General features: G+C 45.9%; 1 protein-coding gene across 1 annotated transcript; it reads left to right on the forward strand.

The window, feature by feature from the left end:
• The first annotated feature begins 27,400 nt into the window (after positions 1 to 27,400).
• On the forward strand, positions 27,401 to 110,200 carry LOC148539072 (heparan sulfate glucosamine 3-O-sulfotransferase 2-like). Its single transcript, XM_088451898.1, has 2 exons — positions 27,401 to 28,062; positions 106,951 to 110,200. Exons 1-2 carry the CDS (start codon positions 27,542 to 27,544, stop codon positions 107,567 to 107,569), a joined length of 1,140 nt encoding a protein of 379 aa, XP_088308024.1. The 5' UTR covers positions 27,401 to 27,541; the 3' UTR covers positions 107,570 to 110,200.
• Positions 110,201 to 144,179: the final 33,979 nt, after the last annotated feature.

Below are 144,179 nucleotides of genomic sequence, written 5' to 3' on the forward strand. Positions count from 1 at the left end.
GTTGATGCACGTGCAGCTACTGCGCACACAATTCACAAACACAGAAAATAATTTTTTTTTTGGTTTGGACTGGAGTGTGCTTTGGGGGTTACAGCACCCTTTAACGGTCAAGTCAGCCAGCCCTTTACTTATAACACAGGCGCACGCTTGGCACTACTTTGTTGATGCACGTGCGGCTACTGCGCACACAATTCACAAACACAGAAAATCATTTTTTTTTTGGTTTGGATTGGAGTGTACTTTGGGGGTTACAGCACCCTTTAATGGTCAAGCCAGCCGGCCCTTTACTTATGACACAGGCGCACGCTTGGCACTACTTTGTTGATGCACGTGCGGCTACTGCGCACACAATTCACAAACACAGAAAATTTTTTTTTTTTTGGTTTGGACTGATGTGTACTTTGGGGGTTACAGCACCCTTTAACGGTCAAGCCAGCCGGCCCTTTACTTATGACACAGGCGCACACTTGGCACTACTTTGTTGATGCACGTGCGGCTACTGCGCACACAATTCACAAACACAGAAAATAATTTTTTTGGGGGTTTGGACTGGAGTGTACTTTGGGGGTTACAGCACCCTTTAACGGTCAAGCCAGCTGGCCCTTTACTTATGACACAGGCGCACGCTTGGCACTACTTTGTTGATGCACGTGCGGCTACTGCGCACACAATTCACAAACACACAAAAAATATTATTTTTTTAGCACTTGGGGGGAGCACCCCTGATGGACAGAGCACCCCCTGGACAACACTACAGCATCCCTTTAGGACTGGGACACTGCACAGGACTTTGGAGTGGACACAGCCCCTATGGAGAACTGACTGCACAACACAGTCCAGCCAGCCCCTATGGACTTTGAAGTAGTGGACACAGCCCCTGTTAACAACAGCAGCACAGCACAACACAGCCAGCCCCTATGGACTTTGAAGTAGTGGACAACAGCTGCACAGCACAGCACAACACTACTCTACACTACACTACACTACACAGCCCAGCCAGCCCTAACTCCCACCCTCCCTCTTCACTGTCCACAGCCGAGTGAGAAAATGGCGCCGACGCGGGTACCTTATATAGGATCCAAAATCCGCGAGACTCGGAAGGCGGGATGATGACGTTTTGCCTCGATTTCAGATCCGAGTCAGGCGAGAAAAGTCGAGGCTGACTCGGATCTGCCTCGGATCGGGGGGGCACGGTGGGGTTCGGATTTCAGAAATCCGAACCCGCTCACCCCTAATATATATATAGTCAATATTTATTCACTGATTAGTATTAAGTGTTCTTGTTTACGTAAATTTGAATCCTACTTTAAGGCCCCCATACATCAGCTATTGATTGTGGCAATTCTGCAATTTGTAATCGATTGTGAATAAAAATCTGCAATGTATGGGCTTCTCAGATCTAATAGAGCCGGAAGCTCACTACTGACATCACTGGTGTTGTCAGTATGGCCGCTCATAAATGGCAGGCGTTCCTTCAGGAACACCTCCGTTTGTCCAGCCACCCCCCGCCCCACCTACAAAACAGGGTGAGCTGTCGATCAACATCGTCAGCCACCCAGTTTGTAGCGAGCCCCAGAGCGAGTGAATTTCTCACTCGCTTCGGGGCTTGCGCATTGCGTAATGCCCCACCATCGTCCCGCTTGCGAGCGGGTCTGAATCAGGCCCAGTGAGTACACCGAATACGGTACTCTGCTTACATCTTGCACCAACTACTGGTAGCTGAGCATATTACCCTATCAAGCTGCACTCACATAGAAAGGAGAACCAGTTCAGCATAGTGAGACCAGCCTGGACTGCCCCATAAGTCCTAATAAGGCTAACCTCGGGACAGACAAGTATAATTCCCATAATAACCCTCAGATCGCGTTAGTAAAAGAGGTCAGGATACAACTTTTGCAAACAACACAAAGTTTATTTGAGCTAAACTCTCCCCAATTTGCGAATCTGCTGACTTCCTTGTATGTGCACCGACAACAGCATCATTGGCCAACAAGTATAGACTTTATTGGGGAATTAGTATAGTCTGGACTAAGGGCCTGCTTAAGACATGAATGCTAAGCTGCGCACGCTAGGGGCGATTATCGCACATCTGCGCATTTGTATGCTTCAAAGTACGTGAACCAGTCACTGCGGCCGGGAATCATGCACAGACTGGACGCTACTTTGAGTGACAGCGCCGTTTGTGGGTGGTGACAGGGGAAGGTGCTTGTGAACGGGGGAGTGGTTGTGCGAACCCAGGCTTGTCTGGTCGTCAAAACGGAGTTTAATGCGTGTGCATAATTAGCAAAGTAGCGTAATTGCACACGTCACTTGGTTGCATTTGAGCCTGAACTGATCGCACTGCTGGTGGTGGAGTAGGGGCTACCTCAAGGGCTGCGAGCAGCTCCGATGGCTCTCGATGTTACCGATTAATCAGACACTTCCTGGAGATGACGTGTGCTAAGAGAGAAAGGTGGGCGGCTTTATACACCCGCGTACGCTCACTGCTGTCTCTCTCTAAGAGGGCGTCCTTAAGCCACACAGTACGATCATGGAATTTGCATACCCAGCCTCTTTTGGCAACAAATGATTGCGGGTTAGCGAGCAGGTCTGAATCAGGGCCTAAGGGGGTCATTCAGACCCGCTCGTGAGCGGCAGTACGCTCGCAAGTGGGTCGATGTTCTCCCACTGCGCATGCGCACGATGGAGGGAGCTCCGTCGTGCGCATGCGCGAGACCCGGTGAGCGATGGGCTCTCCATCGCTCCGGGTCTCGCACCAAAGGGGGTGTGCTGTCGATGTTGATTGACAGCATGCCCCCTTTGGTGGGCGTGCCGGGGGCGTGTCTGCCAGACGGAGGCGTTCCCGTGGGAACGCCTACCATCTGAAGCCGGCCCCACTGACATCACTAGTGATGTCAGTGGGAGTGATTTTGGCTCTGATAGAGCCAAAATCACTCCAGGGCTTGCGGCAGCGAGACCCTACCGCAGGGTCTCCGTCGCAAGCCCAATGGTCACGATGGTCTTGACCATCGCGACAATCATCATGGACGCTCGTATAAGCTGTGGGTGGTAAGCCACAGCTATGTGAGCGTCCATGAGGACGCTCCTAAAACAGGTAGGAGGGCCCTGATTCAGCTCTGGTCAGAGCGTTCAGCTCTGAATCAGGCCCTAAGTTCTATTGATAGGAGTATAGTGTATTGAGTTCAGACTAATTACTGTTACACCTAGGAATAGATGGTACAAAGCTGAATTAAATGTTGCAAATTGTTTACGTAAAATGTTACAGTATCAGAACAGGTAATATGTCACTGTAATTGTGGGATACTAACTGTCTTTGTGGGATACTAACATTTGAATTCCAATAGCACCAGATCCAGTGTTCCTGTACAATAAACTGTTATGTTGTAAAGTGTTACTGTGTTTTCATAGTAGTAATGGTTGTGTGGAACCATTTATTCATCCTGCAAGCCTAAACCAGTGTTCCTGCAAAATTAATAATTTTATTTGTATGTGGATAACCCTCTTTACCCCTCTGAACCAAGAGGAATCAAGCAAACCATTTCCATCTGGTAAGATCAGAAAACCTCACATTACACTTATAATACACCTGTCAGAGTTTTACAATTATGTCACCTTTTTAGTTATATTTTGCACTTACAATATGAAAGATCTCAATTTTTACACAGTAATCATCCCTTTCCCTAACTATTATAATCCACAGGCAGAGACCTCAGCTGATTGGGTAGCAGACTCGGCCTTTAAAATTCTCCAAACTGTTATGTCCTGAGAGTGTAAAATCAGTACCTAGCATTAAGGTTTTTTGGGGTACCTCCAAGGTAAGTTAGCTCTCAGCTTTTATATGTACTGTTATCATGCAGTACATCAATTGTAATTATATGACCCAGAGTGGGTGCTACTATTATGTAGCAATAATTATTTTGGGGTGAGCATTTGGGAGTGGGGCCCCCGGGGGGGTTCTGACTGGGCTTTTCTCATGGCATCACCACTTAATTCACATAGAATACTTTTATCACTTTTCTATTTGTTTGTATATTATTTATGTCATTTTAATTCTTTCTCATTTCATTAACACTTATTGATTTATACTTACACATCTTTTCTTTATACTTCACTATCACCTTTTTCCCTTTTTCGTGTGATGCCCTGGGGATGGCCCTTGGTTGGAATTTTTTTGGGGTGCCTTGTTTCTCGGACGTGAACCCCTTAATGCTAGGTACGCCAGTATAGAGAAGCCTTGACGATTGGCCTGGCGCTTATTCATATATTTGCAAATGTATGTAACTAATACCTCTGAATCGCTATTATCATGTAGGATTTAAGTATTGTTTTTGCTGCAGTGTGCTGGGGGGCAAATCTCTCTTTTTTTCTGTGTTCAGAGTAAACCCCGCCCTTTACAAGCACCTGTGTTATGCAATTAAGCTGATCTGAGCAACTACCATTTTTTTTGCAAGTTTGGAGAGGCATGAAGGCAGTCAGCATTAGGAGGATGTGCTGATGCTTATAGTGCCATGTGGAGGTTTTTTGGGGTACCTCCAAGGTAAGTTAGCTCTCAGCTTTTATATGTACTGTTATCATGCAGTACATCAATTGTAATTATATGACCCAGAGTGGGTGCTACTATTATGTAGCAATAATTATTTTGGGGTGAGCATTTGGGAGTGGGGCCCCCGGGGGGGTTCTGACTGGGCTTTTCTCATGGCATCACCACTTAATTCACATAGAATACTTTTATCACTTTTCTATTTGTTTGTATATTATTTATGTCATTTTAATTCTTTCTCATTTCATTAACACTTATTGATTTATACTTACACATCTTTTCTTTATACTTCACTATCACCTTTTTCCCTTTTTCGTGTGATGCCCTGGGGATGGCCCTTGGTTGGAATTTTTTTGGGGTGCCTTGCTTCTCGGACGTAAACCCCTTAATGCTAGGTACGCCAGTATAGAGGAGCCTTGACGATTGGCCTGGCGCTTATTCATATATTTGCAAATGTATGTAACTAATACCTCTGAATCGCTATTATCATGTAGGATTTAAGTATTGTTTTTGCTGCAGTGTGCTGGGGGGCAAATCTCTCTTTTTTTCTGTGTTCAGAGTAAACCCCGCCCTTTACAAGCACCTGTGTTATGCAATTAAGCTGATCTGAGCAACTACCATTTTTTTTGCAAGTTTGGAGAGGCATGAAGGCAGTCAGCATTAGGAGGATGTGCTGATGCTTATAGTGCCATGTGGAGGTTTTTTGGGGTACCTCCAAGGTAAGTTAGCTCTCAGCTTTTATATGTACTGTTATCATGCAGTACATCAATTGTAATTATATGACCCAGAGTGGGTGCTACTATTATGTAGCAATAATTATTTTGGGGTGAGCATTTGGGAGTGGGGCCCCCGGGGGGGTTCTGACTGGGCTTTTCTCATGGCATCACCACTTAATTCACATAGAATACTTTTATCACTTTTCTATTTGTTTGTATATTATTTATGTCATTTTAATTCTTTCTCATTTCATTAACACTTATTGATTTATACTTACACATCTTTTCTTTATACTTCACTATCACCTTTTTCCCTTTTTCGTGTGATGCCCTGGGGATGGCCCTTGGTTGGAATTTTTTTGGGGTGCCTTGTTTCTCGGACGTGAACCCCTTAATGCTAGGTACGCCAGTATAGAGAAGCCTTGACGATTGGCCTGGCGCTTATTCATATATTTGCAAATGTATGTAACTAATACCTCTGAATCGCTATTATCATGTAGGATTTAAGTATTGTTTTTGCTGCAGTGTGCTGGGGGGCAAATCTCTCTTTTTTTCTGTGTTCAGAGTAAACCCCGCCCTTTACAAGCACCTGTGTTATGCAATTAAGCTGATCTGAGCAACTACCATTTTTTTTGCAAGTTTGGAGAGGCATGAAGGCAGTCAGCATTAGGAGGATGTGCTGATGCTTATAGTGCCATGTGGAGGTTTTTTGGGGTACCTCCAAGGTAAGTTAGCTCTCAGCTTTTATATGTACTGTTATCATGCAGTACATCAATTGTAATTATATGACCCAGAGTGGGTGCTACTATTATGTAGCAATAATTATTTTGGGGTGAGCATTTGGGAGTGGGGCCCCCGGGGGGGTTCTGACTGGGCTTTTCTCATGGCATCACCACTTAATTCACATAGAATACTTTTATCACTTTTCTATTTGTTTGTATATTATTTATGTCATTTTAATTCTTTCTCATTTCATTAACACTTATTGATTTATACTTACACATCTTTTCTTTATACTTCACTATCACCTTTTTCCCTTTTTCGTGTGATGCCCTGGGGATGGCCCTTGGTTGGAATTTTTTTGGGGTGCCTTGCTTCTCGGACGTAAACCCCTTAATGCTAGGTACGCCAGTATAGAGGAGCCTTGACGATTGGCCTGGCGCTTATTCATATATTTGCAAATGTATGTAACTAATACCTCTGAATCACTATTATCATGTAGGATTTAAGTATTGTTTTTGCTGCAGTGTGCTGGGGGGCATATCTCTCTTTTTTTCATTGTAAAATCAGTCCCTGGTGAAAGTGACAATATATTAAGCAGAGTTCACCTTTCAACTATGACCTTTGAAGGCACGGTTATAATTTTATGCATAACTTTGGGGGTAGAGGGGGGCGGCAGACAGTGTATAGTCACTCATGTGAATATAACAAATATTTACATTTGCTGGCAATTTTAAAAGGGTTTTTATTTTTGCAACCGTTAAGGACAAGCAGCAATACACAACCCGATGTGTCGCTTCCTGTCCTCACGTTATCAATTTATTGCATTAATGATGTTGGGACCAGTAGATACAAGGAACAAAGACAAAGGGGCTTATGTAATAGGGTGCGAGCTTGTCTGCTGCAGGAATTCTTGCAAGTGTTCCCATATTTTTAGAGTGGCAAACATTTTAAAGCCAAAATCAGCTTGGTTTTGCCTTTAAAATGATTGCCGCTTTAAAAAATACAGGAAAACTTGCATGAATTCCCGCAGTGGCACAAGCTCGTACCCTATTACATAAGCCCACGGTATCCTCCATCCCCTGCACCCCTTCTGCTGTTGTCAGTGTTCAGCATCACACGCCATAACAAAACATTGGGCCCTATAGGAGAGCTGGATAAAGGCTTTGGGGGTCAGGGGCACTTAAGTCTGGGGGGCCCGAAAGAGCAACATTTGGGATTGGTTTTCATGCGTGTGCCTTCTGCATGCACATGAAAATGGGGCATGGCCATGTATCACACTGGTAGTGTGTGCAGTTCTCCCTAAGCTTTGTGATCCCCCTCCCCAGGGTGGGACACTGCAGCCCGCAGTGGTGTTAGCGGGACAGTTTATGTAAAGCGGGAATGTCCTGCCAAAATCAGGGGATTGGTGAGGTCACATACATACAGTCACACAAATATACATATTCACGCATACATTTACAGATACATATATACATACAGTCACACACATATACACATACATACAGTCACACACATATTCACATACATTCAGTCACACACATACAGACAGACAGTCATACATACAAGTACAGTCACACACATACAATGCCATAACATGGCGGCAATGTGCTCTGTGCTGGGCCCGCCTCCTAAACCTGTGATGTCAACATTAACCATAGGGGGCAGGGCTGCTGGCTTTAGGAAGTGGAGCATTGCCCAGAGCATACAAAGGACAGACTGTGCAGCTCTGCTGTATCGCTACTGGCTGCAAGGTGCCGTTCCAGGCACCCTGCAAACCACCCCTAGTTACAGCCCTGCACACATATACACAAACAGTCACACACTCACACATAGTCAGGCACATATATACACACACATAAACATGCAGTCACATAAATATAGTAACATACATATAGACATATATAGTCACATACATACACACATGCAGTAACACATATACATGTAGATACAGTCACACACATACAGACAGACAATATAGTCCCCATCTCACCTTTTACCTTACAGGCTTGAGAATACGAATGGCCATTGACCATTGATAGTTAAGAACCATCGATGGTTATCTACTGATGGCCAATGAATTCACCATCAATGGCAGAGATACAATGGTTGTCCGCCATTGATGCCAGGCTGGAAACCGATATTTTTTTTCTTGTTTCCGGTGACATGGAAACTCCTGGTGGCACACTAAGCTCTACCCCCAATGCTGAGAGGCCTGCAGACAACCATGCCCCCAGCAGCAGTGGCCATCGAGGGGTGCAAACAAAACATCAATGGTTCACCAATGGAACCTTCAACGGGCATTGCTACTGGAGAGTCTCCTCATTCCTCTGGATACACTGTCAAAATTTACTCCTACTCTCCTGTCTCTCCCATGCTGCTTGCAGCTGTCACAACTCATGGATGGATAATGGATGCTAACCCATATTCCGGGATTGGCAAGACTCAGTACTGAGGCGCGGAGTCTAATGTGCTGGCGGTATTCACAAGGGACCCCCGCAAAGAGGTTTGGCCTTAGCAGCATCCGACACGCAGGTCATGGCCCTCAGACTTGGTTCCCTAATGCAGGTGTTGGTGTACTCTGGATAAGAGCGGTGTATGATGAAGGCATACAACGTTGTCGACAAGCCGGGTCAGAACTGAATGGACAAGACAGTACCAGTGATCAGACGTAAACAGGTCACATAGAATAGCCAAAGTCAAAACTGAAATACCAAGCACAGTACCAGGGATGAGACGGAAGCAGGTCACGAACAAAGCTAAGGTCAGGAATGAGCAGTACAAATCACGAGGAATGCTGGAGTATGGTTGGGAGCCTATACTCTGGCATAGATGTGCACTTAGTAACTTCCTTATGTTGGATGAGGCTTGAAGTTGGTGCCTCCCGTGATGTCACCTAGTGGTGTGCTTGGCCCTTTAAATTTCTCACAGCTTGGAGCGCGCGCCCCCAGGGAAGCTACGGCCGCCTGCACACTGATGCTGGGGGAGGAAGTTGGATGATAGAGCAGTGGGCGCTGGGGACTCCCTACCCACTGCCCTGCTGCTGACCAGCGCTGCCGGACCTGGTAAGTGCGTGACGGTGTCCGACACGCTGTGACCGCAGTGCACTGACTGTTCAGTGTTGTGTACAGTTCTGCAATGTAGCTGATGTATGATACCTTCTATAGAGGACAGGTGAAAATGTTGCCCATAGCAACCAATCAGATCCTACCTATCATTTTAAATACCTCCTAACATTTGGGAGGGGGGAGTCACGTCTTTGTCGTGCTCCACATTGGGGGGCAATGCCCCCATTACTCATAACACCGGGGGGCGTACCCAGCATTTTCCAAGCTGCTGAGTTGCTCCCAGCCTCTCTCTACACTGCTTAGGGTGTGGCATCCATTCAGTGCTACAGCAGGTGAGAGAGTGACCTCCTAACCTTTCACCCATGCATGACACCACAGCCTGTCACTGGGGCAGCAGGACAGTGCCCAAAAAGCAAGCCCCTGCTGCCAGATGGTTGGGGAGTATGTTTTATAGAATGTACTAGATAAATGATCGCTAGTTGGTTGCTAATAACTCACTATGGGCAACGTCACGCATCCTCTTTAGAAGATTTGATACGTCTCCCCCATAGATGTAGGAGGAGGGGATCCCCTCACATTTGTGCAATGGGCCACATTCATTTCTAGTTAACACCCCCTGGGACCGGTAGGTTTTCTGGTCACATCATAACTTCTGTTTGAGTTTGAACTAGAATCCACCGGTGAAATATTGCAGCTTTTACTCACTTGGCAGAGAAAGAGTTTAACCGCAGTTAAGTATTAATTTCACAGTAATTAGTTCTAGGTTTCCAGTCCCTATAGATCCTACAATTGAAACGTTGTGTGACTGAGAGCCTGGGTTTGTCCTGTTCCTTGCACAATGCTAATTGCCTGAATACAGATTTCTGGGTCACTAATTATCAGCAGCGACAGTCAGCTCAGGGACACAATTACAGAGAGAACCCTAATTAATCAAGGGTAATTAACAAACTTTATAATTCTGGAAGAGATTAATGAAGGTAGCTGTGCAGCAGCAATCAATGCTCGGAGGCTGTGCACACACTCTATTACAAGCTGTACTATCTGTTTTATACAGTAGATTTTGCAACCGTGAGGTCAATGTATCAAGCAGTGATCACCCTATTTTTCGGCATCTTCGTCTACAGGGCTGTGAACAAGAATCTGCTAGTGCAGTGGTATCATATCACACAACAGTGTTCCCCCCTCTCCCCATCTACTGCAGCTACAGATAAGTCACGTGCAGCCGTGACTGCTGTTACCAAGGGGGTCTGGCGCAAAGAAACAAGAGCTGGATGGATGCAAACCATCGATGGTTCCCCATAGATTTGTTTAGTGTCATCAATGATAATCAACGATGGAACCAGCGATGGACAGCCCTCTGGTGACCATCCCTATCCTGATCTGCTGAGGGGTCTTATGAAGAAGCATGATGAGGACGGCCATTCAGGAGAGCTGAGAGCAGGGTTTTAGGAGTTCATCCCACCCACCTTATGGGCAGTGATATAGGCGGACCCTGAGATACTCTGCTTGCTGATGCCGGAAATCTGACAGGGGAGACTGGACCTGCACACTGTCTGGGAGCTGTCCAGTGCTGAACAGATATATGTTTGTGGATTAAGGGCCTGATTCAGAGTCACTCGCTGACAGCGAGCGCTCGCTCTGAATCAGGGCGGGGATTTATTATTATTTTTTTTTTACCAGGCCACTCGCTTTTGCCACAGCTTTTGCGAGTAGCTTGGAGCCCGTCGTGATTATCACGACCATCGGGCTTGCGAGGAGACCCTGTGGTAGGGTCTCTCGCAAGCCCGAGTGGACTCCCTGCTCTAATAGAGCAGGAAGTCCACTACTGACATCACAAGTGATGTCAGTAGGGCCGCCCACAAACGCCAGGCGTTCCTAAGGGAACGCCTGCATTTGTACAGCCACCCCCCCCTCCTTGCATACAAAACGAGGCGAGCTGTCAATCAGCATCGACAGCCGCCCCGTCTTGTAGCAAGACCCGTAGCGACGAAGCTGCCATCACTAGATGGATCTCACGCATGCGCACGCCGGAGGCAGCGCGTGCGCAGAGGGGGACCATCGACCCCCTTGCGAGCGGGTCTGAATCAAGTCAAGGCTATTCTGCTTATATGCATGCAAGGCAGTTGCAAATATCAGCGGTGATATGTAAATGTTTGCATTCACATTGCAATCGCAGGCTGACATAAGGACGCCCACTTCCCCATACTCAAATCTGTATACTTTGCCAACATAGGGAAACAATCGGTAACATCGAGTAACATCGGACAGTTAATGAAGCCCAGACCTTACTCAGGATTTGCTTACTTCAGTGCACACTGTGATGCCTCAGGCAGCCTCTGGTATCGCAGTGGCTAAATTATGCACGCCCCTGCAACGCCGTTGAAATGCACTGGAACACCTGCAATCACCCGACAACCCTCTCATCAGCACCCACAAACAGTATTTCCTGTCAATCACTCCGCCATGGGTATGCGTATCCTCTGCGATCGCTGTACAGATCGCAGTGGCTAGTTCGCACATGCGCACTGCGACTCATACGCATGCCAGTGCGAATTAATCGACCTATTGCGTGCATATAAGCTACTGCATTCCTTGCTGAATCAGGCCCTAAGAGATTGGTGTTAATTCCTCACTCAGACCAGAAAACAGTTAAGAATATTCAGTCAGCACACACTAAATTGCTAAATTGTGCAATAGCAGTTCCATTGAAGTTCAAGGCTCTTTACTGAAAATAGCAGCTTCACTACCTGACAGGAAAGGAGTTCTCATTTAGCTTATGCATGAGGAGATTATAAAAACAAGTCATATATATATATATATATATATATATATATATAACTTATTAAATCCAACCTAGGAGACCACACAATCTGACATATATATATATATATATAAGTCAGAAAGCCACTGCACTCGCCACTCCCAGATTTGGGGTGCAAACCTGGACTGGTCATTCCCAGGACTGGGGTGCAAGTGGCGAGACACTGCCTTGAAAAAACAATAGGTTAGTTGGCAGATGAGCTTTCAACCAGTTAACATATTTTCAGTTTAAACTCTGTGATAGCAGCTACCAGGTTTCCATAAGTATGACAGATAGTGCAGGACCTGCAGAGAAATGGAAATGGGGCCCCGTGATGTGGGCTGCAGGCTTAAATGCATTGATCAACCCGTGAACCAAAACCCCATTATTTATATATTATTGTGAGTGATTTAAAAATGGTGAATGCTGAGCTTTCTGTATATATATATATATACATATATATATATATATATATATACACAGTATATATATATATATATATATATATATATATATATATACAGTATATATATATATATATATATATATATATATATATCAATAGCCTGCCAACATCAGTAATCGCTAAAGAGAATATGTTGCAGTCATCCTGTAAGCTATTTTTGCACCATTGGCTAACGAGATTGTGCCAACATTAACGTGATTCCCCCAAAGCTGTTGCTGGTTAACACTCCCGATTCAAAAAAGGACTATAGCAAAGATTACCCAAAAGACTAAAGCTGGGTACACACGGTACGATTTGGGTAATGATCCAATCTAGTTAACTATTTCCCTTGAACTCCTGAACACTCCCAGACAAACGATATTGTGCCTATACATGGAACGATTGTACAAATTATATAGATGGGTCGTTAACGACTGCAAATCATTAACGATATATCGTTTGGCAGCAAACAACATCACAATGCATCTTCTGTCTCTTCATTGAGGGGAGTGGCCAGGAAAAGTGGCGACAAATTGTTCGTCGTCATGACATCGTTCATCGTGCGTACACACGGAACGATGTGTGCCAAATCGTGAAAGACAGGTCAACATCTTTCTGCATGTTAAAGAGATCAGCGACCATGATCAACGGCAGCGCCCACGCACGCACTTTTTAAAAAGCATGGTGAGAAATGTGGTCAATCCTCGAGAATGCTGGTTCGACCACATTTCTCATATGCGCCAAGCCCCAGAATGCAATGCACTCTGGGGCTTGGTTGCGGTGGGTAACACCAATTTCCTGATGGCGTTACCCATAGAAGCCTATGGGCTTCTTCCGCAGAGTGCTGTAAGAGGGATCCAATCAGATCCCCCCCCGCATCCCCCCGGGTACGTGCATCCTTCTGCACATGCGCAGAAGGATGCCGAAGGGGCTTTTGGGTCATAGACCCTGAAGTCCCTCCATTGCAAAGGGCCGCTCTTACTGAGAGAGCGGTCCTTTGCAGTGATCGTCATGCATGCCGGCGTTACCAATGCCGACATGCATGCTAAGACCGGCGCAAGGCATTGCATCCTGAGTGCAATGCATCATCCCGCCCTAGATGATTTGCACGAATTGTCATTCCGATGCATCAAAATCGTGCAAATCGCGCAGAACATCATCTAGGGTGGGATGCATGACACATCGCCCTAGTGATATGATGCATTCCGCCGGTCATCGCATGCATGCTGGCATTGGTAATGCCGGTATGCATGATAATCCCCAGCAAGAACCGCTCCTTCGGTGACCCAGAATTCCCTCTGGTGTCCTTTTGCGCATGCGCAGAAGGATGCGCGTGCCGCGAGGGGGTGGGAGGGATCCCATTGGATCCCTCTATCAGCACTCTGCGGAGAGACTTCTATGGGTAACTCCATCAGGAACATGGTGTTACCTACCGCAACCACGCCCTGGAGTGCATCGCATATGAGAAATGCGGTCAAACCCGCATTTTCGGTGTTTTACCGCATTTCTCGGCTTGCTGCACCCCGCCACTAGTGTGTGGCCAACTTAAGGGGCACATTTATTAAAGAATATTTGCAGGATATCACCCAAAATACCCATTTTCGGGGGACACTTGCAAATGTTAAGAATCCCCTTGACTTACTAAGAAGGGACCAAAACAGATATCTCCAATATCTGCCGCGGTCCTTCCATTTCCGACCGCAAATCAGTCCTCATAGGTTTATGATGGAGGCTGCTATACTGTCAAATTTACAAAGCTCTGAAGATGGAATTAGCTGCTGTTAGGCTGTAGTAGCCTATAGGTGACTATAACGCAGACTTTTTCCATCGGCTCTTCATTGCGATGGGCTGTTATCGGAGACAATCTCCTGGCGAGAGCACAATGCTAAATTCGTGGAAAAATTTACATTTTCACCTTGCGAATTTAGGCGAAATTGATTTAACACATTCACATTAAAAATGAGGATTGTGACAAATCTTGCCCTTGTTTTTACTTCCAAGTCATAAGGATTAATGTATAAATCTGTTACTGTTACTGTACTGAGGTACATTTTAATTGTTACCTGAACAACTAGAAAAAGTAGACTGTAAACTTATTGATATAGTCCTCTATTAGTTAATAAAGTGCATTTTTTATTTGAAATGTAAGATAATTTTTACCTACATTTTAGCCTTTGATACAGATGTGTCTTCATACCCTGTGGCTTCAGTCGTGGTAAACAGCCCCTCCCAACATGCCAGGTTCGCAGTCGTTATCTGCGACTTTGTACGAGTTTAAAACTAATTCCCTATGGGAAGGAGTCCCGGGTTGCGAAGAGGGATCCATTCGCATCCCTCTGTCACTTCCCGGCTCCTTCCACTCAGGGGCATATCTATATTGGGTGCTGGGCCCACACCGCACACCCTGTACCCATATAGTTTTATACTTAACCGTCCGTAGTCACCAGAGTGCTGCAGAGCAGCAAAAATCACTGGGAAATGGCGCCGGTGACTCTGTGCATGCGCAGTACTGCTGTCCCATGGCATGGCTGCCATTTCCCCAGAGACCAGTGCATGAGCAGTAGATTCTGGCACTAAGCAAGAATCTACTGCACTGCGGGTGACTCCGCGGCACTGAACGAGAGAGGAGGGGGCCCGCATTGAGTCTGCACATGTGCCCCCTCGTCTCTTAAAACGTCCCTGCTTCCACTGGGCACCGGGGCTTTTTGCGCATGTATGAAACCCAGTTCACGCAGACGCTGTAGCACTGCTGACTCAGACTCGGCAGTGCTAATTTTCACCGCTAGCGGTGAAGACATTCGTGGGGACAACTGATCTTTGAACCAGCTGTGCAATGATGAATTACCCTGACGCTCACGGCGAGATAGAATATTAGTTATCGGGGGCCGCTCGGCCCCCGATAATTAGCATAGTGTATAGGGTCACCAGTCTTGTTTTATAACCGTCTTCCCAATTGTAAAGCGTAACAGAACATCCTGGCCTTACATAAAAATATGTTAATAAATAAAAACACACATTAGTTCCAAATACTCAGATATCTAATTCTTGAAATGGGATTTCAGCACCTAAAACTCATCTAAACTTTGTCAGTCACTTTCTAAGCTTAAAAAACTCCTTATCCTACAGTTCCCACTCATTAGCTGAAGCCTACGTCTACTTTATCACCATTTGATGAACGTAGGTCACAGTATATTACACAGGAACATAAACACCAGAATCAATGTTTAATCATAAAAGTTTAAAGTGTATTCCAGAGGGGACAATGACAGCATATTATAGTCTTTATGTGTTAATCAATCGTTTTCTTCAGAACACCTAATAAGGAAAAGTAATGAGAATCCTTCATGAAATACAAACAAAATACCAGATTAAAATCTACAGTCACCCCAGTCCTAATGAGCACTAACAAATAGGAATAACAAAATAGTTTTGTATATAAACTACTTGCCAATAATCATGTGCTGTTAGATCTTTATCCTAATGATCTGGCGGTGTAATAGCCTTTCACAACCGGGTAGAAATAGAAAGGATTCAATTAAAATTACATAAAATAAAGCCCAGAACAGTGAGAGTATTAATACAATTATTAAATATTGGAAATTTGGAGAACTGTTGTCGTTTATACATTACCAGCCTATGAGATACATTCTGTAGTTCCGTAAATTTTTATACAAGTCTCAAACGAGAGCTACTCTATAAAAATGTATTAGTGCATAGATGGCATAAAATCATGTTCAAAGATGGTGTTAAATGAACTGTATACACTATAAAAATAAAAAATACATTTTATCTCCGGTTTAGCACCACAAACCCCAGCTTGCAGGCCACTTTTTCAGTATTATATCTCTTTCTATTCTCCACAGTTCTAACATTCCAAGTTTGCAGCATTTAAAAATTAAAATTAAATGCATGTGTACTATTTAAATATAAAATACAGTATATATTCCCTTTAAATGCTGCTGTGAGATCATGTGTTCATAAGTGTCCATTTTATCATGAAAACCACCCACATCTGGTCAACTATTCTGACTGTTTTTAACCCAAACGCTGCTCCATGCAGGCCTGAAATAATTGCTTTGTCAAATACACTTGGGTTTGATTGAATTCTGGTCAGGTTGGTTGGGGAATCCCCTTGGGGCCTGATTGAGAGTTGTACACTATTGCACTCTCAACTGCGTTTGCAATGTATTTGCGTAAATATGCTAATGCCTGCTAACAGACTCCCTGCCTGAAATTGTGTGCGACGGACTGAGCAAATGTTGCTACACCCACTACCCCTATCTGGGTGGAGTGCAGATCCTCCGGAGGGTTAAGAACACACCACCATCGACGCAACATCAGACGCACATGGACTCCCCGAGTAAGTCCTGAGCTGCACAGGTCTGGGTCAACTGTTTCTCTGAAACTGGCCTCTGAGACTGTGGTTCTGCTATTGAGAATGCAGCCAAGAGTGCAGACACACCCCTGGAACGCCCATAATACGCCCACGGACCGGCCTCCCCTACTCCACCCAGGAACGCGCATGGATTGCAGTTGTCTGTCTCAGGACCTTGCCAGCACAGAGACATTGCGAATGCCATCTCAAACTTAAGTTCATGCATGTGCAGTGGGACTTGGGCATAGCGTACAGCTCTAAATCAAGCCCTTAGTCAGAGATCAGACTTTGGGCGCAATTATCAGCCAACCACACCATGAATGGCCTGTGCTGCAATTTAGTCAGTGAATAGATTGTACAATCGTATCTGTTAGATTAACCCCAACAGTAATATATCTGGTGACAAAACAGGCACTACCAACCCTAATGACTGAATGGTTCACGGTGCAATGAAATTCCCTTAAGACATGGAAAACCATCCATCACAACATTTATGAAAGTGGAGCCCGATACAGTTAGTTTACTCCAATTTTCATAAATGCCTCGCTGCAATGCTGGCAGATCCCCAGCCAAGAAAATGATAACAAGTGCAATTTGTCACCATCTTCCTGTGAATAATACTTCCCCACCATTGCACACTCCATTTACTAAATCAATTCAGCCAGTATAATCTAATTAACGTAGATTTTTTTTTTAAGTACTTAACACAAACTAAGTGTTATGATTCTGCCACAGGTATCAAGCTGTGAGTGTCACTGAGGGGGAGACTGATATACAAAGATGAGATGCTGTCATTGCATGGGGTGGTCTGGTCCCTTAATCCTGTTATTGCCCATAGAGGCCTGGTTTACATCGCAGTGAAAGGATTGACCAGCTTGGGAAGAAAGAGGAACCAAGACGCTGCGTTTATCAGCCTTATACAGATGTACCACATGCTATTCCTCCACAAGATAAAAAAATATATACTTTATTTTAAAACCCCACAATATCATAGGCTGTGTATGGAATCAAAGTCAATGTGAGATGCAAAACTTACAACATGATATCACACCGGAGGGGATAATAAAATCTGCTGTAACGCTATAGAAAATCTGATGACATGTGGAAAAAGGCTTCTTATCTGGGTATGGGGAACAGCATTGTGCAGCATGAAATGCTTGTGTATGTTGTGTTAACCTCCTAGCAGAGCTGCTCTGCAATTGTTTAATCTGATGTGACATATTTCAGGAAGATGTCCTGGTGCCCTGATAGCTGGTCAGATAGGGACAGTCAACATTCTCCTGTCACAGATGGTGCAGCCGGGAGCTCTTGAAGAACTAACCAATAGCAAAATGGGCTGCTGCTACCAGCTTTTCAGCAGTGATAGGACTAGAAATCGAAATTGAAGTAAAAAAATTCTGGGAAAATAAAACATTGGTTCAACACAGAAAAAAATAACTAATATTTAATTAATGTTTCATTGTTATACATTGTTTTGAGAGCATACAGTATAATGCATGTGACATTAATAAGCAGTCAACGACTAACTTGATCAGTTTTGTTTGGTTTTGCTGTGGATTCCTTATAGACAGTATACATGAATGATACTTTACCATACAACAAACTGGGGGCCCGATTCAGGCCCGGACGCTAAGCCGCGGACGCACGCTATGGGCGATTGTTGTCCGTCTGTGCATGCGTATGAAGCAAAATACAGATGCGGGAATCAGTCACTGCGTCTGGGAATCGTGTGCTTATAGTACACAGACTGGACGCTACTTTGAGTGACAGATAGTGCTGTTTGTGGGTGGTAACAGGGGAAGGTGCTTGTGAACGGGGGAGTGGTGCTGTGAACACAGTCGTGTCTGGCCGTCAAAACTGAGCTTAATGGGTGTGCATAATTAGCATGGAAGCGTCATTGTACACTTGGTTGTATTTCAGCCTGCAGTGATCGCAGTGCTTGCGGTGGGGTAGGGTCTACCTAAAGCGCTACGTGCAGCTCCGATGGCTCTCGATGGTTCTGATTAATCATACACTTCCTGGAGATGACGTGTGCTAAGAATGAAAAGTGGGCGTCTTTATACTGGCGTGCGTTCGCTCTACCGTCACTCTCTAAGACATTGAGGGCGTCCTTACACCAGACAGTGCGATGGCGGAATTTGTATACCCGGCCCCTTTTGGCTGAGAGAGCGCAGCTTAGTGTCCGGGTCTGAATCGACCCCTGAATTTCAAAACTTTTGTATTATTTGCTAAGGGATATTTGCATTATAGCTACAGTGTCCATTTAAAGAGGTTTACTGTAGAAGTAGCAACCAATCTGGTTAAAACTAAAAAATGATAGCTACAATCTGATCCAGAGATGTAACAAAACAGTTTGGATTTATTTAGGTTTTACATCCAAAACATTGAGGGCCTCATTCAGAGGCGGTCGTTAGACGCAAGCGGTCGCTCTGAATCAGGGCGGCCGCTTGCATCCTGAACAGTCGCCTCCTTGTCGATCATTAAGCTGTGGGTTAACACCCACAGCTGTAACGACCAACATGGGTGATGGACGCGATGGTCAAGACCATTGCGACCATCGGGGCTTACGACCAGACCCTAGGGTAGGGTCTGGGCACTGGTAAGCCCCAGGGAGCTTCCTGCTCTGTTCGAGCAGGAAGTTCCCCACTGACATCGGCAATTATGTCAGTGGGGCCGCCCCCAAACGGAACGCCTCCGTTTGGCCGGGCACACCCCCGGGCCCGCCCAGCAAGCGGGGCGAGCTGTCACTCAACATCGACAGCTCGCCCCGTCTGCTACGAGACCCCTTACGACGGAGCGCCCGTCGTTAGCCGAGTCTCGCGCATGCACACAACGGAGCCGGCTCTGTCGTGCGCATGCGCTGTGGGGCAACATCGAGTCGGTTGTGAGCGCTCAGCACTCACAACCGACTCTGAATGAGCTCCTGAGTTTCATGTTGTTGGTCATGTGACATTACCCGTTTGCTGAGGCATGAGCATGGCAAGGCTGGTTGCTGCCAGATCCTATTTGGAGAAAGGACCTCTGTGACGTTACAACCACGTGACCCCTGCAGGAGGGCCGGACCGCTCCAGCGTTACCCTCCACGGGGGCATAGAGTGGGAATAAATTTTTGTGGCTAGTGTAGCGAGCCACCGTGCCCGAATCGTGGCAAGCGTAGCGAGCCCGCAAGGGGCTACTTTTGGCCCCCTGTTCTCATCCTTGCCCCTCCTCCTTTGATCACGGGTCACATGGGTGTGACATCACAGGTCCCTTGCAGCACTCTATTCTAGACCTAACCATGGCAGGATGTGTGCAGGTTGACACTAGTAGCATATGTGCTCGGGTAATGCCAAGCATACAACACAGACACTTACACATCATGTTTTCATCTATTGCTTGACTTGCAATATAAGCATTTTCTATTAGGCATGAATAAAACTTACAAAAATCTCTGAAATATTATACTTTCTGAACAACACTCACTTGATCAGAAAGTATAAAATAAAACTACTAAAACATGAAAACAAAAACATAATATGTGCCCAAGTAATGAATAATGCAACTATCGGTATCTGTGGCGCATTCAAGAACAGCCAGTAAACGTGCGGTTCCCTAATTTTAGTAACTGCCATCATCGGGTATTTGAAACCGCTTCTGACCAATCACAGATAGTATGGCTTTCTTAGGCGCCTTATGTGTTGGTGTCCCAGGATGCATCTGTCTGCAATTACACAAACACATCTTAACTGTTCTCAGCCTATGTTTCAGTGTATATCTATTATATATACTATATCAATAGTAACAACCTGTAACTTTCTCGATAAAGCCTCAGAGGTATTATACTGTATATGCCCTGATTCTCTCTCACCTGGATTACTACAAACTCCTGCTACCTATCTATCAACCTTTCCCTCTCACCCCATCTCTTCCTATCCACAAACTTTGTGGGGGCTTTGTCTCTTGGAATATTTAAATTTAGGGATCAATGGTCCTTTAACTGACCACTAACTTATTTAGTAAAGTGGATGAGTCCAGAGTGTTTTATACGCAGCACGGGACTGATTGAGCACCCTGTCTATTTCCTTTTCTAGCCATGCAATGTTGGAAACGCGCACTAATAGAGAGGTCCTGCTGGAGTAATTTGCTTGCAGTCAATTTATGACAATGGCAGAAAGACTACGATCTGTTTTTCTGCTCTTAGGACTAAAATCTATTTTAGGAGCCAAAAGGCTGAACATTTCTGAGGAAATAGTCTGTCCTAGGTATATGACCACTGCTATGCTGAAACACCCTGACAAGACCAAAATAAAGGATTTGACAGCAGATTATAAACTGCTTCCTCCACCTCTGCCCTGGCTCTGTCTGGTGTGCTCATTAGCATTGCAGGCTGGAGAAGGGTTATGCAGAGAGAGCCTGAGAGAAACACGTACCGTGCTCATACCTGTGTTAAAAACAACAGCATTTCACCATGGAGAACACCATAATGTGCCAATTTACATAGTATCCATCTGCAGTGAAAGAGATGTTCAGAAAAGAGGCACCACAATGTGACCCAATATGCACCCCTCCTAACCTGGAAACCTGGCTCTGTGTTACCTGCTTACAGTTGAGGACAAGTGGACCCTATGTCCGGAATACCTGATAATACTTTAAGCCAGAGGTTCCCAAACGTGATCCTCAAGGCACCCTAACAGTACAGGTTTTAGAGATATCCGTGGTTGAGCACAAGTGGTTAAATCAAATTGACTGAGGTACTAATTAAGTCACCTGTGGTCAAGCATGGATATCCTTAAAACCTGGACTGTTAGAATGCCTTAAGGACCAAGTTTGGGAACCTCTGCTTTAAGCGCTCTGGGGCTAATTCAGCATTGCACGTGTGCAGGACCCGTTCTGGGAATGTGCAAAATGTGTCCTGATTGATCGCACGCAGCCTCTGCTATGCCTCTGTCTGATTGACAGGCAGAGGCATTTAAGGGGCAGTGCGTGGACAGGGATGGAGGCGTGTCAGCCATAATTTCTGGGAGTGGCAAGGCCAGGGGCTGCATCCACGAACGCAGTTTCTTGGCCTCGCAAGCTGGTGGCCTGATAATGCTATCCCCCATTGTGAATGGCGCCATCCACAATCACGATGGTGATCCCAGCCTGTAGCCTTGGTCGCTCTGCAATTCCGTCCTAAGCTGAATCTTCCCCTCTATTTATAAAGAGTTTTCTGTAGGTAGAGTTACCTTTAATATGGATTTGTGATGAAAATGTTACAATTTTTGTAGTAATAAAAAAAGAAATACCTTCTGTGGTCTTCCGATGCACTGCAGTATCCTTGTGTCCCGGCGAACTTTGGGAAAACCCTTGGTAGGCCTTTTTGCCAATCTCGGATTTTGTGTCAGTAGAGCGTATGTGCAAAGCAGAAATCGCACATGCGCAGTAACACTTTTGTGCAGGAAAGGGGATGGGGGGGATAAGTAGAGCATAATGCCATCCTGCTTTCATGCTTACCGTAGTATATTAAATTGCCATCCATCAAAAATTTAAAGTGGGTGACCGCCAGTGGTGGCTCCAGGTGTGGGGCTGTGCAGTCAAACAGGGGAGACATACCAACTGCCAGTGAGTCCCGGCTGGCGAGGTTTGGCATTGTTTAGGGTGGCAGTTGGTGTAGTACCCCTATTGAAATTTAGGACTGTGCTGCAGCCCCACCTCTGGAGCCACCACTGGTGACCACTGAGGACATATCAGATTTTCCTGCAGTATGCCTCTACTTATATAGGGAGAAAGCCTTTAATCACAGGTTTTATACCTCTTAACTGGCTAATATTAATCCAAAAACCAACTCAGAAATTGCCACTTTTTTTAATGATTGAATTATGTCAAGAATATAATTTAAAACTTCTCCAATACAATTTAATTTTTTTTAAACACATAACATTAATATCGAGTTTAAAACATTGACAGCTGACACAGGGGCGTTTTAAGAGAGGAGGGGGCCCATGTGCAACCTCCGTTTGGGCCCCCTCCTCTCTATCAAAGCACTGAGCAAGGTAGATTTTGGCTTCATGCCAGAATCTACTGCACATGTGCGGGTCTCTGGTAAAATGGTACCCAAGCCTATTTTTCCAGGGACATCTGTTCTGCGCATGCGCAGGTCACCGGAAAAATGGCCACCGCCATTTTCCCAGTGATTTTTTTGCGGAGAGGTAAGTATTTATTAACTATGGGTGCAGGGTGTCCGGTGTAGGTCCCCCCGTGACAAGGGCCCCACACGCCTTACAACCATTATAAAGACGCCTATGAGCTGACATATATGTCCATCATTGATAGAGCCATTGTGAGATTGCAGCTTTGTATTACCCCATTGGCTGCTCCTCTGAGCAGCCACATGGTATGCACTGGGGGGGGGGGGGCTGAGGGCTGCTTCATTTACATTTCCTCTGCGGCTGCTCCTCCATGCAGCCATCAGGTGGGGGGTGCTGCTGAGCTGCCCAATTAGCAGTGATCAACCGCACGGAAGGGTGCAAGGATGCAGAGGGCCCAGGAGGTCCCTCTGCGAATGGCGGCTGCTGGAATATTGTTTTTCGGCAGCTGCCCAGTGGGCGTCTGACTGGTCGCATTGTTTGCGACCATGACGGGGAACGTACAGCCTAGTGTGAACGATGCGACCACGCCAGGCAAGTGGTAAATAGAGCCATAAGGGCTGGATTCTGAGATGGACGCAGCTGAGTTCATTCTTGCATCTCTTGCTGGAGTCGTGGCTGCGAGTGTATGTAAATGCTAGTATCAGCCCTACCCCTGGTACACAAGCATACATCAGAATGTGCAAGGACTGAGACGGCCACTTTGAGCGTCTCTGCGCGCTGTAATACCACCGGTGTTCCTTTAGGCGCCACCATCAGCACCAGTGACACTTGCACCGTCTAACTGTAACCTCCTATGGATGCAGCTGTGCGTCTGTGAACGCAGCCGTTTGCATTGACACAACTGCGACACTCCCATTACACACTTATGAGATGGACAATTTTTGTGTGCACTTCTAGCCACCTCCCAGGAACGCCCATCACCCCCCCTCCCATTTCTGATACCGTCTGTGTCGCAACAGCATTTTTGTGCGCATGCCCTGTGTATCGCCAGCGCTGTAGATTTTAGAAACTATTGCGCATATCGCTCAACTACGTGAACATTAGCAGATTGCTCTGAAACAAACCCAAAATGAGCAAAAAAAAAGGTCTCTTGAAGGGACTAACCACTGCGATATTACTTTGACATATTCACGACTATTTGCTATCGTCGCTTATTGCAGAGACAGAAAGTCTATTATCGATGCAATTCATTAATACAGTTTTGCAGGGACAGTGGAGCGGTATACAGCTAGCCAATGATACTGGCCGGGAGTGGTAACACAGGACTTGCTTTGTCAGGCCAGTCTGGGGCCATATGAGCAAGCAAGACATGCCCAGCCGGTTCACACATCCGTAAAGGAGATCCTAGGCTTGGGCTTTCAATCCCTGATGTAAAAATAAATAAACAAAATAATAAAATAAATATACAAAAGTATACAGTATATAAAAATAGTTAAAAGAAAAAGAATATTTAAATGCAATTCTCATATTTGAAAAAAAATAACTGGTTTATTAAAATAAACAACGCACATTTGAATTCATTTGAGATGAGTTGCGGCATTACCTGTACAACAGTGATCCTTGTTAGATAGTCTTTCCTACTGGGAAGCCCTCCTGATTTACCCTTTTATAGGTAAGGAAAAGCCCTATCTCTGACAAAAACGTCAGTCTATGCTGGAGATAAGGCTTTTCTCATTTTGATAAATACTGTAGGCCCAATTGTCTTGTATATTCCACCCTGTAGATGTGTCTTTCTGGGGTCCTTCTGTTAATTCTACTCTGTTTTTTTATATGACACAGATCTGCGGCATTCCCAGCAGAGCAGCTATGCATCGTGTCTGATGTCATACGTAGCTGGGCTGCCTACATGTTATACGTTTACTGACAGGACAAATAAAATGTGTGATGTTTTAATTTGTCAGTCACAACAAATTGGGGGGGGGGGTCATTAAAATCTACCATCTTCTGGATACTACTACAAGCTGTCAGTAAAACTATTTGCAAGTTTGGCTGCAAGGCATAGCATTAAAGTGCCCAGTAACAGCTACGGCGGTATCTATAATTCTTTTACAGATAAACAGGCAGCCTTGAGCTAATAGACAGTTGCCCCAAACGATCAACAATTTTGGTGGAAACTTTGCAAAGGGTTAAATGTTTGGATTTGAGTCCTAATGAGGAACTATCCTTCCTAAATAGGGACTGTTGTGAAGGGCTTTAGGTATACACTGTCTGATGTAAGGCTTATTTTAAATGGTGTGCAGATATTACTCCTGATCAGATACACCAAAAAGTGTTGCGGAGGGTTTGAGTGGTTATTCCACACTAGGCTTTTGCAGAAAGTGCAGCCTGGGGCGAGGGCAGGCAAAGAAGAACATGGACCTTTAAAATCTGTTCCAACCTTGTTTCTTTTATGTAACAATGTGGATAGATTTTCTGGGGAAGAGGGTAAAAGCCGGAAACATAGTAAATGCATTGAAAAAGCCGGAAACAATGTAAAGTGTATTCAAAAAGTCGGAATCCATATTAATTGTATTGAAAAAGCTGGAAATCATAGTAAATTGATTGAAAAAGCCGGCTTTTTCAATATGTTTACTATGGTTTCCGGCTTTTTTTAATGCATTTAGGGGTCAATGTACTAAAGTTTGATGAGAGATAAAATTGTGAGAGAAAAAGTATTAACCAATCAGCTCCTAACTGTCATTTTTCAAACAAAGCTTGTACAATGTAAGTTAGAAGCTGATTGGTTAGTGCTTTATCTCTCACAATTTTCTCTCTCTCCAGTCTTTGATAAAATACACCCCTTAATATGATTTCCAGCTTTTTCAATGCATTTAAGAAGCTTTCCGGCTTTTTCCATACACTTTATATGGTATCCAGCTTTTTGAATGCATTTACTATGTTTCCAGCTTTTACCCACACCCATTTTCTGGAATATCACTTTATATACTGTAGAAAAAGACATGGGCCCTAGGTGACAGGAGAAGATGCTGCCTGATGCCAGCATCCCATAAGGTATCTGCAAATGGTAATTTAGCAAATTATTTATAGCTGTTATACTTATTATATGAGCAGCATGGTAGAACTGAGTTATAAAAAATATGTCCCAGTAATTAAATCATATATATAGTCCTGTTGTGCAAGACTTGACAGAACACAAAAAGGAACAATGTTTAACTAATTGATGACTGTTCATAGGCAAACGCAAGGGGGCTTTCCGGTTGCCTGGAAACCCCCCTTCCAAGCCCACACCATGATGACCACAATAGAAATAGCATATAATACTAAAGTTGCATTTTTTTTAAGATCCCCTCAGTGTCCCAAATTAAATAATTAGCACCACCTGTTGATCTTTTAAAATGTCTGAGCCAGTAATAAATACACCTGTGCACCAACTAGGACATCTGGAAAACATGCAGTTAGGGGTGCACTGCTATAGACCATCTATATGCTTAATTAATAATACTGTATAATAATGAACTAGCCAGTACATAAAGAGACCAATCTGTACATATATGTCCAGGGTAGGGCAAGGTGCTTTTGCTGCTCCCCCAGATTCCCGGAACTTGCTGATATAACCTGGAAAGGTGCCCACATCTGAACTAAAAACAATCAGCTCAGGCAGGATGGCCCTACATACGCATATAATGGAATAATGTGATTGTTAGTCCTGTATATGTCAGAATTATTACATACATTATACTTCCTATTATGTATATTATAGCTGGTTAATTGCTGATTATGCCCTCTTCGTGGACTGGCCACACTTGCTTTAAAGTCAAGCATTTGGAAACCCCCCGCTAGAAATCCTGCGTTTGCCAATGACTGTTCAAGATTTACCTGCATCCTGGTTATTGTGGGTAAAAAAACATCGAGGTATAAAGTGCTTATTTAAAGAAACATACGACCCTACATCCAGTTATACATATATGTGGCTGCGGGTGGTAGCATGCGGCTGTAGGGCATGGAACATTGGGGTTAGATGAGGGGGGACATATATTACATGGTGTGTAGAACGTTGGGGTTAGATGAGAGGGGACATATATTGCATTGTTTGTAGAACGTTGGGGTGAGATGAGGGGGGGACAAATAGTACATGGTGTGTAGAATGTTGGGGTTACATGAGGGGGGACATATATTACATGGTGTGTAGAACGTTGGGGTTAGATGAGGGAGGACATATATTAAATGGTGTGTAGAATGTTGGGGTTAGATGAGGGGGGCATATATTACATGCCTACATGGTGTGTAGAACGTTGGGGTTACACGAGGGGGGACATATATTACATGGTGTGTAGAACGTTGGGGTTACATGAGGGGGGACATATATTACATGGTGTGTAGAACGTTGGGGTTACATGAGGGGGGACATATATTACATGGTGTGTAGAACGTTGGCGTTGATGGTATAAGGTTATTAGCACTGTGATTGGATGTGGCAGCTTCCCAGCGGTGTCAGGGATTACTAGCACGAGATGCCAGGCAGTGCAGAGCCCGGAGCCAGGGCTGCCATCTCGGGTGTAGTAATAATGACACCGACGTGTAATGGACGGAATGGCAGAGCAGGGGTTAACCCTTTTTGTTGATGCATCTCTGACCCGTTATAGCATTTGGTGGGTTAAGGTAGACTGTGGAGGGGGGGATCCTCCTGAAAGCCCTCCCTCCGCAGCTGCTCGCAGTCAGACAAGGGGGTGTGCTAGGCTCCAGTACCGGGCTCTGGCTCTGCCTGCAGCTCCGGGACAGTCACACATGCAGGAGCCCGGGGGCCACAATGTGGCCCCTGTGCTATGAGTCATGGCACCCAGACTGAGCCCCCGCCGGGCACGGAGATACCTTTTCCTATGCACCCTCTGCTTATCCTGCACCCTACTCTGCTACAACCTCATCCTCCGCAGCCACTCTACTATGCACAGCCGAGGGTTCCAGCAGCTCAGCTGCCCCCTTCATCCACCAGTGCTGGGGGGCAAGAAACTACTGCAGAAGCTGCTCCTCTGCCCACACTCCGGGGCCACCGTTCCCTTCACCGGTACCGACCTCCCGTATACCGACTGGAGTGTCAGGAATATCACTGAGCCCACCAAAATAACGGGGACCCCTCCAAAGCCCACTGAGCAGAAGGCGCACCCCTCTGTGAACAGCACTGTTGCCCCCAGATATGGGCACAAGAGGTTGCCCCAAGCCATCATTGTGGGGGTCAAAAAGGGAGGCACAAGGGCAGTACTGGAATTTATTAGGGTGCACCCTGAGGTGCGAGCTATGGGCACCGAACCCCACTTCTTTGACAGGAACTATGAGAGGGGTCTGGACTGGTACAGGTAAGTGCCCACTTTATGCCAGTATAACTCCTCTGATATCTATGTACTTTTTCGTTTGCCATTCATTATGCAGTTATGTGTTGGAGGATACATACAAACTCATTTCACAACCTTTACAAAAAAAGGATTTGATTTTAATGGTTGATCCACTAAAAAGAACCACTACCTGTCATCTTTGATTATGATGTTCTTACAAAGTACACTCTAATAGTGGCTCCTTAGCTTTCATTAATCTTAATTGTGAAGTTCTTCAAAGCTTCTCCAACCATTTCACACAGTAAGATAATGGTTAATTGGAGTATTCTGAGAGCTAGACAACTCTCTGGCGTTGATGGGGTTAAATGACTTATAAATAATGTGGTCTGTGCTAGCAGGAGCTGTTCATCTTTATTCCATGTCTTTTTTTTTCCCACTCCTTAAAGATTTTAGGAGTCACCAAAATGTTAATTTGACACATCTTAAAACTCACATCTGAAAGAGGAATCATTTAGCATGATTGAAAGTGGTTACCTAGAAGCCTTGCAAGGACTGCAGAAATAGTGCCAGGCTGCCAGCATTGTGAGGATGACAGATGGGTTCCAATATTGTGTGTCCACTGGAGAAGGTCCTCGCAGTGGCTTCACCCCAAGTTCCATGGTGACCGTTTATCCCAGCTTCATGTCTAGCCTGGGGTCAGGATCACTTTTTAGGGGTATAAATGAAGAGAAAGACAATTTCTGCCAGATAATGAAATGACTGCAGAACCAGAAGTATTGCAGAACAGCATGAGCCTGGGTACACACATTTGTATGTATATAGAAATTACCATATTCTGTACAGTTATTTATCACGGTGTCTCCTCAGCTTTAAAATACACATTAACCATTTGAGTGTCCTGAATTCACCCTTCCTACACAAAAAAAGAAAAGCTATTTGCTATATACGTATATTTAATCCTATAATTGCATTATAGGCTGTAATCTGTACATTGGCATCTTTAATGTATATTACCTGTAAATTAGATTTGTTTTTCTATTTAATTGTTTTCTCTCCTAAGATTTGCAGATTGGGGTATAGGAGGTATAAGAAATATAGCGACACAGTGCGACAGGTCTGAGTTAATACCCGCAGTAAATATTTACAAACACAAATATGTGCTAACTGTACATATGATACATACATGTACAAAAAATAAACCTGTTATGGGACATATAACAATATACCACAAAAGTGATGATATGAAAGGATTTTTGGTGGGAGGCTTTTTTCTTGTGCCCCGCTGGGGATTCCCTTGTTAGTCTAAATGATCTATGTTAGTAGATATTCCTTAATTACAAAGGTTATTTTATTGTTTAGTTGAAATGCAAAGGACTCTTACAGTGTTTAGCTATAACACAAAGTTCACTTGTCTTTCCTCCCAATAGAATGAATATGGTATATATTCTATGGTATATATTATATGTAGGATGCTGACATTAAACTTCACATTTCTTTGATATTCATTTCAACTTGATGTGAGTATCATAATTTACTGTACTACAGATGTATGCAGTAGCCTAATTGAGCCGTGAAATTATTTTTAGCTCCCTGAAAACAAAGGGAATCAAAAATATCTATTAAACACCTAAATAATAATGCAACATTTCATGCTCCAATACCAACTTTCCTACAAAACAATGAGTCCCATGCTGATATTGCGATTATTATTATCGTGTGTTTATATTTGATATGCTGTGCAAAGTATGCTTCGGCTGTAACATATAAAACAGTTAAGCTCGGCTACCCTAATTAAGTATCTAATTCACTGCGAGTACCGGAGCAATTCAACATTGCTCCGGTGCGGAGGCAGCTAATCCGAAGATCAGCTGTCCCCACGAATCCATTCATCACTGTTTTAGCAGCGGTAATATTTAGCACTGCCGCTACTGTGCATGCATTAACTTGGGCAAACTTCCGGTGGAAGGAGCTGAGCAGTGGCGGAGGCATCCGACCAGATCCCTCTTCGCAACCGGGACACCTTCCCATAGGTAGTAGTGGGGGATGTGGGAGCAAACGTTATCTGAAAAAGGCGAAGGTTCCCGCAATCAAACTCTGAAAATGTATAGCTTTTAAAGCTTGATGAATTTAGGTCCCCATACTACTGTATGGGGACAGCAAGCCAGACTGGGACTGGAAGGTAAGCAGGAGATATCTGTGATATCTCCTGCATTACCTTTATATTGAATGGCCCCGATTCTTAATTTGTACAAAAATAGTTGAAAATTTTCACCTAACCCCTCAGTGTCCTAATACCTGTGTCCAGTTGTGGTTATCATGCAGGAGAACTGTATGGGCCTGAGTCACATGCACAGCGGCCACAGGTGCAATTATCTACTATGCGCATGTGTCCCAGTCACTTGCAATATATGCATATATGCGTATGTACAGAGGTATTATGTCCCGTACGCAAGTCTAACCGACCTCCACTGACAGGTGTCAGTGGGTGGCAGTTGGGCGTGTGTTCATAGTCTAATGTGGAGATAGGTGTGCAGTAGGGGTGTATGCAGAGTTACAGTAGGATTCTGAGTTGCCCACACAATTCTTGAGAAGAATGATTAAGGGGTGGTGCGACTACAGTCTACGTGAATCGGAGTATGCAACACAGAATCAGGCCCTATGGCTCTAATAATGCTATGCAGTGCGGTGAGGTCAATGGCTGCGGAGGCACACATGGAGATGGGTCTGAGTGCTGGGAGCCTGTTTCACCCCCTACTCACTGTAACTCTCCCCTCACTACACTAAGCTTCGGTGTCAATTGATTCTCCTACCTACATCACTGTGTTTTCCCTTGCTGCTGCTGACAGAACTCCGATCTCTAAACACTGCAGTGCACTTCCTGGCCACATGACACATCTAAGGTGTCCATCAGTGCTCAAGGCATGCCCCCCATACTCAGAGGCATGCCCCTATTAGCTCTCCTGTGCAGCTTACTGCCCGTGATGTTGCCCTGTCCCCAGCTCTGCAAGCAGTGTCTGACTATACAGAAGCGAGGCTGAGCTGTTGCTGCCTCATCTCTCGTCTCCCTGCAGTCCCAGGGAGAAAACGATTAACAATAAACAGAGAAGATGTTTATAAGTTATAAATATCTTCTTTGTATTATTCTAATTATTTTTTATATCAAATCTCAGGAGTATGACAGGGGAGGCTCTGCCTACCCTGACTGCACATACCTGACATACTCAGAGTACTTCAGGTAGTATTCAGTTTATACTTATTATTACATTAAATGTTTCTATTCCTTTCACAGTGATGTAACTTTCATTAAGGATGTGGAGCCAAACAGAATATGGAATGGGTCTCAGAGAGATAAAACATAATGAGCCAAATGTAATAGGCTGAGAGTTTAGAAAATGTGAGAGTTTAGCAGTAAACTCTGAAGGTGCGTAATCACTAGTAGATAGAGGAACGACAGTACAATGACAACATTGACAACGATATGTCATTCAGTGCAGGCACCCTCCCTCATCCCTGAACATGGCCAATCTGTCGTTATTGCCAGACTGACCGACATGTTCAGGTGATGATGTCGAAAATGACCAGCGGGAGTGCGCATTGCTGAACGTTTTCAACATTTTTATGACCGATTTGAGAACGATTAATGAGCGATTGAGCGATAACGATGTCTTTATCATTCAATTGCTCATTTTAATCGCCTAGTGGATACGCGGCTTCACACTTTTTAAACTTGGCCAATGTAATAGAGGGCCTGATTAAGCAAGGATCACTATTCTGCTAATACGTACGCAACGCAGTTACTAATATCAGCAGTGATAAGCAAATTATTGCATTCGCATTGCGATCGCAGCCTGGCATAAGGACGCCCACTTCCCCTTACTCACATACGTATACTTTGGTAAAATAGCAAAATAATCGGTAACATCGAGTAACATCTGACCCATACGCACAGTTAAGGCAGGTCAGACCTCACTCAGGAATTGCTTACTTTAGCCCACGCTATGATGCCTCAGGCTGCGTATGGTATCGCAGTGGCTAATTTATGTACGCCCCTGAAACAGTGTGCAAATGCAAAGGCACCCTTGCGTTCAGCTGACCCTCCCCCCCGTCACCACCCACAAATGGCACTTCCTGTCAATCACTCTGCCATGGGTCTGTGTAGCCTCTGCGATCGCAGTCACGATTGCAGTGGGCGGTTCGCGCACACGCACTGTGATGCGTGCGCTGGCAGAAAGCAACAATCAGCCGATTGCGTGCGTCTTAAGGTGCATACACACTAGACGATATGCTCCCTGAGCGATATCGTCTAGTGTGTCCCCGGCAGGCTGTGCTCAATGTCGTTCATGACATTGAGCACAGCCGCTGAACGATATCATTAGCGATATCGTTCAGCGCCGGGCTCTCTCACCCATTCCCTGACATGCAGCAACCTGACGAGGTCGTCAGGTTGGCCTGCATGTCAGCCCGATGAACGAGGATGACGAACGACCCGCGGGAACGCGCGTCGTCGTCATCGTTCATCTTTTTTGTGTTAAAAATGGACGATAAAGTGGACGACTGAACGATAACGATATTGTTATCGTTCAGTCGTCCACTTTAATCGCCCAGTGTGTACGCACCATTAGCAACTGCGGTCCTTGCTGAATTAGGCCCAGAGTCTGAGAACATGAAATCTCGCCTGTTTTTTACACTCAAAAAACTCTCACGATTTAAACTCTCATCCAGATGTTTTCCCATTTTGAACATAAAACTAAACCAATGTGAGAGATTACTGCTAAACTCTCACATTTTCTAAACTCTCACCCTATTACATTTGGCCCTATGGGGTATATTTACTAAAGTGAGAGTTTTTAGAAGTGGAGATGTTGCCCATAGCCAGTGGCAAACGCAGTATTTCTAGAGGGGGGTTTCCAAATGCTTTATTTTCGAGTGAGTGTGGCCAGTCCATGAAGAAGACATACTTAGCACTTAACCAGCTTTAATATGCGTCATACAAAGTGTATTGTGTGTATTAATTCCAGCATATACAGGACCAGCGATCACAGTAAGCCATTAGATGCGGCAGTAGGCCATCCTGCCTGAGCTGACTGTTTTTATTTCAGATGTAGGCACCATTCTAGTACATTGTAGCAAGTCCGGGAGCCTTTGGGAGCAGCAGAAGAACCTAGCACTGCCCTGGACAAATATGTACATATTGGGCTCTGAATGTTTTCCAGATATCCTATTTGGTGCACAAGTTATTTGTTACTGGCTTATTATACATGTTAGAAGATCCACAGATGCTGCTAATTATTTCATTTGTGATACTGAGAAGAACATGCAGCTCTAGTAAAATTCTATTCTATTACTATTTCTATAGTAGTCATGGTGTGGACTGGGGAGGGGGGTTTCCAGGCAGATGGAAACCCCCCTTGCATTTGCCTATGCATAGCAACCAATGAGATTCTAGCTATTATCTTCTAGAACAGGTGGGGTACCCCATTTTGACACAAACTTGATTTGTGTCAAAATGGGGTACCCCACAGGGATGGGAAACCTCTTGCCCGGGTTTGGTCTGGCCCTCAGAGCTTTTTTCTGCTAGCCCCACCTGGCTAGCAGGGTGCCTTGAATGGCACCCTGCAGCTAAAATCTATGCAGCAGCGCAGCCTGGAGCGTCCTTAGGACGCTTCAGATGGTCACACCACTGCCCTTACAGCTCCCGGAGCATCCACAGGATGCTCCGAGCATTGCTGTAATCCCCGGCGATTATGGCCCTGCCCCTGTGTGACATCACACGGAGGGGGCGTGGCCTGCATCGGGCATGCAAATAATGGTATATACTGTATATCAAAATGGCCCTCAGCAGAAAAAAGGTTTCCCACCCCTGTTTTAGAAGGTGCTAGTTAAATGTTAAGTAGAATCTGATTGGTTGCTATGGGCAACTTCTCCATTTCTGAAAACACTCACTTTAGTAAATATACCCCTAAGTGTTTCTTTTTCTATCATAGGGTGTCAACGTTACCATTTTGTTCATATTTATCTGGTTGACTATTTTAATGCGGATTGTATCATACCTCTTGACCAGATATATACTACCCATATGTACCTGTATGGATCTCTAATAGTCCCGGCATAAAATTTAACAAAGATGAATAGGAAGGGCAGAATAACTGAATAGGTACAAATTAAAATGTTCAAATTTCCGCCTGGATTATGGAGTTCATTTATCTAATCGTACTACTGGACTTGTTTGTTTACATGACAAATGTGTATTTTCGATTCTACTGTTTCTTTCTTTTGATTTCCAAATGGTTGGGATCGTAGCTCGTTGCTGTTTATCTCTTCATTTTATTATTTTATTGTATTATTGGCAATGGTTAGCAAATTTATTGCACCACTGTTTTTTTTTCTTCCAATATTGTATTTATATTGTTTTATTGTTTAGTACTATATATTTCTGCGTACTGTAACGCCTCAAATAAAAAAATAATACAAAAAATGTTCAAGTTATCCATTGACATTAAACTAGACATCATGGCGGGCCAATGACTCAGGGCAATATATTGGGGTCTATTCATGTAGATCTGTGGTGGTGGTGAATTGTTACTTATTACTATAGATTGAATCAGTTCGGTGAGATCTATAGCTTAGATTAGGAGCAATTCACGTAATCTTACCAGTCTGGAGAACCGGCCCCCTGCGATCCTTTGGTGATGTGCCGCACAGCTGTATATCTTGGTCTCTGGAAGCTGGGCGCCTCTGTGCATGCGCCAGCCAGAGCCATCAGCAGAGAAAGTCACAGGGCATTAGGACTCAGCAGCAGAATGATGTGACCAGGCATATGCCGGGTCATTTCATTAATCTAAATACAGGACAGACCAGCGGAAGTGGGTGCAGCGGGCAGTAAGCAGTCTTAAGTGACCCGGCATATATTAGAGTGTCCTGCTCACCGACATACAGGGAGCAGGGGCACTGCTGATTGGCCAGAGACAGAGAAGGGGGTGGAGACAGCCACTTAGGAGACACATTTCGCCGTCCTGAGATGGAGGTTAAATTTATAGCAGCGAAACGGAAAGCTGATCTTTCTGTGCTTCTATGATTTGCTCTCCCCATACTACTGTAAGGGGAAGCGATGTGTATACTAATCGGGGGCACCGCTGGAGAAATAAGAGATTTCTCCACGATAACCCCTTCTATGAATAGGGGGAAGCAGTGAAATGTCCTGTTATCATTGATAAAGGACTTTTCACTGTTTTATAATCGTCAGAAGAGCAAAAAGAAATACAGGGCTCATAACTAGAAGCTATTGGACGCCATAGCAAATTTAGGAAGGGGCCTCCATCCCTCAGTACCACTCATCCATTTTCAGTACACAGAGAATCCAATAATGTTTTTAAAATATACGGAGTAGCCCAGGCAGTGAACAATTATACTTATATTAAATGTTTCCGCTGTGTTCCTTTTTCTCTGAATAAGTGTAACCTTTCATGACAGGTATCCTCTGACGGGAAGTAGTTGGGAAGCCGATGGATTCTGTCGGTCGGTATTCCGTCCATCGGCTTCCCGACTGCTTGCTTCCCGACTGCTTCCCGACCGTCGGCCTCCCGACTGTCTAATCCCGGCAAGGGCTAAATGACAGGGGTCGAATTCCCGATGCCTGTGATTTTACCTACACTGGGAGCCCGACACCCGGCTTATCTATCAATGGTAAGCCGGGCACCGGGCACAGACAGCCGCGCGGGGGGGGGGGTTAAGTTTAGGGTTCCCGGGGGGGACTTATGGTTAGGCACCCCACCGGAAGTTTAGGGTGGGAGGGTTAGGGTTAGGCACCCTCGGGGGAGGTTAAGGTTAGGCACACCCCCCGGGGGACTTAGGGTTAGGCACCCCACCGGAAGTTTAGGGTGGGAGGGTTAGGGTTAGGCACACCCCCCGGGGGACTTAGGGTTAGGCACTTGGGGGGAGGTTACTGTTAGGCACCCCTAAGGGAGGAAAAAGGAAAGGAGTTTTACTCCGCACAGAATTATTATATACAGGTGTGGTTAGACCAAAATGTAAGGAATAATCCAGGATGTCATATCTCATCCGTAATCACTCAATTGGTGGTGCTCCCCAGAGCCAATAATATTTCGAACAAAAGAAAAAGAGAAGAAGAAGGCTCTTTTTCTGGGGCACTCTTATAATTCAACAATATAAATTAAAATGTAACTTTTATTAATGACCTTAAAATAAGGGCCCTCATTCAGAGCCGTACGCTCTGAGCAGAGCGCACGCTCTGAATGAGGGCCGGGCTCCATTTTCATGGAGCGTCCTCCTGGACGCTCGTATAGCTGTGGGTCACCACCCACAGGCTATACGAGCGTGCTTTGTGATGGCCGCGATGGTCGAGACCATCGCGACCATCGAAATTGCGAGCCGGAGCCTGCGGTTGAGGTTTTCAACCGCAAGCTCCGGAGTGATTTTGGCTCTATCACTACTGTGAGACAGTCAGAATTGGCGGGACGGTGCTGGCTCCTGTTCTTTACCTCTGCCTGTGTGTACAGGGCTGCAGGCTGCTGCTGTGTGTGCAGGGAAGGCCGCAGACGGGCTGGAGTTGGGCCGCGGACAGGCTGGAGGCGGAACCGTCAGCGGTGACTGACGGCTCCGCAAAGGCTTATGGGAGGAGCAGCTGCGGGTGGGAATGTGCAGCAGCTCCCCAGTTGGCAATGTTTTTTTTTAACTAGTAACACTGCCTGATCGTAGCTGAGCTCCAATTGCGGCAGCCAGGCCAGCTGAGCAGAGCAGCAGGGTTGAATGAAGGGCTCTGGGCTGTGCCTCATAATATATGTATTTGGGCCCACACTATTGGCCACATAAAATTTTATTTGGGCCACGTGCGGCCCACGGGCCACATGTTTGACATGCCTGCAGAAGACCATTCTCTGATGGTCAAGTGTGCACTATAGAGTACTCTGCACAAAACAGGATGTGTTGTCCTGTGGGTTGTTAGTGATATAGGGGTCTATGTACTGAGCCTTGGAAAGAGATAAAGTGGACGGAGATAAAGTACCAACCAATCAGTTCCTGTCACTTTACAGGCTGTGTTTGAGAAATGACAGTTAGGAGCTGATTGGTTTATACTTTATCTCCGTACACTTTATCTTTTTCCAAGGCTTAGTACATAGAACCCCCAGGTAGGCAGTTGAACTAAGGCAGTCCCCACTGAGGTCTCTGAGGCGCCATATATCTTATCTCTCTACTTCAGTCTGATAAAACATTTTAGATGCCAGTCGGTGGGCGTGAGATGGGGTGAAAATGTGGAAGGTCTCCAGAAGAAAACAATACAGTTGACATGTCTCCTATCTTCCCATGGATGACCAGAGATGTGATGATATCTTTATCACCATTTGTGTAGTAGAGGTGACCCGCAGCAGTGGGTAGCTGTTATGTTATCTATAGAACAGTCATGTTATATTGCTGGGTCCCACGCTCCTCTGGGCTCTGTAGCACATGCTCTGCCTGCATCCATGGAAGTTCCACACCCAATGTACTGTAACCCTGTCCCCACTGTACTCCCCCCACCTAACGTAATGTATACTTCATTTATACCTGTCAGAGGAGTAACAGACAATAGAAGGGACAGTAAGTAAATTTATACTTTAATATATCTGTCTGCCTGACTAGTGTAAACGGGGGATTGGAGCTGAAGACACGGCTGGGAAATCTGGGGAATGGTGAAACATAGAGATGGGCTGGGGAATAGTGAGGCTGGGAGACAGGGGCTGGAGAATGTTGAGGCACATGGGGGGGCACAGTCTTGTTCAGTGCACATGTGTGTGGGGAAGTGAGCAGGGGGAAGGGCTGGAGCATATATATATAATTTTGTGGGGAGGCGGTCTGGAGCATATTATTACTGGGGGAGTGGGGCTGGTGTTTGTGGAGCAAATTATTGCAAGGGGGGTCTGAAGCATTTTACTAATATTATGTCATGTGGGGATGGGGCCTGGAGCATATTATTGAGACTTTTTTTTCTTGCGGCCCACACACTATTAGACCTTGAATATTCGGCCGGTTGGGATCTTGAGTTTGACATGCCTGGTCTACTGTATATATTGTACAATGGCCATAAGAAAATATTCTATATATTGTGTAATGGACACCAGGGACTTGGCTCACGTGGATTCTGTATTGTACAATAGCAATCAGATAGTGGGTTATTTTCTCTACACTGGTAACAGCTCTGTATTCTCTTGTCTTTTAGTTTTTTCAGTAATAAACATTAAATGTTTAGGATTAATATAATCAGCCCTTTTCACACAAAAAAAGCTGCCACTACGAGATGCATCTTATATGTGTTCTTGTTCTAGCATTGTTAAACTAGCGAAACACCCCGGCTTCGTACAGGAGCAATAAGATTGCCTTGTACAGGGCATCAGTCGTTTTCCCTCTGGATGTCAACACGAAAAGATTTAGGGGTCTATTTACTAAGCAGTGTTAGGAGACAGAGTGAAAAGTGATAAGAAAGTGATAAGGTGCCAGCCAATCAGCTCCCAACTGTCATCTGACAGGCTGTGTTTGAAAAATGACAGTTGGGAGCTGATTGGCTGGCACCTTATCACTTATCACTCTGTCTCCTAACACTGCTTAATAAATAGACCCCTTAGCCTTGACGTGACACGCAAAAGAGCCATGTAAAGTTGTCCATGAGAAAAACAGTTTCCACATAGGTTAACTCCAGCCACGCTAAGTGTCTCTCCCTGTGCATTATTTATTGCCATGCCAAAGCAGACTCTCGCCGGGAATTGGACTCGTTTGAAATTGAAGAATCATTTTTCACATAAAAGAAATAGGAACGGTTAAAAAAAAAAAGCAAAACCTGAAATTATATATCAGTAAACAGGGCTTACATACATTTTTCTGGAGAAACTGGATAATACGTATCAATCTCTACATCAGTGGTCGTCAACGTTAATTGGGATGTGAGCTACTCAAGAAAAACGAAACCTCCTGAAGAGCTACTAAGATTTTTTAAAAAATAAATAAATCTGGCTAATAACGGAAAAAGATCATTTAATGAAAATGAAAAAAAAAAATGTTTCATAGAAAACAACAATGCATTTAATTAATACAGTGATATCGTTGCACATTTCACTTTTAATTACCAGCTCCATCAGGGTAAGTACAGTAGAGGAGCAAAAAATATAAGCAGGGCTGGGCAGGAGTCACTCGCCCTAAAAGCAGTCGACACCTGTTGACTCAGCAGTACTGCAGCTAGGAAGGCTACCCAAATTAGGGCTGCGAGCTACGGGTTGGCGACCTCTGCTCTACATGGTATAAAATAAAGTCCATTGTTGTGATAAATCTTTAACGGTTTAGGCAGCGGTAGCCAAGAAAGCGCTTGGACGTCCATTTTTTTCATGGACTTGCTTCACTAAAATTGTCTCTGCTCGGCTCTCTTCTGTCATACATTCATGTTTCATACACCTAAACCTTCCTCAACAAATGCTCTATAGAATAGTGGGAAACTGCATCAAAATCCGCTCAGTGGTTCCCAAGATTAGCCCGAACAAACAGACAGACGCCTACCAGGGACAGTTTTTTCGTTGACTTGCTTTACTAAAATCGTCACTGCTCGGCTCCCTTTCGTCGTACATTAATGTTTCATACACCTAAACCTTCCTTGATAAATGATCTATAGAATAGTGAAAACTGCATCAAAATCCACCCAGTGGTTCTCGAGATTAGCCCAACAAACAGACAGACGTATTGGTGAAAAGACCGATGAGGTAATCATAATGGGCCAGATGTACTAAGCTCTAAAAAGTAATAAACTGGAGAGTGATAAACGACCAGGCAATCAGCTCCCAACTGTCATTTTTCAAACACCCTGTTACATGACAGTTGGGAGCTGAGTGGCTGGTCATTTATCACTCTCTACTCTCTCTATCACTTTCCCGAGCTTAGTACATTTCCCATTGTCCGTTTCTTTTCATTGAATCGCCTAAAAATCTTGAGGTTTTCCTGGGTCCTTTTTCTGTACACACCATGTACTTTGTTCCCCTTGTATTGGTGTCATGATTTTCAGTGCTGTGCAGACAGTGTATAATGGAAACAAATTCTCTTCAGCAGCGTTAAAGCGAGGCAGACACTGCAAATGGCGGTATTTATTACGGAGGCGCAGGTGTTTGCGGAAAAGGGGGTCATGATTATTTCAGTTGTGTCTTGACTGTTATGTGCGGTTAAACCAGAGAGCAGTCACTTACTGGGGGAAAGGAGGTTCATGAGAAAATCAAGTAGCTTGCAGTCATTGATTGCTATTAATTACCAATGTAATTATGTTTATCTATGAATTGTGCATATTTTCAAACAGATATTTATTAGGAGTGAGATCTATTCCTCAGATGGCTAGTGGTGTAAAGGTGCGTATCCACTAGCAGACTGTGAAATGACTGCACGATTACGACATTGTAATTGCTGTGCCTACACTGAGCAATCGGTCGTTTAGTGTAGGCACCCTCCGTCATCCCCAAACATGGCCGATCTGTCGTTATGACCAGCATGTTCGGGCGATGATAGATGTCAAAGACGACATTAAGCTGCCCGATTTGTGCCCGGTATTGAACGATAATGATGTCGGTATCGTTCAATCGCTCTGTGTAATCGGGGGGTGGATACCCGCCTTTATACTTCGTTTTATGCGTTTTATGCGTGGTTGAGATAGTAGAACAATCTAAAAGTTGTTGACATGACAAAGTCAGAATCTAAATAATGCTGAAATTGATTTTATAAAGTTTCCAATGTCATTTTCTAACAGTGAGAACTGCGACAGTGAGTTACAGTAAATCTTAGGGTTGTTCTTCAGTGAAGGGGTTTTTATTTACCTCAATCTGTATAAAATCACAGTGTAATCCAAATCCTATTACTTGTCTCTACTTTAGCCGGTTGCATTATGTTTAGAAGTCATTTTATTTGACATTATCATATTATATCTCTGTTATGTACTATGTTTTGGTAATGTCAACAATATTCACTTATCAGACGCTGGGTTACCTTGAAAAGACAGCTTTGGTCGCACACTGTGCAGCTCGCCAGGCTGCGAACATTTGTATGACGACTGTCGCTGTCAGCTGCATCTGTTAGATGGTGGATAAGACGGATACTGTAAGAATCAAGTGGGGAACAGACACTGACTGAGGATAAAAATAAATTGTACATCTATACTGCACATTTTTCTTGGTACTCAAGGCCTCTGGGTTCTCCTGTCCTTCTCTTGAATTGTCAGATATCTAGTTCACTCGACATAATGCTAGTAAATCACTTGCTGGAAGTCTTTCCTATCATGGATGATACATCATTACAATGATAAATAATGGTATGCCAAAAAGGAGACAGAAGTGTCCATACATTGGATTCCTGGTACTTTGCTCATATTAGGCTTGTGTACGGAATTAAATGTCTGGCTATAATTTGTCTACTTATGAGACCTAGAACACATTTTACAATCTCACAAGACCACATTTTCAGCAACCAAAAAGCAGGAGACCATCAACCATCGATGGTTAGCAGCTAAGCAGCCATCAATGGTGGAGGTGTGATTGTATACATACAGCACAGATCTGCCAAGTAACACAGCTGTACTGTGCTACACATAATTTGGGACCATGGGCTCTGGGCCCGATTGTGACCCGCTCGCGAGCGCTCGCAAGCGGGTCGATGGTGCCCAAGTGCGCATGGCCGATGGTGATTGACAGCACGCCGGGGGCGTGGCTGCCCAGACGGAGGCGTTCCCATGGGAACACCTACCGTCTGGGTCCGGCCCCACTGACATCACTAGTGATGTCAGTGGGAGTGCTTTTGGCTCTGATAGAGCCAAAAGCACTCCTGGGCTTGCGGCAGCAAGACCCTACTGCAGGGTCTCGTCGCAAGGCCGATGGTCGCGATGGTCTTGACCATCGCGACCATCATTTTGGCCGCTCGCTATAGCTGTGGGTGGTCACCGACAGCTATGCGAGCGGCCAGGAGGCCGCTCCAAAAAGGAGCAGGGACGGCCCTGATTCAGAGCGAGCGCTCTGTCAGAGTGTCCGGCTCTGAATCAGGGCCTCTATTTATTAACATTATTTTTACTAAAATAAAGTGAAAAAGGGTGTTTTCACACCCGTTTCACATTATTTTAGCATCACCTACAGTTATTACAGGGCAATTGGCGTAGAATTCGTAAAATCCTACTCCAACCCCTAAGTATCACTTGTTTTCAGTAATCAGATCGCATTTCCCATAATTGTAAAGGGAAATGTGATCTGTGTGCAAGTTACTAAAAATAAATTGTAAAAAAATACCGGGGAAAGCCCTGTGATAATAACTCCACCTGGCGTTATTATCACCGGAGCACCAATGACTGCAGGTAAGTGCTATTAAGGGAGGGGAGGTCGTGGGAGGGGGGTCCGCAATCGTGGGGGTGGGGCTTAATGACAGGGGCGGGGCTTAGTGCCGGGGGTAGCAGTGGCAGCCGGTCGGCGCATGCGCGGGCACTTTGTCACGGTATTTTTTGCGAAAATACCGTGACTAGTGTGCGAAGGGGATTCGCAGGGACGGAGCTTTATCGCAAGCTCTGTCGCTGCAAGGGATTTGTAGTAAATCCCTGTGATATTGCCTGAATTCGCAATGCAAATTCAGTTGTTAATATCACACTACAATCTGCATTACCAATGCGGATTGTAGTAAATAGAGCCCCATGTCACATGGAAATCTCCACAAACCAATATCTCAGTCACAGAATGAGCAGGTACTGTAGCCTGAACTCTCGTTGGGGTCTATTCATTATGAAGGTAATGCAGAAGTATGACTGATAGTAAGCTTGCGAGCAGGGCCTTCCTACCTATATATCTGTCTGTTATTACCCAGTTTTGTTCTATTAATGATTACAATTGTAAAGCGCAACGGAATATGCTGCGCTATATAAGAAACTGTTAATAAATAAATAAATCTCCTGCTTACCTTTCTGCCCCGATCTATGGCCGTCTGTCCCCATACACTAGTATAGGGAACCAAATTCATCAAGCTCTGAAAATATAATATTTTTGGAGCTTGACTGCGGGATTTGCCACCTTCAGATGGCGTTTGCCAGGGGCGGATTGGGCCACCGGGAAGTCGGGGCATTTCCCGCTGGGCCGGTCAGGACTGGGCTGATCTGGTCCTCACCCCTCCCCCTTGCTGCACCGCAGGCCGATTCTGTGCAGAGGCACATTGCAGTCAGAGGCAAAATAATAAGCTGTTCGGCTGCAGCAGCGCAGCCACTGCATCTCACAGACACAGTCACAGTGGCTGGATCCTCCTCTTCCTGCTCCTCGTCTGAGTGACTGCCTGCCAGGGAAATAAGCTCTATTACCCTGCCTGGTGCCTGTGCTGCCTCTCCTCACCACCATGTCCTGGCTCCCTGCAGTTGCTTTTTACAGTAGAAACCAGAATACCAGGTACCATGCAGGTGCTCTGTGTACTTTGGGGTAATATGGGGGGAGATACTGGAATGTAATATGTGTGTACTGGTGATGATATGGGCGGGCTGTGTATACTGGGCTGTAATATGTGTGTGTACTGGTGGTGATATGGGCGGGCTGTGTATACTGGGCTGTAATATGTGTGTGTACTGGTGGTGATATGGGCGGGCTGTGTATACTGGGCTGTAATATGTGTGTGTACTGGTGGTGATATGGGCGGGCTGTGTATACTGGGCTGTAATATGTGTGTGTACTGGTGGTGATATGGGCAGGCTGTGTATACTGGGCTGTAATATGTGTGTGTACTGGTGGTGATATGGGCAGGCTGTGTATACTGGGCTGTAATATGTGTGTGCGCTGTGTGTACTGGTGGTGATATGGGCGGGCTGTGTATACTGGGCTGTAATATGTGTGTGCTGTGTGTACTGGTGGTGATATGGGCGGGCTGTGTATACTGGGCTGTAATATGTGTGTGCTGTGTGTACTGGTGGTGATATGGGCGGGCTGTGTATACTGGGCTGTAATATGTGTGTGCTGTGTGTACTGGTGGTGATATGGGCGGGCTATGTATACTGGGCTGTAATATGTGTGTAATGTGTGTACTGGTGGTGATATGGGCGGGCTGTGTATACTGGGCTGTAATATGTGTGTGCGCTGTGTGTACTGGTGGTGATATGGGCGGGCTGTGTATACTGGGCTGTAATATGTGTGTGCTGTGTGTACTGGTGGTGATATGGGCGGGCTGTGTATACTGGGCTGTAATATGTGTAATGTGTGTACTGGTGGTGATATGGGCGGGCTGTGTATACTGGGCTGTAATATGTGTGTACTGGTGGTGATATGGGCGGGCTGTGTATACTGGGCTGTAATATGTGTGTGCTGTGTGTACTGGTGGTGATATGGGCGGGCTGTGTATACTGGGCTGTAATATGTGTGTAATGTGTGTACCTGTGGTGATATGGGCGGGCTGTGTATACTGGGCTGTAATATGTGTGTGCTGTGTGTACTGGTGGTGATATCGGCGGGCTGTGTATACTGGGCTGTAATATGTGTGTGCTGTGTGTACTGGTGGTGATATGGGCGGGCTGTGTATACTGGGCTGTAATATGTGTGTTCTGTGTGTACTGGTGGTGATATGGGCGGGCTGTGTATACTGGGCTGTAATATGTGTGTGCTGTGTGTACTGGTGGTGATATGGGCGGGCTGTGTATACTGGGCTGTAATATGTGTGTGCTGTGTGTACTGGTGGTGATATGGGCGGGCTGTGTATACTGGGCTGTAATATGTGTGTGCTGTGTGTTCTGGGGGTGATATGAGTGGGCTGGTATACGTTTAGGAAGCCAGCGGACGCAATGCCGACCGCCGGCTTCCAGACTACTTAATCCTGGCGAGGGTTAAATGACAGGCGTCTAAATCTAGACACCTGTCATTTTACTCCCCCCTGGAGGTTAGTGTCAGGCTAGGGGAAGGGGAGGTTAGGGTTAGGCACCCCCCTGGGGGGTTAGGCACAGGAGGGGGGTTAGGGTTAGGCACCCTAAAGGAGGGTTAGGGGGTAAAATTAGGTTAGTTTATACTTACCTTTAGGACGATCAGGACTTACTCCTCTGTCAGGCCGCTGCTGCCGGGCGGGCTGTGTATACTGGACTGTGATATGTGGGTGCTGTGTGTACTGGGGGTAATATGGGAAGGGGAGCTGTGTATATTGGACTGCAATATTGGGTACTGAGGGGTGATAAGGGGGGCTGTGTATACTGGGCTGTAATATGTGTGTGCTGTGTGTACTGGTGGTGATATTGGCAGGCTGTGTATACTGGACTGTAATATGTGTGTGCTGTGTGTACTGGTGGTGATATTGGCAGGCTGTGTATACTGGACTGTGATATGTGGGTGCTGTGTGTACTGGGGGTAATATTGTAAGGGGGCTGTGTATATTGGACTGTAATATGTGTGCTGTGTGTACTGAGGGGTAGTATGGGGGCTGTGTATACTGGAATGTAATACGGGGCGCTGTGTACTGGGAGTAATATGGGAGCTGGGTGGGCTGTGTTTCTGTAATATGGGAGTGCTGTGTGTACCTAGGAATAATATGGGAGAGGGAGAGTGGGCTGTGTATACTGGAGTGTAAAATCGGGGCGCTGTGTGCTCAGAAAGGTATTATGGTGAAGTGCACTGTGTAGATTGAGTGGGCTTATGTTGGGTACTGTGTACACTGAATGGTGTTATATGGGGGTTTGTGTATAGTCAGTTGTATTATGAGGGTATAGTGTATACTGAGTGGTATTATGGAGGGTGCTGTGCGTACTATGGGGTACTATGACAGTGATGTATATAACTAGAAGAGGCTATAAGAGGGCAAAATTAGTGTTTCATACAACATGAGCTAGCCCGACCACGTAATGGGGGTGGCGAGCAAAACGCAGCCCTTGTGTCTGAAAATTAATATGCAGCTGAAAGACCCTGGCATCTTAGTGGGCGTCTCAATGCAATTCCGCTCTGCTGTGACAGATCCGCTGCATACAAATTCTCAATCGCAAGGGAATTTGTGTGCATGTCAGGCCCTAAGGGGAGAATTTACGAAGCAGCGGTTTCTGTAACCCAATCTTTCCTGGCGGGTTGCAGGTCTATATTTTAAATGGGCACCCACGGTCAGTGTAAAGCCTGGCGTGCTTAACACTGACTGCGGGTGCCATTTTAAATACTTAAATGCTTCTGTAAGCCGCTGCTTTGTAAATCTTCCCCTAAGTGTCTTCTGCACAGGGGAGGTTGGGACTTTGGGGGCAATGGGACCAAGCATATTTTTGCTGCTGAGCCCATCAGTCGCTAGTTCCAACTCATTGTATAGTATGAGTGAAATGGGCGAGGGGGAGCTGTTGCGCATACTTAGCAGCAGCAGCTCCTCCCATGGGCCTTCCCTCAGCTCCATGAGTCACTCCTCATGGCTCCAGCAGAACACTGAAGGTAAGGTGCAGCTGGCACTGTTGTTCTAACTGCTTCATACAGAGGTGACACAGGGCATACGTCACAGTCATACTGCACACGGGCAGCGATTGGTCAGTGACAACACTTGTAGTGAGGACTAAATCGCAAAGTGATTGACAGGCTTTTGGGGCAGTGGAACCAAAACACATGCGTGTCACAGTCATTTTCTTTGGCGTGTTTTACCCTGCACTTCCATACACAATGTGGCCATGCTGCACAACTATACAGCTATTCAGGACTTTGATCACTGACTAATCTGCGACCGATGCTGCATCTTCGTACGCAGCTCCTGGGAATAGCAAAGCCTCCGGTGGATGTCTCTATACAAATCCAAGCGCAGCACCATTTGCATATTTTTGCACAGTAGCTGCGTAGAGATTTGCAGCTGCAAATGCATTAGTGCACATCTCTGAAGCAGGCCCTCAGGCAGTATAAATTACATAATCTAATAGTTTGTAATAATATTTAACATATATGTATATATCTATATATCTCAAAGACAAAAGAAACAAGGCACAGATAGTGTAGAATTTTAAATGCACAATGGTTTACTTAGGGATCATCAAACGTACATCAGAAAAGTTAAAATCTGGCATATCAGGGGCATATAAGCCAGTCAGTAGAAAGTACTGTGGTTCTGTTTTCAAACCAGGAACCAGCTTCCGATATCGTCTGGACGCGCTTTCTATTGACAGGCGTGTTTGCCCCTGATATGTATGGCAGTTTTTAACTTTTCTAGCAAAGGGCTTGTGCAAGATTCACCGCCCGATGGTGGAGTATAAAGATGCACAAAGCATGATTGCAGCATCTGTAGACACTGAAAGTGGGCATCTCAGTCCTCACACATTCAGGTACACGGCTGTACACCAGGGACGGGCTTTGTAGCGGCATTACCTTAAAGTCCCAAACGCGCAGCAATAGACACAAGGAAGACTACGACTGCCTTTGACTCACTATCAGGCCTGAGTGTCCCGTCCCTCCACAGACCCCCACCTCCTCTACAGACCCGCCCCCATTAGGGCTGCTTTCAGAAATTTCCTGGGCTGGTTCTCCATCCCAATCCGCCCCTGGCGTTTGCTCCCGCACCCCCGCTCTTTCCCTATGGGAAGGAGTCGCGGGTTGCAAAGAGGGATTCTTTCTAATTCTTCCGCCCCTGTACAGCTCCTTCCAATGGACACTGAGGTTTTGTGCACCTGCATGAACCCCCAAAATTTGTCTGTACTAAGTTTCACTGCTACAGAAGTAGTAGTGACAGATCACGGTGACAGCTGTATTTTGTATCAACTGTCTCCGCACCGGAGCAATGTTGAATAGCCCTGGTGAATTTTTATCAACCGCTGCTGCTCGCAGCGAGTTGGATACTTTATCATTGGGGGCCACATACGCGCACGCAGGGAGGGTTTCTGAGAACCCAGAAACCCCCCTGATGGACCAAATTTGTTTTATAGAGACGGAGACAGCCTGTTCTCCATCTCTGCACTTACCACGGGCCACCCGTGGGCTAACGGAGCTGCTGCTTCTCAGACAGAGAACTCTGATTGGCAGAGCTCCCTGCACACTATATTGCCATGGGAGTTACTACTGTGCAGAGCAGCAGCAGCTCCGCGTGCTGTATGTAAGTATATGCTATATGCAAGTATGCTTATCTGTGTGTGTACACTGTGTAAGTATGCGTGTGTGTGTGTGTGTGCTGTGTGTAAGTATATGCTATATGCAAGTATGCTTATCTGTGTGTGTACACTGTGTGTAAGTATGCGTGTGTGTGTGCTGTGTGTAAGTATATGCTATATGCAAGTATGCTTATGTGTGTGTGTACACTGTGTGTAAGTGTGTGTGTATGCTGTGTGAATATATATATATATATATATATATATATATATATATATATATATATATAGGGAGTCACGCCAGAGAAAATGGGAGTTTTGCTGGATATTGGGTATTGCTGCATATTGGGGTTAAATAATATGTTAGATAACTAATTATGTAATATGTTGAATTGGGACTATGTAATATGATAGATAATGTATATAAAATATACTGGACAAAAAAGGCTTTTGAATATTGTGGACATTTTAGGGGAATTAAATTCTGTGTAATGTGCCACTGGCCATTACCTCAATGCCTGGCTGCGCACATTAGCATCTATTACAGTACATAATCTGTGCTAATTTCGCCTCGTTCCCCTATAAGGTGCATGTAACAAGTAGCTAAGACTCTGGTTGTGAAGTACCTTTGTCTGACTGCTCCCGAGGTGCTTCACAGCCATTGCACCAAACTGAAATTCCTTCTTTGTGACTGGACAATACTTGCAAAATGCAGACTGATTATACATGTAGTGCCAGCAGCAACATGCTGGAGGTTTACAAGCTCTATATTTCTCCATATACTGCTGGACGGTAAATTTTGCTCATACTTGCTAACTCACACTGGGTGAGATTGATCAAATTCTGGAATTAAGATCCGTGAGTTAAAATGCGCATTTGCGGGCAACAGTCTGTGCATGCGCAAGCCGCAAGTAATGTAGAGGGATTCCTCTCTGGAGAATCTTGCATAAAGTAGCCCATAGGCGTCTATAGCCAGCGCCATCTTTTGTGGCATTAGCTAGCGGGCACACATACTGGAAAGTTACACTCTCTGGAGCTTGATGCATATATACTGCACCTTTTGGGGATGCATATGTGATACGGTAAATCTCCAAACACTGCAGGTTTTGGTGGATTTATTACAAATTTTCTTTTGATTCATCCCGCCTGTAGCCCATCCATCATTATTATTATCCTTTATTTATTAAGCTCCAACATATTATGCAGCACTGCACAATGATACAAATATAATGTGTACTGCATGAATTATATACATATATGTATCTAATTCCTCCTCCCACTTGCTCCTACAGTCTAACAGCTCCCAGCAGGAACGTAACTAGCAAAAGTTTGTAAGGGCCCCTATGTACCACACATGTAACTTTGGCAAGGAAGATGGGCTCCCCTCTGGTCCCCATAGCAGCTGCACCCTTTGTACCTACGGTAGTTACACCCATGGCGCCCAGCTAGTGGTGCAAATTCATCCCAGATGCCGGGAGGCAAGTTATAATTTGGTGCCCCCCCCCTTCCCGTCACAGGCGCTGACACTGTAATGTAGCAATTCTCATGCAGACGGGCTATAGATAGACGAAGGCAGCAGCTGACACGGAGCTCTCCACTAGTGTATCGTGGCATCTCAGGTGCCGTGAAGGGCCATGACAGTACACTCCGGGTACATAGTTACAGCCCAGAGTGGGGTGAATATATTGTGGACAATGGAGGAGGTGCCTCTTCAGAGCTGGAGCCCAGCGGCAGGCGCCTCCATTTTCTCCCATAGTTCTGCCCCAGCTCCCAGCATGCATAGGATCCTCTTATCCTCTTCTCTCTTCCTATAATTGCAGTACTTCTGTTATACCCAGGACCTAGACCTTTTTCATTCCCTTTCCAGTCCCGTGATCCCGCTGCCACCAGTGGAAGTGTTATTATACACTAGTATTTTGGACCTGTCATTCCCCGGGTTACTAGCTGACATTGCAAGGTTTTGTTTTTCTTTCTCTCCCTGGTCTCCCCCTCTTCCCCCCTTTGTCCCTCCTGGTCCAATCTATACCCCTCTTCCTCCCAATTATCCCCATCTCCCTCTAATTTCTCTCCCCTTCTATCTATCACCCCTCTTCCTCCCATCTCTTCCTCTACTCCTATCTTCCATCTCTATCAGTCACCTCTTCCTCCCATCTCTTTCACCCTCCTCTTCCTCCCATCTCTCTCACCCTCCTCTTCCTCCCATCTCTCTCACCTTCCTCTTCCTCCCATCTCTCTCACCCTCCTCTTCCTCCCATCTCTCTCACCCTCCTCTTCCTCCCATCTCTTCCTCTACTCCTTTCTCCCATCTTCCTCCCATCTCTTCCTCTACTCCTTTCTCCCATCTTCCTCCCATCTCTATCAGTCACCTCTTCCTCCCATCTCTCTCACCCTCCTCTTCCTCCCGTCTCTCTCACCCTCCTCTTCCTCCCATCTCTCTCACCCGCCTCTTCCTCCCATCTCTTCCTCTACTCCTTTCTCCCATCTTCCTCCCATCTCTATCAATCACCTCTTCCTCCCATCTCTCTCACCTTCCTGTTCCTCCCATCTCTCTCACCTTCCTCTTCCTCTCATCTCTCTCACCCTCCTCTTCTTCCCATCTCTCTCACCCTCCTCTTCCTCCCATCTCTCTCACCCTCCTCTTCCTCCCATCTCTCTCACCCTCCTCTTCCAACTTCTCATCCTTCTTTCTCCCATCTGTCTCCAAATCTTCATGTCACCTATCTCTCCTTCTTTATCCTTGCTTTTCCCTCTTTCATCCTTCTTTAAATCATCTATCATCTTTCTATCTCTCCATCTCTTCCTCCCTATTCCTCATATCTCTCTCCAAATCTTCCTCCCATTTACTTCTCTCCATCTCTATCATCCTCCTCCTTTTCCCTCTTTCATCTTTCTTTAAAAAGAAACAGGAAACAAGGTATTTCTCTTATTTCACTTAGTATTATTCTGTACTATCATAGGAGACTTATTCCATTGACTTATTTATGCATATGCCTTATATTATGTGTTAGTTTGTTATTAAAGATTTTTATTTTATATATATATATATATATACACAAGTACCAATATTGCGCTAGTAACTGCCAATCGTCAGATGGTATACATTTTCTGATAGTCCCTAAAATGGTCCTTTGCCAGAAAGGGCCTATGGAATTAATAATTATAATGTTGGTTTTATGGTGGAGTGCCTAAACTGGATTATAAAACTCTGTATGGGATACAATTCCCTCTTCGTATAGTCTAATTTTTGTGCCTATTACATAGAGTGTTGTGAGGTGATATGGGTGACGTTTTTATTCCTCCTACTGGGGCCTACTATGAGACCTTTTCAACCTGAGTTCACCCAAATACAACTAATAAACTTCCTTCCTTTTAGTACATAGTTTATTTAAAAAAAAAAAAATCACCTTTAAAACTTATTCTCACATATTGACATCTTGACCATTGTGGGACAGATGCTAGTATACTTGCTGTCTCCACTTATAGGGACAAGCTAGTTGACAGCCCATAGGGACCACTTTGGATCATGGTATCTTGTCAGCCAACGCGTTTCTTCATAAATGTCTTACTCGGGGGTGTCTTTCAGATATAAATGGGGTGTCTCAGTATCAAAACGTAAATAACAAGTACAAACATAATACATTCATCATCATTATTAAAAGTCCAATTGGGTTTTGACTATATATTGCAAAGGACTTGACAAAGGTCTGTGTGAGGATCGAAATGTAGATGAGCTGATTGTGTTCTCCTGTACATTTTGAAATAAAGCTGCTGATTTTTCAAGTCTGGTGAGTGCACCCCTTCTTTTGATATTTGTATTGACTCCTGGCAACCAGGAATCACAGGCGCAGAGAGGGGGGGGGCGGGCACTATTTATCCGGGCCCGGGCTGCTGGAGGGGCCCGGCTGGTGGCCTGGGTCTGGCACCATCCCCCCTCCCTTAAATCACAGCACCCCAAGACAAGCTACTGTGTGCTGGGCTGCAATGGAGTCTCCTTTGGCTGTGGGGGGGAGCAATCACGCTTTGTGCCGGGCTGAGGTGTTCACTGCAACCCCATCCACAGTGTGCAGCGCTGCAAAAACTTTTTTTTCTTTCAATCCTAAGGGGGTGTGGCCATGCCTCTCTTGAATAGGCCACGCCCCCTTCAACCCGGGCCAGACCGGCCTCTCTATGCCCCTGCCAGGTATTGGTGTGGCACCCCAGCTAATGCTGAATATGATTGAGTGAGTGTGTGAGTGTGTACCAACGGGATATATACACAAGTGCCTGCAAGGAAATGAAACATGTTATATGTATGATTGTAAATAGTATGCCTAGTGTATCTGCTCTAGTGTGACTGAATAGGGTATTGTGTAACTGTTAATTTAGATAATGAATAGTATTTCTTGGATAAACTGGAAACTACCTCTGCGGGTGTTTAAAGAAATTAGTAATGAATTGGTCTATAGCATTTTCGCCTAGCTTGTAGTCCCTTAGTACTATTGGCATGTGCTTTGTATGAGCCCCTAAATATCTGGTAACATTCCTGTATGTGGGTCTAAACAGTGCTCATGATGCTATATGGGCCATAGAAGGTTATATGATTGGTAATTTGGATGTTCACATTACATTTTGACACATTATTACATGTTATTTTGCTGTACAATGCACATTAAATATTTACATCATAACATATTTGCTGAAAATACAAAAAAACTATATTTATAGCAATAGTACAATGGTATGTATTTATCTTTATACTGCAGTAAGCGGATCCTTTTCACCATGTCATCAATATATCTTTTCCTCAATGTATACTTTTATGCTGTGCTAATTAACAATTTACAGCACACTGTGGAAAGAAAGTGGAGGCTGCCAGGACAGAGATACTGTGTATATACTATGCATGTTACCATTCACACTGCATATATGTCCTATAGGAATCTCACATACATGTCTCAGTGCTTTGTTTATCTGTTGCATGCAGCATGTTACTGGCAGTACAGGAGTACATGTATTATGTTCTATATATTAGATGTTATTTTGAACACCTGTTACATAATTTCCTACTGTACCTAATTACCACTGGAAGTGCCAGGTTTTAATGGTTTACCCTGAGAAATGCTATACCTGGAAGTGTCCCAGCCTTTCAGTGTTGACCAAATGCACAATTATATATATATATATATATATATATATATATATATATATATATATATCATACTACTATTGTAGTATTTGTGCCACCCTTATTCACAAGTCGCAAGTGTCTTTTTTACCCCCTGGAACTGTATGCTGCTGCGCCAGGTGGGTGCAAGTGTTACCAAACCTTCACCACGCACCCGCCTGGCCTGGTAGAGTGTGGCTGGGTCCTGAACGTGACAAGGTGTGTGATGGAAATGGTGTCTTTAAGCTGCCACGTGCTGTGCACATGATGCTAGCGGATGACATCATTTTTAGCAGTATTCAGTTTTATAGAATAGATTTTTTTTGTGCATATTTGATGTGGTTCTTATAATGTATATATTATGCTCTTGGCTTCATAAGTGAATATTTATTTAAGAAAAGTATTTAAAAAATGCAAGAAGTATGTTAGAATGAAATCCAGGAATTTAACATGAAGGGAGTTGTTGTGCTACAAGGTTTCCCGGGGAAGTTTTGTGCATGAGGTTCTCAGATCAGCTAGAGCAAAGCTCTGACAGCAAAGAAAACGGTTTTAAAATGAATGTTTCGCAATCATGCTGTTACATACTGTAGATTGTTTATTATGTGAATTGGAAATTGTGTGGGTTGTGTCTGGTTATAAAGATTATTCTGTGAATAGGAAGTGTTTTGTTTTTTTTTCTTTTTCATTATCTATAGGCGAATTTCTCACTGGATAATTATTGCTATGTAATATACTGTGTACAGTGGCAGTATCAGCATTGTCCAGGACATTATTTACTAAAATATCTACTTCATTGACTCTCTGGGCTCGATTCAGACCCGCTCGCTAGATGCGTTCGCTCAATAGATGCGTATGCAAATCCGGCAAGGCGGCCGATCACACAGCAAGGCATTAGCACGCCCACTATGTCTTGGCGTGCGATCGCTCTGCGTATGCAGACGCCCACCAGCCTGTCTTAAGACGCCCACTTGCGCACGTCATCTCCAGGAAGTGTATGCAACCATCGTAACATCGAGTACCATCGGATGCATACGCAGCACTTGTGGTTGACCATACCCTGCCGCAAGCACTGCGAGCGCTTCAGTGTAAAATTCAGCCGAGTGACGTGTACTATGATGCTGCCTCTTATTTATGCACGCCTCTGAAACGGCTCAGGCACGCCTGCGTTCACACTTCCACTCCCCCGTTTCTAGTGGCCTGTCCCTGTCACCACCCACAAACGGCTTCTCCTGTCACTCATTCTGCTGGGCTGTCTATGCGCAGCGAGCGAACGCTACCCGATCACTTGGACTGGTTCACGCACTGCGATGCATACGCATGCGTAAAATGCAAACATCGTCTGCCTGCGTGTGAACGCATCCTAGAGAGCGGGTCTGAATCAGGCCCTCTGGACCATAACTCAGTAACTTAAAGGGTTAATATTATGAAATCGTGGGCACGGCGGCTGTGTGATATGCGTCCATCTTTGAATCAGGCCCTTTATTGTGTACAATTACGCATTTGCACATGTATTGACTTTTCCTATTTCTTCCAATGATGTTTCCAGTGTATACAACTCAACAGGTGTGTATAGGATTAAAGGGATGCTTTTAGGGGTAGGAATTAGGCTGGGCGAGTGTCAGAGCTATGGGGGTGAAGTGGCAGGCGCTCAATGTGTCGTTACCATACCCCTGTATAATGTTACTCTCACTACAGTAGAATGTCATCATTATTGGGAGGTAGAGTAAGCCAGTGGGCAAAATTTACTAAGCGGCGGTTTGACGGCGGTTTCTATTCTATTCTAAACCCTGGGGGTTTGGTGGCGGGTTTGCAGCGGTTTCTAAATGACAGCCCTGTTCTATTCTATTCTAAAATGTGTTTTGATGGCAGTTTTGCAGCGGTTTTGGTTTGGTAAATCTGCAGATAGTAAAACCGCCGCCAAACCACATTTTAGAATAGAATAGAACAGGGCTGTCATTTAGAAACCGCTGCAAAACCACCACCAATCCCCCGGGGTTTAGAACAGAATAGAACCCGCCACCAAACCGCCGGGGTTTAGAATAGAATAGAAACCACCGTCAAACCGCCGCTTAGCAAATTTTGCCCATAGTGTCTATATTCAGATACCCTCAGTAAATAAATGGTGATATCGAAATTAACAAAAATGGTGTGACCATTCTTATTAACCTAAAGTCATACCCATAGTTGCCATCCTTTGGGCTGTCCCCTCTGTAAAGTGGGGAGGGGGGCATGCCACAATGGCGCAATGCAAAGATAATTTCATCATCGGCTGTCTGGACTGCTCATGGGCGGCAGGACTCCGGGTGACTTGCCCACTCTTTCAGGGGGCCGGGAACTCTACCTGAGATTCAGGAGCTTTCTGGCTGATGCGGGAGAGTAGGCAAGTATGGGTCATACCAGGGGCGTTTCTATAATGGGTGCAGGGTGTGCGGTGCCCTACACCGCACACCCTGCACCCATAGTCTTATACTTACCTGTCTGTAGTACTACTCTGCAGCGCCGAGCCAGCGCTGCAGAGCAGCAGAAATAACTGGGAATATGGCGGCGTCCATTTTCCCGGTGACGCGCGCATGCGCAGTATATTCTGGCACAGCCACAATTTACTACACCGTGGGACCACCATAGAGAGGAGGGAGCCCGCACTGAGGGTCTGATTCAGACCCGGTCGCAAGTGCTGAGCACTCGCAACCGGGTCGATGGTGGCCCAGAGAGCATGCGCATGCGCGAGACCCGGATAGCGATGGGCAATCCGTCGCTCCGGGTCTCGCACCAAAGGGGGCATGCTGTCGATGTTGAGTGACAGCACGCCCCGTTTGGTGGGCGGGCCGTGGGGGTTGGCTGTCCAGACGGAGGCGTTCCCATGAGAACGCCTACCATTAGGGGACGGCCCCAGTGACATCACAAGTGATGTCACTGGAGAGCTTTCGGCGCTGTTTGAGCCGAAAGCTCTCTGGGGCTTGCGGCCACGAGACCCTACCACAAGGGTCTCATCGCAAGCCCGATGGTCGCGATGGTCTTGACCATTGCGACCATCATCCTGGCCGCTCGCATTAGCTGTGGGTGGCAACCATAAAAAAAAAAAAAAAGAGGCCCGGATTCAGAGCGAGCTCTCTGCCAGAGCATCCGGCTCTGAATCAGGGCCTGAGCCTGCACACTGGCCATAGGCAAACGTAAGGGGGGTTTCCGTCTGCCTGGAAACCCTCCTCCACACACCATGACCACAATAGAAATAGTAATATAATAGATTGTTACTAGTGCTGCATGTTCTTCTCAGTATCACAAATGAAATGATTAGCACCACCTGTGTTTCTTTTAAAATGTGTCAGCTAGTAATAAATATACCTGTGCACCAACTAGCACATGTGGAAAACATGCACTGTTAGGGGTGCACTGCTATAGACCATCAATAGGGTTAATTATTAATACTGTATAATAATACACTATTCAGTACATAATGAGACCAATATATATATATATATATATATGTCCAGGGCAGTGCTAGGTTCTTCTGCCGCTACCCCAGACTCCTGGACTTGCTCCCAAGCTCTGGAGTGATGCCCACATCTGAAGAAAAACATTCTGCTCAGACAGGATGTACCTACTGCCGTATCTATTGGCATACTGTGATCGCTGGTCCTGTACATGCTGGAATTATGCAACACAATATACTTTGAATGTTACATATTATAGCTGGATATGTACTAATTCTGCCCTCTTCATGGACTGGCCACACTCACTCTAAAATCAAGCATTTGGAAACCCCCTCTAGAAATCCTGCGTTTGCCACTGCTGGCCTCCTTTCTTAAAATGCCCCTGGGTCATACCCTGGAGCAGTGTTTCTCAACCTCGATCCTCAGGACCCCTAACAGCTAACATTTCCCAGACCACCTTCCCAGGCACAGGGGAATTAGTAACTGTTACATTTTAAGGTGACCTGGAAAACATGAACTGTTTGGGGTCCTGAGAACGGAGGTTGAGAACCACTCCCTGAGAGGGTATATACACTATCTGCTCCAATAAAGATTAATTAATTTCCAAGTGAGGTGAGATGCTTAAACTCAGTGCCAGAGTAAGGTTTACGGGGGAGGGGGGCCCAGGGCAACTAACTTCTGGGGGCCCCTACCAAATCAATTGTCAACATGTTATGATGATGATGTTGTTATAAAGTATATTGTGTAAATACTCCCAGCGCCATAAATATGGTAATCACACTATAGTGCCTCCAGTTCTCATTATGCCACAGAGAAACCCCAGTACACATAAGCTGCAGTGCCCCCAAGGGGATGTAGTCTGGAAGCCGACGGTCTAAATGCCGACCGCCGGCTTCCATACAGCTTTATCCCGACTAGGGACGAATGACAGGCGTCTAAATGGAGAGGCCTGTCATTTGCCCGACGTCGGGAGACCGGCGCCCGGCATCCCGAGCGAGCAGATGCTGGGCGCCGCAGCGGACAGCCGCGGGGGGGGGGGTTAGGTTTAGGGCTCCCGGGGGGGACTTAGAGTTAGGCACCCCCCTGGGAGGTTAGGGTTAGGCTAAGGGGAGGGAGGGTTAGGGTTAGGCACCCCCGGGGGGAGGTTAGGGTTAGGCACCCCCCCGGGAGGGTTAGGTATAGGCTAGAGGAAGGGGAAGTTAGGGTTAGGCACCCCCGGGGGGAGGTTAGGGTTAGGCAGCGGGGAAAGGGGGCTAAGGTTTAGGCACTTAGAGGGGGGGGTTAGGGTTAGGCACAGGGGGGAGGTTAGGGTTAGGCACCCCCCCCAGGGGACTTAGGTTTAGGCAGCGGGGAAGGGGGGGTTAGGTTTAGGCACTTAGAGGGGGGGTTAGGGTTAGGCACAGGGGGGAGGTTATGGTTAGGCACCCCTAAGGGAGGGTTAGGATTAGGGGGGTTAGGTTAGTAAATACTTATCTTTAGGACGATCAAGATTTTCTCCTTTGTCGGGCATGCCAAGCGACCGGCGGTAATACATATCACACACACCCCCCCTAAGACGGTGATGTAGTTATGTGTGGTGGCCCCCCATTGTGTGAAAGGAATGAATTCAAGCCACGTAAAGATTAAAAAAAAGTTTTACACCGCAACTGCAGGCAGATGTAAGTATGAACATAAATAGGTTTGGGTGCATAGAATATTATTACATACAGTTGCATGTTTTGCATTTGCACTAAAAACACAAGTCAGGGGCAGCATTTAATGCAATGGGCAAGGAGCCTTAAGGAGTCTGCCACAGGTACATATTAGAAACAGTGGGGACATTTCATACTTGCCGACTTTAATTATCTCCTCTTGGGGAGTAGCCAGGAAACGAGATCAAAATTGCTGCACACAACATATGTACATTTGGGAGCCCTCCTTACTGTCAGAGCTGCTCAGTGGCCATGCTTGTGACATGTTTAGCAAAACTGGGATATTTCTGACATGTTTGTGACATGTTCGTTCCCTGAACAAAGGCTCACAAATAGCATCAGTAGAGACCTGGTATAAGGAAGGTACAGAACACCTTTCAACAGAAAAAAAAAACCAAATCGATAGAAGCTGTTCGATGTTCCTATAAATGTCATGCACAGAAGAGAACCACTTTTCAATATAAAACAAATCTGCCCTATTGCTGCTGTGCCCTAGTTTTAATGAATATCCCCCCAATGAGCTCAGTGAAAGCAATTAAGGTTGAGCAGACTCAGGCAGCAGTTTGAGACAGGTAGAAACTACAGTAGCTCTTAATAAACTGCATTGCTAGCTGCCACACTGTGCTGACAAAGGCTTGCAGTATTGGTAATCTGCAAATGTTAGGTCTTTTGTTCTATGAGGCTGATGCAGAATTAGGCACAAGCGTATTTATTCAGTGCAAATTACACTTTTTGTGTATTGCGCCCATGCACTCATTTTTTTCTTTACGCATCTATGGCTATGTAGATTTATACAGATTTTGTGCATATGCCTTCTTAGAGAGGTGGATGGGATGATGGAGAGGCTTGCAATTGCTGGTCGAGTTCAGTAAGGGCGTATTCGTTCAATCGTGTCCAATGCAGACAACAACAAAGACACATATACTGTATGCCTTTCAGGAGACGTGTCACTAGACCCCTAGGGCTAAACATTCCTGATTATGATGACGATCAACAGCTACTTCCGTGTCATAATTCCTCCCACTATTATTAATTCATACCTCCCAGGTATGAGGACGGGACTCCTGCACACCGAAGGTGTGTGCGGCCGAAAGGGGATGTGGCCTTGCTGTGAATGGGTGTGGCCTCACTGTGAAGGGGCGTGGCCTCACATAACATTCCCCTTTTCATAACTCTTGAGTCCCGCATTCCAGGAAATGCTGAGCTGCCCCCAGGCCCTCCCCACACGGTGAAGAGATGCCATGCAATGGTGAGATTGGTTTCCCCCAACTTCCCCCCACAGCGGGACCCTGCCGGCTCGCGGGTGGGAAGGCGGGACAATACCTGAATAGTGGGACTGTCCGGACAGTTGGGAGGTATGTTAATTTGGTTGATGTTTTTGATACTTCAATAAAGTACTATGGTTTGATCTATTTAGCAGTGAACAGAGTGGAGAAGTGGGCCAGTGTACTGTAGAAGCCTCTTACAACCAATCAGCTTTTACCTGTCATTTTTTTTTTAGATTGTACTTGATAAATGCTACCTCAAAGCTGATTGGTTGCTATAGGCAACTTCTCCACTGGTCCACTTTTCCCCGCTTTTCACCGCTTGAACATCAAATCCTATATTGTGTATGCTTTGAAGTGTAAAGTAACTTGCATTTACAACAAGCCAAGTCCCTTGGTGAAAACCAGGCACATAGACTACACTTCTCTCTTTGCGAAAACTGGGGCATATTATCCTCACAGCGATCTGGACGCATCATGAGATTATTACAGCGCTAAATTAACTTTTTTTCTGGGTGCATTTTTTATGCCTGTGTTTTTGGTGCAAAATGCGACCAATTCTGCATAACCCATTATGGGCCAAATGTAATAGGCAGTCCGTTTTAGTAACAGTACAATCTCGCACTTTCTCGCACTTTTGTACTGAAGCTCGCAAATTCTATAGCCTGCGAACTTTTCAGCTTGAGCTACTACATATGCGAGTTTAGGCGAGTTTAGGACTATGTAAACTCACAGTTTTTAACGCGAGTAGCATTAATAGATGCAAGTTTTAGAGAAGCCATCACAGATCAGTGAGATCCGTGATGGCTTGTGTGTGTGTTTTTAAAAAAAATTATGTGCACCCCCTCCCCAAAAGCATAACCAGCCCTGGGCATTATAAAGCCTGTCCTGGTTCTAAAAATACAGGTGCCAAAATGCATAGGGGGCCCCTGTATATTAAGAACCAGCACAGGGCTTTGTTGAGCTGGTCCTGGTTCTGGAAAATCAGGGGACAAAACCAGCGCCAAACTCTTTCTAAGGGGGGGGGGGGGATAATGCCACAGCCATGAAAAAAAACTTTCACTGTTTTCCCCTGCCAAAGCATTACCCCTGACCTCTAGTCAGCCCAGGCCAGGTATCCCTGGGGAGTTGGGTACCCCCCCAATAAAGGGGTTCCCCTCTCCAGGGCACCCCAGGCCTAGACTGATAGCCCGGGGCAATCCCCGGCACCCTAGGGCTGTGGGTGCCGGGTTAATAGTGTTAGTGTTTTATGTAAAATAAAGGGTTAAATATTGTCTTTAGTTGTAGAACCACAAGTACCAGCAAGCCTCCTCCGCATTCTGGTATTTGAAGAACCAGAAATACCAGCATACGGGGCATTACGGGCCCACTGGCACTTGTAGTTCCACAACTAAAGAAATACGTTAAAAAAAAACATAAACGGTGAAAGTAAAATTTTAATAAAACATACATGCACACTCACACATACTCACCTAGTATCCGAAGTAATCCATAGGGGAACCTGAAATGAAAAATCCATACTCACCTCTCCTATGTTCACTTCCACTTCGTTCCCTGTAGGTATCCAAAGGGTTAAAATAACAAACCGATAAAAAATCGTACCATGCCAGACTGAGCAAAGGTATGTGTATGTACACATACCTTTGCTCCGCGTAAATGACCGGGGCACACGTGTGCCCCGTCATTGAAGGGGCCGCCAGCCAATCAGTGGGCATCTCCGTCAGAGCAGCTCCCTGATTGGCTGAATGCGGTCAGCCTGTGTTCCCCATTGACATCAATGGTGAGAATTCACCATTGCAGTCTATGCTGGCTCCCACTACATCGTAACCACAAGGTTAATTGAGTTTAATCTTGTAGTTACATCATTGATACAATGTCGTGACATTGTCGCATTCACCAGCCAAAGGCTGCACTTGCGCATTGTGCCCCGGGGACCCGAACCAAGAAGAAGTGTGATAGCGTTACATCTCCTGGCAAGAGGATTTTAGTAAATTTGCATGCAGATATTCATCATCACGTTACAAATTTAAGCGAATAAAATAATTATCACATCCACATTAAAAATGTGGATTGTGATAACTATGCTCCTTAGTGTATTTAAACAATCTCCAGTTTCACAGGGACGAATGGAAAATTATTGAGCAAATCCAATGGAATGGAAGACACATTAGCTTGAAAAAATCCTCTGGAGGGTTAACTGCACCTTGACGCGTTTAAGCAGATACAGAACCCTCATCCCTCAGAAGAAATGAAATGACCTCTGTGCCATACCCTTTATGCCGTCTTCACATACAGCAATAAGATCCTCTCTGCAGCCTACATCATTGCTATCTGTGTAGACAGATTGGTGACACAGCATAAAGACCCACTGATCCTTATTTCTCCCCACAGTTCTCTTGCCTTCTGTTCTTTTTGGATCACAATAAAAGAAACTGCTCTTCTCATCTTAAATCCCACCAACATTTCAAGTATCAGCACAGCAGAGGCCATTGCTAATGGCTGACCGCCTACTGTGCTGGCTAGCAGAAATTTTTAAATTTGATTACAAACCTCTATGTATAGCGAGAAATCAATTTCTAAACTCTCCTGCCAATCACGGCCATAGACTGAGCTGTATCAGAGATAAGGGGATTGTGCTGGAGAGTGGAGTGCTTATTTTGGCGGGGGGGAATTCAATTCTTGGTGGTGTCCGCGAACTGTAGTCGGAACACCGCGAGGATGGTCGGAATGTCCTTACTTGCCACCAATGCCCTCACTTGTTGCCAACATCGCCACTTATTCGCTCACACCCAGTAGAGCAGGCTTGCCGACATTTGGCTCCCTCCTTCCGGGAGAGATCTGTCGGGCTTACAGGGCTGGGGGCTTGACGCGGCCAAAGGGGGCGGGACCCGGCACCTGATGCGGCATTGGGGGCGAAGCATGGGGCATGACAGCGTGATCGCATCATCATGGCTCCGCCCCCTCTTCACAATGCCGTGATTAATGGCATTGTGCAGCCGGGGGCGGAGCCATGATGACACGATTCAGAGCTAATCGCATCACCGACCTCTCTGCTGCCGGGGTTATTAATTAAAAGCATGGGGGGGTGCGGACACATCGCCGGGGGCTGGGAGGATTGCTTGCCTTCCCGGGAGGTCGGGAGCGGCACCGGATTTTCGGGAGGCTCCCGACCAAATCGGGAGGGTAGGCAAGTATGCCGTAGAGGGGTGCAAGAAAGTTAAAGTTATGAACACAGCCGATTATCCTGGCCGTATATTGTCGAGAACTGAATTCCTATGTAAAGTATATGTTCAAACTTAAAGTATACACACAACATAAAACACATTACCAAGTTTGTACTAAAAAATATACTAAAGATATTAAAAAAAAATACTGTACTTCCCTTTAACTGCTTTTGCTTATCACTGTCCTGACACTTAACAAATGTACTCCTCCAAAATTACAGCCAGCCAGGGCAGACTCATTTCAATAGTTCAAGAGATGAGTTGATCAGTAGCAAAATTAAAACTAAAGAAAATGATCCATCTGGATTGTAATTAATAGACTGTCCTCCAAATAGATCAATAATTCTGATCAGAGGCATAATGGGAAAATCTATGGCGGGCTGTGATTAGATTCTGGCAGCCGCTAGGATTTCTCTCACTCACGAGTTTGTCCTTTGATTTGTTTCATCTATGTAACAGCTTGGTGCCTTTTGTGTCTCAGAGCTGTGTGTGATGTATCAGCTGGGAGTTGTGTCAGCATCGGGGTATCTGGGAAGGAGCTGACTTAGGCCGCCAAGGAGCAGAAGTATTACAGTGGTGCTGGGAGAGTGCATTCTGTGCTTCCCTAAGCCTTCCAGGAGACATGTGCTCTTATATAATCACTGTGCACTGTTCATAACTGCACCACTCTGCCGGGCGCTCTTTCCAGCAATTGTTTTCATAACTTGAAAGTTCTATGCTGTACCATAGAGAGTGCTAAATGTATATGTGTGCGTGTATATATATATATATATTGCTATTTTTCTAGATAAATAGATTCAGGATCTCCTGGGGGGTACAGTGGGGCATAAACCAACTTTTTTAAACATTGTCACAGTTTGGGCTGTGGAGGTGGGTGTTATTTTTACTCTCACTCTCTCCCCCCAATCTGTCCCTGCTCCCTGATTACATCACTCTCTGCCCCAATCTATCCCTGCTCCCTGATTACATCACTCTGCCCCAATCTATCCCTGCTCCCTGATTACATCTCTCTCTGCCCGAATCTGTCCCGGCTCCCTGATTACATCACTCTCTGCCCGAATCTGTCCCTGCTCCCTGATTACATCACTCTCTCCCCAGTCTGTCCCTGATTACATCACTCTCTGCCCCAATCTATCCCTGCTCCCTGATTACATCACTCTCTGTCCCTGATTACATCACTCTCTGCCCCAATCTGTCCCTGTTCCCTGATTACATCACTCTGCCGGAATCTGTCCCTGCTCCCTGATTACATCACTCTCTGCCCCAATCTATCCCTGCTCCCTGATTACATCACTCTCTGCCGCAATCTGTCCCTGATTACATCACTCTCTGCCCCAATCTGTCCCTGTTCCCTGATTACATCACTCTCTGCCCCGATCTTTCCCTGCTCCCTGATTACATCACTCTCTGCCCCCAATCTGTCCCTGCTCCCTGATTACATCACTCTCTGCCGCAATCTGTCCCTGATTACATCACTCTCTGCCCCGATCTGTCCCTGCTCCCTGATTACATCACTCTCTCCCCCAGTCTGTCCCTGCTCCCTGATTACATCACTCTCCCCCCAATCTGTCCCGGCTCCCTGATTACATCACTCTCTGCCCCAATCTGTCCCTGCTCCCTGATTACATCACTCTCTGCCCCGATCTGTCCCTGCTCCCTGATTACATCACTCTCTGCCCCCAATCTGTCCCTGCTCCCTGATTACATCACTCTCTGCCCCCAATCTGTCCCTCCTCCCTGATTACATCACTCTCTGCCCCGATCTTTCCCTGCTCCCTGATTACATCACTCTCCCCCCAATCTGTCCCTGCTCCCTGATTACATCACTCTCTGCCCCGATCTGTCCCTGCTCCCTGATTACATCACTCTCTGCCCCGATCTGTCCCTGCTCCCTGATTACATCACTCTCTGCCCCCAATCTGTCCCTGCTCCCTGATTACATAACTCTCTGCCCCCAATCTGTCCCTGCTCCCTGATTACATAACTCTCTGCCCCCAATCTGTCCCTGCTCCCTGATTACATCACTCTCTGCCCCAATCTGTCCCTGCTCCCTGATTACATCACTCTCTGCCCCCAATCTGTCCTTCCTCCCTGATTACATCACTCTCTGCCCCCAATCTGTCCCTGCTCCCTGATTACATCACTCTCTGCCCCAATTTGTCCCTGCTCCCTGATTACATCACTCTCTGCCCTGATCTGTCCCTGCTCCCTGATTACATCACTCTCTGCCCCAATCTGTCCCTGATTACATCACTCTCTGCCCCGATCTTTCCCTGCTCCCTGATTACATCACTCTCTGCCCCGATCTGTCCCTGCTCCCTGATTACGTCACTCTCTCCCCCAGTCTGTCCCTGCTCCCTGATTACATCACTCTCCCCCCAATCTGTCCCGGCTCCCTGATTACATCACTCTCTGCCCCAATCTGTCCCGGCTCCCTGATTACATCACTCTCTGCCCCGATCTGTCCCTGCTCCCTGATTACATCACTCTCTGCCCCGATCTGTCCCTGCTCCCTGATTACATCACTCTCCCCCCAATCTGTCCCTGCTCCCTGATTACATCACTCTCTGCCCCAATCTGTCCCTGCTCCCTGATTACATCACTCTCTGCCCCGATCTGTCCCTGCTCCCTGATTACATCACTCTCTCCCTCAATTTGTCCCTGATTACATCACTCTCTGCCCCGATCTGTCCCGGCTCCCTGATTATATCACTCTCTGGGCCTGATTCAGAGCCGCTCGTAAGCGGCCGCTCGTTCGTTCCGACCGATGTTCACGCAACTGCGCATGGGTACGGATTTTAATACGCATGCGCGAACCAGTCAGTGCGGCCGAAAATCGTGTGCTCGCTAAATAGCGAATGCCTGATAATTTGAGTGACAGAATGAGGCGTTTGTGGGTGGTAACAGGGGAAGGTGCTTGAAAACGGGGAGTGGAGATCCGAACGCAGGCGTGCCAAAAGGTCAAAACGGGCGTTTTAAGGGTGTGCATAATTAACAAAGCAGCGTCATTGCCTACGTCACTTGGTTGTTTTATAGTTAGAACTGCTCGCATGATTGTGGTAGGAAAAACCAACCACAAGAATAGCGAGCAGTTCATACGCCGTCCGATGTACTCGATTAATCTAATAAATAGCGGACATGACGCATGATGCGAGCGGCCAGGGGGCGTTTTTTTCAAAATTACGTTCGCATGTTTCGTTCGCTCGTTCAGATATAGAGGCGTGAACAGACCGCAAAGAGCGAATGGTTAATTTAAATAGCCAGCCCCTTTTTCTGGACGAGCGAGCGCAAATAGCGTCCGGCTCTGAATCAGGCCCTCTGCCCCAATCTGTCCCTGCTCCCTGATTACATCACTCTCTGCCCGAATCTGTCCCTGCTCCCTGATTACATCACTCTCTGCCCGAATCTGTCCCTGCTCCCTGATTACATCACTCTCTGCCCCGATCTGTCCCTGCTCCCTGATTACATCACTCTCTGCCCCGATCTGTCCCTGCTCCCTGATTACATCACTGTCTGCTCCGATCTGTCCCTGCTCCCTGATTATATCACTCTCTGCCCCAATCTGTCCCTGCTCCCTGATTACATCACTCTTTGCCCCAATCTGTCCCTGCTCCCTGATTACATCACTGTCTGCCCCGATCTGTCCCTGCTCCCTGATTATATCACTCTTTGCCCCAATCTGTCCCTGCCCCCTGATTACATCACTCTTTGCCCCAATCTGTCCCTGCTCCCTGATTACATCACTCTCTCCCCCAATTTGTCCCTGCTCCCTGATTACATCACTCTCTGCCCCAATCTGTCCCTGCTCCCTGATTACATCACTCTCTGCCCCAATCTGTCCCTGCTCCCTGATTACATCACTCTCTCCCCCAATTTGTCCCTGCTCCCTGATTACATCACTCTCTGCCCGAATCTGTCCCTGCTCCCTGATTACATCACTCTCTGCCCCAATCTGACCCTGCTCCCTGATTACATCACTCTTTGCCCCAATCTGTCCCTGATGACATAATCTCCTATTTATACTCCTTTTTATCCCTTCTCCGTGCCCCTTTTATCTTCTCTCGTCATTTGCCCCACCCTTTCCCCACTCCTGATGACCTCAATCTGTTTCCTCCACTTTTCCTATATAAGGTCTCTGGTAACTTCTCCCTGTCTCCCCCATACTGTACCCTCTTCCTGACTCCATCTGTGCTATCCTCTCTTCTAGGTGAGCTCGTCTTGTCAGCCAGATACTCTCTCCCTGATGACTACTCTATGACACCCAAATTGCCCCTGGTGACCCCTTTTTTCGTGCCCCTTTGAAAGGGAGGCGGCACTGAGACAAAGAGAGGGAATGAATCATGGGAGCTGGGGCCCAGAAAGGAGTCAGCACAAAGAATAGGCGGCGGGACAAAACAGATGGGACAGAGCAGAGAAGGCCAGCCCCAGCCGACGGCCCGGACGGGTGGCAACATTGGGCCACACACACTGTGCAGCTGCAGACAAGGACGTGGCTGACTGCTGGGAGGAAGTAGAGACTGCTGCCTGGCTGCAGCTGCTCACACTGTGTAGTAGCACAGAGTGGCCGGGGAGCATCTTCTGCCTGCCTCCCGCAGCCAGCCATGTGCATGCATAGGGTGGCTGAGGGCGACCCTGAATTAGTAAAATTGTATTGGCCAAGGGTGGCAGAGGGCACCCCCCCCTCCCACTCAGCTCAGCCTGCACTTGCTGGCGGCCATCTTGTAGGTGTCTGGCTGCTGCACAGGGTCTTGAACACTTGAACATATATATAGTAGAAAAAAACGGCACTCCCAGGCTGCAGTAATAAAACATAATCCAGTGCTTTACTGTGCAACATTTCGGGGTCCGCCCCCCGTCATGTGTCCCCGTGTATATATATATATATATATATATATATATATATATTTGGAGGAGTACTTTACCCACCTTTGGGGAAACTGCACATCAAGATATTCCCTGACAATGCATCCATAATGAGATGGGGCACCATCTTGCTGTAAGAAATTAGGATATGACCAACGTGATTATGCCTCACTGTTACTCTTTACAGATGTAAAGGTTGTTAATAAACTACAATTATTTAGTTACATGGGGCAGATAGACTTTTCCCAGTAGGCAGGTTGCCTCATTGGCCTATCTAAAGGCTTTATGATTATTTTTTTCTTCCATGTATAGTGGTTGCTCTCAGAATTGTATTATGGTTACTAAGCTGTTGTGTTGTGGCAGTCATGAGAATGCTGTCTGTATTTTGTAGAGGTCACAAGAATGCTACCTATATTGTATGTTGATCACAGCAGTGCTGTATGCATTGTATTGTGGCAACAGGAATGATCTCTGTATTGTATAGAGGTCACAAGATTGACCTCTGTATTATATTGTGGTCACTAGGGTGCTCACTAAATTGTATGGCTGTCACACGAAAGAATGCTCTATGTATCGTATAGTGATCAGAGGAATGTTTGCTATATGAAGAGCCTGTGTGGTGCCATATAAATAATCGATAATAATATTTGTATGTAAGGCACATGAATGCTCCCTGTAGGACATTCACTAGGATGCTCTCTGCATTTTATGTTGGCCACAAGAGTGATCTCTGAAATTTATTGTTGTCACTAGGATGGTCTCTATATGGTCAATAACTGTTCTCTGAATTGAATAGTGGTCACAAGAATGCTGTCTGTATTGTTTGATGGACACAGGAATGTTCTCGGTATTGTGTGGTGGACACAGGAATGCTCTCGGTACTGTGTGGTGGACACAGGAATGCCCCTCTGTATTGTGTGGTGGTCACAAGAATATACTCTGTATTTACTGTAGTCACTAAGATGCTCTCTCTATTGCTTGGCTGTCACAAGCATGTTCTATGTATTGTATGGCATCACTAGAATGCTCTCTACATTGTAAGGCTAGTCACTAGGATGCTTTCTGTATTGTATGGAGGTCACTAGAATGCTCTCTATTTTATGGCAGTCATTAGGATACTTTCATGTATATCGAGTTACTAGGATGTACTTTGTATTATTTGGCAGTCATAAGGATGTTCTCTACTATCACATTAATGCTAACCCTGAAAACTCCCTTCAGCTGAGTTGAGCTGCATCAGTCACACAATTGATGAATGTATTCCACCAACTGGTGTACTGACTCTGTCTTCTTGCCTTTGCTTCCCCTACCAGTACAATGCTACTCTGACAGTCTCTACTTGCTTTTGCTGTGACGCAGCTTACCATTGTGTGTTGTGTTGGCTTTACCTACCACCAATGTTGTGCGCTAACCCTGCCTACTTTTGTGTTGTAGTTCATACTTGGTTAGCAGGACTGTAACTAGGGTAGTGCGACCTGTGGGGGGCGCTGTTTGGGCCTGTCAATTTTCCTGTTTATTATCATTATCACTTGTAGCTTCCTCTTCTTTTATACTCAGCACCTCATGGCCTCCGCTATCTCTTCCCTGGCCCTTCCCGATAACGCAGCGGCCCTTTTTCCGGTGCATTATCTTATGTCCCTATTTGAAAAATGGGGGGTGGGGCGCCAATGTTCTTTCTGGCACAGGGCACCAAAAAGTCTAGTTTAGTTACGGCTTTGTTGGTTAGCTCTGTGGGGGGGCGTGGTGCAGCAAAGTGGGCTGTTTGGCGTTATAATACAATTGATTCCTTGTTTAGTGGCATTGTGAAGCGGGGCCACAATGACGTGAATCAGCGCTAATCCCCTCATTTGCCGTCTGAGATTTTATAGTCTCCTGGACGTTCTGGGAGAGTAGGCAAGTATGCCGTTAACTTGATCCCACCAACATGAGGTGACTTTCTGATTTTTTTTCCTGGGCTATATTAAGTTTCCAATCTGACCCTGGCTGAAGTGTTACGATAGGTTCAATAAGAGACAAAGTTTATGGTAGCTCATTTGCATAGAGCAGTGGTGTATCTATAATGGGTGCAGGGCGTACAGTGCACATGGATCCCTGGGTCCAAGGGAGCCCACACTGCACACCCTCAATTTCTGCAATACTTACCATTCTGGAGTACTGTGTTGGCAGGAGCAAAAGTCACTGGGAAAATAGTGCGGTGGCCATTTCCCCAGCGTTTTTCCCACTATTTTCCCAGAGACCAACGCATGCACCATAGACTTTGGCAAAGCATCAAAATCTACTTACTAATGCGCTACCCAGGTGCCTCTTAGGAGGGGGCCTGGATGGAGACTGTACATCGGCCCCCTCCTCCCTTAATATGCCCCTCACATAGAGCAAGGGAAGGCTCAAGACGGGCTTGCAGGGCTATTGCCCAGGGCGCTGTGGCCTGGGGGTGCAGCTGCAGTCATCCTGTCAGCACCATCTATTAGATTACTGCCGGGTGACAGCTGCCAGGCACTAGGACCCAGCAACTTTCCAAGGATATGTACCTCCTGCGTAGCTCACGCCACATTTTTCCTCCACGCTGCACTGCTGAGGAAATAGTGCACGAAGAGGAGCATGCAGGCTGTCAAAGAAGAAGCTAAGTTGGAGGGGGCAGGGGAGGCTGTTGTATCTTGAGTTGACACAGGAGGCTGGAGTGACGGGACAGGAGACTGGAGTGACAGGGGACAGGAGACAGGAGCGATGGGGCAGGAGGCTGGAGTGACAGGGGACAGGAGGCTGGAGTGACAGGACAGGAGGCCTGAGTGACCGGGGGTTGGAGGCTGGAGTGACGGGACAGGAGGCCTGAGGGACCAGGGGAAGGAGGGCTGAGTGACAGGGTTCAGAAGGCTAGAATGACAGGATGCTGAAGTGACAGTACAGGAGGCTGGAGTGACAGGAGGCTGGAGTGACGAGGGTGGCAGGAGGATTAATTGATGGGTCAGGAGGCTGGAAAGATGTGGCTGGAGTGATGGGGCAGAAGGCTGGAAAGACAAGAAGATGGAGTGACAGGGGGCAGGAGGCTGAAAAGATGGGGCTGAAGTGACAGGTGGCAGAAAGCTGGAGTGACGAGGAGAGAGGCTAGAAAGACAAGAGGCTGTAGTGAGAGGGGGCAGGAGTGACTAGGGGCAGGAGATTGGAGAGACCTGGGGCAGGAGACTGGAAAGACGGGGCTAGAGCCGCCCTTAGCAAACACTTTGCTCCGCCACTGGGTATTTTTAATAGAGATGTGCGCAGATCCCCTTGTTTTGGTTTTGGCTCTAAATCATCATCGTGTTTTGGATTTGGAATTCTTAAAAAATTGATAATAACAGCTGAAATCATATAACTTGTGTCTGTGTTTATTTCTATAGTATAATTAACAACAATATCAATTTTGACCACCTCTCAACACCTGAAGGGACTTACATTCAATTGAAAACATGTGAGATCCAGTTTTTAAATCTGCGTTCCATACTTACGGGAAGACCCAAGCGGGGATCAATTCTACTCGGAGCCCCAAAAGTGATCCGAGCCGAGAGTTGTTCTACTCGGAACCCCAAAGTGATCCGAGCCGGGACTTGGTTCGACTTGGAACCCCAAAGTTTTCAGCAAAACCGAACTGCTCACTTCTAATTTTTTCTAACCTAAAATATAAAAAACAATATATTTATAATAAAAGTTATACATTAAATACTGGTCATACCAGTATTATTAACTATTAACCCACCTCTAAGTCAAAGTTCATGTCATCTGTTCTTTCTTTTCTGTCTTCTTGTTTCTTTATTTTTCTGTCTCCTTACTTCTATGGCTGCCTCTGGGAGACTGCTAGGGGCAAAAAGGCTGGGCAGTAAGTTGTGATTGCTGCCTACGCTAGGGATAGTCACTGATGGGTTCACCATCTATGGTCTCCATTGATATTTTACATTCCATAACCTTCAAAACACATCTGGTGCCCTACTCACCCTCAGCCCAGCCAGCACTGAATTACATTAGGAAATAATTGTTTATATTTGCTCAAAACTATGTATATATTACTACCCTAACATTTTGTGGAACCTGGCAGCTGATTGAATCAGGGCCAAAGACAAGGCTACGGATGTTTTGGGGTAAGCTGGTTCAACAGACATTTCTACAATAATCTTGTCTAGCCCACAATCTACTTATTTGATTACTCCTGGGTAAGCAGCAGCAGTAAGCTTAACAACTTAACTGAATTATTTATTTATTTTCAAAAGTGACCCAAAAACTGTAAATTTTTGAAAATGTAATTTAGCAAAAAACAAATAAAAAAAAAACCATATGAAATATTTTAGTGGAATACGTCAGATGCATAGTCTACCCACCCCGTGTTTATACTGTGGGTTTTTCAATGGAGAATAAGCCCCTCAGTGGCAGCAAACTCCCACAGTCAATAGAATCCCCCCACCCACCAGCTGCAATGATACGTTTTGTTGAATTAACCCCCCCTCTCACCACCACCACCTTCCCCAACTCAATGTCTATAGATTCACCCAGTAGGTTTAGACAGCCTAACATATGTGCCATACTAGACAACGCTGTGATTTTGCAGTGGGTGCAATAACCTTTCTGCTCTCACTTCCCAAGTTCCCAGAGTATAGAGGAGTCTACGTCTGCAATACGCAAACAATCTTTTTACCAGCAAAATTCACAGACCTAGCAGGATTGTTCTAAGCTGCGTCCGGCTGAGCATACGATCTGCAAATTTCAAGGTCTCTCTGGCGTGTCACTCAATACTAGAAAGGATGTAAAGAAAAAAAAAAAAGTAATAAAAAAAAAAACGTCTAAGTAGTCCACGGGAGACTTAATTTTTTGCTGAAAGATTATTCAGTCTTTGACATTTGCTTGTAGGCCTTTCAGTGACTGTAAATTCTGCAGGGGCATATAAAGGAGAATTGCATCGCTTCTGAAGGAATGGCTTACAGTTTGTTATAGGAATCTACAGGTTATATAAAGGTTCTCTTACAGTAAATATGAATTGTGTAGTATTTGAATAGTACTATTTTCAGAGTATATTCAGTAGTCTGTCCCCTGCATACACTATATCACATTGCACATGACGTTATCCATGAGAATAGGTTAAGTAAAGCATGTTTTTATAGTCAGACAAAGCTTGGAATAAAGTGGGATGTAGTCAGGATACCGGCGGGCTCTATCCTGCCCGCTGATATCCCGACACTGAAAGCCCGACATGGGACTAAAGATAGGCGTCGAAATCCCGACGCCTATGATTAGCGCCACTACGAAATCCCGACATCCAGCATGCCGAACAAAGGTTCAGGTGACTTAGGTTCTAGCCGCGGATGGGAGGGCTAAGTAGGTGGCTGCGGGAGGGTGGCAGCCGGCTCTGCGGGATTTATCCACTTTTCCAGGCGGCCGGGAGCACCACCCGATTTTTGGGAGCCGTTGCGGGAGAGTAGGCAACTATGGCAATATGTCGCTATAAGTGTATTTCACATTCCATTTAAATGAAGTGACATATCTGTAGTGAGTGCTGGGAGTCAGGTTCTCATGGGCACAGTAGGGCCCTGCACTGGAAAAAACCTGCTCAAAAGAGATTTGCATGTGTCTAAGTGGTGGACTCCTCTAAATGTAAAGAAGGCGTTGTCACAGATAGCAAAGGGTCTTTGTTCCCTTCTGGCAAGCTCTATCTTACCTAATACCTTGCCGGAGAGATGGCCGTGCCACCAGAGCAAGTATAAGGAGGGGGGGTACATGGACACATTTACCACCAGAACACATTTGGGGGAAGGGTCACTGCATGGTGCGGATATGTGCTGCACACATCCCTCTCACCTTTAACATATTCCTGCTTCAGTGGCTTAAAAGTAGCAAATACCTGTTTTCATAGAATGTTCTTTATATTTAATAGAGCTGTGGCCCTGATTCAGAGCCGGACGCTCTGACATAGCGCTCGCTCTGAATCAGGGCCGTCCCTCTTTTTTTTTTTTAGCGGGCTCCTGGCCGCTCGTATAGCTGTGGGTGACCACCCACAGCTATAGCGAGCAGCCAAAAAGATGGTCGCAATGGTCAAGACCATCGCGACCATCGGGCTTGCGACGAGACCCTTGTGGTAGGGTCTCTTTGCCGCAAGCCCTGGAGTGCTTTTGGCTCTATCAGAGCCGAGAGCACTCCCACTGACATCACTTGTGATGTCAGTGGGGCCGGCCCCAGACAGTAGGCGTTCCCATGGGAACGCTTCTGTCTGGGCAGCCACGCCCCCGGCACGCCCACCAAAGGGGGCGTGCTGTCACTCACCGTCGACAGCACGCCCCCTTTGTAGCGAGACCCATAGCGACGGCTTGCCCATCGCTATCCGGGTCTCGCTCATGCGCACGACAGAGCCGGCTCCCTCTTGCGCATGCGCACTGGGCCAACATCGACCTGCTTGCGAGCGAGTCTGAATTAGGCCCTGTATGCAGACCCCTGTGTTTTGGTTCTAAGTAAAGCCACTATCAAATGTTTTAATTTTGGATTTCTTTAAAAATTGATTTAAAAAAAAAAAACTGCCAATTTTTACCTACTGTATTATTTACATTTACCCTGCGTCAGGCGTCACCATCAGTGACCTTCATTAGGATGTACAAAGAGAGAATCGTAGGTTTTACGGCCATTTCAGCAGAAAATCTGAAGCAAAGAAGAGAAAACATGAACATGAGTACAAGTTTGGGCGCAGTGTGCCTAAGAGGCCACCCTGGACAAACCTACATATTTACGCAAAATACCTACAACCTTTGTCATTTTCATTCATAAAATTAGCAAAATACACAAAATTGTGAGAAATTAAAAAGAAAAACGTACCTTCAAAAGTCGGACGAGTTCGGGCGCAATGAGCCTGAGAGGCCAGGAAGGTCACTACTGCACTCAACGCAGGCTGCGGGAAAACTGACCAGGGGGGTTTCAAACAGCACCTAGAGATAGGAAGGTACTAGGAGGGGCAGGCCCCTGCGCCCCCTTGCGGCGGAGAGGTGAGCGAGAACAACTTTATGGTGCCTGTCAGGCCAGCTGCACCCAACGCAGGGTTAATAACATTAATTCCAGTCATTTCTGACCACCTCACAGCTCACAATATTGTTTTCACATGTTTTGGCCAAAGACTGCAGTGAGCTGGCTGTCTAAACTAGGGGTGTGCACCGGCCACTTTTCGTGTTTTGGATCTGGATCTTTCTTCGTGTTTTGGATCTGGATTGGTTTTGCCAAAACCACCCTTCCGTGTTTTGAATTCTGGGTTTTGTGTTTTGGATCTGTATTTTTTTTTTAAAAAAAGCATAAAAACAGCTAAAATCACAGAATTTGTTGTTTTTTCTGCTCCTATGCTATTATTAACCTCAATAACCTTAATTTCCACTCATTTCCAGTCTATTCTGAACACCTCACACCTCACAATAGTGTTTTTATGTCCAAAAGGTTGCACCGAGGTAGCTGGATGACTATGCTAAGCGACACGAGTGGGCGGCATAAACACGTGGCCCATCTAGGAGTGACACTGCAGTGGCAGACAGGATGGCAGTTTGAAAAACTAGGCCCCAAACAGTACATAATGCAAAGGAAAAAAAAGAGGTGCAAGATGGAATTGTCCTTGGGCCCTCCCACCCACCCTTATGTTGTATAAACAGGACATGCACACTTTAACAAACCAATCATTTCAGCGCCAGGGTCTGCCACACGACTGTGGCTGAAATTATTGGTTCGTTTGGGCCCCCACCAAACAAGCTGGCAATTAATCTGTCCCTGCACAAACTGGTTCTACGGAGGCAAGATGTAGTCCTCATCCACCGATTCCTCACCCTCTTCAGTGTTGTGTACATCCTCATCCTCACAGAGTATTAATTCGTCCCCGCTGGAATCCACCACCACAGGTCCCTCTGTACGTTCTGGAGGCTGGTCTCCCTGGAAGAGTTGATAATTCATTTTTATGAACATCATCTTCTCCACATTTTGTGGAAGCAACCTCCTACGCCTTTTACTGACAAGGTTCCCAGCTGCACTAAATACTCTTTCGGAGTACACACTGGAGGGGGGGCAACTCAGGTAAAATAGAGCCACTTTGTACAGGGGCCTCCAAATTGCCTCTTTTTCCTGCCAGTACAGGTACGGACTGTCTGACATGCCTACTTGGATGCTGTCACCGATGTAATCCTCCAACACTCTGTCAATGGTGACAGTATCATATGTAGTGACAGTAGACATGTCAGAAATTGTTGCCAGGTCCTTCAGTCCGGACCAGATGTCCAAACTTGGTCCTGCCTGCCCTGCATCACCGCCAGCGGGTTGCTTAGGATACCTAAGTTTTTTCCTGGCAGTCCCAGTTGCGGGAGAAAATGAAGAAGGAGCTGTTGACGTGTCACATTCCGCTTCAGCTGACAGTGTTTTCACCAGCAGGTCTTTGCACCTCTGCAGGCTTCTGTCGGCCGGAAAGATAGACACCACATGGGCTTTAAACCTAGGATCGAGCACGGTGGCCAAAATGTAGTGGTCTGATTTCAACAGATTGACCACCCTGGAATCCTGGCAAAGCGAATGAAGGGTTTCATCCACAAGTCCCACATGCCGAGCGGAATCGCTCCATCTTTCTCCAGCTGCTTCTGCAAAAGCCTGATGAGGGGAATGACCTGACTCAAGCTGGCAGTGTCTGAATTGACTTCACGTATGGCAAGCTCGAAGGGCTGGAGAAGTTTGCACAACACGGAAATCATTCTCCACTGCGCTTGAGTCAGGTGCATACCCCCTCCTTTGCCTATGTCATAGGTGGATGTATAGGCTTGAATGGCCTTTTGCTGCTCCTCCATCCTCTGAAGCATATAGAGGGTTGAGTTCCACCACGTCACAACCTCTTGCTTCAGGTGATGGCGGGGCAGGTTCAAGAGTGTTTGCTGGTGCTCCAGTCTTTGGCACGCAGTCGCTGAAAGGCGAAAGTGGGCAGAAATTTTTCGGGCCACCCAAAGCGTCTCCTGCACGTCCCTGTCGCTTTTCAGAAAATTCTGCACCACCAAGTTTATTGTGTGAGCAAAACATGGGACGTGCTGGAATTTGCCCAGATGTAATGCCCGCACAATATTGGTGGCGTTGTCAGATATCTCAAATCCCCAGGAGAGTCTAAGTGGGGTAAGCCACTGGGTGATGATTTCCCTCAGTTTCTCTAAGAGGTTGTCGGCGGTGTGCCTCTTACTAAAACCGGTGATACACAGCGTAGCCTGCCTTGGAAAGAGCTGGCGTTTCTGAGATGCTGCTACTGGTGACACTGCTGTTGTTGCTGCATAAGGTGATACATCTACCCAGTGGGCTGTCACAGTCATATAGTCCTTAGTCTGCCCTGTTCCACTTGTCCACATGTCCGTGGTTAAGTGGACATTGGGTACAACCGCATTTTTCAGGACACTGAGGACACTTTTTCTGACGTTTCTGTACAGTCTCGGTATCGCCTGCCTAGTGAAGTGGAATCTAGATGGGATTTGGAACCGGGGACACACTACCTACATCAATTGTCTAAATCCCAGTGCACTAATGGCGGATACCGGACGCACGTCTAACACCAACATAGCAGTCAAGGCCTCAGTTATAATTTTTGCTTTAGGATGACTGCTGTCGTACTTCATCCTCCTCGCTAAGGACTGTTGGAGAGTCAATTGTTTAGTAAAAGTAGTGGTGTTCCTACTTCCTCTCTGGGATGATGAACGACTCCCAGCAGCAGCAGTAGGCGTAGAAATGCAGGATCCTCCGGAGGAATCCCGGATAGGAGAGTCAGTCATGCCAGTGACATGGCCTGCAGGACTACTTCCGATCCTGACTAAGGAGGAAATTGACGAGGAGGGAGTTCACGGTGTGGTTTGCAGGCACTTGGATACAACAAGACAAAGGGATTTAGGTGTCCCTGGACTGCTTACAGTTTTAGCCAAAGTTTCTGAACTTGACAGTAACTTTTTCTGAACGCGCTGCAGGTGACGTATAAGGGAGGATGTTCCTAGGTGGTTAACGTCCCTACCCCTACTTATTTCACCTTTACATATGGTACATATTGCAAGACAGTTGTTGTCCGGATTTCGATAGAAACATTGCCAGACCAAAGAGGTGGAATGTTTGGTCTTCTGCCCAGGCATGACCGTGATGGGCTTTTTCATCCCACGGACAACAACTGTCTCCCCCGGAGCCTGATATAAACAAACCACATCACCATCAGAATCCTCCTCGCCAACTTCCTCCTCAGTGCCAGCTACACCAGTATCCTCATCCTGTTGTACTTCAACAGTGACATCTTCAATTTGCATATCAGAAAGTGGACTTTGGGTGCTCCTTTCAGCACTTGCAGAGGGCGTGCAAATGGTGGAAAGAGCCACCTCTTCCCGTCCAGTGCTGGGAAGGTCAGGCATCGCAACCGCCAGCACACTTGGACTCTCCTTGGGGATTTGTGATATCTTCTTAGAACGCACAGTTCTTCGCCAGCTTAACTCATTTGATTTTTTTAGTGGGATGAGGGCTTCCATCGTCATGTGAAGCTGAACCACTAGTCACGAACATAGGGAAAGACCTTAGCTGTTCCTTGCCACTCCGTGTCGTAAATGGCATATTGGCAAGTTTACGTTTCTCTTCAGATGATTTAAATGTTTTTTTTTAAGGTCGTTTTCCTGAACTTTGTCATTTGGGATTGTATATGCCCTCTACTATGACATTGGGCATCGGCCTTGGCAGACGACGTTGATGGCATGTTATCGTCTATGTCATGACTAGTGGCAGCAGCTTCAGCACTAGGAGGAAGTGGTTCTTGATCTTTCCCTATTTTATTTCTATCGGAGAAAGTTTGGTCCTCCATTTATGTTATATTGATATATACGTGCGGCTAAGGCGCACACAAACACAGAAAATAATTTTTTATTTTTGTTGGAGACTAGTGCACTTTGTGGGTTACACCACCCTTTAAGAAATGAGCCAGCCGGCTCTTTACTTATGGGACACAGGCGCATGCTTGGCGCTGCTCCTTTGTTGATGCACGTGCAGCTACAGTGCACACAATTCACAAAGACAGAAAAAAAAGATTTTTTTATTTTTGTGGAGCGCACTTTGACGGTTACACCACCCTTTAACAGACAGACGCATGCTTGGCGCTGCTGCTTTGAGGATGCACGTATAGTGCACGCAATTCACAAACGCAGAACACAGAAGAAAACTTTTTTTTTTGTTGGAGTGCACTTTGGGGGCTTACATCACCCTTTAAGAGATGAGCCAGCTGGCCCTTTACTTATGGGACACAGGCGCACGCTTGGCGCTGCTCCTTTGTTGATGCACGTGCAGCCACAGTGCACACAATTCACAAACACAGAAAATAATTTTTTATTTTGTTTGGAGTGCACTTTGGGGGTTACACCACCTTTTAACAGACAGACGCACGCTTGTCGTTGCTGCTTTGAAGATGCAGGTGCGGCTACAGCGCAAACAATTCACAAAGACAGAAAAAAAAAAGAATTTTTTTCTTTTTGTGGAGCGCACTTTGAGGGTTACACCACCCTTTAACAGACAGATGCACGCTTGGTGCTGCTGCTTTGAGGATGCAGGTGCGGCTACTGCGCATACATTTCACACACAAACACAGAAAAAAGATTATTTTATTTTTGTTGGAGTGCGCTTTGGGGGCTTACATCACCCTTTAAGAGATGAGCCAGCTGGCCATTTACTTATGGGACACAGGCGCACGCTTGGCGCTTCTTCTTTGTTGATGCACATGCAGCCACAGTGCACACAATTCACAAACACGGAAAATATTTTTTTATTTTGTTTGGAGTGCACTTTGGGGGTTACACCATCCTTTAACGGACAAGCCAGCCGGCCCTTTACTCATGGGACACAGGCGCACACTTGGCGCTGCTCCTTTGTTGATGCACGTGCAGCAGCCACAGTGCACACAATTCACAAACACGGAAAATAATTTGTTATTTTGTTTTTGTGCACTTTGGGGGTTACAGCACCCTTTAACGGACAAGCCAGCTGGCCCTTGATTTATGACACAGGTGCACTTTGGCGCTACTTTGTTGATGCACGTGCGGCTACTGCGCACACAATTCACAAACACAGAAAAAAATATATATATATTTTTTGGAGTGCACTTTGGTGATCTGTGCACCCCTGATGCACAGATCACCCCCTGGACAACACTACAGCACCCCTCTAGGACTACAGCCTTTATGGGACACTGCACAAAACAGTCCAGCCAGCCCCTATAGACGTTGGAGTAGACACAGCCCCTATGGACAACTGATTGCACAACACAGCCCAGCCAGCCCCTATGACAGCAGCACAACACAGCCCAGCTGGCCCCTATGGACAACAGCAGCACAACTCAGCCCCTATGGACTGAGTGGACACAGCCCCTATGGACAACAGCAGCACAACACAGCCCAGCCAGCCCTAGCTCCCACCCTCCCTCTTCACTGTAGACAGCCGGAGTGAGAAATGGCGCAGACGTGGGGACCCTTTATAGAATCCAAAACCCGCGAGATCCGGAAGGCGGGATGATGACGTTTTGGGGGGTTCGGTTTTCAGAAATCCTTACCCGATCATCCTTAGTCTAACCTAAGAGACAGAGCAGCGACAGAAGCATATAGCAGTTTAAATGAATATAGTACATCTATGAGACATAGTGGCACTGGAGTGGAAGACAGGATGGCAGCTTAATAAACTATATGACCCCTATATAATGTTTTAATTGATCTGGAACTAAAAGTTAAAGTTTAGTAGAAAATATAATATATTACCAACACACTTCTCCAAACAGCAAATCACAGGCCTTAGGCCAGTACAGGTGATTGCTGCCAGATTAAAGTCTAATAGAAAACTAAAATCACCATCAAACTTACTCCAAACCGCAAATCACAGGCTGGAGACCAGTATAAGTGATTCAAGCCAGAGTAACAATCTAATAAAAAAAAGTTAATAATAATAATAAAAAATATATTTTATTTATATGGTGCCATAAAGGGTCCGCAGCACCTTACAGAGTATGTAAACAGAGACAGTATGAACCAGTGACGTGCGGTGAGGTAAATGGCTAGGGAGGCACACATGGAGATGGGTCTGAGTGCTGGGAGCCTGTCTCACCCCTTACTCACTGTAACTCTGCCCTCATTACACTAAGCTTCAGTGTCCATTGATTCTCCTACCTGCATCATTGTCTCTTGCTGCTGCTGACTAAGCTCCATTTCTAAACACTGCAGTGCACTTTCTGGTCACATGACACATCCAAGGTGTCCATCAGTACTCAGTAGCCACGCCCACAGCTCTGCAAGCAGTGTCTGACTATACAGACGCAGGGCTGAGCTGTTGCTGCCTCATCTCTCATCTCCCTGCAGTCCCTGGGAGCTCCACAAAGCTGGTGAGTGTTAATTATAAAAATTATTACAATAAACAAAGATGATGTTTATAAGTTATAAATTATTATTCTAATAATTTTTATATCAAATCTCAGGAGTATGACAGGGGAGGCTCTGCCTCCCTGCCTACACTGATTGCACATCCCTGGTATGAACAGAACAAGAACCACTGACTTACATTACAAAACATTGCAGAACATGGACATGGTTTAGCATTTCTGCAGCAGCCTTCATAATACCCAAATAAGCAGCGGGGAGACCAAACCAAAGGTTTGGTGCTGATTTTGGCAGTGGGAAAGTGATGATGGTTTAAGTGAGGAAAAGCAATGAGGGCTTACAATCAAGAGGAGAGGGGCAGGCAGACAGACAGGGATGACACAAAAGAGAGAGACAGTGAGCCAGGAGCATGGAGTGCTGGGTTAGGAGGAAAGCTTTGGTAAAGAATTGGGTCTTGAGAGCCTGTTTGAAATTTTAAAGAGAGGTGGAGAGTGAGAGAGTTTCAGTGGTAGGGGGTAGCATGGGCAAAATCTTGGAGGCGGGAGTGGGAGGAAGTAATCAATTGGGAGGAGAGGCAGCGTTCAGTTGTGTAGCGAACTGGGCAGGCAGAAATGTGAAGAGAGATAATGTTAGAGGTGTAAATAGGAGAGGATTGGGTGAGGGCTTTGTAAGCGAGTGTGAGGAGTTTGAATTGGGTTCTAAAGGGGAAGAGGAGCCAGTGATAGTGCACTTGGAGAGGAAGATGAGCCGGGCGTAGCATTGAGGATAGATTGGCGTGGAGAGAATTGGGAGACAGGGAGGCTAGATAAGAGAAGGTTACAGTAGTCCAATCTAGAGAAGACCAGAGAGTAGATGAGGGTCGTAGGTGCCTCCTGTTCTGATCCTGGAGATATTTCTGAGATGGATACAGATGTGGTATAGAAGATCGACAGTGTCCAGATAGACACTCAATAGATCGACAACAGGTTGTAGACAGACAATAGGTCGACAGGAACAAAATGTCCACATGCACAAATGACAACACACATATGGTCGACAGTGCAAATAGTCAACAGGGACAAATGGTTTACGCACATATGGCTGACACAAAAATGGTTGACATATTTTTTTCTAATTTAAGCCTAATCTTTACCATCAATTCATCATGCTACAAAAATACAATATTTTTGCGGAGCTTGAGTCCAGTAGCATTCGCCATCTTCAGATAGCGAATGCTCCCGATACCTGATCCCTCACTATGGGAAGGAGTCTCGGGTCGCGAAGATGATCCCTCCGCCCCTGTCCGGCTCCTTCCGCCGGATGTTGGACTCTTGTGCGCATGCGTGAACTGTAGTTCACGCATGCGCACTCTGTCAGTGAGTAGCAGTGAAAAGATTCACTGCTCTGAAAAGGAGCAGTGAAGCCGCTTGCGGGACAGCTGATTTTGCGGCGAGTTCAAATGTTAATTATCGGACCCTGATAATTAATTAACATCATGAATAGGCCCCTCAGAGTACACAAACACTTCAGTTTCCACTAGGTCCCGTAAGTGGCAATGTCTGACATCAGTATGCTTGGATCAAGCATTGATAAATAATCTCTATTTGCAAGCTTGATTCACCTTTGGTTATCTTTGCATATCAGTGTTATTTGAACATTTAACTCCTGCACCAGCTACGGTACAGGTTGAGATGAAGATAGACTGTGAAAGGTGGAGACCCTAGAGGTGAACTAGTCATTGTGGAAATCTGAAGACAGCTACTTTAATTCATAAGTTTCCTTCACCATTTGCGTTAACTGAACCTCCCTCCTCTTCTGGTTCTCGGGAAGGCTTTCCTAATGTAGGCACAGAGTTGATCCAAGTTACAGATACCTCTAGTTGGCATTGTCATGCCATGATCGACATATGTCATCCAGGTGAAACACATTCAAGCTGAAATTTATATATTTGAATGGTTTTTAAATAGCAAATGGCACATTTTGAATATAGTAGTATTCAGTTCAATATTATTTAAATAGTTTTTAAAAATGTAAATGCTGAAAAAAAACTAATTGTTATGTAAACGCAAACTGCAAAAGCAAAGCCACAAATTTTGTGCCACAGATTTAAATTGGAGTCAGTAGGCAGATGAACTGCAAACGTGTTTGTGTGTTTGTGGCATTCCAGCCTGTGAAATTCAGTCTACTTTCAAACTTGATCGAAGTTTTCAAACATCACTCCTAGTAAGCTACGTCGAAACCTTATTTCAGTTTTGGGCGAAGATCTTTACAGAGGAAACTATATTTAGAATATAGTGTATGGTGGTTAACCGGTTTGCCAATTTAGACAATCTGTCTCTCCATCTGTTTTCTTGATGAATGGGTGGTCATGCCAGAAGAGCGCTTATAGGGCCTGATTCGGAAATGTACGCAAACGCAATGGTTTACGCACAAATCCGATGGTTCTGGGTCTGTGTTATCACTTGCAGTCCCCGCTTAGCCGTAGCATGATTGACATGTTGTGGCGTTTGGAGGGTGGAGTGGCTGTATCGACCAGAACAGTTAGACAAAACAGGGGCATGTTGCCCCTATTTTGTAGGTGTGCCGAGTCCAGGGTCTGCGTCGGTGGATGCAGACTTCCTGGACTCAGCAGAGGGGTTCCAACGGCCAAGCTCAGAAAACTTCAGACCTGCCAAGGGCATTGATCATTGTGACTGATGGTCGCAGTGGTGATCTGAAGCTTCATCTACGGACACTGCACTCGGACCACAGATGCATGCCGGAGGCGTCTATTTCCTACAGGCACCTCCTGCTTCATTTGCATTTTAGTTGGATGATATTACACAGCCTCTTCTCTGCGGCTGTGCAATTACCGTCCATATCAGAATCAGGCCTATAGTTGGTATATATGTAGGTAATAACTGAAATACTGTAAGTAGAAAAATGTATAATAAAATAATATAGGTTGAGGACCAAATTATAATAAAATAACTTGATTTCAATTAAACATAAATGAGGCAATACAAATAAAAAATAAACTATTTTGTGAGAATACAACCTTATGCATAGCTTCTATATTATAATGGGATTTTATTTTTAAGGTTTAAACTGCAGTCTGTAATTGGCAGAGAGATGAGCTGTCACTGGGATACTGAATGTAAAGTATGGTGGTCACAGGGATGCTCAATGTACTGTATAATAGTCATCAGGGATACTGTCTATACTATATGATTCAATGTACTCTATGGTAGTCATGGGGATGCTTAATGTATTGTATGGTAGTCACTGAGATACTGTCTGTACTGTATGGTGGCCACTGTGATGCTGTTTGTTGTGTACGGTGGTCACTGGGAACCTCAGTGTTCTGTATTGCGGTCACTGGGCTGCTGAATGTACAGTCAGGTGCATAAATATTGGGACATTGACAGAATTTTCATATTTTGGCCTCTATTCACCACCACAATGGCTTTGAAATTAAACAAACAAGATGTGCTTTAACTGCAGACTTTCAGATTTAATTTGAGGGTAATTACATCCAAATCAGGTGAACGGTGTAGGAATTACAACAATTTCTATATGTGCCTCCTACTTTTCAAGGGGCCAAAAGTAATGGGACTATCAACTCAAAAGCTATTTCATGGACATGTGTGGGCTATTCCCTTGCTATTTCATTATCAATTAAGCAGGTAAAAGGTCTGCAGTTGATTCTAGGTGTGACATTTGCATTTGGAATCAGTTGCTGTCGACTCTCAATATGAGATCCAAAGAGCTGTCACTATCAGTGAAGCAAGCCATCATTAGGCTGAAAAATCAAAACAAACCCATCAGAGAGATAGCAAAAACATTAGGTGTGGCCAAATCAACTGTTCTTTCTTAAAAAGAAAGAACGCACCGGAGAGCTCAGCAACACCAAAAGACCCGGAAGACCACGGAAAACAACTGTGGTGGATGACAGAAGAATTATTTCACTGGTGAAGAAAAACCCCTTCACAACAGTTGGCCAAATCAAGAACACTCTCCAGGAGGTAGGTGTATATGTGTCAAAGTCAACAATCAAGAGAAGACTTCACAAGAGTGAATATAGAGGGTTCACCACAAGATGTAAACCATTGGTGAGCCACAAAAACAGGAAGACCAGATTAGAGTTTGCCAAACAACATCTAAAAAAGCCATTACAGTTCTGGAATGACATCCTATGGACAGATGAGACAAAGATCAACTTGTACCAGAGTGATGGGAAGAGAAGAGTATGGAGAAGGAAAGGAACTGCTCATGATCCAAAACATACCACCTCAACAGTGAAGCATGGTGGTGGTAGTGTCATGGCGTGGGCATGTATGGCTGCCAATGGAACTGGTTCCCTTGTATTTATTGATGATGTGACTGCTGACAAAAGCAGCAGAATGAATTCTGAAGTGTTTCGGGCAATATTATATGCTCATATTCAGTCAAATGCTTCAGAACTCATTGGACGGCGCTTCACAGTGCAGGTGGACAATGACCCAAAGCATACTGCAAAAGCAACCAAAGAGTTTTTAAAGGCTAAAAAGTAGAGTTATGCAATGGCCAAGTCAATCGCCTGTCCTGAATCCGATTGAGCATTCATTTCACTTGATGAAGACAAAACTGAAGGGAAAATGCCCCAAGAACAAGCAGGATCTGAAGACATTTGCAGTAGAGGCCTGGCAGAGCATCACCAGGGATGAAACCCAGCGTCTGGTGATGTCTATGTGTTCCAGACTTCAGGCTGTAATTGCCTGCAAAGGATTTGCAACAAAGTATTAAAAAGTGAAAGTTATGGTGGCCATACATGCTACAATTATCGGGGCGATCCGCCTGATATCGGCGGATCGCCCCGATAATTGTAGCGTGCGGGGGGGCGACCGAGGGTTAAATATTGCTCGGTCGAGCATGCCGGATTGTCCAGCATGCCCGTCCGATGCGATATTTCCCGGTAAACTGTCGGCCACATCGGCCAGTGTTTGCCCAGCCGCGGCCGACAGACAGACATTTCCTGTGTTCCTTCCTACGGAAGGAACAGGGAAATGTCTCCTCCCCCGGGGGCGGAGCGCGGATGTCGGGCCGATACACTGTGAGAGAATCTCACAGTGTATGCCGGCGACATCTGTGGCTGGCAGCCGGCCAGATAAAATGTCTGTCGGTCTGTCAGGCATTTTGGGCCTGGTTCAGAGCCGGACGCTATTTGCGGTTGTTCGTTCTGAAAAAAGGGGTGGCTATTCAAATGAACCGTTCGCTCTTTGCGGTCTGTTCACGCCTCTATGTCTGAACGAGCGAACAAAACTTGTGGTCGTTTTTTTGGAAACTACGCCCCCTGGCCGCTCGCATCCTACGTCATGTCCGCTATTTATTAGATTAATCGAGTACATCGACCAGCGTATGAATTGCTCGCTATTCTTGTGGTTGGTTTTTCCTACCGCAATCTTGCCAGCAGTTCTGACTATAAAATAACCTAGTGACGTGGTCAATGACACTGCTGTATTAATTATGCACACCCATAAAACGCCCGTTTTGACCTCTAAGTACACCTGCGTTCTGATCTCCACTCCCCGTTTTCAAGCACCTTCCCCTGTTACCACCCACATACGCCTCCTCCTGTTACTCAAAATAGCAGGCATTCGCTATTTAGCGAACAAACGATTTTCGGCCGCACTGACTGGTTCGCGCAATGCGTATTACGATCCGTACGCATGCACAGTTGGGCAAACATCGCTCGGAAGGAACGAGCGGCCGCTTATGAGCGGCTCTGAATCAGGCACTTTATCTGGCCGTGTATGCCCAGTATTAGATTTAGGATTGTTTAGTTTGTTCCATTACTTCTGGCCCCTTAAAAAGTGGGAGGCACATATAGAAACCGTTGTATTCCTACACCGTTCACCTGATTTGGATGTAATTACCCTCAAATTAAATCTGAAAGTCTACAGTTAAAGCACATCTTGTTTGTTTCATTTCAAACCCATTGTGGTGGTGAATAGACGCCAAAATATGAAACTTCTGTCAATGTCCCAATATTTATGCACCTGACTGTATTTGTATTGTCAGTGGAATGTTCAATCTACTTTATGGCTGTCTGCGCTGTATGTCTGTCTCTGGGATGCTCTGTGCTGTATGGCTATCACTGGAATGCTGTATGTACTGTATGGCGGTCACTGATTTTGCAGTCTGGACTGAATGGCATTCACTGGGATGTATCTGTACTACCTGGTGTCAATAGGATGCTGCCATTACTGTGCGACGGTCACATACAGTACATGCTGTCTTTACTGTATGGCAATCACATGGATGCTGTCTGCACTGTATGGCGGTCACAGGGACAATCTCTTTATTGGTTTGTGGATAGGGCTTACAGGTTCCTAATTCTGCCTACATTTATTTGGTCCAATCATGTAGGGGTGGTTGTGGGCAGCTGTAGGGTCTTGACCACACATCTTTGGAGAGACAGATCAGTCAGAGTACTTTGTACCTGCCCTTCCCCACCTCACTCCCGATGCACAACGTTTAAAGTTCTAAAGCACGTTTCCACTGAACTATGAGTTCTGGAGTCCTGGTGCAGTACAGTTAATTCTGTTGAATAAATCTATTCAGCAGCAGTCCTCAGGGAGAACAAGGGCTAACTGATTTATCCATTCCACCCCCTCAGTGCTGAAGGAGAATCAGCTTTAACCCTGTTTTTTTAGTGCATTTCAAGCAGAAAAGCAAATATCGTCCTAACCGATCGCCTCACATGAGCGGGTGCAGTAATTTCCAGCCTGCTTCTCACAATGTGGATGCGTAATACACGGATAAATCTTCATCCCGACAAGCTTTTGATTAGGAAATAATTGCAGCAGCTGTATCTTATTATGAGGTTTTTAATGAATGTAGCTTGCTTTATCTAGGTTGGAATTTCACCCCAGATTAATTACTTTGAGACAAATTAACTGCACTTAAATGCTTGTCTAAGTAAGGCAGAAACTGAGGCTGTAGTCGGCAGCTGAAACACATATATATGTGGATATTATGTTATTGTGGATGATTTCTGGCACCGTAGTGTGTGCTGAAAGCTTTTAGGTATTTAAATTCTATTTCTCTTGGGGGAGACTGACGGCTTTTAGACTAATTATTATAAGCCCCAGTACAGGTGATATGAATAAAAAAGCCATTGGTACTGACAGTGCTTTTTCATCTCCTGTTGCATTACAGCTCCAAACATCAATCAGGTATTATTGCTAAGCAGTGTAACCATAGGGGAGACAGGCGACTGGGTCATTTTATCCAGAGGTGTGATTAGGTTTTATACTTAAGGAAATTCCTCTTTAGGGTACTGTTTGCTAAAGCTAAACTTCCACTCCCTGACTGTGCTGTATGGCTGTCACTGGGATCAGTGCTAGAAGTGGGGCAGTATACAGCGGTATACCGCCACTTCCCACCACTACTTCATTTTTGCCGCAGTAGAGAATGTACATGTGCTGAGATCGAGTATGGGATCCCAGCGCTGAAACAGCAGTAACATTGCCATCCTGTCTGCCACTGTTGTGTCACAGTTTACTAAAGTATACGACCCCATAGAAAATAAGAGTTACAGTATGGTAGATTTACCATTGATAACTCTATTTCTTCGAGGTCCATAGGGTCAACAGGGATACCATGGGGATAATGTGGTTGGAGTGATCCAAGCACCAAACAGTTAAGCTTTCAGCTCCCAGGATGCCTCTGGTCCTCCTCCATATATACCCCGGCCACAGGCAATCAGTTCTGTAAACAAGCCCAAGCAACACCATATTAAGGTCTTAATGCAGTGGTCAGGGAACAGGGGTAAATTAACCCACATGGGGTAAAAATTTAATTCCTGGGGGTAATGGACAGACAGCCGGGCATGCATATGAATCATTCTATAATATAGAATGATTCATATGTTTGCCTGGCTGTGCCGCAGGGAGGCTCTAAGCCGGACGCCCGCTGAGATATTACCAGCGGGCGCCCGGCTCCTTCCCTGCAGCGCCGCGTTAGCCGGAGGCTGGAGTTCTCTTCTGAACTCCAGCTTCCACCTCTCTCCATGCGCACTATGGGAGAGACGTCATGACAGCAGCCGGGCGGACAGGACGGCAGCGAGTGCAGGAGCAGGGATTAAGGTAAGTGTTTTTTGGGGGGGGGTTTTGTACAAGCGGCACTACAGGGGCATTATATGGGGGCACTACTACAGAGGCATTATATGGGGCACTACTACAGGGGCATTATATGGGGGCACTACTACTGGGGCATTATATGGTGGCACTACTACAGGGGCATAACTGTGGGGGCACTACTACAGGGGCATTTTATGGGAGCACTACTATATGATTTCCTTCCTTTCAAATCAAGGGGGTAACCTCGGCGTATCTAAATATATTTTGGGGCAAAAGGTAAAAAAGTTCCCTGACCCCTGTCTTAATGGGTCTAGAGCTGAAATTTATGAAAAGCCTACTGGCCTGTGTGCCAATGCAGAGGGTGTGACCTGCGTCATAGCGTTGTGACTAGTGATGTGGGGTGTGACCAGTGTTGTGAGAGTGTAGCCTGCACAGGGGGTATGGCCTGTGCAAAGGGGTGTAACTAGCTCCTACCTTCAAAAGCCTCAATCTCCCTTCCATCTTCACTTATATCAATAGTGTAATGTGAGAGTCTACAAATAAACAAAGGTAAACACTCCTTGCTAATGTGACCATAGTATGACAAAAAAGAAAAATGGCATAAATGTGAAACCCCTCTAATACATAGTATACGGATCACTTAGTGATGTCATGAATGTGACATCTCTATATAAAATAAGAGAGACCTTACCTTACTAATAGCTTTATGGGCATACTTACTAAAATATATGGTCTACCCTTGAAAATTAAGAATCCTTATAGCTGAAAATCGCTGGGACAAGGGCTCCGATAAGAGCCAGTTCCAGTAAATCAGGAGAAAGTAAAAGTGAACGCATTCAAGTGCCCACCACGGGATACGGATAAGATACTGCCGCCCAGAACGCCGCCCATCAGAATCCCGACGCTGGAAGCTCAACCAGGGACTAAAGATAGGCGCGTCTAAATCCCGACGCCTATCTTTAGACCCACGCTGAAATCCTGACACCCGGCTTCCCGAACAAAGGCAAGCCGGTGCTTTCTACCTCTTAGCCATGGGGGGAGAGGGGTAGGTTTAGGCACCCGTGGGGGGTTTTAGGGTTCGGCTAGGGAAAGGGGGGGGTTAGAGTTAGGCATCACTGGGGGGAGGTTATGGTTAGGCACCCCCCTGGGAGGGTTAGGTTTGGGGTGCAGGAAGGGGGGGGGTTAGGGGTAGGCACCACTGGAGGGAGGTTAGGGTTAGGCACCCCCTCGGGTAGGTTAGGGTTAGGCACCACTAAGGGAGGGTTAGGGGGGGGAGAGGGGAAGGTTAGGGTACTTACTAGCACTAGTCAGGATCTTCACTGTTCGGGCTTCTGGCGTCGGTATTTGGTCCGCCAGGAATAGATCCGGCGGCATTACATACCGATCCCGCCCTCCACACACGACATTGAGTATTCCAGAGACCCAGGGCCGCCTCCAAGTCAACTAGCACCATGTACGAGAAATGGTGGAGTGCCCCCCCCCACAAGTAATCTAACACACATTGATGCAATGGATGCCGCCACATTGAAAAAAAATAAAATAAATATAACACACTATTGATGTAGTGAATGCCCGCACAGGAAAATGAAAAAAAACCCATTGTGCTCTAATTGTATGTAATTCTTGCGGTTCATGGAGCATATTTTAATTGAATGTTTTCTCTATAATGGTCAAATCTATATTTCGCCTTACACACCATTACATTAAATCACACATTCACATTCTGCATCAGTGGACTTTTGCATATTACACATTTATTTGAAACCCCTTCCTAATTTCTTTTATCCCAACCTTTTATTTTTTCTTACAGCTCAAAGGGTAACTCCAACCTTTAATATATACCTCAAACCAGAATTTACTTACATATTAATTGTTGATAGATAATAAGTGTATTTTTGAGCACAGTCCCCATCACTGACTCTGAAGTCACAGTGCTCCTCAGCCAGCACCCCCACAGCCCCCCCAGTCTCAGCCCCTGCTCACTGCAGTCACAGTGCACCTCAGCCAGCACCCCCACAGCCCCCCTCAGTCTCAGCCCCTGCCTACTGCAAACACAGTGCTACTCAGCCATCACCCCCACAGCCCCCCCAGTCTCAGCCCCCGCTCACTGCAAACACAGTGCTACTCAGCCATCACCCCCACAGCCCCCCCCAGTCTCAGCCCCCGCTCACTGCAAACACAGTGCTACTCAGCCATCACTCCCACAGCCCCCCAGTCTCAGCCCCCGCTCACTGCAAACACAGTGCTCCTCAGCCATCACCCCCACAGCCCCCCCAGTCTCAGCCCCCGATCACTGCAGTCACAGTGCACCTCTGCCAGCACCCCCACAGCCCCCCCAGTCTCAGCCCCTGCTCACTGCAAACAGTGCTCCTCAGCCATCACCCCCACAGCCCCCCCAGTCTCAGCCCCCGATCACTGCAGTCACAGTGCACCTCTGCCAGCACCCCCACAGCCCCCCCCCAGTCTCAACCCCCGCTCACTGCAAACACAGTGCTACTCAGCCAGCACCCCCACAGCCCCCCCAGTCTCTGCCCCCGCTCACTGCAAACACAGTGCTACTCAGCCATCACTCCCACAGCCCCCAGTCTCAGCCCCCGATCACTGCAGTCACAGTGCACCTCTGCCAGCACCCCCACAGCCCCCCCCCAGTCTCAGTCCCTGCTCACTGCAGTCACAGTGCACCTCTGCCAGCACCCCCACAGTCCCCCCCCAGTCTCAGCCCCTGCTCACTGCAGTCACAGTGCACCTCTGCCAGCACCCCCACAGCCCCCCCCAGTCTCAGCCCCTGCTCACTGCAAACAGTACTCCTCAGCCAGCACCCCCACAGCCCCCCCCAGTCTCAGCCCCTGCTCACTACAAACAGTGCTCCTCAGCCATCAGCCCCACAGCCCCCCCAGTCTCAGCCCCCGCTCACTGCAAACACAGTGCTACTCAGCCATCACCCCCACAGCCCCCCCAGTCTCATCCCCCGCTCACTGCAAACACAGTGCTACTCAGCCATCACCCCCACAGCCCCCCCAGTCTCAGCCCCCGATCACTGCAAACACAGTGCTACTCAGCCAGCACCCCCACAGCCCCCCCCAGTCTCAGCCCCTGCTCACTGCAAACAGTGCTCCTCAGCCACCACCCCCACAGCCCCCCAGTCTCAGCCCCTGCTCACTGCAAACAGTGCTCCTCAGCCATCACCCCCACAGCCCCCCCAGTCTCAGCACCCGCTCACTGCAAACACAATGCTACTCAGCCAGCACCCCCACAGCCCCCCTAGTCTCAGCCCCCGCTCACTGCAAACACAGTGCTACTCAGCCAGCACCCCCACAGTCTCAGCCCCTGCTCACTGCAATCACAGTGCTCCTCCAGGAAACCCTCAGCCACTGTTTAACCCTCCCCCCCAAACCCACTCAGCCCCTGCAACCACTATTTAGCCCCCCCCTTCCCCGACTCACTCAGCCCCTGCAACCTCAGCCAATACAACAATATTCAGTTTCACACTTACCAATAAACTAAAATTCAGTCCCACTCCAGCCTCCAGGAGTTCATGCACTTGCTTGCTGCAGCCTGCAGCTGTAGTTCCCATCTTGCCCAGCCCAAGTCCTCTTTATGCGCCGTGGTTCACTTCTCCTCCTGACTGAATCCTCCTCAGAGTCTATCAGTGCAGCACAGCGCTGAGTGCGCTGCCAGTCACCAGACTGAGAGGAAGGGGCCCGTGATGGAGACTGCACATGGGCCCCCTCCTCTCATGAAACGTCCCTGTGGCCAACCTTGTTTGTGAAAATCATATAACACAAAAAGAGCGTCTGATTTTCTAACAGAGTTTGTACGCTCCACATAGATACGGAGAGCACGAACCATATACAGAAAGATCTGAAGACTGAAAAAGCTGGAACCACAATTTCTTCATTCACATGAAGATGGAACACTACCTTAGAAAGGTAACCCTCCCCTGTATGGAGGACAGCTCTAACCTGGTGAAAAAATAAAAAAAATGGGAAGCAACAATAAAGTGCTGCCAAATTAGAGACTCTGCGTGGAGAAGAGATAGCGAGGAGAAAAAAAATGTCTTAGCTGTCAACCTCTTCCAATCTACAGAGTCCAGAGGTTCCAATGGGGGAGCTTGTAACCCCTTGAGAACCCTTGAGAGACAAATCCCACGGTGCTAATGGTACATAAGGTGGCTGAACTCGGAGAACCCACTGAAAAAAAAGAATTCTAACATCCGGTAAAGAAGCAATTCTCTTGTGGAACCAGACTAACAGCGCAGAAACCTGCACTCCCAAGGTGGCTAGGCAGAGACCAAAGTCTAACCCAGCCTAGAAAAAATAAGTACCCAGGAATACCTAAAACCTTAGGGTCATACTTTCTTGTGGGAACAGCCAACAGAATGCCAAACTCTGTAACAGATGCGGGCAGAGGAAAGCTTTCGTGCCCTAAGCATCGTTTAAATCACAGATCTTGAGAAACCTTTGGCTCTTAAGATGGAAGCCTTAAGAGCCACCCCGTCAAGGACAGACGAGGTAAGTCTGGATGCAGGCAGGGACGCTGCACTAACAGATCCGGCCATAGAGGAAGAGGAAACAGACTGTCTATGGATAGATTCTGTATGTCGTGAACCAATGACATCTAGGCCAAGCAGAAGACACTAATATTACTGTTCCGCCTTCCTGCTTGAATTTCCTGAGAATCCTTGGGAATAGGGAAAATCGGAGGAAATAGATACACCAGCATTAAGACCCATCTTACTGCCAGTGCGTCCCTGAAGGCGACTGACGGGTCTTTGGTCCTGGACCCGTACCTGGAGACCCTGTGGTTGTGATGTGATTCCATGAGGTCTATGTCTGGTAGGTCCCATTTGTCCATGAGGAGTTGAAAAACCCAAAGGAGGAGAACTCACTCTCCGACATGTATATCCTGATGACTTAGGAAGTCCGCTTCCCAATTGAGGACTCCCTGCATGAATATTGCAGAGATAGCCAGAAGATGACGTTCTGGACCTGATTCAGAGCCGTTCGCTAAGGCGCGATCGCTCGCTGCCAGGCGATTGTTGCTCAGTGCGCATGCGTATAGGTTGCAGTGCGCGTGCGCAAGTCAGTCTCAGCGATGGGGAATTGTGCGCTCGTAGTACACAGACTCCCCGCTAATTTGAGTGACAGTGCCGCTTGTGGGTGGTAACAGGGGAAGGTGCTTGTAAACGGGGGAGTGGTGTTGCGGACGCAGGCGTGTCAGTCCGACAAAACGCCGTTTAAAAGGCGTGCATAATTAGCAAAGTAGCGTCATTGTACACGTCACCTGCATGTATTTCAGGCCGCACTAATCGCAGTGCTTGCGGCGGGGTAAGGCTACCTCAAGCCGGGTGTCGGGAGCTCATGCCGTGGGGAGAGGGTTATGGGGAGAGGGTTAGGTTTAGGGACTCCCGGGGGGACTTAGGGTTAGGCTAGGGGAAGGGGGGGGGTTAGGATCAGGCACCACCGGTGGAAGGTTAGGGTTAGGCATCCCCCAGGTGGGTTAGATTTAGGATGCGGGGAGGGAAGGTTAGGTTTAGGCACTAGGGGGGGAACGTAGGGTTAGGCACCCCTAAGGGAGGGTTGGATTAGAGTAAATACTCACCTCAGTCGGGATTTTCATCTGCCGGCCTTCCGGCGTCAGTATTTCATCCGCCGGGCTTAGGTCCGGCGCTAATACATACCGATTCCAGATTATATACATTGCTGCAACAGCGTTTAAAGCACTCACAATAAGCAGCAGGGAGTTAGCAGTCACGTGTTAGGTGCCCTTGTGGGGAGTAAGGAGTAGAAGAAAATGTAAAGAGAAGCACATGAGGGAAGAGGTCCCTGCTCGTGAGAGCTTACATTCTAAATGGGAGGGGCAGACAGACAGGCGTGACACAGAAGGGGAAGATAGTGGATTAGGATGAGAGCTGGAAGGCCTTGATGAAGTAGTGGGTCTTGAGAGCCCATTTGAAGATTTGTAGGGGTAAATTTACTAAGAAGGGAGTTCTAATAAGCAGTGATGTTGCCCATAGCAACCAATCAGATTCCAGGTATTATCTTCTAGAATGTGCTAGATAAATAAGAAGTAGAATCTGATTGATTGCTATGGGCAACATCACTTCTTAATAGAACTCCCAACTTAGTAAATTTACCATATAGAGAGGAGGAGAGTCTGATAGGGAGAGGGAGAGAGTTCCAAAGGTAGGGAGCAGCACAGTAAAGTGGACGGGCGGGAGTGTAAAGGGAGAGAAGGTCAGAAATGTAAGTGGGAGAGGATTTGGTTTTAGTAAGTTGCTCTTCTATGGGTGAAAATATTATGGTTTCCCTAAGACCAATCTATTAGAAAAAACATGAAAATATAATTATTGTTTTTCTTCTTTGCAAGGAGAGTGTTTTGTCCTATTCATATAAATAAACATGCATAATAGACAAAGGGGTATATTTACTAAAGTGAGAGTTTTTAGAAGTGGAGATGTTGCCCATAGCAACCAATCAGATTCTAGCTATTATCTTCTAGAAGGTGCTAGCTAAATGTTAAGTAGAATCTGAGTGGTTGCTATGGGCAACATCTCTATTTCTAAAAACTCTCACTTTAGTATATGATTCATTATCCATGATCATAACAGCTTTAGTACACATAGGGCTCTATTTACTACAATCCGCATATTGAATGCAGATTGTAGTGTGATATTACCAACTGAATTCGCAGGGAGGACATCATCGGACACCGGAGCCCCGATCTCCGATCCCTGGACTCTGGTAAGTTTTTTTGATACTTTTTTTTAAGCAGTGATGAGCATGTGGTCTGTTTAGACCACACAGCTGATCACTGGGGCCGGCTCCGGGCTCTGCTCTGCCTGTTAGAGCAGAGCAGGAGTCCGGTAAACTGGGGGAGACCCTGGATAACGCCACCTCCAGGTGGAGTTATTATCACAGGTCTTCCCCCGGTATTTTTTCACAATTTATTTTTAGTAACTTGCACACAGATCAAATTTCCCATTACAATTATGGGAAATGCGATTTGATTACTAAAAATATGTGATAATTAGGGCTTGGAGTAGAATTTTACGAATTCTACTCCAATTGCCATTTAGTAACTTTAGGTGATACTAAAATAATGTGAAAAGGGTGTGAAAACACCCTTTTTCACTTTATTTTAGTAAAAATAATGTTAATAAATAGATAATGTCTTTTTTTATCTGATCATAACCACCTGAACATATAAGGATATTTCCAGCATCAGAATAGTATTGGTCACAGTTATTAATCTACTGTGCAAATTTCATAGAAAGAAATCATGCATATATGTATGTATGTAGTTATGATAAAGCACATTTGTTGAGCAAGAATAGAATTGTCAACTGTAGCCTATAAATGTCATAGCAAGACCTAATCTTTGTTGAGAATCGTTACTTCTGCAAAGTGGAACAAAATCATTCAACTCAACTGTGTGGGACTGATTCATATACTTTATCTCTTTATAGTAATAATTTGTACAATTTACAGTTGTAAAACAAATGTTGCATATTTCATGAGCAGAGTCATGCATTAGGCGTATATAATAATGATAACAAATCACAGCTGCCGTTAGTGTACGGTAAAACAAAGACAATCACTGTCATAAATCAATAATGGAACTTTCAGCTGTACTTTATACACCCAATTTTTGCTGATTTTTTTTTTTAATGTAGGGTAAAATCATTCATTTTGACAGTGTGAAGACGATTCATTCGCCTTATCCAAAAAAAATAGTTTTTAAGTGCAAACAGTTTGTAGCAAACACATATTTTGTAACAGTTCTAATAATCAAAGATAATGTGTATCTAATACCCCTTTTCCATCTAAATTCCGGGTCTGACCCGGAGTTGGAACAAAGGGGGTCATTCAGACCCACTCGCGAGCGGTAGTACGCTCGCAAGTGGGTCGATGTTCCTCTGCACTGCGCATGCGCACGACAGAGGGAGCTCCGTCGTGCGCATGCGCGAGACCCGGCGAGCGACGGGCTTTCCATCTCTCAGGGTCTCGCACCAAAGGGGGCGTGCTGTCGATGGTGATTGACAGCACGCCCCCTTTGGTGGGCGTGCCGGGGGCTTGCCTGCCAGACGGAGGCGTTCCCATGGGACCGCCTACCGTCTGAAGCCGGCCCCACTGACATCACTAGTGATGTCAGTGGGAGTGATTTTGGCTCTGATAGAGCCAAAATCACTCCAGGGCTTGTGGCTGGGAAACCCGACCGCAGGGTTTCCCTCGCAAGTCCGATGGTCGCGATGGTCAAGACCATCGCGACCATCTTTATGCACGCTCGTATATGCTGTGGGTGGTGACCCACAGCTATACGAGCGTCCAGGAGGACGCTCCATTTTAATGGAGGAGGGCCCTGATTCAGAGCGAGCGCTCTGGTCAGAGTGTCCGGCTCTGAATCAGGCCCAAAGTTCCTATCCGGATCAGACCCGGAATTTTGCCGGTGCCGACTCAGGATATTCCCGAGTCAGCGCCGCTCACACCGCAGTCGGGTCTGCATAGACCCGGATTTTGCGGAGTGAAAGTGGTCGCTTGGAGATGACGTCCTCTCCAAGCGCCACTGAAACCGGACCAATCGGCCGGCTAGCAGCGCACTCCAGGTCACCGTGACCCGGAGTGCACTGTCCTCACAGCAGGGTTTCACGGGCTACGCCCGTGTTAAACCCTACTAGTTACCTGGGTTGGATTGTCGGGTCACTCGACCCGGCGATCCAACTCTCTCCCCTTTTACACCAGGGAGCTGCCCGGGTTAACCCTTCTAAAACCCAGGTTTTAGCTGCGGTGTAAAAGGGGTATAATAGAGGCAGACGTCTCTGTATTCTCGCAATGTGTAGTAGATAGACAAAGTAATAGAGCAGTGGTTCCCAAACTTTTTTGAGTCATGGTGCCCTAGACCTAGAGTATCAGCAATGTTTTCACAGCACCCCTAAGCCAAATGTTTGTTATGGAGAAATTCAGAAGAATATGTAAAGTAAAGTAAATTGTGCTTACCTGTCATCCTGTCTTAAGGCAGACATCCACTAGTCGATGTCTTTGAGCGATTGAACGATAACGACATCATTATCATTCAATCGCTCATGAACCGTGCATGAATCGGCCACATTAATGTCAGAAACGACCAGTGATGCGCGCTCCCGCTGGTCGTTTCCGACATCAATCCGACTCCAAGGGTAGGCGGCAACGCAGTCCAAAATTCAAATAGTGGAGCCACACCAACTGCCAGTGAATCCCAGCCATCTATGTTTGGCAGTGTTTGGGGTGGCAGTTGGTGTGGCTCCACTATTTGAATCTTGGACGGCACTGCAGCCTCACCTCTGGAGCCGCCACTGCCTGCAAGTGTCCCGAGGCACCCCAGGGTGCCACGGCACAGTTTGGGAACCACTGTAATTAAGTAACAATGCAGCTAAATCACACCTCCTTACATGCTGTATGCAAAAGCCGTGAACTGGTCATGTAGAGGTGGATGGCGCAGGAATCATAAGAAGAAAGAGAGGTCACTTATGCTTTTCGTATAGCAGTTAACCAACCTGGACCCTGTTGCTATATTGCATTGTAGGGTTCCGGTGTCGGCCATAAAGAGTGAATGACGATTGGAGAATAAAGGGTAAATACCTTGTGTATATTTTTAACAGGATGCAGGATCAGTGTAACTCTCCTGTGCGTCGTGCAGGTTTCCATCCGTGGCAACGGGAGCGGCGGTACTAGACGCGCGTTTCACCCATCGTAGGTTCGGCTTATTCACCAGTTCAGCAGCAAACAAGTGAACAAGGCCAACCGACAAAGTGTGAAACGCGCGTCCAGTACCAGAGCTTCCGCCAGCGCCAATGGGGACTACTATAATATTGTTTCAGTAAGCATTGTTTATCATCTCTACACTGGGAAGATGTAATTATCATCCTCCTCACCCTCATCATAACACAATGTTAGCTCATCTCAACTGGAAGTCACCGTTACAGAAGTACCTTTGGTGGGAAAGGTCTGCCTCATAGAATTTGTAGTTAACTTTTATAAACATGAGTTTTTCCACAATTAACCTCCTACGCTGATCGCTCACAAGATTCCCAGCTGTGCTAAACACTCTTTCCGAGCACACGCTGGAGGTTGAGCAGCTTAAGTACACCAAATCTAGTATGTACAGGGGGTTCAAATTGCCTTTTTTCCTCCCAGTAATCAAAAGGACTATGTGACAGGCTTATTTGTATTTTGTCATTAAAATAATCCTCCTCCATCCTATTGATGCTTAGAGGTCAATTTACTAAGATTCGAGTCTGATTGAGTTTTTTTTTTTATCAACTCGATTAGCATCGTCGAAACTTGGGTGATTTGAGGCTCCTGAAACTAATACATTTACTAAGAAGTGAATTTAGCTGAGAGTGAGAGGGCCGATGGTGAAGCAGATCGAGATTTCTCCCCTGAGTAGCAAGTTTTGAAGGAGATTACTCACCCAAGATTGCAGTGTTTTCTCTCTGCAAAACTCTCCCGAGCAAGCAGCCTGCACGTATCAGTAAGATAGGTGAAGGCTGCTTGTGTTTGTACAGTAGCTGTAAAAAATGTTAAAAAAAAATGACACAGGGTCCCCCCCCCCACCCAAAGCATAACCATTCCCATACTGCACAGCCAGTCCTGGTTCCAAAAATCAAAAGGAACAAAATGTGTAGGGTTCCCCCGTAATTTATGAACCAGCAACTACAGTCAGGTGCATAAATTTTGTGACATTGACAGAATTTTCATATTTTGGCCTCTATTCACCACCACAATGGCTTTGAAATGAAACAAACAAGATGTGCTTTAACTGCAGACTTTCAGATTTAATTTGAGGGTAATTACATCCAAATCAGGTGAACGGTGTAGGAATTACAACGGTTTCTATATGTGCCTCCCACTTTTTAAGGGGCCAAAAGTATTGGGACAAACGAAACAATCCTAAATCTAACTTTCACTTTTTAATACTTTGTTGCAAATCCTTTGCAGGCAATTACAGCCTGAAGTCTGGAATGCATAGACATCACCAGACGCTGGGTTTCATCCCTGGTGATGCTCTGCCAGGCCTCTACTGCAAATGTCTTCAATCCGTGCTTGTTCTTGGGGCATTTTCCCTTCAGTTTTGTCTTCATCAAGTGAAATGCATGCTCAATCGGATTCAGGTCAGGGGATTGACTTGGCCATTGCATAACATTCCACTTTTTAGCCTTAAAAACTCTTTGGTTGCTTTTGCAGTATGCTTCGGGTCATTGTCCATCTGCACTGTGAAGCACCGTCCAATGAGTTCTGAAGCATTTGACTGAATATGAGCATATAATATTGCCTGAAAAACTTCAGAATTCATTCTGCTGCTTTTTTCAGCAGTCAGCAGTCACATCATCAATAAATACAAGGGAACCAGTTCCATTGGCAGCCGTACATGCCCACACCATGACACTACCACCACCATGCTTCACTGATGAGGTGGTATGTTTTGGATCGTGAGCAGTTCCTTTCCTTCTCCATACTCTCTCTTCCCATCACTCTGGTACAAGTTGATCTTTATCTCATCTGTCCATAGGATGTTGTTCCAGAACTGTAATGGCTTTTTTAGATGTTATTTGGCAAACTGTAATCTGGTCTTCCTGTTTTTGAGGCTCACCAATGGTTTACATCTTGTGGTGAACCCTCTGTATTCACTCTTGTGAAGTCTTCTCTTGATTGTTGACTTTGACACATATACACCTACCTCCTGGAGAGTGTTCTTGATTTGGCCAACTGTTGTGAAGGGGTTTTTCTTCACCAGGGAAATAATTCTTCTGTCATCCACCACAGTTGTTTTCCATGGTCTTCCGGGTCTTTTGGTGTTGCTGAGCTCTCCGGTGCATTCTTTCTTTTTAAGAATGTTCCAAACAGTTGATTTGGCCACACCTAATGTTTTTGCTATCTCTCTGATGGGTTTGTTTTGATTTTTCAGCCTAATGATGGCTTGCTTCACTGATAGTGACAGCTCTTTGGATCTCATATTGAGAGTCGACAACAACTGATTCCAAATGCAAATGTCACACCTAGAATCAACTCCAGACCTTTTACCTGCTTAATTGATAATGAAATAACGAGGAAATAGCCCACACATGTCCATGAAATAGCTTTTGAGTTGATAGTCCCATTACTTTTGGCCCCTTAAAAAGTGTGAGGCACATATAGAAACCATTGTAATTCCTACACCGTTCACCTGATTTGGATGTAGTTACCCTCAAATTAAATCTGAAAGTCTGCAGTTAAAGCACATCTTGTTTGTTTCATTTCAAAGCCATTGTGGTGGTGAATAGAGGCCAAAATATGAAAATTCTGTCAATGTCCCAATATTTATGCACCTGACTGTAACTGTAGAGCAGCCGCTGATTGGCTCTGGCTCTTGACTCGCTGACCAGCCCACGTGGGAACTAACAGGAGCCAATGAGCGGCCCCTATACAGTTTACTGGCCGCTGATTGGCTGCCGGCTCCTGACATTTCACACTGACCAGTCAGGAGCCGGGTTACGGTGTATGTGGTCACACACATACACCGTTACAGTAAGTATATGGATCGGGTTCCGTTTTTTTATTTTGCCAAGATCCCTGGATGCTACGGAGACCAGCGCAAGGATGGAGGGGAGTATCAGGTCTTTATTCCAGGCACTCCAAACAGATTCTACATGGGAGAAGTGGACAGACCAGTTGGGTAAGTATGTGTGAGTGAGGTAGGTAGGTGTGTAATAAAGTTTTACTGTATACGGTGTGTGTACTGTGTTTTTTTAACTATTTATTTTACAGTGGAGGTACGGGTACCGCCCCGCCTGCTGGCACTTGTGGAACTACAGTGCAGGCATGCTGGCATCTGTAGTTCCACTGTAAATTACAATACTTTTCAACTATTTAACACATTATTACCCCTGTACCCACAACCCAGGGGTGCGGGACGAGTCCCAGGCTTCAGCCCAAGCCTGTGGTTTTGGGAGAGGGGGGGACCTTCTTGGGGGGTCCCCACCTCCCCTGAGATCCACAGCTTGGGCTGACCGGCTTGGGGTGTTAATGCTTTGGCCCCGGAGACCCGTTAATAGGGTTTCCTGGCTGTGGCATTACACCCCAGTCGGTTTGGGGCCGGTGCTGGATTTAAATATAGGGGGACCACTACACATTTTTTCCCCCTATATTTGAAACCAGGACTGGCCCTGCAGCCAGGTTCTGGTTCCTAAATTACGGTGGAACCCTACACTTTTTCCCCCCATAATTTTAGGACTGGCTGAGCAGTCCGGGGCTGGTTATGCTTTTGAGAGTCGACCCTACGTAATTTTTTTTTAAATGTAACCCTTTTTTTTTGCTATTTACAGACAGAAACATACATGGATCACACTGATCTGTGTATGTTTCAGCCAAACTCGCAGCTCACAGGCAGGTGAATTGATTTCACACATTTTTAGTGTGTTTTAGAGTGTTGTCTGTTCCCATGAGAGTTTATAAACTCTCCTCTTTGTAAATTCCCGAATCCTATCTTCAATAGTGAAAAGTTACTTGCGTTTAGCCGATGGTGAAGTGAAGAGAATTTGCTAACTCTCCAGTATTTTCCCATAGCAAAGGAGATTTCTCTCCCGAGTTTGTCATTACTAAATTTGTGAGTGGAAAAAAATGCCCAACTCTCCAGAGTTTGCTAATTCGAATCTTAGTCAATTTACCCCTTAGTGTCTTAGATGAAATCACGGTAGAGGTGTCAATAATTTTGAGAAATTCTTTTAAGCCTGACCAGAGTCAAAATGGTATTTCACTTTGGTGCACTGAGTTGACTCATCATGCACACCCTTAGTGGGTCTCTTGGAAAATGTCAGTTTTTTTCTGGCAGCAGCATTTGCAGGAGAAACTGAAACAGCAACGTCATCATGTCATGTGCCACTTGAGCTAACATCTTGCTGGCAAGGAGCTCTTTGCATCTTTTAGATCTGTGTCAGTTGGAAAGAAAGACATTACATACAACTTAAACCTAGGATCAAGCATGGTTGCCAAAATGTAGTAATCCAACTGCAAGATTTTGACGACCCTTTGGTCATGGTGAAGCAAATAAAGAACTTGATCTACAAGTCCAACATACTTGGCGGAATCACTTTTTTTAATCTCCTCCTTCAGTTTCTCTAGCTGCTCTTACAGCTGTTTTATTAAAGGAATCACCTGACTCAAGCTGGCAGTGTCTGAACTCACTTCATTATTTACTACTTCAAATGGTTTCAGTAGCTTGCATAAAACAGAGAGTATTTTCCAGTGTGCTGGACTAAAGGTACATTCCCAATCCTCTCCCTATGTAATAGCTTGTTCTGTGCGTTTGAATGGCATGGCGCCCCCTGTTGAAATAAAGCCTCATATTTTGGTGTGTGAAATATCCGGAGTACATGTAATAATGTAACAATGACAAATGGGAATCTGTAGATCAAAAGACTAGCTTTATATAAAAACATTTATAATTGAATACTATACTCAGTGGTGTTACTAGGGTTGGTGTAACCGGGTGCAGTAACTAATTGTGTTACCCCACATGGACCTTCTCCTGCATCAGACCAAACAGAATCCTTAGTAATAATATACAATGGACCTAAAAGGGAAAAAACATACACATTTACCCACACTGCGGGGGGCCCCACATGATAAATAAAAAACACACACATAGGCCACAACATGAAATAAACAAACACATATGCCCCCACATGAAAATAATAAAACACATAGGGTTTGTAAAAAACAAAACACATAGAACCCCACTTGAAAAAAAAAACACACACATTAGCACCCACATAAAAGTAATAAAACACATAGGATTTGCATGAATAAAACACATAGGCCCCTACATGAAAATAATTAAACACACACAGGCCGTGACATGAAAAAAAATTAATACACACACATAGGTAACCACATGAAAAATAATCAAACACACACATAGGGGCATATTCAATTAGCCGCGGGATTTCACCCGCGGCTAATTGACAGGCTAAAGTCCCGCGACGCGGGGTTTAGCTATTCAATTAAATAGCTATTTCCCCGCGTCATTACACCGGGACTCTCGCACGAGAACACACTGATTCCGCGAGAACTGCGGAATCAGTGTGTAATAACCTCTCGCGTGAGGCTGAATAGGGCGGCCTCACGCTGATTTTACCTCGCACCTACATGAGGTGCGAGGTAAAGTCAAACAGCGGGGACTCGCGCGTGGGGTCTCAGGGACACCCGCGCGTGGAATCCCCGCTAATTGAATCCCGCTAGCGCAACAATTAGCCGTGGGGTAAACCCCGTGGCTAATTGAATATGCCCCATAGACTCCCACATGAAAATGTATGAAGTGTTATAGGGCCCCTATACAGCAGGACCACCCTGGGTACTAAGCTATAATTATACCCTAAGATAGGTATTCAGGGAGAGGGAGACAGCCAGTGGGTGACAGGGAGAGGCAACAGTACTAGGTGACAGTGAGAGGATGACAGGGAGAGGATGACGACAGGGAGAGGGTGACAGCACTGGGTGACAGGGAGAGGATGACGACAAGGAGAGGGTGACAGCACTGGGTGACAAGGAGAGGGTGATGACAGGGAGAGGATGATAGCACTGGGTGACAAGGAGAGGGTAATGACAGGGAGAGGATGACAGCACTGGGTGACGGAGAGGGTGATGACAGGGAGAGGATGACAGCACTGGGTGACGACAGAGAGAAAGTGACAGCACTGGGTGAGAGGGCGACAGAACTAGGAGACAGAGAGGGTGACGACAGGTAGAGGGTGACAGTGAGAGGGTGACAGAGAGGGTGATGACGGAGAGGATGACAGCACTGGGTGAGAAGGAGAGGGTGACAGCACTGGGTGAGAAGGAGAGGGTGACAGCACTGGGTGATAGGGAGAAGGTGACAGCACTGGGTGAGAAGGAGAGGGTGACAGCACTGGGTGATAGGGAGAAGGTGACAGCACTGGGTGAGAGGGTGACAGCACTGGGTGAGAAGGAGAGGATGACAGCACTGGGTGACGGAGAGGGTGACAGCACTGGGTGAGAAGGAGAGGGTGACAGCACTGGGTGAGAAGGAGAGGATGACAGCACTGGGTGAGAAGGAGAGGGTGACAGCACTGGGTGACGGAGAGGGTGACAGCACTGGGTGAGAAGGAGAGGATGACAGCACTGGGTGACGGAGAGGGTGACAGCACTGGGTGAGAAGGAGAGGATGACAGCACTGGGTGACGGAGAGGGTGACAGCACTGGGTGAGAAGGAGAGGATGACAGCACTGGGTGACGGAGAGGGTGACAGCACTGGGCGAGAAGGAGAGGATGACAGCACTGGGTGACGGAGAGGGTGACAGCACTGGGTGAGAAGGAGAGGGTGACAGCACTGGGTGAGAGGGAGAAGGTGACAGCACTGGGTGAGAGGGTGACAGCACTGGGTGAGAAGGAGAGGGTGACAGCACAGCACTGGGTGAGAAGGAGAGGGTGACGACAGGGAGAGAGCAACAGCACTAGGTGACAGGGAAAGGGTCTAACATTTATTAATTGTTGATATTAGAAAATGTTATATGTATTGTGCAGGAAAATGAATATTATTTTAACACTTGAAAATCCCTGTGGACTTGTTGGAAACAATCTTCAGATATTTTTTTTCCCTGTGAAGGATCTCTGGGCCTGATTCATTACGGATCGCTATTGCGATCGCAGCTGCGATTACGCACATAGACGAAAATATGCTAATGAATGTTATCGCAATGCCTTTGCACTGCCAGCATAGAGATGCCCACTGAAGCCCACTACCGCTATCTCACATCCGTAATACCTCGCAGTCCTGTGTATACATTGGGAACATCGAGTAACATCGGCCCCTCATGCACAATTACAACAGAAAGTGCTAACCTTGCCGCATGCAGTGAGTACTCACGCTGCACATGCCGTCGCAGTGGCTAATTTATGCACACTCAAACGGACAGGCACGCCTGCGTTTCTCCAACCACTCCTCCGTCACCACCCCCAGTCTGACTACCAGTCAATCACTCTGCGATGGCTTACCTAGCTCTGCGTGATTGCAGTATAGCTGTCGCTCACTGCCTTGCATACGCGTGTGCAGTACGCAACAATCTGCCAACTGCGTATGCTGTTGCAGTTGCGATCTGTAATGAATGAGGCCCACTGTTCTATAAACGTGACTTTAGCATGTCTGTGACTTGAAGTTCGCAGTGCACCGCCTGCTTCTACGTGTAAATGTCTTCATTTAAAGATAAACCATAAAACACACACACCTACACACACACTTATTCAATTATAGTCAGAGCAGAAATGATCAGGGTCCGATTTACAGCATTACAGTGCGCAGATAAACAATCCTTGTAATCCAACCTCCATTTTGTCAGAGAGCAGCCAGTATATAATAATCACACTATTCCCTCCTCAGACAAGCTCAGGTCAGTTAATTATTCTCATTCCCCCAGTTTACATTGTCTACGTACTAATGAAAGGAAAAATGTTTAGGTTTGACAAACACACTGTGTATGGGAAGTTCTGCCTCTCAGCCTCTCCTGTTCCTTATGGTCAATGCAGTTCTGATACATCAACAGACAATATAATATCTCAGAGGAATAAGGAGCAGAATGTCATAAGTCATTGAAAACCATTATACTGGGGTATAAAATATGAAAGTGCTGGACTGATTGAGAGATGTGTTTTATGAGAAGTTTATGGAAGTAATCCCAAGCTCTAATGACTTCCTAGCTCCCATGCCTAGATCTTTATTGTGTGTTATGCTTTGGGTCTTAGCAATGACCATTCACATTCTCTTTCTCCATCCACAGAAACTTGATGCCTCGATCCTTGGACCGGCAGATCACCGTGGAGAAGACCCCCAGCTACTTTGTGACACGTGAGGCCCCCCGTAGGATTTCATACATGTCACCCCGAGTGAAGTTGATCGTGGTGGTACGCAACCCTGTGACCCGTGCAATTTCAGACTATACGCAGACCCTATCCAAGAAACCGGATATCCCCAGCTTCAGTGAATTAGCCTTCTGCAACAGGACCAGCGGGGAGGTGGACACTTCTTGGAATGCCATCCGGATTGGGCTCTATGCTTTGCATCTGCAGCCTTGGCTTAGTCACTTCCCGATTTCCCAAATGCACTTTGTAAGTGGAGAGCGGCTGATCACTGACCCATCCGGGGAGATGGCGCGTGTGCAGGACTTCCTTGGCCTCAAGCGTCTAGTTACAGACAAACATTTCTACTTCAACAAGACTAAGGGATTCCCTTGTCTCAAGAAGCCTGGAGGCGGAGGAGCACCTCGCTGTTTGGGCAAATCTAAGGGTCGGAATCACGTGCAGATTAACACAGAAGATATAGAACAGTTGAGGGAATTCTATAGGCCCCATAACATTAGGTTCTATGAGACTGTGGGGCAGGACTTTCACTGGGAGTAGGGTCTGGAGCATAATGTAAGTTGAGAAGCACAAATTACTGTATACAGACAATAACCCTGAGAAGTGAGCAGAGAATGGGAAAAACATAGCTTTAGACTGCAGACAATCATAGAAGACCAAGCTGTGAAGACTAAAGTCTATGATAAGTTTTCGAGGGCTAAGAGAACAATGTAAGGTTATGCTAATGGAGAAGCTAGAACGTCCACTGATTAATAGCAAAAATTTCCAACTGTGGGAGAATTAACCATAGGGACAAAAATTCAGAGGTGGATCTGTTCCAGGTGCTGAGTGGAGGATATGAAGCACACTGCACAGTGTTCCTCCACAGCAGGTACTAGGGGACATATTATTAGTTTGTAGATCAAAGCATCGTAATACTGAGGTCCCAAAGAGTAATAAGATTTTATGGACACAGCCATTTCACTTTGAGAACATACAGCAACATACAGTACAGCTCTTATTAATTGGGAAAGTTTCAGCTGAACTTTACTTTTTATATAAAAGAATTATAAAGTAAGGGGTCTTACTCCGGAACTACAGATGATAACACTGTCATGTGTATTTAAATTCACAGCAATATCTCGGTTTTCGCTAAGGGTCCGTATATGCAGGAATATATTGTTTTTGGTGTAGTTACGTCTGAGCTTAGTTCCGTTCCAGCTGCAGTAAGCACGGTGCAAATAGAGCTTGAAACAGTGATCATGGGGCCTGATTCAGAGCCGCTCGTAAGCGGCCGCTCGCTTGCTCCGAGCGATGTTCGCACATCTGCGCATGCGTATGGGTCGTAATGCGCATGCGCCAACCAGTCAGTGCGGTCGGAAATCGTGCGCTCGCAAAATAGCGTGGGGCTGGTAATTTCAGTGACAGAATGAGGCGTTTGTGGGTGGTAACAGGGGAAGGTGCTTGAAAACGGGGAGTGGAGATCCGAACGCAGGCGTGCCAAACGGTCAAAATGGGCGTTTTAAGGGTGTGCATAATTAACAAAGCAGCGTCATCGACCACGTCACTTGGTTGTCTTTTAGCCTCAACTACTTGCATGATTGCGGTAGGAAAATGCTACCACAAGAATTGCGAGCAGTTCATACGCCTTTCGATGTACTCGATTAATCTAATAAATAGCGGAGATGACGTATGATGCGAGCGGCCAAGGGGCGTCTTTACAAGATAGCGAGCGCATGTTTCGGGCGCTCGCTCAGACATAGAAGCATCAACAGACCGCAAAGAGCGAGCACTCAATTTAAATAGCCAGCCCCTTTTTCTGAACGAGCGAGCGCAAATAGCGTCCGGCTCTGAATGAGGTCCATTGATCTCTATGATGAATAGCGTAGGATGCACGCAGGTAACAGAAATCACAGGACATGAACCCTGTCTACACGACTATATTTCCCCTCATGTTCCTTGTTTGTGTCTCCCATATTTTGGCTTCCCTTTTAGATAGCTAACTCTCACAAGCAGCGCCATTTTTTTTCTATTGTTACAGTATCTACCATAAGGATGGACTCAATTAACAACATCAGCAACCACTGTTTCAGCCTCCATTTGCCCTCATTTCACATCAGTTCAAGAGCTGAACCCCCCCCCCCCTGCCGATGGGCCGAGATATCGGGTGGCCAGTACACATTAATCCATCTGGTGCCTGGGGTCACCCGCCGCATCGTCAGGTTGGGCTGCATGTAGGGCCGACCTTAGGATGCGCTGACGACCCCACAGGAGCGCGCACAACCCGACATAGAGCGTACGCACTTAATGATTTTGATAATTTGTCGTTCCGATCTGTCAGAATCGGGCAAATTGTACAAAATATCGCTAACAGTGTGTCCAGCTTTAGGCTGGTTCAAATGCCCATAGTATGAACCCTAACCCTACTGTATTTCCTAGATCCTGATGCTAGTAATGCACTGATAGTGAGTTCCTAAGCTAGAGTAGTGCAAGTCTAGAGCTTTTTTTGATGGCTGAAGAAAAAAAAGCTGAAGTTACTGTACATTTTAGAGCCTATTTGCTCAGGGCTTTTTCGCTCTGATAATTTTAGAAGTAATAGTACACCAACTGAAAATTTATCAGCATTTTTAAGGCTAAATGATACATATTTTGGGCAATGACTAGTAAACAACTGTGCACTAAATATGTTCATATGACAGTACCCCCAAATTACAGTACCGCATGTCTTCTGGAGGGCAGATACCTGCGGTGTGTGAAGACCCAGTGGCGGACGTATAGGGGTTGTGACCACTATGGGACCTGGAAGACCAAGCGGCAGTCTGCTAGCCCACCACCGGCCCCTGCCTACGTTTTGCTATGGGACCCAAAACTGTTCCACCCATTTGAAATCCATAGGGTACCCAGCATTCTCTCTTTATGCCCTATCAAATAAAACTAAAGATTATTTAAAATAGAAAAAACTGTGAGGAATGTAAAATGTCTTAATATATAGTATAGCCACTCAGCTCCCCTTCCATTATTTGAATATGAAAGAGATGTTATTTATTACTTTATTGTTGTAGATAATTGCTACACTGAAATGAAGGGAAAACAATGATGGCATCTTGGGAAACATGGGCAAAAAAGTAGAATGTTATTATCATATAAAAAATGTATTTTTGTGCAATAAAGGATACCAATATTGATTCAGTACTGACCGACCTGCATAGGTCCATGATTTCAGTGGTGTATGTGGAAATACATTTCTATGGGGTATACTTACTAAAGTGTGGCTTTACAAAACAGTGGAGAAGTTGCCCATAGCAACCAATTAGAGCCTAGCTCTCATTTTCTAGAAGGTACTAGATAAATGATAAGTAGAATCTGATTGGCTGCTATGGGCAACACCTCCACTTTCGTAAACCCGCACTTTAGTAAATATACCCAGGGCTGTCTTAACAGCAGTGTGGGCCCTGGGCAAAGCAATGCACTGGGGCCCCTAGCCGTACCCACGAACCACACCCCATTTTTTTCACACTGGATGCACCCTCCGCACCCCCCTTGTGACGCCAGTGCTCATGGGGAAGGGCCAGGGAAGAGATAGGGGAGACCAGGAGATGCTGGGGATAAAATAAGAAGAGGAAGCTACAAGTGAGAAGGATAACAAACAGGAAAATTGACAGGCCCCCAACAGCGACCCCTGCCCTGCTGTGCCCTGTGCCATGGCACTGGTCGCACCACCCTAGTAACGGTCCTGTAGAGAACATCACAATGACTGCCATATCATAAAGAGAGCATCGCAATGACCCCCAATGAACCGCCAAATACAGAAAGCATTGCAGTGATCACTATATATAATGCAGAGAAGATACAGTGACCACCATATAATATACAGAAAGTTAGTGGCCGCCATATAATACTTAGACCATCAGATAACCTAGAATACAGTCCAAACCAAAACAAGATTTTCTCCAACTTTCTGAAGAGTATCTGTGGAGCAGGTGGCAAGTTACAAATGACAGAGGGCACGCTGTAAAGCAAGAAAACTTCCCAGGTAGGGTAATAGAATAAAGAGTCAAAAAACAGTACATTTGGAAAATGAACAACATAGTTGAATTAACGAAATGAACAAAGCAGACTGAAGCTCATAATAAAACACACCAGTTACCCTTGTAAATGAATTAACTTTCACTTTAGTTTATCTAACTTTTCTTGATCACAGCTATTCAATTTCAAACCCCTTTCCCGCTCCCCCACCTCTCACAGATCTTATAGAGTAGAGGGATCACCTAAAAGTATATAGTAAGAAGGTGGGAAGTATAACAGCTTGACTCCCATAGCATAATATTCTAAGGTGTTGTCATATGGAACCAGCAAAGGGTAATATTGCTTTACATACAGTAAAGCAAACACTTATTAATAGCATAAAACGTTGCATTATACACCCCTGATGATGGTACAGTCTATACTACACTAAAACATACCTTTTCACATAACTGCAGATTTTGGAAATGACAGGACACTCATTCCATTACCCACACTACTTCTAATCTCCCTGACAGAGCAGTAACAAATATTAAGACACAGATGACAGAATATCTCTCCCTTCTAATGAGCAGCATCATTTTCTGCACTGCGACAGCGATTGGCTCCGTCTCCTTCTGCCCGTTCTTTACTTCCTCTGCTTTGGCTTCTCTTGCCCACCCAGCACTGACGGTGTCCCGGTGGAAGAGAGCGGAGCTGCAAGCTCTGGGGATCAGTCACACCCCCACACTGCTGTCATATCACAGCCGCTGCTCCCCTTTACCCCGATGGTAGAGGACAGAGCTAAAGTGGCCAGGGAGCAGAGCTGTCAGATACTACTTTCATGATGCAGCCACTGCGGCTCCCCTCTGCCCTCCCCTTTCCTGCTAGCTGAGTGTATGCCTTGATTCCGACAGCCACTGGCACGGCAGGCTGCTGTAACAGGATTTTTTTTTACTGTCTACAGCAGTGCCTGTGGGCCCCATTGTTAATCCGGCCCTGGGAATACAGTGCTTTAAAAAAAAAAAAGCATTTACCAACTAGACGCGGCTGCACTGTGCATGGGACTGGCGGGCCCCTTGAAGCTTCGGGCCCTTGGGCACCTGCCCAAAAAGCCCATTGGAAGAGACGGCCCTGAATATACCCCTATGACTCCTACCACCAACAGGTCACATGCTACAGAAGATGATGAATATTCTTCATACAATAATATTCCAAGAACATATATGTGTAGTCACATTTTAAGTACAGCTCACACTGGTGATCCATGATGGAGTACAAGTGTCTTAAGTAGTTCCTCAGTCATTTTTATTTAACCGTCTGTGCTCAAGCATGGATATCCTTAAAACCTGGACCGTTAAGGGGGTGTGAGGACTGCCTTTGGGAAACACTGCTGTATTCAGCATATCAATTAATTGTGAGACAGTGATATCACAGAGACACAGACGTTTGAGGCACTTCGGGGTCTATTTACTAAGCTTTGGAGAAAGATAAAGTGGAGAGAGATAAAGTACCAACCAATCAGCTCCTAACAGTCATTTTCAAACACAGCCTGTAAAGTGACAGTTAGGAACTGATTGGTTGGTACTTCATCTCTCTCCACTTTATCTCTCTCCAAGGCTTAGTGAATAGACCCCTTTATGAGTTATGTCTCAGTGAAGCCACTAGCTCATATTCAACTGATATGTAACATTAATGACAAATATTGGTTCAGCCCAGCAATGACTGCCTCCATTGTTAGTAGGCAGCAGGCAGACATTATAGTGGGATGATAAGGCAGGGCCGTCCTTCCCAATCTAGATACTACTATAATTTCCACCTGACTGGTATTTTAGCAGCTTGGCAGATAAATATGGTTACTGGAAGTCTGGTATGTTTGGCAACACTACGTACTGCAAGTAAAGGTCTGGAGCCACTTACATTATCTGGCAGATGGGATGTAGTTAGCATCTCGGCACACGGGATGCCAGTGGTCTAAATACCGGCGCCGGAATCCCGACCGCCGTCATCCCAAAGTAACGGGGGTTAGGGGAGGGTTAGGTTTAGGCTCTATGGGGGAGGGTTAGAGTGAAGGGAGGGGGAGGTTAGGATCTGGTACCGGGGCGGAAGGGTTAGTGGTAGAGGTAAGGGTTAGTGTTAGGGAACTTACCTGTTACTGTCGCTGTTGGTATTCTGACAACCGGTATCCCGACAGTTGGGATCTCATACCCAACCCCTGGCAGCATGGTAGCATTGTGGTTATACATACATAGATCAGATTTGCATGAGACATTTCCTCATAACTTATGCCGGGCATACACTATACAATTATCGGGGCGATCCACCCGATATTAGCTGCTCCCCCCCAATAATTGTAGTGTGTGTCGACCAAGGATAAAATATTGATTGGTCGGGCATGCCGGATTGTCCATCATGCCCATCCGATGCAATATTTTGTAAGTTAAATGTTGGCCGCATCGGGCAGTGTATGCCCAGTCATGGCCGACTGACAGACATTTCCCAGGGTTGCCTACCCTCCCGATTCGGACGGGAGCCTCCCGATAAACGGAAAGATAGGCAAGCCTCCCGCATGCTGCCGATCCCCTGTCTACCCTGCGCCAGTACTTGTTAAACCCCCAGCGGGGGGGCCTCTGACGCGATTCGCGTCATTTTGGCCCCGCCCCCTGCTTCACAATGCCTGATTTTTCAGCATTGTGTAGCGGGGGCGGGGCCAAAATGACGCAATCGCATGGCCCCGCCCCCTTGTCACACCCGCAATCTGCCTTCAGCTCGCCCGGCCACGCCCCCTGTTCTGCCGATCTGGCTGCTCCCTCCCGGAAGGAGCAGCCATATAGTCGGCGAGTATGATATTTCCCCTGTTCCTTCACAGGAAAGGTATGGGGAAATGTCTCCTCTCCGGGGCGGAGCGCAGATATCGGGGCCAATACACTGTGAGGTATCTGCAGGGTGCAGATATCTGCAGGGTGACAGGCATTTTATCTGGCAGTGTATGCCCAGTATTAGAATAATTTTTTCTGCTTTTTACAACACATTGGAATCCAAAGGCCTCAAATCAACCTCGGAGTAGAGCACCGTACCATGGGCCTGATTCAGAGCCGAACGGTATGACCAGAGCGCTCGCTCTGAATCAGTGCTCTCCATGAAAATGGAGCGGCCTCCTGGCCGCTCGCATAGCTGTGGGTGACCACCCACAGCATATGCGAGCGTCCATGATGATGGTCGCGATGGTCTTGACCATCACGACCATCGGGCTTGCGACGGAGACCCTGCGGTAGAGTCTTACTGCCGCAAGCCCTGGAGTGATTTTGGCTCTATCAGAGCCAAAATCACTCCCACTGACATCACTAGTGATGTCAGTGGGGCTGGCTTCAGACGGTAGGCGTTCCCATGGAAACGCCTCCGTCTGGCAGGCACGCCCACCAAAGGGGGCGTGCTGTCAATCAACATTGACAGCACGCCCCCTTTGGTGCGAGACCCGGAGCGATGGAGAGCCCGTCGCTCGCCGGGTCTCGCGCATGTGCACGACGGAGCTCCCTCCGACGTGCGCATGCGCAGTGGGGGAACATCGACCCGCTTGCGAGCGTCCTGCGCTCGCAAGCGGGTCTGAATGACCCCCATGTCCATCTCTCTGGCAGGAAGTTTTGGGCATAATATGGACAAGCTACAGCCAATAAAATTAGTTTGCAGATGTGTGGTAATTAAATTCTTCCTGCCGTCTCTGTGTACCCAGGATGCATTGCAGTGGTAAAACTGCACAAAGGGATTTTCCTGGTCAGTAGCAATTATGTCTGCCATGCAACAGCCCACACTATGTAGATAACAGGTTCATTCTGCTTCACACCTACTTATTAAAGTGCTTCTGTAACCCCCATGGAAAACCTCAATTATGATAAAGCATCAAATAAGAATTTAACTGTGAAGTTGTAATTCCCCATTGGAAAGCTGCAGTGGTAGACAGTGTTTTTATCTTGACATTACACTGGTAAGGGATGACCAGCAAAGGAGATTAGGAGACAGAAAGAGTTAATAACTTGCATATCTGATTTTAAAACTGAATTTGAGCTGAAAAGGTGCCACTTCCTAACTATTGGTATGATGGTGTAGTACCGGTGTTATAGCAGCGGGAACAAATGGTTTCCATTATTGGGCGTCTAACCAAGGTTACCACATGATTACTAAAGTACAGTACACTCATCTCCTACACATATGGGTGGAAGTAAAGCAAAAAAAAAAATAGCAGATAACTGTGCACCTGGACAAACCATGCTGCAATGCAAGGGGTGCAAATACATTTATATTCTTTGCATGCAGGATACATACTGGCTGCTTTTGCATGTAGCCCGCAAACAGATCTTGGATGCATACTTTGGACAAGGGGACCACTCCTGGTAATGTAGGTAGGCATGTGTGTAATAAAACTACTTTCATGGTGTGTGTGTGTTTTTTTAGACATTTCTTTACAGGTGAACTACAGGTAACAGTGGACCCTTAATGTCCCACATGATGGTACTTGTGGTTCTCCAAGTACCAGCATGCGGGGGAGTCTTGCTGGGACCTACAATTTGACTGTAAAGACAATGTTGATACTTCTATTTTTACACACCACATAACTATCAACCCATCACTCACCACCCAGGGGTGGCGGAGATAGCCCCGGGCTTTCAGCCAAGGCCAGGGGTGCCCTGGAGAGGGGGGCCCCTTTATTGGGGGGTCCCCAACTCCTCAGGGATCCCAGGCCTGGGTTGACTAGCAGTCAGGACTGATGCTGTGGTGGGGGGCCCGGTGAAAGAGCTCCACTGGCAGTGGCATCAGCCCCCCGCTAGAAAGGGTAGAGTGCTGGTTTTAATTATAGGGTGGGACCTATGCAATTTTCTTCCCCCTATAATTAAAACCAGGACTGGCCCTGCAGCCTGGTGTTGGTTCCTAAATTACGGTGGAACCTTATTTGGTTCCCCGTAATTTTAGAAACCAGGACTGGCTGGCAAGTCCAGGGCTGGTTAAGCTTTAGGTGGGGACCCTATGTCATTTTTTCTACAAACATTTAACCATTTTTTTTACAGCTACAACACAAGCAGTCTTCGCATATCTCACTGATAGGTGCAGGCTGCTTGCTCAGGAGAGTTTTACAGAGAGAAGACACTGCAATCTCGGGTGAGTAAACTCCTGCAAAATTTGCTACTTGGGAGAGATATCTCGTTCTGCTTCACCATCGGCCAACTCACGCTCAGCTAAACTCACTTCTTGGTAAATAGTTTCAGGAGCCTCAAATCACCCGAGTCTCAGCAAAGCTAATCGAGTTAAAAGAAAAGCAAACTCGTCCATACTCGATTCTTAGTAAATTTACTCCTAAGACTGTTCTGTTTGGGCAGATACTACAATGATTATCATATTGAGGTTCTTTAGAAAATATTTCAATTTTACTTAGTTGGTTCTGGATCCCCATACAATGGTAGAAGGAGAAATACATGGATAGGTGTGCTTGGGTTGCTGATATTTTGCTGGAGTGAAAAGCTGGAGCATCATGTCTAATTTATGTGGGATATATTATTCTTGTGTTCTCCTGATGCTACAGAAAAGAAATGTCTTTTTCTAATTAGATTGAAGGCTCCAGAGCCACACAGAGCTAACTGCCTCAGAACAAGTCTTAATTAATCCTTTATCCGGCCAATGTGTCTTCCTCAGCAATTCTTGCAAGGTAATATGGTTGGTTACAGTTTAATTAGAGCGGAAAACACAAATCACATTATGTAGAAGATATGTATTCTCCCACGATCACAGTCTGATGTGCTTATTTGAAATATTTTGATGTATGTTAGCAACGCAAATTATTACTAGAGATGAGCGGGTTCAGATTTCAGAGATCCGAACCCACCCGAACTTAGGAGATACGAGGCAGATCCGAGTTGGCTCGGGTTTTCCCGCCTGGCTCGGATCTCAAAATGAGGCAAAATGTCAACATCCTGCTGTCGGATTCACGCGGGATTTGGATTGTATAAAAGGTCCCACGATTGCCTCCATTTTCATTCTGGTTGTGGAGAGTGAAGAGGAGGGGGCTGTGAATGTGATCACTGTGCTGTTGCTGATGCTGTGCATAGGGGCTGGCTACTGTTGTCACTCAGTGGCTGGCTGCTTAATGTCCATAGGGGGCGGGGCTGGCTGTTGTCCTGTTCACTCCATAGGGGCTGGCTGTTGTCCATATAGGGGGTGGCTGTTGTCCTGTCCATAGGGGCTGGCTGTGCTGCTGTGTTGTCCAGGGGGTGCTCTTCACCCCCAGTGCGAATTTTTTTTTTTTTCTGTGTGCGCGTTAGAAACACTTATCAGTAACGTAGGTGCACAGGGGTGCTGTCTGTGTCATTTATCAAGGGGTTGCTGCCTCTTTCAGGGGTGCTCTTCATGCCCAGTGTGAAAAAAAGAAAAAAAAATTTTTGTGTGTGTGTGTGTGCGCGCTAGCCGCACTTATCAGCAACGTAGGTGCGCAGGGGTGCTGCCTGTCATTTATCAACTGGCTGCTGCTCGTTCAGGGGTGCTCTCTCCTCGCCCCAGTGTGAAAATAAATATTTTTTCTCTGTGTGTGGTTGTGTGCGTTAGCCGCAACTTAACTGCGCTATAATTGCTTGGTGTTGTAAGACCGCAGTGAGTATGGAGTACAGTCACATGATAGGAGAGCAGGATCCACAGTCTTGTAGCTGGTAGCAGCAGTCATGATGACAGTGCAAGGCCATCAACGTCATCTATGAAGGCCGATGCATGTAAAAAAAAATCTACTTTTACCCTGTTAAACTAAAAAAAATCTAAAGCTAAGTCAGCTTTAGAGAAACAAAAATTGGCAAAATGCAATTCACTACACGAAGTGGCAAGGAAAGGATAAGGCCTTGGCCTTTATTTATGACTGATGGTTCTAGTTGTAATGATTTAAGCCCTTCTGCTTGTAGAAGAGGTACAAAAAAAATTTTAATTGTCTCCGAAAAGTCACAGATCCCAGAGGAGAATCCAAGTGTGTCCGCGGTTGCATGTGTGAGCCTGACCTTTCTAATACTGTACTTGAAGAGGATCCTCCTTCCACCATTGTGTGCCCTCTGCAAATGTGGGGATGAGCAGCACAAGTCAACATTGCACCAGGAGGATGAGGAGGATATTTACACAGTTGGTGATAACAACAAGGATGATGAGGATGTTGATGAGGAGGAGGAGAAAGAGAATGTTGATGCCGAGGATGTTTGTGTAAAAACTGAAAATCAGGCAACAGTTGTTGCCCATGGTGGGAAAAATCCCATTGTTGCCATGCCTGGGCAAAGGACCAAAAAATCCACTTCTCATGTGTGGAATAATTTCCACCCAAATCCAGACAACCTTTGCCTAGCCATTTGTAACCATTGCCATGTAACAGTGAGTAGAGGTAAGGACCTTAACCATCTAGGTACCTCCTCCCTGTTACGTCACTTGCAGCGCATTCATCAAATTGGAAGGGGTATTTCAAATAATGAAACTTTGGGGACAAAAAAACGAACAACAATCAGTCCAGTGTCACCTAGCTGCTCCCTTCTATCTGGATCCAAGCTCCTGCAAATCTCCAACACCAACACTTGCATCAGTGGCAAACGCAGGTTTTCTAGAGGGAGGTTTCCAAATGCTTGATTTTAGAGTGAGTGTGGCCAGTCCATGAAGAGGGCATAATTACCACTTATCCAGCTTTAATATGCGTCATACAAAGTGTATTGTGTGTCATAATTCCAGCATATACAGGACCAGAGATCACAGTAGGCCATTAAAAGTGGCAGTAGGGCCATCCTGCTGAGCTGAATGTTTTTATTTAAAATGTGGGCACTATTCCAGGGCAAGGGACCAAGTCCGGGAGTCTGGGGAAGCAGCAGAAGAACCTAGCACTGCCCTGGACATATATGTAAATATTGGGCTCTGTAGCAGTGCAGTGCATCCCTAACAGTGCATGTTTTCCAAATCCCCTAATTGGTGCACGGGTGTATTTATTACTGTGATATGTTAAAAGATTCACAGTTGGTGCTATTTATTTAATTTAAGATACTGAGAACATGCAGCGCTAGTAAAACTCCATTATATTACTATTTCTATTGTGGTCATGATGTGGGCTGGAGAGGGGGGTTTCCAGGCAGATGGAAACCCCCCCTGCGTTTCCCTATGTGCATCATCATCAATATCCTCATTCAAGATCGGAAGTAGTCCTGCATCCAATTTCATAAGCATGACTGACTCCTCTCCTATCCGTGATTCCTCATAAGGATCCTTGAGTGCTACGCCTGTTGCTGCTGTTGGGGGTGGATCTTCATCCTAGAAAGGGACCAAAAAGACTACTACTAGTAGTAATTTAAAAAAATAATTGACTATTAAACAGTCCTTTGATAGTGGAAGTAAGTATAACAGCTGTCACCCAGTTTCACAGCAGATCACTGATGCCATGATGGCTGTGCTAGCATTAGATGGGGAAATAATAGAAAATGAGGATGATAGTGTGGAGGAACTACAAAAGGAGGATGTGGGGGAAATTTGTGTCCTATCTGACGCTAATGAGGATGTTGATGATGAGGATGTTGTTTGCGTAAATCAGCCACTAGTGGCAGCATTTCTTGCTCATGAAAAAAAGAAAGCCAGAAAAGCAACGTCTTGGGTGTGGAATTATTTTAATCTAAATTCTGACAACAGTTGTGAAGGCATCTGTTCCATTTGTAAAGGACATTAACCATCTAGACACCTCCTCCCTGTTACGTCATTTGCAATGAGTTCATGCAATTTGTTTAACAAAATTATAATAATTTGTAAATTAATAACAAGCAGTCCAGTATCAGCTACCAGCAGTTTGGACCAGCACATGCAATCTCCACCACCAACACCCCCATCATCAACCTCCTCCTTAATAATTGAAGGTAGTCCAAACAAACCAAGGAGTTCAGCCACGAAAGTGTCAGTCCTTGTTGCTAAAGTCCTTGGTTTGTTAAACTGTGCATGTCCTTTTTAATATCCCACATAAGAGTGGGTGGGAGGGACAATTCCATCTTGCACCTCTTCTTTTACATTTTGCACAATTTGGGGTATTGCCAACTGACATTATTATAGTTTATTAAACTGCCATCCTGTCTGCCACTGCTGTGTGGCAATGTTTCATAGATGTCTGATATTTTTTTAATCTGCAGTGTGTTTGTGCCACTGCTCTGTTTCTTACTTTAGCCAGCCAGCTCGCTGCAGCCTTTGGCCTATACTGGTGAAAAATAGTGAAATCAATATTGTGAGCTGGTTAAAAATGCCTGGAAATGCCTGATTGTTATCAAGGTTAATAATACTGTAGGAACAAAAACATGCCCAAATTATGTGGTTTTAGTGGTTTATATTATTTTTGGGAAAAAATAAATTTCCAAAACAAAACCCCCAAAACCAGATCCAGATCCAAAACACAAGGAAATACAGATCCAAAACCAAACACAGGGGTCGGCGCACATCTCTAATTATTACTGCCACTTTTATTAGCAACATAACAAATAATAATGTACAGTAGTCTGCTAATATTGTTAAGTGTTGTTTAAAGCCGTACTAACAAGGTAATAAATGGAGGGGTGCTGTATGATATTTTGGAAATGGCTTTGAGCAGGAGGACCAATGAGAATCCACAATCGCACACACTGTTGATTCTCATTGGTTCTCCATTCTGAAACCATTTTAAAGTGGCGAACAAAAATGTTCTACAGTGGTTACCGTTCACCAAAAATATATAGCAAAGATTCCAATGTTCTTAGCATCTACAGTTACTAGAATCTGGGGCTATTTTTGTCCAAACATCTCTGTTTACCTGAGAAACATTAACTGGAATTTTTTTGTTTACTTTCCCATGCCAAGAGACAGCCACGGCCAAAAGGCTCCAATGGCAAAGAACTGCATGTCAGTTTTTCCCTTCAAAATTCCAGAATAATGTATATTCATCTACTAATCAGTGCAAGATAGTACTGACAGAGTGATGCGTGATAAAGATGTTACACCACGGAAAAGCAGCTTTCAAAGATGGCAATTGTCAGCAAAGGAATGGGACATACTGCACTTCAGCTAATACACAGGTTTAAAATTATTTTTAACACCCATAAGGGGATTAACTTTAGTTTTTTTTAATGCTTCAACTCACGTTGGACATGGTTTCCTCTTTAATAAATGTGTGACATTCTCACTGTGGAGATGAAAGCATATCTAGGTAATAGATGGATTTAATATTATTATGCGACAACGAACCCGCTCAGCAACCTCATACTACTATCATCTTGATGTTCTGTCGGGTACTTGCCTCCAGATTAAAATGTGATTGTTGTGGATTCTTTTTTCTTCTTTTTGGCAGATAAACTCTTATTGCTGAAAGCTCCCCGTCGCTGATCTTTAGATGTAACGCAGGAAAAAGTTAGTTCTATATTACCCATTACCATTTACAATATATAAGCCAGGCATCTGCGGCGAGAGATACTGGAGCCAGAGGCTGTTATGTATTGTAAATAATAGTTTCCGTGAATAATGAATCTGTCTGTGTACAGGATAAAATCATCGCACCCCTAAAATGTAATTCATATGTGCAATGAAATGACTTACAGTACAAGTCGTATCGCTGCATTTATTATTACCCAAGGTAGAGAGGCTTGTATTGAATTTGGAGGACATCTGTTCCCCTCAGCTGCCTTATTGTAACCTTGATTAGCTTGGTACATCTTGTATTGGAAACAGAAGAGAACGCTTGGGAAAAGTAACTCAGTTCAGAGCTTGCAGTATAAACTTATAATAGTGCGCCGGTCACTAAAACCCAGTGGTGGCAAACATTTTTTTAATGTAGGTTAAAGCCATGTTTCGTGAGAATGCAGCCTATGAGTTAATTAGGAGGTTTCACCTTTACAATTTCTGAACCACAATAATTATAACGGAAACCTAAAGAGTCACAAACATACGAGGGCTGATTGAAAAGTAATGGGACTGCCTCTGTTTTTCTGTCCCATAGGTAGACGTGGTAACGCTATGCTGGTTATTGTGATGCTCATACATCGATGTGTCTGACCCTGCGGTTGGACTGACGTAGTCATCTTCGTTTGGCCACAGCGAGTGGAAGATCTTCGTACGTTTCGTCATGGCGGATGAGGAACATGTGTCTGTGAGATTACGTCAGAGATGTGTGATTGAATTTTGTGTTAAACTTGGAAAAAGCAGAAATTAAACTCATGAAATGTTACGGCAAGCATACGGTGGAGAAACAATTAGCCGTGCTGCAGTATTTCAGTGGTGGAAGCACTTCAAACAGTGTAACTGGCAAAGCGCGTTCTGGGAGATCATCCAAAGCGAGTCACTGGCAAAGCGCGTTCTGGGAGATCATCCAAAGTGAGTCACTGGCAAAGCACGTTCTGGGAGATCATCCAAAGCGAGTCACTGGCAAAGCGCGTTCTGGGAGATCATCCAAAGCGAGTCACTGGCAAAGCGCGTTCTGGGAGATCATCCAAAGCGAGTCACTGGCAAAGCACGTTCTGGGACATCATCCACTGCGGTTACATATGTCAACATTGCCAAAGCTGCAGAGAAGTTGAAAACTGACAGAAGGCTAACTTTACGCAAACTTTTCGGCTTCACTTAGCATCTCATTCAAACGGGTTCAGCATATTGTGATCTGGAATCCAAACAACAGTCCAGTGTATGGAAACACGCAAATTCACCTCCGCTCCAAAAATTCTGTGTGATTCCATCGGAGTGTAAAGTCACGCTTCTGTTGTTCTTTGATGCACACGGTATGATCCTACAACACTGGGTTCCCCGTGGACAGACAATTAATGGTGACTACTATGCAAATGATCTAAATACCCATTTGTGTGGAACCATGAGGAAGAAAAGATCATATCTGGTGAAGAAATAGTGGTTTTTGCTCCAAGACAATGGCCGACCACATGTTACTGCTGTTGCATTGGCAGCACTGACTGACATTAATGGGACAGCATTGGAACATCCTCCATATAGCCCGGACTTAGCGCCCTGTGACTTCTGGGCATTCCCAACCCTGAAAAACAACTGCATGGAAAGAAGTTCTCAGCAGATGATGAAGGGAAAAATGCCACAGCTGCAACACTTATCACAAAACTGTCTACTGCACGTCTTTGAATCGTTGTTGAAACACTGCAAAAATTGTATTGAATGTCAGGACGCTACTTTGAAAGAGAAAAATGTTCAGATCCTGTGGAGCCATCTGATTCTGAATAAAAAAAAATTGTCTCATTACTTTTCAATCAGCCCTCATATTAACAACAAAGAGTATAAATTCATCTTGTGCTATAGTCATATAATAGTTGCAAGTTGCTGATTAATACGCTGTATACAGGGAATCGGTATGATCTACCGCCGGACTCATGCCCGGCGGTTGGAATCCCGACAGCGGCATCCTGGCAGAGGAGAAAATCCCGATCATCAAAGGTAAGTATATACTAACCTATTTCTACTAACCTTCCCTAAGGGGTGCCTAACCCTAATCCCCCTCTAAGTGCCTAAACCTAATCCCCCCTTCCCTGCTGCCTAAACCCAAGTCCCCCGGGGGGTGCCTAAACCTAACTCCTCCCCCGGGAACCCTAAACCTAACCCTCCCCCCGCGGCTATCCACGCTCGGCGCCCCTTCGATCGGGATGCCGGGCGTCGGGCTCCCGGCGTATGTCTAATGACAGGCGTCGGCGTATCGACGCCTGTCTTTAGACCCTTGTCGGGATATGACAGTCGGGAAGCCGGTCGTCGGGATTAGGTCTGCTGGCTTCCAGACTGCAAAGTACCAGCCAATCAGCTCCTAATTGCCACAGCCTGTGTTTGAAAAATGACAGCTAGAAGCTGGTTGATTGGTACGTTATCTCCATTCACTTTATCTCCATCCAAGGCTCAGTAAATAGACCCCCAGGTCATGTCCAAAACTCAATTATTATTTGATAAACAGCCATAAGGCCCCTTAGCCAAGCCTATTTGCGCCACCCAGTCTCTCTACAGGTACCAGTTCACAACTCTTATGTTTGAGACCAGTCACCCAACAGTGTTCCACTTGTGTAAATCCAATTATGCCCATCGGCCATAGGACAAACAACCCCAGACAGTCTAGGGCCTGCTCCACAGGCGAGCAGCACACAGGGGAAGGTCCCAGTGATAGTTATCACCCAGTCCTGTCCCTTTCCCTGTTTCTAGCCCAATAGGGATCCAGGCTCCAGGGACAAGAGAATGGGAAATACTAGCAGGCATGAAGAGAGAGGGCGAAGAAGCCTCAGCGCCAGAGAAGCAAATTCCAGGTGTGGATGTTCTGTTAGCAAGCCTGCAGTGGTAATTGCCAATACTTTCAGGCTGGAATATTTAATGCTTATTTGAAGACAAATAAGCCAGAACACATACAAAGGATCTGCTGTGATCACACAGAAAATGGGAACACTCTGGGGTCTGTCCTAAGTGGAGCTTAGTGCTTAGGCGGGTTGCGGCGGTCACGTGCTATGTGACGTCCGCGACCATAGAGCACTCCGGCAGCAGCAGGTCATGGAGGTACATGAGCAGAAGCAGTCAGAGCTGAGCTGCAGACACATCCTGTTGTCTGCAGCTACATACAAGCCTCTCAGCCGTCTTATGGGCATCAGAAAGCTGCATCCAATGACTGGCAACCATCGAAACTCCACAATTCGATGGAAAAAGTATTTCCTTTGGATCAGGAAGATTGATGTTTGCTAACTATCGCATTCTGATAGACCTGCTTATAAATACTGCCAGTGCCAACCCTAGTTCCAGTCAAACTCTGAGAAAATGACTACTCATTACATGTATATATCTTAGAAGAATATACAGTGACAGCAGTAGACAGTGATACTGTGGATATATGTGATGGCCAATTAAATTGTTTAAAAGATTTATTCAAAGGCTTGTGCTGTGGGAATCATAATCCTTATTACACCAATCCTCTTCCCCTGAGGACATACAGAACAGCTGCAATATCATGCTTGGTGCATTCCGTCTGACCCACATTCTGGTGTCTGACTAACATCAGTATGATAATCACCTGCAGACCTTAAAAAACTAGGATTGTTATATTTTACCAGCAGAGCAGCAGTTTATATCTCTTTCAATGCCATTAGGTGCCTGCTGCAAAGGGAATGAATACTGGCAGGACAAGTCACACCTGACCCTAGTTCATCGTGTAAAATCCCGCTCCCAGCAGTGTCACTTACAAGGGCAGCGTCACTGTTGCTGCACCATCTGTCCACTGTATTGTACTTAGAATTGGGCCACCATTCGATTGCCCCTTTGTGTCTGATGGCAGAGAGCAAATTGTTTACATGTTTTGGAAGGGTTTCTGCAAGCAAACAGATGCCTAGGCCAAAACAAGCTCTCATTGCATTACTATATCACCCCCGTATTAATGTGGATGCTGATCCATTATTTAAACATAGAAAACCAGGCACATAAGCTTGTCCAATCCTCGGCAGATCCAACTCCCAACCGACTAGTTTGCCCGACATTGGACAAGTGTGTATCCTCCGCCAACCGACCCGCACACCCGATCCAGGATGCCTGTTGGGTCTCCCGGTTTTTAAACATGCTTAAATACTACGGGGACCTGACTGCCAACCAATTTTGTAGCGTGTAGGCTGCTGAGACCGGAGCTGGTGACCGACCTCCGGTCCCGGTAGCCCAGCACACCATCAGCATGGCAGCTGTGCGGGAAATGGGGGAATCACACTACCATCCGCTGCTGCTGCGGGACACGGTTGGACAATGTGGGCATGATGGTGGGATCAGGTCCTTTACTTGCAGAGTTCAGCAGCGGGCGGCTTGCACCATGGCGATGCTGGCCTGTTTCATAAATGGCGCAACAGAAGGGCAGTGAATCAGCCATGCAAAAGAGTTTAAAGGTCAACGCCTATCAGAAAAAGCCACAGCGAAACGTGCGTCAGCATTTAGCTGTGATTGTCTTAATAGAGTGTCTGATTATAACAATATATGCTGCAATAAATGTGCTAGTAGCAGGACAATATTGGTGTATGTTGGAGCCTGCATATGGTTCAGACTGTGGCGCCATTGCGCTAACTAGTGGACCATGACACGAGACCACTGACTGCTGTGTACATTGCGTTGCTGTCCTGTCCGGCAGAACAGTGTATCAGTGGCTCATAAATGTTATAGACGGACCGCGGCAGCGGCATTGCTATAACAAGCCGGCAGAATACACAAATGTAACCAATTTGAACAATTTTTTTTGTCCTTTTTTCACTGTCATTTGCTCCCATACATTACCAGGTTTTCATTCCAACCAGCCAGATTGGACAGATAACTGACAGAAAATTGAATAGTGGATGCCCAGCTAAGAGCCGTATTCAATTTGAGTCGGACCCGCGATACTTTTACGCCTCCTGGACTTTTCGCCTGTTTTGCAGGCAGAAAAGTATTGCGCTCGTCCACGTGTATCCCTGTATTCAATTTGAAAGTAGGCGAAAAAGGGACCCGGCGAAACTGAAACAAGGGGAAAGTCCTGTCAGATTTTGGGAAATCGGCCTGGTACCCTCCAAAAGATGCTCTGACATGGGGGTTAGCTATGGTTACCCCCGATTTGGCTTGCTGTTTTTAAACGGGCTCAATAGCTGCTAAATAGCATTTTTGTATAAGTGGTGCAGAATAGTATTCAGGATTTTTTTTTTGCAGAAAATAACTTATCCCAGCAAATTTGGGGTACTTGAAAATGGGGGCCAGCATATTTTAAAGTTAAGTTTAACAAATCGTGAAAAATCCACCTGCCGCAAGCACCTGCAATGAAAAAAAACACCTGGGGCATACTTGGGGAGCCCCCTGGAGTCTACTTCGCTAGTTTTTAACTTTGTCCCCCAACTTTTTTTTTCGCCCCCAAATTTAAAGTTATTTCTTGGGGTGTTCTTAAGTGTTTTTTTTTTTTTAAATGTTGACACACTTTCCCTTTGGGGGACTGTCTGAAGGCTGCACGGGGTTCCCGCAACGTTGCACCCCAAAACCCCAATTCTGCACTTTTTTCCGCCTGCTATTCATAGGCGAAACTTTTTCGCCTATTACATTGCATTGACTTTCCATTTAGGCGGAAAGTCTTTCACACTGAATACGGCGATACTTTTCCGCCTGGCGAAATGACGTCATCGGTGAAACTTTTTCGCTGATTCCGGCTTTTCGCTCCAAATTGAATACGGGCCTTAGTGTGAAAACAGACATTTTAGCATGAAGCAAAACACATTACTTGCAGAGATAAGATTCAACTGTTTCAAAGCATACACGGCTCTATGAAACATTGTATCTCAATATACAGTAGATCTGCTGCTGTGGTACACACCACTGATTATAAAGCCTGTGAGGATGTTTGCTTGATAAAACAATTTCTATTCAACCTAAAACATATATTCCACTGCCATTTTGACATTCTATAATCTACATACTACCTTTGATATTTATACCTGCTAATAACTTGTATATACATACTAGATTGTAATTAACATTTAGCACTCTATAATACCACTTTTACACCTAAATTCCGGTCTGACCCGGAGTTGGAACAGCGTTCCTATCCGGATCAGATCCGGAATTTAGCCGGTGCCGACCCAGGATATTCCCAAGTCTGCGCCATTCAAACCGGAGCCTGGTCTGCATTGACCTGGCCTTTCCTGCGTTGAAGTGGACGCTTGGAGATGACGTCATCACAAAGCGCCACTGAAGCCGGACCAATCGGCCGGAATGCGGCGTGCTCCAGGTCATCGTGACCCGGAGCGCGCCGTTCACACTGCAGGGTTTCATGGGTTACTCCCGTATTAAACCCTACAAGTTACCTGGGTTGGATTGCTGGGTCACTCGACCTTGCGATCTAACCCTCTCCCCTTTTACACCAAGGACCTACCCGGGTTAACCCTGCAATAACCCGGGTTTTAGCTCCCATGTAAAAGGGGTATAAGTGTAGCACAACAATAGAATGGGACACTGAGACATATCACAGCCTTATTTTAATTTTTTTTACTGTTAATTATATGTTTATGCAAATAAAAGTGCACTCCATTGTAAGGACTACTTTTCCTTTGTTTGTAATAATTGCTGTGATAAGACCTGGACTAGCACCCCATAGCAGTATCCATTTTTTTTATAAAATAATTTATGAAGAATATATGCATAAATAGGGGGTATTTTGCATAAGTTCATATTTTGGTTTCCTTTAGTGCGACCTTTCTATATTGTTTTTGTGAAAGGCCGCCGCCCCCAGGTTACGATGAGAGATGAAGACTTCAGAAGCCCTGGAGGAGGCGGAGGCCTTTAAGCTTCTCTGCCTGGGCCCTCAGGTGAAGGGCCTGGCTAATAGACTATTATAACAATAGATGTCTTCTCTTTATTTTAATATTTGTTTTCCAGGCGGACTACAGGTGCCAGCGGGCCTTATATGTCCAGGCATGCTGGTACCTGTGGTTCTTCAAGTGCTGGCATGGTGGAGCAGGCCTGTTGGGTCCTAAAGGCAGGCTGTAAAAAACAAAATGAAGGTACAATGAACCTTACACCCACCACCACCAGGGGTTCGGGGCATAGCCCTATACTTTCCGCCCAGGGATGGTTGTCGCTCGGGAGGGGGAACCTCCATTTTATTTTTGGGGGTCCCCACTTAATGAGGGATCCCAGCCCTGGGCTGACTAGTTTGGGGCTGGTTAATGTGATGGTAGGGGGACCCTACACAGTGTGTACCCCTGCTATGGTCTGGTGCTGATTATTAGAAAAAAAGGGGGGGGGACCCCTCACAGTTTTTTTTACCACTATTTTCCAAAACTGGATCAGGCTCAGAGGTCCAGTGCTGGTTACTGATTTGGGGGGGAAGGGGGAGGCTGATTTACATATGCATTTTTTTCTTTAAAATTAACCTTTTCTTTAGCCTGCAGAGTGTCACGATTCGGGCTGTCAGGCTGCCAGGAGTGTTTTGCAGCCAATCCTGCACTACCTGACGGTACTAAAGGGCTGTCAAGAGGTCCTTTAGTTGCCAGTGCAACGTTTATCACAGCATAGCTGTGAGCTAGTTCCTGTGCTCCCTTGCTCCATACTTGCTGCAGTTCCAGAGTGTCCCAGTGTTACCACTTCTCAGCTCTGTACCTCGCCTGTTCTGCATACCAGCTTGCCACCTGTACCCGCTACCCGCTGCGGACCAAGCGACCCTGGTCTCTGAGTATAGTCCGCATTCCTTCAGTGGCACCTCGCCCTCCGTGTACCCACTCACCTCATGAGTCATACTCCGTTAAGACCAGCTGCCTTCCAGTATCAACAAACAAGCCTCCATTCTGCATCTGGGTCCAAGCCCACACCATAACGTGACACAGAGTTCATACTGTGCAGTGTACCTCTGCCCCTTATTATGTACATTTCTGTGTGAGTGACAGCTGCTTTCAGCAGATGCAGATAGGAGGTCTGCTGAACAATTGGACAAGTGTGTACACAGAGACTGAATGTAGACTCTGTAAGCAGGTCTGCAGAAGGATCTGATCTGGAGTCTGATCTCCTGAGGATTGGAAAAGTGTGGACCCAGCAATACAGTATGTGATCCAAAATCATATGTAAGTTCATTTAAAACCATACAAATTAGTACAGTCAATATCTACACTAAAATTATTGCAAAGCACCAATGTATAACTTATATACAAAACAAACAAAGTGAAATATATAAAGTGACTCCTTCTATTTCTGGATGTGTAGGTGGGTGGGGGGATATCAGCCCCGCTTTATGATAGTCTCTGTGGCATTCCTTATAATGCTTCAGCAGATAATATAAGTCTAATCAATATAACAAACCATCATAGTCTTATACGGGCCCTTCAGCTACGGCCTAGATTCCCTGCTCAGCCGATCCGCGATAGGATCAGTGGCCATCCATGATCGAGGAAAAACTGCATGTTATAAATCCCTGACTCACCGATCCCAATTATTTTTTGGTCAAGATCAGCGAATCCATGATTTCCAACATGTTGAATTTCCCCGATGTTGGCAGAACGGGGAATTGGGCAATACATTGCAGATGTATGGGCCCCATAAAACGAACACTTTCGATGATTAGTCAGTTTAAGGTATTGGAACATGTTAAACCAATTTTTTCCTCTTGAAGCTTCCGTCTGCTCTACACATTCCCAATGTCTTCCCTGTCACACTTCTCATGACTTCGGTGATAAATTCCTTTTCGTTCAAGAAAACCTCCCAAAAAACACTTTTTGATTGATCATCAACTGTTGATTCAACAGGAGTTTGAAGTCAGCCAATCTTATATTCAAAGATGTCACATGGAAAAGTTTGACTGGGTTAAATGGAAGGACTATGGTCCTGAAGAAGGATCCTGGGCCAGCTCTTCTCATACGTATGCTGCCCTACAGGTCAAGAGATTGCATCTACCTTTTTCAATTAAAGCAGGAAGGATGTTGCCCTGGCATCATCTGTAATAGGGCGAATGCTAGAAAATGCTGCTCTTAATGGTGGTGACCACGGGACCATCCTCATTCCTAGTCGCCATTGCTGCATAGATGAGCACCTACACTTCTCAGTATGTGCAGCTGCAGATTTAAAAAGACAGCTCAGAGCAACAGTCATTCTGCTACAGTATCCTACTATTTGTGTATTACCTGTTACTCATCTGTCCTGTCTGTCCTAAACTGCCCGTTGACTTATTATCCATATGATCTTTTCACCATCCACATTTTAAATTTTCTGCCCATACGCCGAAGCTAGTGGGTCTCTTTGACATCCCCAACCACAAAGCCAAAAGGCCGTCTTGGTGGCAGGGGTCTTCCAGGCTTTTCTTCAACGCAGAGATCAGAGTCACCCCTTTCTCCCAAGGGTTGTCTGGGGAACAAATTCTTCAGCTTTCCCCAGAAGGAGAGACCCTCAGATGACTTGGGGAGATGGCAGCCTATAAGGGCCTACACCAAAAAACCCACAAAAACGTGAAACACACACATAAAACATAACCTAGGGTTAATTTTCTCAGTATTCAGTTAACCTAACAGTATGTTTTTGGTTAGAGGGATTAACTAGAGCACTTTGATAGAAACCCATGTAAACCTAGGAAGAACATACAAACTCCACACCGATTGTCAGAATCTAACCTATAATCCCAGTCTTGTGAGGCAGCAAAATTAACCACTGTGCCACCGTATTGCTTCACATACACATATACCTGTTAAACTTACTCATGATCCTTACATTTTGTTGCTGGAATGTGAAAAAACATGAGGAAATGTAAACGACTGTAAACATAAGGAACTCCATAAATACTGTATATAATAAAACACTGATTTATAAAGGTGTCTCGTAGTGAGACATCATCAACACCAGAGGCCAGTAACACTCCAGCTCTTGTGGAAATACTGGGCCCAGCATGCAACGCCAAAGTCTTCCACAACAGCTGGAGAGTCACAAGTACCTGTATCTGGTGCAGCTGGATCCTGCTTTGCATAACCCTTACTCATGGACATTCAGCAAGGGTGTCAGCCTTAAGCGCAGTCAGGGTCTACATACATGTATGGACTTTACTGTCACGTTTTGCTTCAGTTCCCACTCTCTGCTCTACAGAACTTATCTCTTCTGTGCAAATGCAATTAAATCCTCCAGCTTTGATTTATTAATATCTGATTGGATTAAAGATTTAGCTACGTCGCCTCCAGCTCTATGGAATTAGAAGTTAATATGATTTTTCTAGCAGGAGGCATTGGACAGCTTTGTCTAACATATAAAGGAAGGTGGTAGTCAGCGGATAAAAGCCATTACACATTTTCACAGGATCCATACTTTCTCTTTCAAATCCCACCTTCAATCTTTCATTATCTGTGCCATAAATGCAGAACATTGCTCTTTGCAGGATATCATCTTTAATCTTCACAAACAAGTGTGGGTTCCTCATCATATGTCAGGATCTGAATGTGAGCTTAAAGGATAAATCTGTGTTCTATTAACTTTTTTCAAAAGAATATTCACCTACTACTCCTTGGGAAACACCATCTTCTATTTCACTGTGGGGCTTCCATCATGGTGGTACCAATGTGCAGTTTGTGCACCCCAAGCAACAGCCTACTACTGTCCCAACCACATCCTGATGCATCATTACATAGGCTTACCATATCAACCCTTTAAACCCGGACACTCATGGATTACACAGGTTCTGTGGCTCATTACAACCAGGCTTGAAGTCAGCCAGCCACAAAACCTGTGTAATTCATGTGTCCCGGTTTAAAGGGATAGTATGGTAAGCCTATCAATTACACCACTGTGCCTGGAGTCTACTGTGCATGTGCAGAACACCAGGAAAGTGGCCGCTGCAGCCATTTTCCAGGCATTCTGTGTAGCGCCTCTCCAGCCGACGCAGGACTTTGGAGAGATATTAGGAAGTATGGGTGCAGGGTGTGCTGTGTGGGCCCGCCTGGATACGCCCCTGGTCAGAGGGCCTTTATGTTCTCATCATTCATTATTACTTTCCCAGCTGTGTTGTGGAAATGATGGGCATAGAACAACCTATAGCCAATCAGATCATCACAATGTTAACAGCAGCACAGAGTATGCCAGGGTATTCGTGTCCTGACCGTGTTCCAACCCCATTTTGTGATTTGGTTAGAAAACAGGCTGGCGTTTCACGACGACAGTGCCCTGATAGGAGGGGATTTGATAAGCAGAAAGTCTCAGAAATAGATAACAGGACAGCACAGCTTAGGAAGAGACCATACAAACTCCACACATACATGGCTACGGTCATCCTGATGCCGAAAGATTGTAGTATCAAATGCACTTCTAAAGGAAACAAGGTTCATTAATCCAGCTTGCTGGTCTATTAAGCATTTGAAATCAATCAGATTAATGACAGTCATCAATACTGACTCATTGATCACCTTGGAGAGGCTCATGCATAGCGCAGCAGAAACGCACAGAGGCAGTCACTGGCCAAAGGCTGGAAATAAGGCATTCCCCTCTGCTGGAGTCATGCTCAGACATCGGAGGATAAAGCAGTTCTACACTACCAGTCCATGCTTTGTCTATATGTACAGGACATCACACAGCATTAGGAAGTAGTGATGTGACCATGATCATGATGTTTGGCAGTTTAATCACAGCTTTCTTTCTTAGGTGGAGAGACTTTTAAATTAGCCCACAGCATTATTCCTCCCACCCCACCTTTCCATATACCTTTCTTCTGGCCTTTGAATCAAATGTTTTTCACAACCTCTAAACGAGATTATTAAACGTGCTCCCCGGGTCCTCTGCAAAATCAATTCTTATTGATCCACTTCCTGCATTTCCAGATGCCTCTAAACAGCAGCTGAAAGACTCTTCAAAAACCGTCCACACAAACCAATAAAAATATATCTGTTTAACAAGAGACAGGTCCGTGACGTGTGTGATCCGCAGTCTGTAGGGGAACACCACAAACACAGAATCTCCACAACACTTTTTGTTAGTTTTTTTCCTGGCCAGCTTATAAATGAAACCACTGCCATTTATTGCATGGGCACATGTTTATAACACTGAAGAAACAAAAAGGTTGATCATTGATACCAAGAGAGTGGCTCTACAGCCAAAGCAACCAGTCCCAGAGCATACCTGACGCTTAGCAATGTAATTCCCCAGAGTAGGGACAAAGCATACAGTACCTGATGAGCCTATTTTTTATGCTGCTTTCAGTGACAATGATAAATGTTGGTAAAACAGATCAATGTTCCCGTGGTGGATTATTTTTACTCTTTCATAAATAGATGGAAAACAGCGATATGCTTTTCAAAGTAAGAAGGCAGCAGAAGTCTTTATAAATTGGGTACATTTTATCAGGAAACCAGGGAGCTTAAGGGGAGTGTGAGCTAATTGGAGGGGGCTTTATATATATTATGCCGAGATAAGGGGTCTATATTTAGAGAGGGGAAGGAGGTAGATAAGATTAAATAAAAGGAAAATATGCAATAAAATACAAAAAAGCATTAATTAAAAAAATGGATGTCAAAAGATTATTCCAGTCTTTTCTGAAGTGCTAAGCTGATGAGATGCAAATTGCCTAATGGCTACATGCATATAGTACTAGTATTTTTGAGATGTAATTCGCCGGATTGCTAGCTAGTGTAGCCACCATATAGCCTAATCCCTAGAAGCTCTGTGCAGGTTCATGTAGTGATGGCCATCAGTGGGGTGCCCATCGATGATTAACGTCAATGGCACAAAAACCATCTATGGTGGACCATGGTTTGTACCCCTCAATGACCACTGCTGCTGTGGGCATGGTGGCCTGCAGGCCAATCAAAACTGGGGGTGGGCTTAGCCCCCACCATGGGTCAGGGCTAAGCTCTGTCCCGTCAAGAAAAAAAAAATAACCATTGGCTCCTACTCATCCATTGATGGCGGAGAACCATTGGCTCTATCCCATTGATGACAAAACCATCAGCTATTGACAGTTAACCATCGATGATTGATAACTATAGCCTTATGGGTTATGCTCCAGTCTCTTATCTCTGTCATCTCTGTACCACCACCCATCTCCCTCTCTCTATAATCATACCTCCAAACAATGGGGAGGAGGAGCAGAACATTGTGCATTGAAAAGGGTAGTGGCCTAGTGGTACAGGGGCATGGTCATGCATCTCTTCTCTGATCCCCTACACCTCTTCCCCCACCCAACTCAGCTCACAGTGCTGGCCAGGGAAAAAGGCTGTGGCTGGGTCTAGTAGGCAGCCAGTGAGAGCTGCGAGGGAAGGACTGGGCCTCACTGCAGCTCTCAGTGACACACAGATACAGCCATGGGCGGATTGGGCGTTAACCTCATCGGGAAGATTCCCGGTGGGCCGACGCAACTATGGGGCCACCTGTCACTGGTGGTCCCACCCTCAGTAGCACATCACCTGACCATCTTGCATGACAGGCATCCCCCGGCACCTGTCATAACAAGCACTAGAGCAGCCCGTCCATGGAGGAGCTGACATCGCGAGAAGAGTCACTGCAGTGGTCAAGTGACAGTCTCCCCAGACAGAACTCATCCTCCATTACCACTCCGGACACTGAGCCTGAGAGACAGAGCGGGTCCACGCCCGGCTGCATGGCTAGTGGTATTATAGTAAAGCATTCTAGCTTGTGGAGGGTGGGGGGGAGTAGAACATAGACTGCTTTCTTGGAGGTGGAGGCAGAAAGGAGACAGCCTTCTCTTGGGGAGGCAAAATGGATGGTGCATTCATGGAGAGGGAAAGTGGGCACAATGGAGACTGACTTCTCTTTGTTGGACCAGGGGCTGCCTTCTCTAGTGATGGTGAGGGCCAGTGGTTACTTTGCCTGGTGCCACATAAGCCAGGTCTCAATCTTGTAGTCATTAAAGTTAAAGGGGGCATGAGGTACTCACTCAGTGAAGGGTGGTATTAAAAATAATAATAACAGCTCCTCTCTACTGATAGCCCAGATGAGAGGTGCCACGGTATTATAATTACTATTCTTTGACTGTGTACAAAGTTGGAATGGATCTGGCTTATACCTCTGGATAAGGGGAACATATTCTGTAATGATTTACACTTGCTTTACATTTCTGACAAAATAAATTAAATTAAATGGTCCCTATGTGCCATGTGAAACTAGAAGCGCCGGGAAGCAATCGGGAAGCCACCTGCCTAAATACCGGCAGCCGGCTTCCCGACTGTCATATCCCGGCAAGGGTGAAATGCCGGGCGTCTAGATGTAGACGCCCGCATTTCCCCGACGCCGGGAGACCGGCGCCCGGCATCCCGATCGTAGTGATGCTGGGCGCCGCGAGCGGACAGCCGCGGGGGGGAGGGTTAGGTCTAGGGCTCCCGGGGGGGGACTTAGGGTTAGGCACCCCCCCGGGAGGGTTAGGCTAGGGGAGGGAGGGTTAGGCACCCCCGGGGGGGACTTAGGGTTAGGCACCCCCCCGGGGGACTTAGGTTTAGGCAGCGGGGAAGGGGGTGGTTAGGGTTAGGCACTTGGGGGGGAAGTTAGGGTTAGGCACCCCTAAGGAGGGTTAGGTTAGTAGATACTTACCTATCCACGATCGGGATTTCCAGCGCTGTCGGCCTTCCGCTGCTCAGAACTCTGCTGATGTCGGGCTGCCGCTGACGGGAATCGAATCGCCGGCCACGCGGCCGGCGGTATTTCATACCCATTCCGAAGCGTCAATGCTTCTATAGTCTAGCCGGGACCTATGTAGTATACCATTGCCCCTCCTTATTATCCCTGCCATGTCACAATGTATGCCAACCTATGCCGCTAAAGAACAGAATCAGGGACCATATATTCCACCAGGTGACTTCAGAAAATAGCAGAACCAGTACCTAGAACACTATCCAGTTCCTATGTACTGGTGCCCTCGCATGACAATCTGTGTCCCTAGGCCTAGAGTGTACTAGTGACTACATACCAAGCAGTGCTCCCACCATATACCAGCATTTGATCTCCCAAATATAAGTGAATGCTTGCCTAGTTTACCAGACAAAATGTAATCTAACGGTGCTCCTTCATGTTATTATTGTGATACTTTTAATCATGTATCTACAGCCAATATTGTTTTGTTGAAGTATGATTGCCACCCTATATGATTCTCTCCTTCCTCACCATCATTGTGATGTATGAATCATTGGACCAGATTCAGCATGGATCGCTATGGTGATCGCGGCTGCGCAGTGGCACGCAGTTCTGCTGTGAAAATATTGTAATGTTTGCAACCGCGCAGACAGGATAGAGATGCCCACTACCGCTTTTCTCACATCCCTAATACCTTGCAGTCCTGCGTACACATCGGCAACATCGGGGCAGTCATGCACAATTACAGCAGCTCTCTCAGAAATTGCAAGTCTAATCGCACGCAGTGAGTACTCAAGCTGCGTATGCAATCACAGTGGCTAATTTATGCACGCCCATGCAATGGCGCTCATACGGACTGGCACGCCTGCGTTTCTCCAACCAATGCAGAGGAACAAACGTCACCCCAGTTAATTTCTTACAATTTAAAAATATACTCCGCCTTTTATTGGTGTAACTGTCAACCAGGTATAGTAACATCGTAATCCCGCCTACTTTGGTATTGGTTCCGCTTACAATTGATTTGGTACTGGCCACATGTGGCCACTTCTAGAAATTTTTCCAGGGCCACTTTTTGTTACCAGTCCACCCTGGACCACAGGGATACCATGGGGATATTATGGCTGGAGAGATCCAGGCACCAAACAATTAAAGTTTCAGCTCCCATCAGGTCCTCCTTCATACAGTATATACCCCGCCGATAGCCATAGGCCTTCAGTTTAGTTAACAGAGACACACTTACACAAACTGAGGGACTCTGTGACCGAAAGAAAAAACTACCCATGCAGCCAGGTGGGTCAGGGTTGGTGCCCTGTGGACCCTATCGAAGAAAAGGAGTTATCTATGTAAGTCTACCATAACTCTAATTGCTTCTTCAGGGTCTATAGGGATCCACAGGGATACCATGGGGATGTCCTAAAGCAGTTCCCCTAGGGTGGGGGACGCTCCTGAGCAGAAAGGAGAACTTGTCGCCCAAAGGAAGCATGGACTACATGGAAAGCACAAACTACATAGAGGATTCACCTACAGAACGACCTGGAGCTTGAAAAGGTGGAACTACACTTTCTTTACATGAAAACGGGACACTACCTTAGGAAGGTAACCCACCCTTGTACGAAGAACAGCTCTACCCTGGTGAAAAATCAAAAATGGAGAGCGACAAGAAATAGCTGCCAAATCAGAGACTCTGCGTGCAGAAGAGATAGCAAGAAGAAAAAGTGTCTTCACCATCAGCCACTTCAAATCTACAGAGTCTAGAAGTTCAAATGGGGGAGCGTATAGCCCCTAATAACCAAAGAGAAATCCCACGGTGCTACCGGTAGAACAAAAGAAGGCTGAACTCACAGAACTGCTTGGAAAAAATTCTAACATCTGATCATGAGGCAATCTTCTTTTGGAACCAGACTGACAGTGCAGAAACCTGCACTCTCAAAGTAGCCAGGCGGAGGCCACGGTTTAAACCTGCCTGGAGAAAAGCCAGTATCCTGGAAATCCTAAAGCATGCTGTGGCTACCCCATCCAAGAGGCATAGTGGGAGCAGCCACACAATCCACAAACTGCTTCATTACCTGGGACAATAATGATACCCAAGAAGGCTCTTGTCCAGGGACAGGTAAACTGGACTGGGTAGGTGGCTTATTATTATAGACAACACACAAACCATCCTTAATGTCCTGAAGGGACAAATAAGCCATACATGAAACCAGCACAGAGGGTTCCCCCCTCCTGTATCCCTTTATCTTTTGACATGTACAAATAAAGGCAATAATTAAAATGTTATGCGAAAGTCTTGACAAAATCTTAATGAATGTGAAGTACTCAGAACAGGGGCATTTTAAGAGAGGAGGGGGTCTGTGTGCACTCCTCGTGCAAGGCCCCTTCCACTCTCCCTGGTGGCTGACAGCCGACTGATGCGGCTGGCCAGCCACCGGAGCATTAGTAGACTCCGGGCACTAGAGTGTGCCTGGAGTCTACTGCGCATGCGAACGCCGGAAAAATGGCTGCGGCGGCCATTTTTCCGGTGTTATGAGCAGTAGGGACTGCGTCTGGGTCGGAGCTGCCGGGGGAGCACCTACCTCCCCTAAGCTGCGTTAACCAGCAAGGTATGCTGGCCTCGTGGCAGGAGAAGCGCCTGCTGCCGATCCCCGGCATCTGACGATACAGCCCCGGGGTTGTAGTGAGGATGCGGACAATCCCGGGCCCTGATTGCAGCAGCCTCTGGTGCATCTCTGACACCAGAAGCAAGGACCGCCACACGCGATTCCCCATGATGAACCGCCTTACCTGAAATCTCCGTGCATCCGGTTGCCATCAGGGTCGCAGCATTGCTGCTAGCAAGCTCAGCCGCGACCGCCGAAATCACCAGCCGTTACTGGTGTTGCGGCCCGGTGGAGGTAGATGGAGTCGCAGCACATGCGTTTTAATTCAGGCGCTTAGTACTGCCAACCCCAAAACATAAAATAAAAGCTTAGGACTGCCTGAGCAGTCCCCTGTTACAAAGGTGCGCCTTGATCCTGCAGCACCAAGCGAACAACTGAAGTCCTATGGCTAGGGTATATATGGAGGAGGACCTGAGGCATCCTGGGAGCTGAAGCTTTAACAGTTTGTTGCCTGGTCTCCAACCATAATATTCCCCATGGTATCCCTGTGGATCCCTATGGGCCCTGAAGAAATACAGAATCTGGGGGGAGGGGTATCCAAACCTTGGCGTTAGATAAAGTACCAACCAATCAGCTCCTGTCAGTTTACAGGCTGTGTTTGAAACATGGCTGTTAAAAGCCGATTGGCTGGTACTTTATCTTTCTCTAAGGTTTCATACATCTCCCTCAGAATGAGATTAGGGACCATGGAGAGCTGTGACAGTGTGGGGGCATGAGAAGTGACTGAGTGAACTTGCAGTGCTGTACATTCCATTTCACACTATGTTATGCTTCTAGTGTATTAACAGGAATTGAAAAGGCCGGGAGAACAGTGACAAGACTCAAAGGATTAGTGTTAATAAATCTGCATCTGTTAACATTTCGTGAGCAGGAACAGACGCAGTACATAAATTAATTACAACTCTTCAGGGGATGATATCATGTTTGTGCTAAGTGTTGGCCTTTTTTCTACTCCATTAGTTTTTGACTACATTAAAGTTCTTAATGAAATTATTGTCACAAGCAAATATAACCCTGTATTTGTGAATGAGTTAGGCTGCTGTACCTCTGCCTGCTGAAAACCAGAGCTAACATGGATCAAGTTTACTATGGACTTGATCCATCAATTTGCACTCATAGACAGCGGTACTTAGCAAACAGTATTGCTGGGATACAGTAGCAAGTACCGCTACAAGTTCCCAATGTTCGCATGCTTCCGACGTGGCTCAAAAAACAAAAAAAAGTGGTGTCTAACCTATACACTTGTGAGCTGGCATTTTAACTTACATACAATAGAAAAAGGCCCGCTGCAAGGAGGTAGGCTGCTAGAGTTATGGGGCCTACAGCTAGAAACTCAGGACCTGATTCAGACGCGCTCGAAGCTGGGCAATTTTTGCATTCCGCATGCATAGGCATTGCAGTGCGAGAGATCGGGAAGCGTTCGCTCGCTGCGCATAGACAGCCCAGAGGAGTGAGTGACAGGAGAAGCCGTTTGTGGATGGTGACAGGCTGGCCCCTAAAAACGGGGGAGTGGAGATGCGAACACAGGCGTGCCTGAGCGTCTTGACGTCTTTTCAGAGGCATGCATAAGTAACAGGCAGAGTCATAGTACACGTCACCTGGTTGTAATTCACACTGAAGTGATCGCAGTGCTTGCAGTAGGGTATGGTCTGCCACAAGCGCTGCGATCGCATCAGATGTTACCCGATGGTTGCATACACTTCCTGGAGATGACATGCGCAAGTGGGCGTCTTAAGACAGGCTGGTGGGCGTCTGCATACACAAAGTGATCGCACACCATGACATAGTGGGCGTGCTAATGCCTTGCCGTGCGAACGCCTGCCTACCCAAATTTGCATACACATGGTGCGAGCAAACGCATCTAGCAAGCGGGTCTGAAAAAGCTCCTCAGTAACTTGACCATAAAAGGTCCATTGAAATCGCGAGATATAAAGGAATGGTTCCGGCTTTTCTCCAAACTCATAAAGCCATGTCGTTTCTGTCCGATTCAGAAGTTCAGGATGGTGTATGGAGGAAAAGATAAATCCAATATTGTGTACATGGTGTAAAATAAGATAGAGGACCAAGGTGGATTTCTATATGCTTTACCAATGTGCACATAGAATCAAGAGTTGAGTGATATCGCACCATTACCAGACAGTGGTTTTGTATGGCAATGGTGTGTAGTGGTGCTGTACTGGTGTTTTCCTTCCAGATTCTCAGAAAGGGGTGACAAGGAGAGGTACATCCGGTTTACCATTTTTGAAGGTTCATCATATGCTTTGGACATTCATTTAGAATAGATGTCTGGCGGTATTGTCCAATGGAGACAAACCCTAGAGTATAGTGATTGTGTAAGGCTCTATAGATGGCATAAGCAGTACAGTGACAGACAGCAGTAATCTGCTGTTGGTAAATACTGAAAAGAGGACTTTGGGGTCTATTCAACAATGATTATTTTACTTAAAAAATACGGAAATCAATAGTTTCCGCATTTTTAATGTAAATCCCCTATTCCTGCAATGAGATAATGGAGAAGATAATGCAATTACCTTCTCCATTAATTCCCATCTTGCAGAGTACTGCACTGTATGGATCATCCATTGATCTCTACAGTGCATTAAAGCTTATTGCTATTCAGCATAGCAAAAAGTGTTAAATTACTCAAAAAAACATTACTTTATATCACACCATCTCAGGATTGACAAATTTTCCCATAAGTCCTTGCAGTATCCAGTACCACCGCCCCAGTCTCCCTGCGTCCCAGTGACTGCCAGCACGTAAGACCAAATAGAGTCTTTTTAAACCTGCCGAAATTGATTGACATGTATACAGGCTTTATATTAGCCTATATGCGAGAAGATAGAATATTGCAAAAAGCGCCAAAAGGAACTTACAGTGAGTGTAAAACAGGACTAATTGTGCAATGAAATAATAGTTATTGTTAGTAATGTTTCAATATAAATGCATAAGAATAAATATAAATAAAATCAAACCAAAAACAGAATGAAAACTGTACTTGGAAATATGACATAAAAATGTCAGGGTAGCACTGAGTCCCGCACAAATGGTGAGTGACAGTGGGGTTCAGGTCCAAAAGGAACCACCACTGTTGTAATGAGTAACACCTGTTAGAGAGTAGCGTCCCACGTCTCTAAATAGGGTAATGTATATAGATAGTATGTTAGTACAAAAAATATTGCTGAATAGGGGCCATAAATATTTATAATTAATAAAATATCGTGACGATGTTGCCCGATAATATTCTGGGCAACATCGTCACTATTGCTGAATAGCAATAAAGTGTTAGGTTTAGTTATTAGATGGGGCCCTTAGGTTCAACTTCATCATATTCTACACCATAGAGTCATTAACATTTGGAAAAATAGAAAGGAGTATCAATGGGAACACTCACTAAGTACATGGTACAGTATTCTACAGGGAAGCTTTGTGAAACCTCAATATTCTTCTAACACGCTCTTAGCTTCGGCGTGGTGACAGCTGATGCGAAATCAGCTGTCCCCTCGAGCGGCTTCACTGCTCCCTTTCGGAGCAGTGACAGGATTGCGGATACGTGGACTACAGGTCATGCATACACAAGAGCCCAGACGTCTGGCGGAAGGAGCCAGACAGGGGTGGAGGGATCCGAATGGATCCCTCTTCGCAACCCAGGCCTCTTTCCCATAGGAAGGAGTAGGTTGCGATCCACAAGCGGGAGCATTCGCCATCTGAAGATGGTAAATGCTCCCACAGTCAATCTCCAAAAATATAGTATTTTCAGATCTAGATGAATTCTGTTCATATAGCGGGCCATTCTGCGAAAGGAAGGTAAGTAGGAGATATCTGTGATACTAGTGTATGGGGACAGTGGGCCATTCTGCGAAAGGAAGGTAAGTAGGCGATATCTGTGATACTAGTGTATGGGGACAGCGGGCTATTCTGCAAGAGGAAGGTAAGTAGGAGATATCTGTGATACTAGTGTATGGGGACAGCAGGTCATTCCGCCAGAGGAAGGTAAGTAGGAGATATCTGTGATACTAGTGTATGGGGACAGCGGACCATTCCGCCAGAGGAAGGTAAGTAGGAGATATCTGTGATACTAGTGTATGGGGACAACTGGCCATTCCGCCAGAGGAAGGTAAGTAGGAGATATCTGTGATACTAGTGTATGGGGACAGCTGGCCATTCCGCCAGAGGATCTCCTGCTTTACCTCATTGATGAATGGCCCGAATACTTAATTTTTACAATTGCAGGTGAAAATTTTCATTTTCACCTGCTTTTGTAAAAATTAAGCGATAATGAATAGGCCCCGTTGTCTACAATTTTAAATGTCATATTTCAGCATCTGTGGGTACCAGACATAATGATCAGGCAGATAAAGTAAATTAAAAACAAAAAAATTAATTTAGAAAATGTACTACAAAAGAAAAAAAAATTATTCTGCATTAAAAAAAAAAAAACAATAATTCCCTGGAAATGTATGCAGGAGCCATCTGTAAATTGTCAGTTTAATAATAATTAAGCTATTAAAAATAAAACCTTGGTGGTCTTGCTGAGCTAGAGCAGTTTCCACATTTATTGACAAACCTTTATGCTCAGAGTTCAGAGATTACATTAGCTTTACTGCATGTTTTTATTGCATCATCCCGGTTTATGGGCATCACAGCAGGCTGACAATTAACAGAGCGTTGCGTCTTACATTCATTCACAGGCCTGGCTGTGTTAGCTGTGCGAATTGCCTACCGGAGACTACATATGCACTGGGGATATAGCCCAGGAGGATGATCCATTCTTTTCAGTTAACTGGCATCTTAACGCTTGAATGTTGCTAGCAAGTCCCCCTCTATCAGCACTACATTAGACAGCGTTTGCCACCAAAGCCTTATTACCAGCTCTGCGCCTCCCGATGTCCCCCGACTCCAGAGCAGTTCCAGCTTTGTCACAAGTAATTCATGCTTGCAGTTGTTAATCAGATTGGTGTTCATGGGACAGTAATTCCTTTCTCAAGAGATTATCCGTCTGATCGGCTGCATTTTGCAGGGGGAGGCTCAGCGCGGCAGAGAGATTTGTTGTCTTCTAATTTCTTCTAACGTGTTATGTTTACAGGGGATAAGGATGCTCAAGACAAGACACAGTGTTTATGTACAGGGAGAAATCCTCCCTGCTCAGACTACTTCCCAGAGGACAGGGTAGCAGATCTCATACATCTTGGGAAGGCAACTTTTAGCACCCCAGCTGTTGCTGAAATGGAACACATTACTTCCGAAACAGCATACATCACTGTAATACATGATTCTCAATGTGCTTTTCTAATCTAGGCCATTTTCTGTATATATTTATGAGATTCAGAAACAAATACAGAAAAATGAGTATTGCCAAAGCAGATGACAGTGGACACTGTCATCTGCCCCAATAAAACCACCAGAGGCAAAACATTGCACAGTTCAGTGACCCCATCAACTAACACGGTGCA

This window comes from Taudactylus pleione, unplaced genomic scaffold (genome assembly GCF_031769625.1).
Source record: "Taudactylus pleione unplaced genomic scaffold, aTauple2 ptg000032l, whole genome shotgun sequence".
NCBI classification, from domain to species: domain Eukaryota; kingdom Metazoa; phylum Chordata; class Amphibia; order Anura; family Myobatrachidae; genus Taudactylus; species Taudactylus pleione.

Bases quoted from the DNA above. Each gene is read 5' to 3' on its own strand.
- LOC148539072 (XM_088451898.1), top strand. From the start codon at position 27,542: ATGGCACCCAGACTGAGCCCCCGCCGGGCACGGAGATACCTTTTCCTA. The intron at 28,063-106,950 runs GTAAGTGCCCAC...CTCCATCCACAG, and splicing joins AGGGGTCTGGACTGGTACAG to AAACTTGATGCCTCGATCCT.